The sequence below is a fragment of the Patiria miniata genome, unplaced genomic scaffold (genome assembly GCF_015706575.1).
Source record: "Patiria miniata isolate m_02_andy unplaced genomic scaffold, ASM1570657v1 HiC_scaffold_9, whole genome shotgun sequence".
Classification (NCBI taxonomy): Eukaryota; Metazoa; Echinodermata; class Asteroidea; order Valvatida; family Asterinidae; genus Patiria; species Patiria miniata.
This window is the reverse complement of record NW_024037076.1, coordinates 15,377,794-15,480,634: the sequence shown is the minus strand read 5'-3', so window position 1 is coordinate 15,480,634 and position 102,841 is coordinate 15,377,794. Positions and strand designations below refer to the sequence as shown.

The window sequence follows — 102,841 nt, the reverse complement described above, 5'->3', positions numbered from 1 at the left end:
GCTTACAATAAATACACATCATTGCTAAAGTACAGAGGATGCAATAACCAATCGAAATGCAGTATTGCTCAGTAGATGACTTAAGCCACGCCCACTAACAGTACTGGCCAATTGGATCCTGTTATTCTAGCATGAGTGACTTAGCACTAAGACATGTCACTATACATTTCATGTTGATGTATAAAACGTTTACTTGATGATTCATTACAATACGTATTGCATATAGTTTCATGAAAAAAGTGGCCTATATTTCAAAAGAACAGGCAAAATAGCTTATGAATGTCACAAAAGAAAGCATTGTGTAACCCTGTAAAAAGAAAAAGGTTCTGATTACAGGATTTCTTATTTGTTGATTTTGTGAATATTTTGCTCTAGAACGCTGTCGTTCATGGGCGAGTGACCTCAATAATGTTATGATCAACAACCAGCAGCTTAAACCAGATGCAAAGGGATTTGTATACATTTCTCATGACACAGAATTCATCTCCAATTGCAAAAGAGGAAATGAACTAACAAATAACAATATATACTCTGCTCAGTGTTGGAGGGGAGAGTTTCTGTATTTCACAGAATTTCTATCCTGTCACGCAGGTAAATTCAGTTTCACAACAAAAAGAGTTGTAATTTTATAAAAAAGTAAAATAAATAAATAAAATAAGTACAATTTTGAACAATGTATCATTCCCTTTTAGTGTGCAATTTTGGAAGCAGAGTAAAATTGTAAATATTAAAAAAACATGACAAATCAAACGATTACGTCATCGCGACGTCACTTCGGACTTGTACCTTTATCAACTTCCATGGTAGCATACTAGTACCATTATCAACCTACCCACCAAGTTTCATGATGATCGGACCTTCCTTACATGTTTTGAAAAATCGCATGTTTGATGACGTCATGATGACGTCACACATATTTCAAAATTTTGTGCAAATACATTGTACATAAACCAAATACAAAAAGAATTTTGAATTTTGCATGTTGCGTTCGTGAGATATAGCTAAAAGGTCAAAAAATTCAAATATTCATATAAAATGGCATAATGACGTCATCACGACGTCACCTCATTTTTAACCTATAACACATCCCGGTCTACCCACATATTAAGTTTCAACCCAATCAGACTTACGGTTCTTTAGATATAGGACTTCAAAATATGCACGTTTGTGATGGCGTCACGTGACCCCTGATGACGTAATTACGACGTTACTCTTCGGGAGACAACTTTACCATAAGGACAATGCATACGCTTAATTTGAATGATGTATGACGAAGTTCAATGCCAAAAGTGGCGTGTACTAAAATCGTGCACAAAGTCTATGGGATTCTGGGCACAAAAAGAAGAACCCCAGAAAAAAAAAATAGAGCTATGTCTGTTCGAACAGAACATAGGTCTTTTTCGCATTTAACAAATGTTCATGTTTGGTTTATTCTTTTGCAGCAATTTCGGCCCCAGTGCTTACTTTATTTCCAACCTAGCTTCCAATAGTAAGCCCTGGATAGGTGTTGTGTTCGTACGTCAATTAATACCCGATTAGTGAGAGACCTCTCATTAGGGATACTTTTCTGGTTACTTCGTATTGTATTCACGTTCCATGTCATGTCATAACACACTAGAGTACACCCATACTAGAGTGTACATCAAATAACAAAAATGACGTCATACACTTGTCGCGCTATAAATAGCTTACTGTATTCTGCATACACTACATCCTCTCCCCCTTAATATGGAAGCCGTACAACAACAAAAATATCACTTTCTACTGTCTGAAAATACCCTTGACTGAAAATACTGTCTATAAAGCAATGTCACACTTCACAAAATGCTAATCCTTGGTTGCAAGAAAATATAAGTTCAAAAAAAAGAAAATCTTTTTTTTTCCATAATCAAATCCAAGCCTTAGACAAGGTAGTAATGGCTTTAATTTGAATAAACGGAACTTCCATTAGGATTTCCTTCTCGTTTGTTTGTTTGTTTTTTTTTGCTGTTTTTTTTAACCCGTGACATTCCAATACCGTACAATTTCAACTGCAACCTTTTTTGTTTTGTTTCAAAACTGCAACTCTAAAAGCTGTTTAAACAACTTGAGTAACAAGACAAACATTAACACAACTGTAACAACTCAAAGTGCAGTACATGCACATTTTAACTCTCATGCCGGCCACTGCGAACAATAGTTAGGTTATTCCATAGTCTCAATTAGTCTGTCTAGGGATTTGCTGACCCTTGACGGGCGACGTACGGGTTTGGGTGTTTGGGTGAAGCACTGGAATCTGCGGTTACGGTCGGTGTCGCCGATTGTGCAGTTTGCTCACCATTTATGTTGTATGAGGGTGACGCGTGTGTAAGTTCTGTCTGGGGAATTTGCGAACCAACGACTGGAGCTGTCTCAGTGGTAGGGGTAAACACCGGAATGGATGCTAGGTCAGACATATCACTATCTTGGTGAGCTGAGGTGTGCATCCCATTCCTTGAGATCTGAGAATGACTGGTTGTAGACCGTTCTGCTATTCACATCTGATCCACGTGTCTTTTCCACACTCGACCATCCTGCAAAATCACCACATAAGACTTTGGGGCTGTGCGCTCCGCAACTGTGGCCAGCCACCAAGTCTCTTTTCGGCATAGAAATCGCGGAGTTGGGTCTGTTTGCGTTCATCGTCCGGGCGTAGCTTGTTGCATGTGTCGTAGTGCGATATGTCAACAGGAAACTGTCGATGCGTTGTTGCGAACTCCGACCACTCGATTTGCTCCAGCTGAGAGCGCGTTTGAAGGATTGAACCTTTCGTTCTGCTGCACCATTACTTGCGGCGCGGTACGGTGCAAGTCTTACGTGGTTCACGCCATTCACCTTGAGGAACCGTTGGAACTCCTCACTTGTGAATTGCGGTCCATTGTCACTGACAAGTTGGTAGGGGATGCCATACTTGCTGAATAAGTCTCGCAGCACCGTGATGGTTGCATTCGCGGTGGTGCTACTCATGTGGAAGATCTCTGGCCATTTTGCGTATGCGTCAATGACGATCAGGAAATCGTGACCGTCTTTCTGCGCGAAATCGATGTGAATTCTGTGCCACGAAGAGCTAGGCCACACCCATGGCATTAGGGGTGCCACAGCTGGAAGGTATCTAGTCTGTTGACAGTTAGCACAGAGACGGAGAGTCTGTTCGATATCGCGATCGATGTTAGGCCACCAAACGTAGCATCGTGCAATTTCTTTCATCCTGACAATTCCTGGATGAGCATCATGTAACTCACCAAGAATGACCTTCTCGTACTTGTAGGGTATCACAACTCTTAATCCCCTCAACAAACAGTCCTGTTCTGTGGATAGTTCGTGTCTGCGATTGAAGAACGGTTTGAGGCGTTCGTCCCTTACCTCTGCTGGCCATCCGCTTTTAGTGAACTCTAACACGCGCGAAAGCACACGATCAGTTCTTGTAGAATGTGAGATCTCCTTACTGATTACTTGTAGTCTATCCAGGCGTTTGTCCTCGATGTTGTAGATAGCGTCTTAATCGTCATCCTCCATTGTGTGTAATGGGAGACGTGAGAGCGCGTTCGCGAGCACATTCTGCGAAGATGGAATGAACTGCAAGTCGTAGTCAAATGCGGACACATTACAGCCCATCGCTGAAGACGTTGTGCTGCAAGGGTTGGAATCGACGCCTTGGGACCAAGGATTCGCTCCAATGGCTTGTGATCAGTCCGTATGGTAAATTTCCTTCCGTAGAGATATGTGCGGAAGCGTTTGAGACCAAACATGATTGCCAGGGCCTCCTTGTCCGGTTGCGCGTAGCCCTTCTCATGTTTATTGGGTGAGCGTGAAGCATATGCTATAGGATGTCTGGAGCTGTCAGCGTACACATGCAGCATGACTGCTACAAGTCCAAATGGTGATGCGTCCGTTGCGAGCCCGAGAGGGAGTGCTGGGTCGTAGTGAGCGAGAGGTTTGTCTGAACTGATGGCGTCCTTTACTGCCTCAAATGCCCTGGTACATTTATCCGTCCATGAGTGAAGCTCGGTGACATTCTGTGGAACTGGAGCGTTGCGTATCGCGTCAACCTTGTCGTCGGTTGACTGAATCTCTTTTGCAGAAAATCGACGTCCCATGTAGATTACGCTCTCCTGCATGAACCGACACTTTTCGGTCTTCAACCTGAGACCGTATTTTCGGAATCTCTGGAAAACGTTCTTTACATTGCGGAGATGTTCCTCATCCGTCTTGCCTGTAACAAGCACATCATCCATGATTGCGCATGTGCTGTCCAGACCTGCTAGTACTTGTTCGATGAATCTTTGCCAGATTGCAGGACTCGATGAGATACCGAATGGTAAGCGTGTATACCGATACAGTCCCTTGTGCGTGTTAATCGTGACGTATTCTTGGGATTTGTCGTCGAGCAACATTTGCTGATATGTGCATTTCAAGTCGATTTTGGAGAATTTCTCCCCACCGGCTAGCTTGCTGAATACTTCCTCCGAAGTAGGTATGGGGTACTGACCGGTGTGGATTGATTTGTTTACAGTGTTTTTGTATTCCCCACACAGGCGTACCCGTACCATCTGCTTTGGGTACACACACCAGGGGTGTCGCCCACTCGCTGAAATCAACTGGGTAAATGATTGATGTCCCTTGCGCCATTCTGGCAAGTTCCCTTTCGACTGCGGGGCGAAGAGCCAATGGCCCTGTGCGAGCCTTGTGGAAAACTGCAATAGCGTCTTCCTTGACGTGCAGTGTTGCCTTAACTCCACGTACTGTGCCTAACTCTGGCTGAAAAATGTCCTGATATTCATTTTTCAGCTCAGCGATTGGGTCAGATTTCACACCGTATTGACTCTGAGAAAACAGATTAGGCCATTCCAGCTTGAGAACTGTCAACCACTCCCTGCCCAACAAGGGTGGTGTGTACTTGTCTGCTTGGACGATGGTTAGCGGCAACGTTGCTTTCTGGTCGCCGTACTGAACCTCGACAACCAGTTGGCCCAAAATTCGCAATTGGGCACCCGCGTAAGCGTGTAGGACACGATTCACCGGTTGCATTGGAATGTACTCCAAATATTTGTGGTAGTCTGACTGACCCATGATTGATGCAGCGGCACCTGTGTCAAGTTCCATTTGTATGGGAATGTTCGCGATCTTGACAGGAACCTTGATAGTTGGAGTACGGCTGTACGTATTGGCTGTCGTGTCTCCTGACGTATCCGCTTTTGGCTTATCGGAAGTTGTAACCGGAAAAACCGAGTCGACGAATGTACTGTCATCGCTATATGTGTCATCAGTGGGATCGTGAAGTTCGCAAGCGTTTTCGTCGTCTCCCACATACCGAATGCGTCCTTTGGGCTCGGTTCGCTGTTGGGGCGTGTATTTTGTGGTTGGTGGTGCAGGGCCTGATTTACTATCAGACTTGCACTCTGACTGCAAATGTCCCACTTTCTTGCACTTGTAGCATGTGGCACTCTTGTATCGGCAATAATCGCGATTGTGATTGTTCAGTCCACAGCGGTCGCAATGTTTCCTTGGTGGCTTTTGCCCTTTTTTGATTACGTTTGTAGTGAGAAGTCACCCTGTTCACCGGCTTAGTCTCCATGGTGCCCATGTCTCTCACATTCTTTGCAACAGCCTCCTCTGCGAGAGCGAGATCCAGAGTTTGTTGGAAATTGTAGTTGCATGCGAGCAGTTTCTTTTGGATGTTCTCAGACTGCAGCCCACAGATGAACCTATCGCGCAAACTCTCCTGCAGTTGATCACCCGCAAAGTCACAATATACAGCCATTTTCTTCAAATGAGCAACGTATTCACAGATCGATTGCCCTGGCATTTGTCTAGCATTATGAAATCGAAATCTCTCTGCGACTGCCAGTCTCTTGGGTCTGTAGTGTCCCCGTAACAGTTTACACAAATCCTCGAATGCCTTTTCCTCGGGTTGTTGCGGAAAAGACAAGTCTTTAAGTGTTTTATATGCCGTGAAACCAATGCTGCTCAACAAAATAGCCTTGCGTTTGACAGCGTTTGCTTCTGTCTCTGCAATGTCCACAGCAACGAATTACTGATCAAGTCTCTCCAAATAAAAAAAATTATGTATCAATATCACCATCCACTGCGTTAAATTCCTCGAACACAGTTCTCTGAAAAGTCGCCATTATTGTTTATCGTAGAACGTATCGTTACTATGCGCGTATTGTGTGCAAACATTATCACCGTACGTGTCGAGAAAACTTTGCAAAAAGTGCGTATCCTGTGCGTATCCCGTGTGTTCATCTTCGTCGCCACTGTTGTGTTCGTACGTCAATTAATACCCGATTAATGAGAGACCTCTCATTAGGGATACTTTTCTGGTTGCTTCGTATTGTATTCACGCCCCATGTCATGTCATTACACACTAGAGTACACACGTACTAGAGTGTACATCCAATCACAAAAATGACGTCACACACTGGTTGCGCTATTAATAGATTACTGTAGTCTGCATACACTACAATAGGAAATTTTCTTCCTGTATCCTGATTCGATACCGCAATTGGCTAGAAATTGATTTATATCGTGTACTTGGTGTTGTTATTCACAACATGCAGTACGTGTTTTCGTGATCATTCATCCATGTCTTCTCGAAAATATTCATTTCCTTTCAAATTTGTTAATATTAATATGAAATGTGATACTGCATGTTGTCTCGTTTAAGATCGTAACAGTTTGATTAAAATAAAATCGCAAATGTAACACACAGGCAGGCACCAGACTGTTCCTCATTTGCATACGTGTTCAAAAATCTTGCACATGCAAATGATCAAATACCAGGGTTCGAGAGCAGGTAGTGGTGGGCACGTACAGCTCGACACCCTAGAGACGAGGTTGCCTTTTGCAGTCAGTTTTGAGAGTGCTTGATACAGTTACAGGTTGTTCAAAATGTTTAGAATAATTCCAAAAATAAGGCCCATGCCGTAACATGCCCTGCGATGACGTCATCTTGAAAACACATGTCAATGCACATTTTGTCATTGTGGTTTTGGTTTGTACCAAATTGAAGTCAATCCAGTGAAAGAAAGTGTACAATTTTGGAAGCCGAATACAATTTTAAAATGAGTTTCAACCCAATCGGACTTACCGTTCTGTAGATATAGGGCTTCAAAATGTGCAAGTTTGTGATGACGTCACAAGACCCATGATTACGTCATCATGACGTCACTCTTCGGGACACAAATTTGCCATAGGGACAATGCATATGCTTAATTTGAATAATATATGACAAGGTTCAATGCCAAAAGTGGCGTGTACAAAAATCATATGCATTGTCTATGGGATTTGAAATAAAGCTTTGTCACATGATGTCACATGCCCTGCGATGACGTTATCTAGAAAATCATCCTCAATGCACATTTTTTCATTGTGGTCTTGGTTTAAACCAAGTTTAAAGTCAATCAGATGAAAGGAAGTGTGCAATTTTGGATGCAGAATAAAATTATAAATATTTATAAAATCATAAAAATCAAATGATGACGTCATCGTGACTTCGCTTCGGACTTTGTATACTAGTACCATTATCTACCTACTCACTAAGTTTCATGACGATCGGACCTTCCCTTTTTTGCGTTTTACAAAATCGCATTTTTATGACGTCATGATGACGTCACACACTTTTAAAGATTGTGTGCACATACCTATTACCTAACAACCAAATACAAAAACAATTTTGAATTTTGCATGTTGCGTTCATGAGATATGGCTTAAAGGTCCAAAAATTCAAATATTCATATAAAATCGCATGATGACGGCATGATGACGTCATCATGACGTCAACTCATTTTTTATCTTTAACACTTCCCGGTCTACCCACATACCAAGTTTCAACCCAATCGGACACACAGTTCTGTAGATATAGGACTTCAAAATATGCAGGTTTGTGATGACGTCACGTGACCCCTGATGACGTAATCACGACGTCACTCGTTGCCACAATGTTGCCATAAGCACAATGCATATGCTTAATTTGAATGATGTATGACAAAGTTCGATGCCAAAAGTGGCATGTACTAAAATCGAGTACAAAGTCTATAGGATTTTGCATGGAACAAAAAGAAGAAAGTAGGGAGAGAAAACTAGAGCTGTCTGTCTGTTTGCAATAGAACACAGGGCTTTTTAGCATTTTGATTGTAATAAGTTTGATTTTTTTAACGTGTATTTAATTAGCATTTTTTAAAAGCTGTCACAATAATTAACAGAAAATTTGAGGTTCTTTGACAAATTTTAACCTGCCACTAGAGGGCGCTCTAATGTGTTATTACGTCACCAGTAATTGTTTCGTAAAGGACACCCTAGCGAGATATATATATAACTGAAAGCACTTTCATATCTTATTCCACTTTCAAATTATAACCGTTTCCGGTTTGCACCGAAAGAAGAGTCACGTTAGTTTGCATGTAACACGAAACATGACAATCCTACCTTTTTCTATCAATTCCCGTTAAAAGGAAAATCAAATCTCTCACAGTTGATTTTAAATCGATTTTCAATGACTAAATCTAGGAACTTCCGGCTTGGACCGGAAGGAAGGGTCGTGTAAGTTTGCTAATATATGAAAAATTACGAACTTGGATTATTATATTAATTCCTGAGAAAGCAAAATCATATCTGCCACACAGTCCCTTTTTTTTATTGATTTTTAAAGACTAAATGTAGAAATCTATAATAATGGTTGCTTGTAATCCGATACTTGATCACGTCATCCTGATGTCAATACCAGAAAGGTCGAGAGCTATGTTAACATGTGAACCAAAAACATGGATGATAGCCATCAAATATAGTTGTTTCTGCTTACAATTGAAATGAAAATGAAATAATTCTGGCTCTTGTATTTTATGTACACATTTTACTGAAATCCGTGTCAATCATCCAAAAATTATTACAGCGATAGTGTTGCTTATTGTCCTCCGTACTTTTGAATACGCGGCTGGAATACGCGGTTGGGTTGAATACTTGAATATCGGACCTAATAATTTATACGCGGCTAACTTCACTCTGCACGAGGAGATATTGGTACGGTATGGCAACCAGACGAAAGTTATTCCTGTGAAATAATAGACGATATATGGCCGGTCCTGCTGCACCTTGCATCAGACTAAGCGTATGCACGGTATGGAAACGGTGGTTTTTGTAAAGTTTAGTAATAAAGACATTTTTTATGTTCATTTTCATGGGAATATATGACTTTCTGCATGTGGTTGTTCTTTAGTAGTTGAAGTGAGTGACTATAGTTTGCGTGCTGATATTTTGGCGAATGATTGTGAAATGAATGATTGTTAAATAAACTAGGATTGTATCGCAATGAGGCCTATTTATATAGCCTAGGCCTGGTTCGTGCGTGCAGCATTGCGTGCTATACTGTCGTCGAAGCCTTGTTGAATAGTCTGGCTCCGCGGTTGTATTACCGTTGTGATGTCGTAACCAGGGGTGCGGGAACCAGACCGTATGGAATTTCAGACTTTATTTCGCTTGAAAAAATCCTCCAGGCTCCAGTCCAGAGCCCCAAGATGGCAATTGAAATAAACACAATTTTGGACTTTATTTCCCTTTTTAAAAAATCATCCAAAGTCACAAATAAGAAACAAAAAGTCGAATATAGCGTGGTTTCGAATGAGCATAAGCAACCTTCTGGTCTGAGATTAGAACTTTACAGTGTAACACTGAGCTACCGAACTGTTCGGTCAACTCGAGGAATTCTTATCTTTTCCACGTACGCGCATAGGTATAAAAGGGTTATAGGGCGCTGCTACGTGGCGCCAACAATGGCAACAAGGCTTCGACCATTGCGCAGTAGTCATGTGCTTAATGCCATAAATGCACTAACTTAGTTTGTGTATAAAACTTAACTGGCATCCTGGCGCATGCCATGCGGCTGTTTTATGATGCACTGTATTATCGACAAGTCCAGTACAGTCACTGTGTTTTGCAGCTATCTAAAAAGTAAGAAGCCAAATCATGGTAAAAAGATGTAATACTTGATTGGGAAATCATGAAAGAAGTCTAAAGATGATGAATTTTCAAATGAAATGCATTTTTCATAATTTATATAGTTAGTTGGTGTCAATTTAAAATGTTACAATATTATTTTCTCACAATCTGTAGCATTCACAGAGCTAAAAGTTGATCAGCTTAGTCGTCAAGTACCATTCTTGTTATTTTGAGTAATTTTCAAATTATAAAAACGCACAATTGAGATATGCTGAACACTATAATTTTAAGAGTGATGGAGTCAGAGAAATAGGAATATTTTCATTTACTTATTGATCAGTAAACGAAAAGCAAGACAATAATGATATTGTAAGTGTATTGTTGAATAAGGGCTTGGCGTGAGGGCACTATTTAAATAGATGTGCATTCACCCTAACAGTCCAGAATCCTCAAAAATCAATATGATTTTGCACACACCCTTAGGGTTAATGTTTTCAAGTCGCATGAAAGATATAATTGGGGAGAATGTGAGTAGGCCTAAGGGACGAATGGCGTATACAGTTGCTGGTTTGGTGTTAAGTTAAATCCTGTTGTAGTCATTGCAGCATGTGCTAAAATGTAGAAACATATTGACACATACATGTACCGCATGATACTGGTTTTCACGTCATGTGACAAGAAATTTCACAAACGTTATGAGACTGGTCTGAAAAATTCTAAGTGGTTTTTTTAAGTAAATACGTAAGTATTCTCACTGCAACATTTTTTTTTACACGTTATCACTTTCTGATGGCGGATAAGTCACATTATGTTAGAAGTTAATTGTCTGTATATACAATTCTGAATCAAGAAGCGACATGTAATGAAGCATTTTGTTAAATTCATTTGAGTAATTCATTCCAAAATCACACAGTGGTGTAAATGATATCGAATTTACATATTTTTGACACTATTGTAGTAGATTTCCCAGACATTAGACTGGATTTTGCATGCAAACATTAAATTTGACTTAGGCAGTGTTAGAGCAATGTACATGCATGTGCGCATGCAAACAAGCACTAAATCGACCGTGACTCAACAACACCATACCCATCTGTAACAAATCCATCGGCCAAGGTGCCTTTGGTTATAAATTATTTGTATTTTTTGTCAACTACCTCGATCTAGCTCCGTTTAGGATATGTGCACTTTATAAGAACTTGCTATTATTAAAGGAGCATTTTTTTTTTTTTTTTTTGGTTTCACAAAAAATGAAGATTTCCGAGAAGAAATGCATTCCTGCGGGTAAAGTTTGAGTTATGTGATCAAGAATATGCAAAATAGAGATGTATGCAAAGAAAAGGAAAGGAGGAAAACTGAATGTGGAAAAAAGGTTTCGTTCGATAAATGTAAATGCTCAGATAAAGTAGATACAGGAAAGGTATTGCATGAGACATGTTAAGTGGAACATTCAAAGGTTAAGAATGCTGATTATTCTCTGGAGAAACACAGGCTAGAGAATGCTGGTTATGCGATGAAGTAACTGGTCCGTTTGAGAGAGTTGTGCAATGTTATAGTTACCAAATCTTCTATCATGTAACCTGTATGGGATTTTCAAATATGCATTATGTTTTAGCAAGTAAATCAGTTTCATGGTTGTGTAGCAAATGTGGAAGATGTAATTACGCTCAGTCTATGTTGTATGATTTTGGCATTTCTGCAGATGAGAACAAATTTGAGATGCCATGGTGTGAAGAAAACATATACTATACAGGTGTCAGCAAGTCATTCATTGAAGGTGTTTCTTGCACAGATTACACTGAAGTATCAAAACAATGAATGGAAATGAAGGTGAAGCACAGACAGGAACTGGCAAAATGAAGCATGTACTAGAAGATATGACATCACTTGCAAATAGTTAAGCAAAGTGGAGGTTATTCTTTGCGGAGCAAAAGAAGTACTAATGTTGACAGTGGTTCTAATATTGGAAAGGAGAAAAATGAGGGAAATCAGGAGAAAACACAGAAGACAAGAGATAAATAATTTTTGGTAGAAAATGACAAGGGTAGAGATGGAAAAATGAAGCCAAAAAGAAAAGCTGAAGTTAATGTGGAAAGTTGTGCCAGAGGTACTAGTAGAAAAAAGCTCAGAGTCTTTCCACAAAAAAATGATTCACAGAGAATACACCAACTCAATGATGAAAGGAAATCATGTGGTCATTGTAAAAGCAGCTGTTCTTGCCCAGACAATCAACGGAGTGAGAACATAGATATCAGTTTCATTCAAGGTAGCTTTTCATCAAGGTGATCTTAGATTCGGGGACCTGGCTGGAAGACAATGTGTTTGCATGAGCCTGTGCGGAATCCAGTTTAGCAAAATTAAGTCATTGAACATGTGGTGTTCTAAAGACCTGGATATTGATAATCCGCTCTTGTTAAACTTTAGCGCATACTGATCAACATGGTGAGCCAGAATCTATGTAACATCATCTGGTTTGGGAGCATTTTAAGGAAGTTTGTCCTTCCTTATCTGTTTATTTGAGGCTTCAGCAGTTTTTCTGCACACCAAGACCGTCACCTATCTTTTGTGACTAGTAGATCACACCTTCTGCTGGTAACAATTGGATGTTCCTCCAGCACCAATGCAGCACTTCATATGCTAATGAACCAATGTTGTCTCCCACTGGATTCAACAATGCCACTGCATCTGCCACTGGACTCAACAATGGCTCCTGCCTCATCCCAGCGAGTCAGATATTCGCCAATACACCTGCACTCCTTCAATAAATGGACCCGGTCTTTGCCGTCCATGTCCTCTTCCTGCTGAAATCTGCAGTGATATTGGACCCAGAACATGTCCAATCCATCAACCATCGAAATCTTCTGGACTGATCACTGGCCCCCGTTGTTTTCGGCGCACTCGTTGTGGATGCAAGGCTGGGATACATAGGCGCCGATCGACTTACCTCAACTTTGACATACCCGTTGTAATTGGAAATCGCACATCATGTCACGACGGACCCCATCACCCTGATTACTTCAATCAATATTCACCAGCCCGGTATGTAAATGCACATAACTTGGTTTATCCACATCAGTCTGTGAGATCTATACCTCCTGAACTCAAACTAGACCTTCAATATCACTGCTATGCTGATGAAATACAGCTGTATCAATCCTTCAATCCATCTCAACCCAATGCTGTGTCTGCCCTGGACAATCTTGAGGCTTGCATTGATGAGATCAAGACATGGATGATGACAAACAGTCTCAAATTGAATGACAACAAGTCTAAATTTATCTTGTGTGGCTTAAAACAACAACTCACCAAGTTCAATATCACCAGCATCAGGATTGGAGATTCCCGCATCCATCCTTCCAACAAGTGTCGCAACCTAGGTGTCACTTTCGACCCCCACATGTCCCATATTGATCAGATATCAGGAGTGTCAAAATCAGTCAGATTTCATCTCCGTAATCTTTGCTTCATTCGGAAGTATCTAAATCGTACGGCCACTGAACAACTCGTCCATGCATTTATAACTTCGCGCTTAAATTTTTGTAATTCCCTCATGTATAACCTGCCACAACACCAAATCAACAAACTTCAACGCCTCCAAAATGCCACTGCTCGCCTCATCACCTTATCCAGACACACCACTCACATCACCCCCGTCTTAAGTCCCTTCATTGGTTCCCCATCGCTGATCGCATTGCCTTCAAGATCCTCCTTCTCGCTTTCAAGTACTACAAGGAACTTCACCGGACTACATAACGGACATTATCACGAAATATCAGCCGTCACGTAGTCTTCGTTCGGCCGGAGCGCTACAGCTTACTGTTCCCTGCACCAATCACTCTTGGGGAGACCAGTCTTTCTCAAACGCAGCTCCTGAACTCTGGAACAATCTACCCCTTGAAATTCGCCAGTCATCATCATTGTCTGTATTTAAATCTTCTGTGAAAACTCATATGTTTACCGCACGTTTTTGTAATTATTAGATGGAATTGATAAAGAACACGACGTTCAAATGTTATTCAAAACAAAAGGGAGTTTTTATTGTGGTTAACCTGTAAAAGATGTTTAGATCCATTGATAGCGCTACGTGTTGTGCGTACCCCATGTATGTTTCAGCCCCATAGACCGTGCGTGCATTTAATTCGTCTTCTCACCCATGCGCAATGGTTTCCTCCGCGTCGTCGGCTTGCAAACAGCGGTAGCAGACGACGCACTGAACGATTGTCTGGTTTTCATGTCTTAAAATGTATCCTTCTCAAACGTACTTAAAAGATGATTCAAACCAAAAATTATCAGTAGACCAAGTGAACAAAGATATCAATTGTCTCTACAGTGTGGTAACGGCGCTAAAAACCTTTTCAACTATATAAAAAAAAAAAAATAATTATGGAAAAAAACGTACAAAATGAAAAGGGAAAAACATCGTTCGCTTTTGAGTTTGGTTTACACATTTGGACAATTTGCCGGGTTTACCTTAAATCAGCCGTAGTATCATCGGAAAGGATGATAGATTATTTTCCTTTTTACAGGAGATTTGATGTAAGAAGGAAACCTGTAGCTTATAAAAATCGTCACTTTTTGAGTAAATCCATTTTGAAAGCATCGTGCACAAATAAACTGGTCCCAGTGCCCCCTATGATCGTACTTAACTGCATTTCAGGGCCGGGAACCAGTCAGTTGTTAATCATTTCAGTTAAATGTATACATTTCCAACGCGTTGAAAGATTACAAACGGAGCACTGCGGCGCGTTGTGCGTGGCTAGCCATGTTTACGGGCCAGATTCCAGGGTCTGTGTACAGGTACGTGCACAATAACGTTACATCCAACGAAAAAAACGTATAACGTGAGACCTTACTTTTCTCATTGAAACGGTTTCCGACTTAAATGATATTTATACATCGCACTTTCCGTGGCATCCTTTACCATTTTTCAGTGAAGACAAGTTTACAATTACTTGGCAAAACTGAAAAATTAGCCCCTAAACTGTCACCTGTTTTGAATTTGTGACCCAATACTTCAGTACTACCAGTACTACACGACACGGAAAAACCAAACAATGGATCAAATACTCTCTGGTTTTTTTTGCGCTAAGGTTTGCAAAAGTGACTTTAATTACCTTAAATTCCTGTCCGCGTGGAAAGAAAAATTTATCAAAGTACTTCGAGCGTGATGTTGACCGATACTTCAGTGGGTCAAACTGCGACTGCAGGCATCAATGTTTGCTGATTATCAGTAGTTTATATTTCGAGTGCGCATGCGCGCAAACTAAATGAGCGGCTGAAACATACGTGACCCAGAACCGTTTCAAAGCATTCGAACATACTGGTACGTCTGTCTGTTTTTACTCCTCACCATGGGATGCGTGTGCGTTCTCCGCGAAACTTTGGCTGCGCGAATACGCAGACAATGCTGATTGCATGTAAGGAATAATATCAAAACAATCTGCACACGTTTCTAACAATAAAAACGCCAATTACCTGAAATACTGTGCTCTGATTAGCTTCTACCTAAATGGGTAGAAGCTAATCAGAGAGAATATTTATTCCCATATAGGCTGTGTGTACGCTCGGCAGATTGACCAAATCTGGGTTGCTGCATCACATAAAAATACCGTGCACACATGTACGTTTTTAACATGTTGGTCAGGATTTGGCGCATGGGCAGGGTAACCGTAAGGTCATGGCGAAATTCTGCTAAATGCACTTCACAATGTCAGATTTATCAAAATCCTACCAAATTCTCCAGAATTGTTCAAAATACACTATAAACACTTAAAATCACATACAGTATTGCCATAATTAATTAAGGTTCAAAATAATTAAGGTTTAAATTACATTATAAACAATCTATAGTCACATAAAAACGTTATGAAATTATTGTGTAAATTTCTGGAAAACGCGGTTGCTTCACGACAAAGTCCTGTTCCCAGAGAACCTCAGCACCTAGACCAGCCAACCTGTCCCATTATACAAGGGTTTGTTTGAAAAGATTGAAGCTTTTTAAACTCATTTACCATTTTTCAAATTTGCTGTGGTTTTCTGTCAAATAGGCCTACGTATTTTTGCAGAATTCTGCCAGAAATCTGCCAACAAAATCCATTCTGTCAAATTTTCTGTCAAACTCGAATCCATGAAAACAAAGCTTTAAACAGGTCAAAGTAACAATACTTGCTGTAAAATATGAGCCCCAAAAACCGTCCGCTTCTAAAAATTACCGCAAAAGCGAAATATAACAGGGACATAAATAATTACGTATTTGCATGATATGTATGATTGCATCTTTTACAGCGCCCGCTAGTGCCATGTGGTGTCTTCCCCTCCACTAGCCGACACATATACGCCTCTCTCGGGGTTCAACCCCAAGATACTGCTTTCATTTTATATTCTGCCGTAATTGTCCAGTCTCACTGGATCACAGAGACAAGGGTACCACAATCACTACCATTAGCCATAACTAATACAACTACCTGTACGTGTCACCAGTGAAACATGAGATTTCCAAAAATGCCTCTTCCGTTAAGAGGTTCTTCTTTAACGTGTTTGCTAGTTTTGATGTGTATTGATTAGATTTTTGGTAGCTAACGTAATTAAATTATAGTTATTATATTTACTGAACTGTCCGGTGTCGTCACCCTTGCCTTATGCATGGTAGCTACCGCCGAATTCAGAGCGACGGTTATGACCATGGGTCCACCATAAGGTACGAGTGTAACCCAGGTTAAATCATTGCTATGACGTCACATCATTGTTAAAAGTGTGGATTCGGATCTACGAATCTCTTACACTGGTCACAAAGTGTGGATTCGGAACGAAGAATCCACACTTTGAACACGTCGGACAATTGTTCTCCATTATGAGCCTGAATAGGACCGTTCTGCGTAAAAATTTGTTTTCCGAAAATTTCCAATGCATCTTCACTGTCACATTCACCGCCGTCACTGCAAAAACTACTTTTAGTCAGAAAGAAATCGTCATCTGAACTATCCATTTTGTCGTAAGGAGCCTATACACACGAAATGGCTTGGTTGTACGGCTGTGGCGATACAAATGCTAAACTTGCCAGGGAAAAATATTGCAACCTGACGCCACTTCCGCGCTTGTGTACGAAGTCTGTGGAGAGTCATTTCAAGTATTTTCTTACAAAATTTGAAACATTTCTCAGTCCCAGATTCATCATTTTTGCAACGAATGACCTTCATTGAGATGATATATGAAGAAAAAAGTGGCGTCAGGTTGCATCATTCTTTCCAATACATGTACTTCTGTTGACGCAATGGTATAAGTCGAAGAATACACTCGTAAGTGTGGATTCTTAAATTACGAATCCACACTTTCTCGTGTATTCTCCTTAACTTATACATTACAAGATCCAGCCGCTGAATGTTCCTATTGTGATGACGGATGATGGAGCAGGGAGACACCACCCGGGTGCCTATCAGATGGAGGTAAGAGGCTTGACAAATATCTCATATTTCTATCCTGAGGATTTCAGGTAAAACCTTCTAAAAATTGCACTGATCAAATGTATTCAAGTTGAGGAGGTGGCGGGAAACTCCCCAATTGAGAGATTTGCTGAAGAACTGATAAAACATGTTGGTCTGGGTGGATCTGGAATAATAAAAACATTGGTTTCTAGATGGCCCTCACAAATTAAAAACTTTTTTTTAAAATGTTTCTCCAAAATAAAATGTTTGAACACTCAGAAAAAAAGGAAAAAGAAAAACATAAAACAAATTAAAAAAAAAAAGTCCCCTGTAAAATTTCTCTATAAAGCGGTGGTCTGGGTTGCTATTGGGACCAGGAACAGATCCACTCTTCTCATATACTGGTTCCTCGGCCCAGAATGATTAATCCTGATTGGAGCACAAACAGTCCCATATACTTCATTACATTTTAGTATTTTTTTTATTATATAAAATTGAACAAATTAGGAACTTGCTAAGAGTAAGGCCATATAAAAGAAAAACATGTTTAGCGTCCCCGCTCGCTTCCTTTTTGCGGGACGCTAAAAAAAAATTCTTTGGCCTAATATTGTGGTAGGACAGAGATAGATTGTCGTTTAGATAACGGGGGCAATACGGATAATCAGGTTAGTTTTGTCTGATTTTCGTTTTCAGCGACTGACGCACATGTGGCAGCTGCCACATGTCCCACACCATCAGTCCTAAATTCCCTCATCTACCACCGTGGCCAAAATATTGCCACAAGAGACTTTGAAATCATCTTTGATCATGGTGATGAGATTGAGATTCGATGTAATACAGCACTTAACAGTCAAGGGCAGGGCGGTATAGTTACCGCTACTTGTAGGAATGGAGCCTGGACGCCTGGTATCGTCATTTTTAACAAGTGTTCATTCATATGGCGGCATATTTCATTTTTTTGGAGAAAAAAAACTAGAGAAAAAAAAGAATATGCATGTCGCGGGTCAAAGTATACGGGATTTGATTGGATATCATGTTTTATGCGCATCTGAAATTCTCGGCCGAATTCGGCGGAAAATGTAAAGAAACACAATAATGAATTCGTCACAGTTGCTTCAAGGCTGTCGCCCGCCTTTACTTACTGTACGGCTATTTATGGATATGTCTGTAGGGCTTATGTACGTACGTGCAGACAAAGCACATGCAAGGGTTGTTGACGCTAACGGTAGTACAACTACCGGGTAGTAGTGAGTGCGGCGCGGTGTGCTGTAAGCTCATTTGGGGAACAAGACTCAAAGTACCGGGTAGACATACATGTTTATAGTATACATATACATGTACACATGTGCAGTACTGCAATGTTGTGATGAATCGCAGTTGTTTTGTGCATTTTGGCATCTTTTTCTGGCCCTGGAGCAGAAGCCATCTGGCATCTCTGATAAAACTCATCCCTGATAAATAAACTCAGGCAATTTATTTTTCTGGTCTGGCATCCAGATCCTGGAGTCCACATGAGTCCCCATCTCAGACTGTTAAGTAAGAGACACTTGTTATAGGGTCACATACATACACAGACACGTTTTGAGGATTAAGCGGTTCCAATCTTCCTGGAGCCGGTTCCAGTTCCCAAAAAATAGCCAGTTCCGAGTCGGATCCCGGAAAATTAAATGAAAAACATAAGCTCTGGAAATTTCATTTAGAATAACTGTGTCACCTTGTAAGGCCCTGCTCCGTTGATTTCAATTTGCAATACAATCATGTTATTGCACTACCTTTGTTTTCAAACAGTGTCTTTTTCCTGTGAAACTGCGAGCTTTATTACTTTATTCTCTGTTCCTTTCCCATGATTTTATTTACCGCGGCGACACCGCCATGCCTCCGAGAATAAACGATTCACTGCACAGCACAAGTACACACACGCTAGGCACTTACCCACTGGTACATTGCTTTCAATGAACACGTGGGACCGGTCGCGTTCTGGGATCAGCTCTAGCTGACGGACCCATACAAATTTACACCGGCCCTGATTCGAACGAGTCATAGGCGGTCTGGATTGACTGCTTTATTATCTAGCAGGTATAGCAGCTTATTTTTCACCATGTGCGCCGATCAGAAAGAAGTTTTAGAAATGACGGAAAGGAATAATTCATTTTCATGAATCGGTAGATTCGAGACTAGTATGGAGCTGGGGATTGTTAACATGTACCCCGGCCCACGTCTCGCGAAATCCGAATCTCAAAACAGTGCTGTACCCAGTAAGGGTCCGTACATAGAGCCAATTCTCGCGGCACTCATCAGAACCGGGGCCATCAGAGCCGATTCCAGCAGTCTCAGAACCGGTGTGACAAAAAAATGACTCATGTGAACAACGGATTCCTTTTTCGCGATCGTTATTTTTTTCGTATTATCTATGCAGGAGCATGCGCAATACCATGGGGTCCGTATTTTTATAAACCAAATGCACGGTACACCGATTGTCCAAACGGACTAGTATTGGGTTCAATGCAATGCACTGCATGTGTAACGTGGAAAAATAGCACACTGTCTTAAACACAAATTGAGCAAATTGTCCTGGTTCAAATGACTAGGCTTAAGAAGCTGGGACAGAATCGAAACAGGAGTTGATTCCCCCCCCCCAAAAAAAAAAACTTTATTCACATGAAACTCAACAAATGTTGCTAAGTATCAAACACACGAAAAAGGGAAATTTCAGTTGCTCAACAAACTATTTAAAACAAAAGGAGAATAATTAGTTATCCAAAACTCAAAACGTATCTTCAAATTTCACTTCAACTGGTTTCCAAAAGCAAAAATAGTTATTTGGTATGAAGAAGAGTGGACAAGAAAGAGAAAAGTATAGATAATAGATAATACCAACACAGCACCAATAAAGGGTCACTCTGGCGGTTCTAAATGACAACACCTCTAAAGTTCTGCAAAATTTAAGAAACAAGGAAAACACAATAAAAAATATGAAGTTGCTACTTTCTAACCATTGATGAATCCTTAAAACGTTAAAACACATGCATTTAACTTATAATACATACACACTGTGCTAGATCTAGCCGAATTCTGCTAGAAAATAGTCACAATAGAAAAATCGCATAAAATGTTACGTCACGTGACTCGTGATGACGTCATGATGACGTCAATGTTCGGCGCACAACTTCAGATGCTGGTCTAAGTGTGTGCTGAGTATAAAGTCATTCGGATTGATTTTAGTGCCCTAATAAAAAATGCCTTCCAGTGTGAAAACGTGTACTAATGCTATGGGGAATGGCTGAAAAAGAAGAAAGAAAAAAAAACTTTAACGAAAACAAAGGTTGTTTCGGCCGGTTGCCGAAACAGCCAACTAATACTCCTCCACACATGCATGCAAGCACGCCTCGTGGCCCGACCGCAAACATCGTAGGGTGGTTTGTCTCCGATCGCCGCCATGTATTCTTGCCGTTGTTTTGACTACTGTAGCAAGATCGAATGATGTCCCGGCGTTGAATTCCTATCTGATATGTAGCCGATTCTCGGCTCTGGGTCTGTGCACACAGAATGGGTAATTTAATCTGGAACCGATTCTTTTGGAGCTGGCACCGAGGATAGCGGGTACCTGGTTTTCGAGAAAAAAAAATGGGTCTCGCGGTTCCGGTTCTCGTATTGGAACCCGGTAGAATTGGGGAACCGAGGGAACCTCCCAATAGGATTTTCCTTTGTTCCTCCTCCCTTTTCCTTTGTTCGTACTAACTTTTTTTCGCAACAGCTCTCGTTGGTTTTGTACACGTTTTCTAATCGAGTAGAGGTCGTTCTCGATTCTGTTCCTGTCCTCGATTCACCGATGATGTTGCACGTGTGTGTCCTCGATTTACACCATAAACAAACGCACACAGAGAAATAGACTGTTCTGTAATTCATTAGCCCCTCCCACTTTGCATGTTTTTCAGACATTTGGATGGGCAGTCTCGGCTGTGATTGGTCAAAACATCATAAGGCAGGGCTTAATCAACCCTAGATCTAAACTTTGTTAGCAAACCAATTTCAAAACTCAAGAAAACTTCATTTTTTAAAACCTGTTTTATCTACAGATTCAGATCTGGACTTGACTATGTCGTATGTGTGTGACATAACAGAACCATATAGCTATATTAAATTACTAGAGCGCTAACTCGATGTACCTTGTAATGCCTGATGGGCGCATCCATGTTTGCTTACAAACCTATGGAAAACTCGAAATTTTGTACGGCTTTTGTACGGCTATATTTGCATATCTGCGTTTGTATTCCATGCCGGTGCGTCATCAAAGCCAATACGTCCAAAACCGAAACGCACGATCAGCAAAATAATGAGCGTTTCATTTTGCTCTACGCAAACAGCGCATCGTGTGTACGTCCCTCAACTACAGACGCTTTTCGCCGTGACGCTTTTTGAACCGTCATGACGCGCTTAACCCTCTATATACCAAGACCAATAAACAGTTGAGGAAAATTATAATAATGAATTTTTTTCAAAATGGGGGGTGAAATTTAAAAAAAAGAAAACTTGAAAATTGATTAACGACTTTTCTAATTAATGAGCGTAGCATATATATGCTACATTAGAGGACAATATCGTGATATTATTTACACACATGTAAAAACGTATGTAGAATATTGTTATTCTTTATTGTCACACATGTAAATACGTACGTACCATATGTGCTGCATTGGCTTATACGGTCTAATGTCCATGTACAATGACCATCTGTACACGTACGCACTACACCGTCATCATCCATAGGTGCATATATGCTACTGGTGTTTTCATAAAGATCCTACTACAAGACCTGAAAGAAAGGGCAGGACAGGAGACTGGTGACAAGTCTATGATTGGTTGATTTGCTCTCCTTTAATTACTGATTGCTCTCAAAACTACAATGACTAGTGCAGGGCCCGTCAAGAAATGCACCTGTTCGGTAGGGGCAATGTCAAAATGCTCATATCATGAAAACAACGCACACGATTCAATTGTGTTGTTTTCACAGGTTAAACTCACACTCATAGGTTGAGCGCACTTTGTACATGTCGCCAGGCCATCCCCGGCACTGATATTCACCCATACTGTGTGTGGTAGGCCGTGGTTCTACAAGAAAACCAAATTAATACAATAATTAATATTGGAACCTACATATGAGGTGACATGGAAAACACATGAAAATGGACTAAGTTACATGCAATAAATTTCACCAGTATCAACTAAATTATCTAACAAACTGAGAGATTAGATAAGCTATTATAATTAAGCCCCAAATTACACTAAATTAACCAGCAATAATGATTAAATACGATGACATAATCTTTAGTTAAAGATCAATAAAATGTACGTACATGTACCCATATAACAACTATGATGAAACCCACGTTATTTATTCATTACAAAACCCCCACAAAATATCCCTTAAATCATCTATAAATCTACTAACTTTTAGCTTCTACGCACGGCCGCTGATGGACGACATATACAGATGATTAGGAAAATTGGGTTTAACCGGGGATTTTATGTTTGATTGAAGGAACAATTGAGAGATTTATCGGAATGATTTCAGGACAAATGTGACTAAAGTGGAATCACTTTGGAATTTTCTAGATTCATAATCACAAGAGGGCGCTATACCAGTTAAACGCTCAGACACTGTCGTACAAGACCAACACCTTTTTCTTTGAAATAAGAGCTTTATGTTAATCTACTTGATATGGGAAAGACGATGAACAATGAAATATTGACCTGGGGTCATTCCATGTCAGACCAACGCACTTTTTTACCTCATGTCTTCCGATTTTGATAAAAATTGCTGTGCTTGTAGGTCCTAATGAGCAATGAATACACACCAATTTTTAGCCCGATCCGACCTACCATGTGGTCAGGGCAGATGCCACAAAAAATGGCATTTTTAGAGTAAAATACCACCCTTTTGGTATAAATATGTCAAAACTATGGCAATTTTCATCGAATATATGTGAATTTGGTATTTAAATAATGAGGATTGCATGCTGAAATCACTTCTTTTGTCAAAATTAAATTTTGTGAAAAGTAGGTCACGTGACCTTTAATATGCCATCGTGACCTTTGACCCAATTTTTGTAATAATGTATCATTCCGAAAATCAACGAAATAAAAATAACTTGCTAGAGCATGTCTTCCTCTATCAGAATCTACTAACAATCAGTTGGGGTCTTCAAAATTTACAACTTTATGACTATTTTTGTACAGTTGGTAGGTTACAAATGAGTCAATTTAATATAGACTTTACATAAGAAATACACCAACACGACTTACTATTCTGTTTCTTAAGTTACTAAAATTAATCTAGATTTGTATGTATAAAGTACAAAGCCAGGAAAAAGAAAATTCTACCTTCTGATTCCAAAGAAACTGTCTAATCATATGAAGCCCGGGAAGGGACAGGGTGGATTTTTTTTTTGGAATTTCCTAATTCGTTCGCACGAATTACTAAATCGTTCGCACGAATTGCTAATTCGTTCGCACGAATTGCTAATTCGTTCGCACGAATTAGTAATTCGTTCGCACGAATTGCTATTTCGTTCGCACGAATTCCTAATTCGTTCGCACGAATTACTAATTCGTGCGAACGAATTGGTAATTCGTGCGAACGAATTACTGGAGTTTGCTAATTCGTTCCCACGAATTAGTAATTCGTGCGAACGAATTGGTTTCGTGCGAACGAATTACTGGAGTTTGCTAATTCGTTCCCACGAATTAGTAATTCGTGCGAACGAATTACTGGGGTTATTCGTGCGAACGAATTGGTAATTCGTGCGAACGAATTACTGGAGTTTGCTAATTCGTTCCCACGAATTAGTAATTCGTGCGAACGAATTAGCAATTCGTGCGAACGAATTACTAATTCGTGCGAACGAATTAGCAAACTCCAAAAAAAAAAATTCCCTTCCCGGGCTTCATATAATCAGAATATCTGGACTCGGAAGTGTGCTAACCACTAACAGTAACCAGGCCTGCTGGGTGCAGATCAGTAAATCGGTCCGAAATTGCCTGCGCCGGCCAAATCACGATTTGCATGCCCTCAAAATCTTCGGTATTTGGGCATGCTTTGGGACATGAACTTGAGGGTTTGTAAAAAATATGGGTGGAAGCCGTGCACAGGACTGGGAGCTTGCAGTTCTGTGTAATTTTGATGTAATTTGGACCCTAAAAGCGCTCTATTTTGCAATGGAGTGTAGGCATCGTTTTTCAAAATGGCGATGGGCTTCAGGACTATTTTCAGGGGTGATCATCTTCAGATGGAAATTTCTCCTAAAAGTCATCAGTTGACCCCCCGAAAATTGAAAAGAAAATGAAAGATGATGAAATAAGCTTTAATTTGATGTGCGTCTGGAACACCTTGGAGAGTTGTGAGTATTTTTCCCGAATTTTTGAAGTGGGAGCATTTACCATTGGGGTCTATGGAAGTTTATTTACTGGTCTGCTACCTGCTGACTGCACTGATCTTTGTTATTTACTGGACAAAACATGACACTTGAGGGCGCTAGAATTCGTGCATCAGTCAACACACATGACACATGGCATGCATAGTGTATGCAATTTAGCATCGTGCACAACAGTTGGGGATTTTTTGTTCATTGATTGGCAGTCTTTTCTTTGGACAGTGTGAAAACAATGTCTCAATCTCAGCATGCTCAGTGTTCAGTAGGACTGTGCCTAAAAGAAGAATGTTGTGATGACGCTGAACATTTACAACCGAAAGATGAGGAATTACAGTGTCTGCGTCTCAGATCAGGTTGTGAAACAGTAACCACAGTGTGCTGTGATCCTCTCAACCTTCATACTGGTAAGGTGCATGCCCAAGGGCTGCGAGAAATAACATTGGAACAATCGCAAAAAACATCACTATGGTCTCATACCTGGAAAGAAACTCTGCCGCAGCTGTCGTTCATCAATTTTCAACGTGTCTGTACCACCACAACCTAAACTGTCTTCGATAAGATCAAGTACTGAACCTGTACTATCTTCAAGTACTGAATCATCTGATGAACCATCAACAAGTCAAGCTTACCCATCTCAGACCCAGTGGCGTCACCAGACTTTTCAGTCTGGGGGGGCACAGGGGGGCACCAGCATTTGATGGGGGCACTTAGGTGGATACGGATCGCCGTCCTTTGGAAAATTTTCGCATACGGAGGATGGGCTAGATGCAAAATGGTGCCACATTTGATGCTAAATTCGATCTGAAGATATCTCCAGAAATTGCTATTTAACCAACTCAGATGATGGGAGTTGAATATAACAAAATATATATATATTTTTTTACCAACCCAAATCTCAGATGGGGGGGCACTCGGGGGGGCACTAGGTTTTCCAGGGGGGGCACGTGCCCCCCTGGCCCCCCCTTGGCGACGCCACTGCTCAGACCCCCATTCAGGAAGTGGCTGCCACTGCATCACTCTCATCGGTAAATCGGGCTCTTCATACAATTGGGGTTACTCCAATTATGCGTAGAAAACTTGGTCATAAAAAGTACCAACAAAAGAAATTCAAGGCAATTGAAACCAGATTGACATCACAGCATGGAATTCAACAAGTTCCCAAACCTTCAACTTCTGAGGAAATTTTGGAACAATTGAAAGAAAAATTTGTCACTGCTACAAACAGCGAGAAGCTTCAGATTCTCACAATTGTACCGAAGAGTTGGAGTATTCGCAAAATTATGCAGGAATTCCAAACCAGTGACTGGATGGCCAGGAAGGCAAAACGACTGGTGAGACTGATTTTCTTTTTCTCTTTGTTTTTGCCTTTCTTTATCCAGATAAAGCCAAAAAATAGTTCTGCTTCTGGTTTCCCTACCTACCCTATTATGGCAGCCCCTACCCTATTTTTTCTATGGGAAAAATGAGGAAAAAACACCAAAAATCATCAATTTCTACCTTTTACCCTTGACTACACGCAGACGCCTCTATAAGATTGTACACAAAAGAAATTGGCAAAATAAAAAATTTCCCTACCTACCCTATTTTCGAAAGCCATGTAATCGGAAACAGAAATTTTTTTGGGCATAAAGTAACAGTACTGCCTTTACATTTGTAATGTATTTTGCTGATAAATTTGTTGTAAGCAACATTGTATCAGTTTATTTTAAATTTAACTCCATGGCGGTTTTGGCCAAACAATCACTTCATAACAATAGTTAATTGACAATAATGCATGCATAGTCGTGATTTTTTTTTTTTATACGGAACCATGTTACAAAAAGCCCTTATCACACAAAAAATGCTCCCCCAATAGTCGGATAGTTAGACTTATATCATTTTTTGTTCAATCATGTCTCCTTCAGGTTGCTGAAAAAGGAATTTTGTCCTCACCCAATCCTCGCTCTGGGAAAACTCTCAGCGAAGATGTCGTCAACCACGTGAAAAGTTTTTATGACAGTGATGATATCAGTAGACTGATGCCGGGGAAGAAGGACTGTGTGTCCATCCGAGAAGGTAACCAACGGATTATCTGCCAGAAGCGTCTGCTTTTGTGCAACTTAGATGAAGCATACAGGGCATTCAAGGACAAGTATCCAGAACTGAAGGTGGGTTTTTCGAAATTTGCCGAATTAAGGCCCAAGTATTGCGTTGTAGCTGGAAGTAGTGGTACACATTCCGTGTGTGTCTGTACCCATCATCAAAATGTAAAGCTGATGATCCATGCCGTTGACATTCCTCGTTTTCGTGGATCCTACAAAAACCTGCTTGCTGAAATCACCTGTAATCCTGGCACAACGGACTGTTTCCTGGGAAATTGTTCTATGTGTCCCAAGGTTGCTGACCTGAAGCAGCATATCATGGAGGAGATAGAAGATGAGGCTATCGATGAAATATGTTACAAGCAGTGGGTATCAACAGACAGATCAACATTAGAAACCATGACAGCAGAGGTTGATTCATTCTGCGATCGGTTTTCGGAGAAGCTTCTTCAGCTGAAACGGCATGAATTCATTACTGACCAGCAAGCAAAGTACCTGAATCACCTGAAGTCAGAGTTGCAGCATGGTGAAATAATTGTTCTTGGGGATTTCTCAGAAAATTATGCATTTGTTGTTCAAGATTCATCTCAGGGATTTCACTGGACAAATGACCAAGCAACACTGCATCCGTTTGTGATCTACTTCAAAAAAGACAACCAGCTTCTCCATCTCAACTCTGTTGTTATCTCTAACAGCCTCATCCATGACACCATCGCAGTTTACTGTTTCCAACGAAGGCTACACAACTACCTTGCGCAGACAATGCAGGTGCGCAAAGTATTCTACTTCACAGATGGATCTTCTGCACAATATAAGAACAGAAAGAACTTTGCAAACTTGACCTGTCACAAGGATGACTTTTCATCTGATGCTGAGTGGCATTTCTTTGCCACATCACATGGGAAAGGACCGTGTGATGGATTGGGTGGAACTGTAAAGCAATTGGTCGCAAAAGCCAGTCTTCAGAGACCAAATCTTGAATGCTCAGCAGCTGTATTCGTGGGCCAAGGTGAATATTCCAGGAATACAGTTTGATTTTGTGGACAAGAGTGAAGTGCAACAGTGCGGAGAATTCCTTGAGAGTCGATTCTCATCAGCAGTGACTGTTCAGGGTATGCAACAGCTCTATGCTTTCTACCCGCACCCAGTACAGCGGACTCACGTCCAGGTGAAATTCATCTCAAAGGAACAAAATGCCAAGTCTGTGAGAGTCATTAAAGTTCAAGAAGCACAGTAATGAATGAGTAAAGGTAACTTTGATTGTAATATTAAGTATTATCTTCAAGCAAACTTGAATCCTAGACCCTGATTAGTCCATGTATAGCATCAACTGTGTGATTTTATATAATATTGCACAGCTACCGGTATATTGCACCCCAGATATTAAAAATGTACGTGTACATATGTTGTGTTATTTTCTGTTGGACGGACCAATACACTACATGTATGCACGTACATCTTCACCGCATGTACGCATTTGATATCAAGTTTGCTTGAAGATAAATTGGATATAAATCCCACTTGCGCTGGTGGAACACGGAATTATGTAGTGCATCGAGTGGCATATGGGTCACGGCAGCATTGCATTATTTCATATTCCAAGCGCGCTCGTGGGATAACTAATTATCAGTGGCACCCAGGAGGGGGGGGGGAGGGGCTTGAACCCACCCCCAACATTGTCAATTTGTTTGTTTGATTTTAGGCTAGTTTTTGTTTGTCCAATCTTCTACAGAAATTTGAACGAAAAACGATGTATGACCCCCCCCCCCACCAAAAGCCAAATCCTGGGTGCGCCACTGCTGATAATTTACACTATGAGTCTGGTTAGACCTCATCAGCCCTCAGAATGAGAAATTCACAAACCAAGATATATTTTAGTAACTTTAGAAACAGAATAGTAAGTCGTGTTGGTAAGTCTATAAATTGACTCATTTGTAACCTACCAACTGTACAAAAATAGTCATAAAGTTGTAAATTTTGAAGACCCCAACTGATTTTTAGTAGATTCTGATAGAGGAAGACATGCTCTAGCAAGTTATTTTCATTTCGTTGATTTTCAGAATGATACATTTTTACAAAAATTGGGTCAAAGGTCACGATAGCATATTAAAGGTCACGTGACCTACTTTTCACAAAATTTAATTTTGACAAAAGAAGTGATTTCAGCATGCAATCCTCATTATTTAAATACCAAATTCACATATATTCGATGAAAATTGCCATAGTTTTGACATATTTATACCAAAAGGGTGGTATTTTACTCTAAAAATGCCATTTTTTGTGGCATCTGCCCTGACCACATGGTAGGTCGGATCGGGCTAAAAATTGGTGTGAATTCATTGCTCATTAGGACCTACAAGCACAGCAATTTTTATCAAAATCGGAAGACATGAGGTAAAAAGTGCGTTGGTCTGACATGGAATGACCCCCTGGCAATCACCTCCAACATGTCCAACTTTGTACAACGCCGTGAAAAAGCCTCAATTTCCCAAAACGAAATTTAACGGATGACCGCATTGAATCTTGACAAACAATGGCATCACCTAATTAACTACATGTATAACTGGTAGAGGGGGCTATAACACTTCTAGAAGTGTAGCTTAAGTGCTACAATGGGTGATAAGTGATGTAATTTTTTTGATATGCCGGGCATTTGCCCCCCCCCCCCCAGATTTTCCCAAGTGCCCCTTTTGCGGCCATTAATGTTCCCCCTCGCCTCGAGCACAAAAGTGCCCCTTCGAGATAAAAAAAATGCCCTTCAAGTATCTTTCTATTTCTTAGAAGTAACCATTTCCCAATATTGGTATAGATAGTTTTGATATAAACGAGGAATATGAAAACAAAGCCCCCAAAACCCATACAATACGCCCTGAAAAGGGGCACAGGGGCACATAATGCATAGTGGGCATATAATCATAAGTTTTGAAGAGCGCCCCCTATGTTGGAAGATGGTACCAGCCCCCCCCCCCACCCACCCCCCCCCCCCACCCCACACCCCACACCCCCCATTCCTTGATTTTACAAAGGTCAAGTATCCGGTGAAAAACACGTTTCGACCTTTTCAGCATGGATGTGCCAAAAAAAAAAATATGCTGACACCGATGACTTGTGACTGGCGAGTCACATGCGTACTCTTTACCAACAACTATTTTGAAGAAGTGACTTGTGTATATTGGTACATTGTTTTAATGTACTGTTTGTGCTTGACTAGACCGCAGTACTCTGGATCGAGTCTATTACGAGTCACTGATTTGGTGATGACTTGGACTAGACATGAGTTATTCCAAAAACTAGATTTTGGAACATATTCTCTTGTATTTTGGTATGGTGCTCTATTGCATGCAATCGGAATGGTTGTTTTTGATATGAACTGTATGCTGGAATAGTACAATAGTGGCTTGTGCATGACCACTCACACGAGCTTGAGGAAATAAAGTGTTTGGGATACATCTCTTGGGGTGAGCATTTATGATGTGATCAAGCACAGTAGAATTGAGCAAGTTTCATCTTCTTATAGGCACCTGCTGCACAATCATGAAGAGTCTGTCTAACACCTGATACCAACTGTCGTTCCAGAGGACTAGTCACGCTGAACACAATTTATTTAGAGTGACACAAGTCCACCCGAATAGATTTTGGTTTCAGATGGGGTGCATGCTTTATGTACTAATTTCCCACTTGTTATGCTGGAGTTGTTTCAAATGATGCAACAGTTGATGTTCTGAAGTATTTGGAATGTGAAACTCTGGCTGCCAGTCATAAAACTGTGTAACTCTTGCTTTCTCAGCATTGACAGGGGACTTAGTTATTACTTTCTTGACTATTTGTAATGATTTCACATTTCTTTTTTTTCCAGCTGATTGCATTGTGCTGAGTCCCCCTGAGCATGGCTATTACTCTAGACGTTATACAGCTAATGAAGTGGTTGAGCATGGAACAGTAATGGAGGTAAATGCTACACATGTAATAAAAGCTGAGGTTTGTGTGTACTCATACTTGGCGTGAAATTAAAAAAATGAATTCATAAGCAAATATGTGCACTGTGCAGGTTTGTAGTACTCGTACTTGGCACTCGTACTCGAGTACTACTCGAGTGCTTTTTTGGAGTACTCGCACCCGTACTCGTATTTCAATGTCAAAGTACTCGTACTCGAAATGACGGTACTCGTACTCGGGCAGCAAAGTACTCGTACGCGACATACTCGATCATCAAAGTACTCGTACTCGAAAAGCAGTACTGGAAAAAAATATGGTATAGTTTGACTCACCACGGCCTCATTTTATTATCGATACTTTCAGTTGGAAATGGTTGATTGGCTTGCAAGTCCCCTGATTTTTCTCTGTGCATGTCCGGACAAACACATTTAACAGCTAGCCGTGAGTGGGTCTGTACATCGGTCTGACTGGGCCTGGGCCAATTACACACAATGAACCATTTGCCGTATGGCCGTATTCGGAAATAGAAGTACTCGTACTCGTACTTGTACTCGGAAGTAAAGGTACTCGTACTCGGAGACCTGAACTTGTACTCAGAAGTACAAAGTACTCGTACTCGGAATACATGTACAAGTACTCGTACTCGTACTCGGAAGTAAAGGGTACTCGTACTCGGAGACCTGAGCTTGTACTCGGAAGTACAAAACACCCGTATTCGTACTCGGTAACCTAAGTACTCGGCAGTACTTGGTACTCGGAAAAAGAATTACTCGACTACAACACTGGCACTATGGCAAGTATTTGCAGTACATTCTTTATAAAAGTTGCTTTCAACTCTGTTAAATATTTTGAGAGTCAAATTCGCTCCTGCATTCTCATTCAAATAAAGTTTGAACCGTTATTCAGTTTGCTATAGAACTATGTGAATGTACATATTCCTGGTATGAATGCTTTTTACATGTACTTCTGCGTTATTCAGTATACACAGATAATACAGGGTGAGGCAAAATGAAAGTGACCAAAATAGAAAACAATATTTAAAAAATACGTGGCTCGCTCATATTCATTAAACAAAATTAAACTCAGTACATTTTATTGACTACAGTAGTAACTGTGAAAATGTCATGTTATTTGCAAATCCATTTCCAACTTACGTCTATTTTAATATGAAGATCACAACATTCAGCTGTCTACCACTGATCATTTACTGTTTTACGAATGAGTAAAACACACTGAAACATTGACGTTTTCCTACCTCAATAAATGGAGGAGAACTTGCAAAGGAAAACATGCCAAAATCGTCAAAAATATTTCAGAAAAACATAGATGACTTGTTTGTCGTATGCAAAACACACATTTTGACAGTAAAATTAATGTTGCAGTTGTGATTTAAATGATTAAAATCTCGTTTGTGTTTGAATCATGGGCGTAGCGAGGGGGGGGGCAAGGGGGGCACTTCCCCCCCCCCCCCCCCCCGGAAAAGCAAAAAAAAAAAAAGAGGCGCGAAGACAAAGTGGTGTAAATTTAATGAGTTGGGGGGGGGGGCAAAATGTCCCTGCCCCCCTCTAAAACTGATAAATCGAGAATGTGTTGAGAAATACAAGCATTTTTTGGCAAACAAAATTGTTGCCCCCTCTAGAAAAAATCCTTGCGACGCCCATGGACTTTGAATGCTTGTGTGTAATCTGTAATTCTCACTCACCTCAATAGCTTCAAATGGCAATCCAAGGACAGCTATAAATATGGGTTCTCATAACTTCTGATAACGTGGATCAATTTCATAATTCGTTTTTGGAAGTGAGTGGAAAAACATGCTCCTTCAAGGTATACTTCATTGATGTTTCAAATTTGATTGCTTTTTAAGAAAACAAAAATCATTAATTCGGGTTTCTGTCTTTTTGACTCGCCCTGTAGTAGACAAAGAAAAATATCGACACATGTCAAGGATGGACTGAAAACTTCACAAAAACTAAAAGAATTACCAGATTCACGATAAACACAAACAGTGATGCAGATATGTCAATATATATGGCTGTGCTAGACGTAACATATCGTAAAATATCCACCATGGAAATTAAAACTAATCAAGATTTTTTTACAGGTTTCATTTTATTTTCTTTCAAAAACTTTTATGAACTTATTCTTACATTACCATCGCAGATTGTATGCAGTAGTCGGTACAGCTTGAACAGTGATGAGGAATACACATGTACCAATGGACAGTGGTCGTTTGATGCAAAGTGTGTACCAAGTAAGTTTGAAACGGTTCGTCATACATATTTATGAATCATAAATGTAGTATCCTCACTAACAAGTTAGCACATTTCAGGCCAATATTCAGGCTATAGCCTGAATTCATGCTTTTTCATGTTTTGATAAACCAACTAAGCCATTCCATCCCTTCACAGGCTGGGAAAAAAAATAAATCCTCGCGTAGCACGCATAGAAGAAGAAGAAAAAAGAAAGTTGCATGCAGTGCTCCATAGCAATCCCCATTCTAGCTCGATACATGTGTGTATGAATTGAAAGCTCGAAGTAGACAAACATGTACACATCATGTGTAGTATTGCAATGTGGTGGTGTATCGCAGTTGCTTTGTGCATGTCGGCCATCTTTTACATGTCAATTTTTTCTGGCATCCCTGATAAAACTCAGGGAATATATTTTCATGGTGTGGCATCCAGATCCTGGAGTCCACATGAGTCCCCATCTCAGACTATTATAAGAGAAATAAGAGACACTTGCCATAGTGTCACACACACACACCCACACACAGAAATGGGCTGTTCTGGAATTTATTAGCCCCTCCCACTTTGCAAGTTTTTCAGACATTTGGATGGGCAGTCCGAACTGTGATTGGTCAAAACATCATGGGACAGGGCTTAACCCTAACTCCCTAGCATGATTTACTAGGAACCATATACCCGTCCTGGCAAATTCCAACACTATATGGGAAACTGAACACACATATTTCTGACTTTGATTTTGAAGGTGTGTCAACCCAATGTAAAAGACCGTCCTTACAGATTCCAACAAAACATGCCGTTGGGGTTTGATGGGTGGAGTTCTGTTAGGGTTAATCAACTCTAGAACTTTGTTAGCAAACCAATTACAAAACTTTAGGAAACTTCATTTTTTAAAACTGTTTTAGCTTCAGATTCAGATCTGGACTTGACTATGTCGTATGCTTGTGGCATATTAACAGAACTGACTTTCCAACTTCTTTATTTACACAGCTCCCTGTTCCAAGCTACCAGAACTACTGAATGGACTTATTGTATATAACCCAGAGTTGGTGAATCAGTCCCTGCCCACCGTCCCTCATGACACACGGTCTACATACACATGTCTGTATGGCTTTGAATTGCAGGAAAGGCACAATGCACCGCAGTGTTACTATGGCACTTGGCGTTATAAAACATCAGAGCCAGTCTGTTCACCAAGTAAGTCTTCCCGGGGTTATCTTCTACTTAATAATACTAAGGGAATAACAGTGTGAGGAGCCGGTCTTCACTGCGTGATAATGACCGGGTGTAGGGGTGACCGCTGTTAATGGACCGAGACGAAGTCGAGGTCCATTAACCATGTTAACAGCGGTAACCCCCACACTCGGTCATTATCACGCACTGAAGACCGGATCCTCACACTGTTATTCCCATTAATAAATACCTTTTTAAGGAAAAAAACAGTTAAAATGCTCCAATTATTTGTGACTTTCTTTCGGCGATATTTCCAGACTTTTGTGTGTTCATGTTCATGGGCCATATTTTAGCTTAACAGCTTTAACGACGTAAACTCAACAGAAACTGCTGCCGTAGCGAAACAAATTACAACAATGTTTTCATATCTTTACCTGATGGAGGAAGCTGAAATCTCGTTTACACATTCCTTGTGTCCGGAATTACAAAGATGCTTGGTTTAGGAAAGGTAAATATGCCGGTGGGTGAAGTGTTCAAAGAAAATAAATCGTAGATCTACGCTTTCGTCGTAAACATCCTCAGTATATACTGCACTGCTGTACGATGTCGTTTCAAAACTTCCTTACGCGCGCGCACGCAAGCATCCCTAGCAACTGTGTTGCGTACGCGCGCGTCAGTCTCACGCGATGGGGGTTGAGCGCATGTGCAGTGCTCAATTGTTAAAAGCTACCGCAGGACTGTTACTATATTTTGACCAATCATTGGCTTGCATGGGGCTGAACGGGGCTGGATCAATGCTGGTTCAGGGGCCATTTATTCGCTTGATCTTTGAAGGCGGTCCATTATCACCGTTAATGACCGGCCACGTGATCGAGTCTCGACCAATCAGAGATCATCAACTCTCCAAGGTATTTATTAATAACATTTACAACGTTTGCCCAAACAGGGCTGACTGTGTGGCACAAATGGTGACGGACAGTAGCAATAAAGGCAAATGATCTTCCTGATGAGTTGCTTCGAAGTTTTTTTCCAAAATCGCTCACTCACACATTTAGCTTTCCAGGTTGAAAAATACCTTTTTCCAAAGTCAACATTCTCCAATAACTTCATTGCTTTCCACATAGTAAAACTTGCAGCACTGTGCACCATTATTTTGACTGCACTTGGAGTAGGCACATTTGAAGGCCTAGGTAAAAATATGCTGCAGTGGAACGCACACGTCGCCCTAATTTGTTTATGGCACTGCTCATTGATTGGCGAAAACAGTGTGTTAACTATTGACTCCATTCACAAATAAGTAACCCCCGCAGCTGTGGACAGTAAGGTCTTAAGGCACCGGCATTACAGGACATTATTGGTACATCTTGTGTGAAAACAGGGACGGTGAAATTAGACACGAAAATAAGCTATCACAGTCATTTTCGTTTAGTCACAAGGAGACTGTTAAAAGTTTTAAACTAAGATAGGTATGTAGTAACATTGAATACATGTGGTCAGTATTTTCTCATACCAAACTATGATCTCAACAATGTCCATGTATACAGATACGTCTTTGCATCATCTGTGTAGACCAACACTTAGATATTTGCGACACCTACACGTACACGCCTATGGCTGTAGCAAATTCATCGTGCACAGTTGCCCCCCCCCCCAGCTGTGGAATAGAAATTGTTACGTCCTTTGATCTGAAACAGTTGACAAACGTCATATGCCATTTCCAAAAGGTTTATTACTTTCTTTTTTGTTGTTTATTAATTCCAGAAGGATTGGAAAATCATCATCCGTAACAATGTTAACCCAAGTTCAAATAAAAATTGAAGTATCTTCTTTCACCAAATTACTTCAGAGTTGTGCAGTCAGGAAGATTTGCGGTTTGGCAGCGTACGTTACACTAAGAACAATGAAGAATTCAGTGTCCGGGACCAAGATCCCCATCATGGTGTTTCCAGGACCTTTCAATGCAGCCGCGGTTACAGTCTGGTCTCGGCCCAGACAGAAGCATCAGTATGTGTAGATGGGGTGTGGAATACGCCACTTCCAGCATGTGGGCCAGGTAAAACAATTATATGCTTTTGTTTTTCGACCAATGTTGGATGCTTTGAATCGGTACATATTTTTACTTCAAAAAAATTCTCGACTTTTTAAACTGTTGGGCACCCAACGGTTAGGTCTTAAACATGTCAAGAAAGTCAGTGCAATTGGCCATGTCAAATTATAAGAGAAAAAAATACTTCCATATAAGAACTTTGGTTAATATGTGCCCAAAAAAACCAGGTAAATATCTGAAACACTTTATTTTATGTATGCTAGTCCGGATACTTTAAGACTTCCTGTGCTTGTTTGCTATGAATCTTTATGAATCCGACACACTGCTACTGTGAACAGACCATGGGCGCCTTCTTACATGTACTCTTAACTGTCAAGCCTAGACCTCTTCCGAATTACTTGGCTATGACTGGAAATTACACATCGGCCTTTGAAAGCATTTGCAGTCACTTCCCATCGACCCGTGTGTTATATCCAGCTGTAGCCAGGTAATTCAGACAAGGCCCTAGACTAGAGTACGTTGCTCAATCCTCCAACAATCCTCCAGGCTGATAATCAAGGATAGAGGGTATTTTATGAAAGAAATTTAATGTGAATAGTAAATATGCACAGTTAAAAAAAAAATATGCCTGTATTGTTGACCTTTACGGAGATATTTATGAAATGAAAAATTGCCATGAAATTATTATTATGCATACTACATATTATGCATACTACATATTATATGGACATTATCCACGGCGCATTTGAATGGTTGTTGAGCGGGTTTTCTTTGGTAGGATTGATGTCGGAAGAACTCTATAAACATTATTCAAATCATTGCTGACAAAAAAATATTGTCGAAAATATCCGCCAGGTGGGGCAAAGTGCCCGCCCTGCCCCCCCCCCATTGGAAACGCCACTGCTTTAGCCACCCCCCCCCCCCAACATTTTATCTAGCGCCCCCCAAAATAAATTCCGTAATAAAAAAATTGCATTAGCAATAAGAAGAATTGTGATGTACATGCGAACGGTCTCCCCCTAAAGAAATAGTCGTGACAAGGTTGCATTTGTAGTTAATATAGTGTGAATGATTTTAGGATTTTATTGGCGCTCCCCATTGAAAATATGGCATGAGACAACCCCCCCCCCCCACACACACACCCACACCCACACCCACACCCACACACACACACACCCAGACACACCCACACACCTATTGATTTTCGGAGGTCTAAGTGTCTGGAGAAAATAACCGGTCTACATTTCAGCACGCCTCCCTGAAAAAAATTCTGGATCCACCCTGCTAGCCCCCCAAAAAATATTGGTTCTAGAACCGCGCCTGCTAAAGATGGTATCAGCATGCGGTTTTCACAGTAGTCATGCTGAGATTGTGATCTTTTCAAATCTGTAAAAAAAAATTACCAGGGTCGACAAACAACTCATTTAGCTTGATCGCATCACATAACGTAGGAACTCATAAGTGCTTATTTTTGTGTCTTTTCCTAAAGATGCTTGCTCTAGACCAGCTGTTGCCGCTAGTTACGTGGAGGTGCAAAGCTTGGGGCATGGCGGTACGGCCCGTGTTACATGTGACCAGGGCCTGAAACCAAGTGTTGGAAATGGTGGTCTACGTTGCCATGCTGGACATTGGGTACCAGACGGCATTGTGTGCATTAGCAGTGGTAAATTGCTTCATTTCCTTGCACCATAGGGTGTTTTGTCTAGCGCTGTATTTTTAGTGTACACACATTTTTAATTAACTTCACACAAAAACCGATGTTGTAGTGAATTTTACTCAGTTGTTAAAACATAGTAGACCAATGTTTCGACAAGTTACTGCCATAACAGCACAGGCAAATTTCCTACTACAGTTTATCATGCTGGAACATGCTGTGTTGCAAGTCTTGTTGTCTGGGTGCGAAGTGGGCTGGATTATGGTCAAATCTTGAGTGAACCATACAAACTACCCACTGATGAACTCATATTTCCCTTTAATATTGGTTTTGCCCTATCTTTGCGAATTCTCAGTGCGAACATTTTGTCAGGGCGTCAGAAGTTTGCATTGATGTTTGTGTGTGTGCTGAGTATGCATATATGGCTTTAGGCTATTGCGACATCCAAGGGCTGCAATAACATCACAGCAAAAGTGCTCCGAGTTGTCACGAAATAGCGGTAGAAATAGCAAAACTAGTGCACGTAAAAAGAGAGTCTTGTTATTTTCCATTCATTTCATACAAGTAGGTTTAGGAATGGACATTTTCCTGTAGTAAGTTTTTGTGTAACATAAAGGAATGAAGTGGAGTCCATCACAAGTAATTCATGAGTCAAAAGAAACAATGAATGATCAATAAAAAAAAAGGAATGCCTTTGTCAAAGCTCATATGAATGGCGTGTGAGTGGAGTTCGACTGGAGGACTTGTGATGGACTTGCAGGGACTTATGAAGAACTCGACTACATCCCTGGTACTAACATCAGTGGTAACTACAGGGGGGTGCATGTGCGCCTCACCCCAGCAGAGGTCCATGCCCCCCGGGTGCCCCACTCCCCATTTACAATCTTGAATTGCACAAACACAATATATCAGTTGCCTCAGTGCCCCCTACAAGTAACCCTTGTTACGCCACTGACTAACATACATTTCATGATCTCGTGTGCTCTTTCTGTGTCACTGCAAAAGATGCGCCATCCAATGTAGCATATGGAAGACCAGCATCGCAAAGCCCAAGATCTGATGAATCTAACAGACAGCAAGCAAGCTTAGCAGTGGATGGAGATAGGACCACAGACAGTGAACATGGCAGCTGCACTTCTGCACGTAAGCTAAAGCTTATTATAACCCATGCAACAGAAAGCAACAATGGTAAAAAAAAGTTCTCTTAAACATCGTTATTTCATCTGTATTTTGTTTTGGTGTGATTTTTTTGGCTAATTTTTGCAGGAAAATCTGGAAGGCAAGTTTTCTGGGAGGTAGATTTGCAGGCTACATACAGTATAGAATACGTGGACATCTATTCCAAGCGCAGTAAGTATGGAAAAGTAACTTTCAGGACCTACATGCAAAGGCATTGTCCTTCTAGAAACTTTGAATTACTGTTAAAAATTCTTAAGTCGGCAGTCTTATGGACTTGTAGATATAAGCCAGATGTTTGATCCATGATGTCCAATATCACCAAACAGTGCATACCCGCCTACCAACATGTGCAGCAGGTGCACAATTGTTTGTAATGCTCAATCTACATAGCTGCTCAACTTATTTATTATACAACTTGTACAAAGACGATCTTTGTTTTTGAAATGGCTGTAAGTGGTTACATTGTATTACCACAAACTAGTCATACTACAAGCTCCATCTACCATCTTTTTGCGAGGGAGTAAACGACAAGTTTGCAATTTTTCTCAAGAACTAATCTGTCAATTGTACCCACCTTCATAAGTGAGATCATCTGATTTTTGATTTGTAAGCTGTAAAGTTATGCCATCTACAATAATGGACTTATGTCATTGTTCAAAGTTTTCATTTAAAATTTTTTAAATCCACTGCTTGGCTACCAGCTGAAGGAAGATCACTACTAATTGAATTGAATGACCTCAGAGCAATTTTTAACGCATGACTAATTCTAAGAATACTTCAAGGTTCTTGACTTCTGATTAGATGGTTATACAGAATTTAATTTGTTATTTATGTGCTGCTTCAACAGGTACATGTAAGGCACCTTACCTGTACCGACCTGTTGTTACCCATGGACAATGCCATTAGCATTATGCCATCCAGGGGAATAAACACTTTTTGAATGATATATTGCTAAAAATCCCAAGATATAAAACACCTGAATGATGAGTCATACCAGCTTGATCATATTTCATTTGTTATTTTACTTTTTCTTAACCATGCTCTAAATGTGGATATCATACTTGTGTTTTTATTCTCTAGAACCCAAACTGATAGGTGCAACAGTCCAAGTCGGATACCCTGATGCCACAAGAGAGTCGTACAGTCAATGTGGTCTCACAATAAGTTCCCAGATGGTAAGAGGTCGTCAGCCCAGTGTGCGAGTGGATTGCAACGGCGAGCTGATTGCTGGGCAAATCATCAGGATCGAGCTGCAGGAATCTGACAAATTAAGTCTGTGCGAAGTAGAGGTGTTTGCTACTGGTCCCATTGCAAGTAAGTCAAGATTTCTTGAGCTGTCTGCCACCCAAATTCTCGCTCTTGTTGTCCAATTCTGGTTGGTTAGTGTTGATATTCTCAGGAGTTCTTGCCATTGGGTCGGTTGTACCACAAACAAACAAAGCCCATTAATTGTCAGTCACAGCGTGCGGTGAGGTATCTCTGTTCAGTTTATGCATGGGATACAAAAGTTGGTCACAATAATGTCATCTGTAGTGATATGATACTTTGCTTCATATTCAAGATAATGTCTCTGGGGAACATGAGTGAGTCTTTAGTAGCAATTGAAATGCTGAAAATATGTAATGGAATTTTTCACGCAGGGTTTCAGGGTGCCTGACCTACTCCGTATAAGAGAATGTAGAGTTGGGGTGATCACTCGGACGTTTTAGTCAGTTTGAGCCAATGAACTTGGTCAATACAGTGGAGTGTCGCTATACCGAACACCGCTATATCGAACATTCGGCTACACTGAACATCGTCCTTGGCTCCCAATTTTTGTGTACAAAATGTACATTGTTGTTGAAAAATGTCAACAGAAGAGCGACAAGTGGCTGTTATTTACCCAAGAAATAGAATTGGAAAGCCACCCATTGCTGTAAGTAGTAAGCTAAAAGCTGTGTAATAACATAGTTCAATAGTTGGCACGTGTTCAAAGTCATCTTGCAGTAACTACCAGGGCGTGCAGGGTTAAGTTCTGAAAGGCTGTATTCATTGAAAAATGATTACCGGAGCACCGACAGGTTAAAATCGCTTTATCGAACGATCGCTATCAGTTACAATTTTTGTGATTTTTAAACTAAGGACCCTTGGAGCTTTTTTTTTTTAAATACATGCTGGCTTTACCAGTCATGTCATCTTTAAGTTCAGAACAACTAATAAAGTCAAAAGTGAATGAAGATGTTTTTGAACCAGAAGCTGCCCCTCATGTCAAACTCTCGGTGTTGCAAAGTGCCATCCCCAAATCTGACTTTGCCCTTCCAAAGATGGTCCACAGTTCGATAGATGAAACTCAGAAGTTGAGTGACCGTTTCTCAACCAATGTAAGTTTTCATTCTAACTTCATGGTCACTGCAATTCCAACTTAATTTGTACAGAATGTACGATCCCTTACATCGCCGGTATGAGACAAACACTGGAAGATGACGGTGGGGTGCTGCTTACCAATGCTCAAGTTCCTCCAGGAACAGGCATTGCCTATAACTGTGAGACAGGCTACCAGCGCAATGGAGCTGTGGATAACCTATGCAGAGGGGAGGGTACCTGGGCTAGACAGCTTCCCGCTTGCGAAGCAGGTAATGCAGTACATGTATCATAGAGCCACATTATCTGAATATAACATAGTTTCGGATTGGATTGTCAGTATAAGCTCTCTGAGGTAGTGGAGGTTGAAAAAGCCAAGGGACAATATTTGCCAATTTCAAATACTGAGGGGAGCTAATATTTATGTTTCATAAAACCCTGGCTCACTATACCTCATACATTTTCAGTTGCCATTATTTTGCAATTTCAGGTAAGGAAACACAACATTACCACTGCAAAATGTGTGTGCGGTTGTCCGTGCAGGAGAATGCTTCAGTGATGAACACCCCTTGTCTAAATTTTACAATTGCTCAACAATACGTACATGCAGTCGACTATTGCATCCATGAGCAACCTGTTCAATAGTGAACTGTGCATGCCTTTTTTTGCACCTGCTTGGATCCTGTGTTCTTATGATCTTTGACATAGGTCAAGATGTTAATATCTACACACACAAATATACACTGCATTTTGTGTGTACATCGACTTGTGAACTAGCTAGGTCAGTATTCAGTGAATTTCACAGGCTTTGAGGATGTGGCCTGTCCTCGTATTCATGAATAATATGAGGTTCGTTCAGTCTGAAAATGTCTTTGTTTGGTAACTTTCTTCATGTTTATCTCCCTGGCTTTTAAGCCAAGAAATTTTATTGAATGAAATAGTGATAGAAACTCTTGTATAGTGTATTCTTTCTTTGTGTCCGAGTGTTCCATTTTTGTTAGGTTAACTGTTTAGTGCTGTCATATGATAAGTCAGACTTCGATCTTGACCAAACTTGGTGACAATAATCTTTGGGTAGAGGGACATAAGTTGAATTGAGACATATGAGGTCAAAGGTCATCAGGGGGTCGAATAGGTCATTGTTGAGTTTGGTTAGGCCATTCAACATTGATATTTCGATTTTCACCACCGGCCATCCTGATTTTTGATGTATTATGTATTATGTTTTGAAAAAGTGTTTTTTTTTTGTCAAAAAAAAAGTTATTTTCCAAACAAGTTTCTCACCAAATCGACAGGCACGGTTGGACCGGTTTGCATGCAAACATTGTGCACGACATACTGAGGTGTTACGCATGCCATAGCGTGCGTGTTTATGCTGTAAATCGAGGACACTCAGGTGCAACATCTATATATATAAGAGAGAGTTTTACTCGGCCCCCGAGATGATGTTGTACATTTTCCCACGGACGTGGAGCGATTTTGGCGTCGCGGAAGACCGCGGTCTCGGATCCTTTCATGAGCAAACATTTCTCGGAGGCCGAGTAAAACTTGCTCTTATATGGATGGTTGAACCAACTTGAATAAAAGTTGAATCTACTTTTACCTCGCAGACGGTCTTGCAAATTGAAAGAAGTTCAAGTTTACGTTTGTTGAAGAGTCCAATACTGAAACTTAATTATGACCTTCCTCCATGATTCAGACCGTTTGTAATTTTATGGTAACACTAAACATTTTCGTTTCAAATGACACCTTCACGTTTTATTGCATTATGATTTATTGTCAAAACTGTACAATCAGCCTTCGCCTGTGTACTACAGTAACCTTTTCACTACGTTTTCCAAATGCGACTGCCTCACAAAATGCCAATTTAACAGACCAACGGGAACATTCACAGACAGTTGCCATGGTACATAATTATCATGTGCATAAATCGACAAGGGACAGGGGGAACCCACCCGCCTTGTCCCCCCCCCCCCATTTTAAGCGGGAGACATTGTTGGTCCCCCCCCCCACACTTTTTCTTCCCCAAATAAAAATTGTAGCCCACAATAACTATTGTAGCGAAATTATGGTCCGAAGTTAGGACGCCCTCTGTTAAGTTAGTTTATTCATGAATGCCGTGACGTATGCATACCGCGCGGCTATATAAGCAGTGCGCGGTGGCGGGAAGGTCACTCTGTGGCGGGAAACAGTTCGAGGCAGTAAAAGTCCTGTGAGTAGTCCTGTACCGTCCGTCATTGTTCCGTCCGTCGTAGTTACTGCAGAGTCCGCACAGAGTCACGTCTGTTGAAGTCCCGTTAGAGTCACGTCCAGTTTACTGTTAGCCTTGTGAGTAGTTCAGTGTAGTCCAGTGCACCCTTTTCTTGGAGTAAATAGACCAAGTCACCGCAGATATTTAAGCTCTCCCAATTGACCAGGAATTGTGTCTACTCAGTGTGTTACCCTGTTTAGTTGATTATAGGCGCCACTACAGTAATCCTACCAAGGTGATCTTTGTTTTAATAAATCATTATTCCAATTACACATCGAGTTTGAGTGCTGTTTTGTAGAAACATCAGACCCCAGTCCCATCCCATTCTCCTGTGTCCGCCCAAGTACAACCCCGGTGTGTGGAAGGAAGCAGCTGCGAGCGCCTGGCGGTAGACTGCCCCAAAACGGACCTGTTCCCCTGGCCTTCCCTACAACCGCTCGTCGGGTCGGCAGAGGGCAATCCCAGGCTACGTCGACACAGGCCGCCACAAATGGTGTCAGAAGTGGGATAGGCGCTGCAGTAAATTTCTTGACACACTACCTACCTAGGGAATCACCTACCTAGGAACATCACCTACCTAGGCAAGATGGTGAAGAATTTATTGATTGACTTTGAAGAAGAGATCGTAACCCCACAACTAGCCAGACAGGGGGAAGAAGACGGACTACCGTCCATAAGTACATCTGATCTTGAGATGGAAGAAAAAATTGAGCTGCTGGAGGCAGAACTGCGTCTTCTTAGGCTATGCCAGCAAAGCAGAAACTGAAAGGAGGACTCGGGCTTTGGAGGGTCAGCGCGCACGTCGTTGACAACTCATTTTTGTAATGGCTCGACTCGGAAATTACTTACGCCTATTCCCCCATCCCATGTGAGGCCGACTCCAAAACCACGCACCAAGCTTCACAGCACATTAGTCCGTCTACAACCAACAACGCCTGCAACCACAGAGCAGAGTAAAATAACCTACGATGAACAGGAGGACCCCAGTCTTCGAGTGTCGGAGCAACGAAGTTCGACTGCATCCAGTCAGCAGAGTAGCGAGGGGAATGATCCTGCACAGGCGAGTAAAGACGAGAGCAAGTCCCTACCAAGGGGTGAAACCAAGGTACAGGCGAAAAGTAGTCACCCAAGCGTGATGTCAAGACGACCAAATATAATCCCAGACAGGTACACTGGCAAAAGCCCATGGAGAGACTACAAACAACACTTCGAGGCGTGCAGGTCTGCAAATGGATGGACGGAGAAGCAGGCCGAAGTATTCTTGGCGGCTAGTCTCCAAGGAGCCGTAATGCCAAAGGTGCTGGATCAAATCCGACTTACGCTGACCTGATTGACAGACTAGAGAAGAGGTTTGGACCAGGAAGAGTGTCGGAAAATCATCTGATGGAACTACGTCATAGGCGTCAGGGCCCCAAGGAGACTCTCCAAGAGTTAGGACAGGCCATAAGGGAGCTGTCGGCCCTGGCGTATCCCGAGCTATCGGAAGAAGGGCGCGATCGCCTAGCAAGGGGACATTTTTCTGACGCTATCGAAAATCAGGGTATTCGAGAAGGCATTTTCCGCGCCAGGCCCACCACCTTGGACGAAGCTGTGAGGGCTGCCCTTGCCACCGAAAGTTTTCACAGAATAGAAGAACAGCGAGGGAGCAAATTTCCAAAATTTGCAAGAGTCTTGGGGGGCGACGTCGAGGCAGCTTTGGAGGGGCTGAGAAAGGAAACGCAGGAGAATTACCGGCGTGTAGAGAGTGATGGCCTCAAGATTCAGGAAGAAATTAAATCTTGGATGGAAAAAGGAAGCGGACTTAGGGGCGCCTACTCAGGTGAAGGAACGAAAGAGATCAATTTTGCTGATGTGGTTTGCTACAACTGCCAGCGAAAGGGACATTACGCTCGGAACTGTGAAAGACCGCCTGCAAAGAAGAGGCAGACCTCGGGAAACGAGCAGCAGCCGGCCCAGGGGCCCGAGGGACGGCTGAAGGAGTCCAAGGGCCAAGCAACAGTGTACCAAGAGAAAAACTAACAGAGTCTATCGGTGGAAAGCGTTCACTGATTTCTCCAATGATAGCCGGGGCTAGAAGTGGTTTGTTTGTGCCAGCGACAATACGGGGCAGACTGGTAAATTAACTGGTGGACACCGGCGCAACCGACACACTACTGTCATCTACGCTCTTTTACGAGATGGCGAAATGGCGAAAAGGTGAAGTATACAGACACCCGGGGAAGCAACTTCTGCGCAAGAGTGGTGGTGGAGCGGACAACAAGAATCCCGCCTGGGCATGAGGCGTTAGTTCCAGGGCGTCTAGCAGGAAAGACGCAGGCGACTGGTCTTGGCATCATGGAGCCTGCCGACAGGAGCGAAATGACGGCAAAGGGCATTGTCATGGTATGCCTGCTAGTGACATTGGATGAAGAAGTGGTGCCGATAAGGGTGTTTAACCCTGGTAAGAGAAAATGTGTGGTAAGGAGAGGAACGACAGCGGGAATGCTCACCTCGGTAGGAGCAGATGACATCGAGGAGACTCAAGACACTTCACCAGAACCTAGGGATGGCAGAACCTAGGGATGGCACCTTGCTGATTTGTACGACAGGAGCAAGAGAAGCGTTGACCAGAAGTACCACAACAAGATAGGAAAACTACTCCAGGATTTTCAAGATGTATTTTCCACTGGGGATACCGATATTGGCCGCACAAACCTAGTACGTAACAGGATCAACACCGGCAATTCCCCACCAATACGAGAACGTCCACGACGGTATCCTACACAGGAGCAACAGGAAATTCATCACCAGGTGCAGGCAATGCTGCAAAATGGCATAATCGAACGCAGCGATAGCCCTTGGGCATCGAACGTGGTGTTGGTCAGAAAGAAAGACGGGACAAAGAGGTTCTGCGTCGATTATCGTCGCCTGAACGCCATGACTATTAAAGACTCCTATCCGATTCCTCGTATTGACGACTCGCTGGATTCCCTTTGGTATTGGCAGGTGGAGTTGGAAGAGGAGGCCAAGCAGAAATCTGCCTTCGTGGTGAGAGGGGGACTGTATTCCTGGAGGGTGATGCCTTTCGGGCTTTGCAACGCCCCCTCCACCTTCGAACGGCTTATGGAGCGGGTGTTGGCAGGCCTCCACTGGGAAACTTTGCTGGTCTACCTTGATGACGTTATAGTCTTCGCAGGGACAGTTGAAGAGGAGCTTTTGCGCCTAGAGACAGTGTTCCAGCACCTGCGTGGGGCAGGGCTTAAACTTAAGCCCAAGAAGTGTGAGCTGTTCAAGGAAAGTGTCCTTTACCTAGGGCATGTAGTATCCGGAGATGGGATAACCACGGATCCTGACAAGGTTAGGTCTGTGCGTGAGTGGCCTACGCCTAAGACGGTGAGGGAGGTCCAAAGCTTCCTTGGTCTAGTATCTTACTATAGGCGATTTATTAAGGGTTTCGCCGATGTGGCGCGACCGCTTCATCGCCTGACGGAGAAGGCACGTGAATTTGAATGGACCGACAAGACCGAGGGCGCCTTTCAAGAGCTAAAGCAACGATTGCAGGAAGCACCTATTTTGACTTACCCAGACCCAACAGCAGACTACATTCTAGACACAGATCACATGGAAACGCTGACGGCCTTTCCAGGAAGCCTTGCACACAGTGTGGGAGAGCGGAGGCGCCTTTGGACGAACTTACGAGACAAGAACCCTGCGAGAAGCCAGGGGTAAGAGTCGTCACAATAGAGCCAACAATTACACACGAACAATGGAGAGATGCCCAGATGGAGGACGCATCGATTCGATGGGTGATACAAGAAATGGAGAAGTCAGTGAGTAGACCTGGTTGGAACGACCTTACGCCTTATTCAGGTGTGGTAAAGTCCTATTGGCTACTATGGGACCAACTCGAGATGAGGGATGACATCCTGTGTAGGCGATGGGAGTCAGACGATGGTCGCCGAGTAAGTTGGAAGCTTGTACTTCCGATCTCCTACCGGAAGGCGATGATTCAGGAGCTTCATGGAGGAAAGTCCAGTGGTCATCTCGGGCTTAAAAAGACAATGATGAAGGTGCGTCAACGATTCTACTGGGCAGGAATGGGTGCGGATGTGAGATCCGCGGTAAGGCAGTGCAACGTTTGCGCTAGCAAGTAGTCACCGGCGAGACGTAGAAGGGCACCACTCCAACATCTGGCAGTAAGAGCACCTATGGAATGAATCGCCTTGGACATAGTAGGGCCACTTCCACTGACGGAAAGGGGAAACAAGTATATCCTCGTGGTAGGTGACTCCTTTAGCAAGTGGGTCGAGGCCTATGCCGTTCCGGACGAGAGGGCGACAACGGTGGCAGAAAAACTAGTGAGTGAGTACGTCTGTCGCTTCGGTGTCCCTGTCAGTTTGCATTCTGATCAGGGAAGGAATTTCGAGTCCCAGGTGTTCTCTGAAATGTGCACGGTCCTAGGGATCGAGAAGACGCTCACAACGCCCTACAATCCAAAATCAGACGGGATGATTGAAAGATTTAATCGCACGCTGCTGACGATGATTTCAATGATGATTGAACCACATAAACATCAACGGGATTGGGATACCAAACTTCCATTCGCCACATTTGCCTACAGAGCTACCCCACAAGAGTCGACGGGTGAAAGCCCTAACATGCTTATGTTAGGCAGAGAGGTTTTCCTACCAATCGACTTGATGAGCGGAATGCCTGCTAAGGTGGACCACGGATCAGAAGTGGTGGCAAGTGACTACGCATTGGAGTTGAGAGACAACATGAGGGCCGCCCACGATAGAGCAAGGTTTTGCCTGAAACAAAGTGCTAGGCGCCAGAAGAAGAATTACGACCTAAGAGCCGCAGGAGACAGACTACCTGAAGGGCAGTTCGTATGGCTATACAATCCTGCCAAGACAAAGGGAAAGTCACCAAAGCTCCAACGTAAATGGGAAGGACCTTATCTCATTGTCCGGAAACTATCCGATGTGACCTACAGAATTCAAAGGTCGCCTCGCGCAAGGCTGAAGGTGATTCACTATGATCGCCTTAAGCCGTACATTGGTGAGCCAATGGAACCATGGAAAGTAGGAGAGCCTACGAAGGTTACGCCTGCGGATGACATGAGACCAGACACGCCAGTGACAGACCACAGTGACCTGGCCGGAGATGGGTTGGTGATCCAGCATGAGGAGAAAGATTGCCTTGGGTCTGAAGCTTCAAGGTCTGTAGAACAGCAAGTAGAGCACCAGACGAGACAGGTTGATGATGTGAGCGACCAACCGCAAGCAGACGAGCTACCTCAGACAGATATCCCGAGTACGATACCGGAGCCTAGCTGCGTTGAGACGCAACAACCGCAGCGAAGAAATCCAGCAAGGCAGCGGAAAGTTCCGCAGCGTTATTTGTAGAAATAACAAAGGATGGTGCCTACCGAGGATGCCAAGAGCCTACTATGTACTTTGCAGATTGTACTGGAGTAGGAATTTTCAGTAGCAGTAATGTAACTCAACCGTTTCTCTGTTGTGTCTTTCAGAGGCCGAGAAGACAAGTGAAGGATGGGGAAGCAGGAGGAGAGGAATTGTGACGCAGCAGAAAAGGGGACAGTGGAGTGCCCCAAATGCCACATGTGGATGCACAAGAGGAGCCTTGAACGGCATTTGATGGTCGAACATGGCCCCCGACTGTTCTTCTGGTGTCTTCGTTGTTCGCACAAGAACAACCGCAGGGACAACCTCCGAGCACATTACGGAGACTGCCACCCAGATAAGATCCAGGAAGTCGATAGGATCGAAGGTGAGAGTTATGAGATGCGTGAGCGCAGTAGGCGCAGCGGTGAAGGCGATGCTTGAAGAAGGGGTTTGGAGATGCCTAATTCGCCGGAAAGGAGCAGTAGGAGAAGCAGAGCACCTACCAAGCAGAAGGAGCCAAAGGAGCCTAAATCAAGCAAGGACAGGCAAGAGACCACCAAGAAGAGAAACCGGGGAGATGCCAAGGCAGAGCAGTCTCAAAAGGGAGTACAGGAAAAACAGAGAAGCCCCTGCGCAGATATGTCTACTGGGAGAGACGACCGAGAAACAAGCAAGAGCTGTCCTAGGAAGGAGACTAGGGATAGCCAGCATAACAAGCAGGAGAAGGATTCCAAGAGGAAGCGTGACCATGACAAGGATGAGCGACCAAAGGTCAAGAAACAGAAGGGTAAAGTGCCAGCACCATGCACGGTTTCTCGACCACCCGATGACGCCACACTAGACCTTTCGACGGCGGGAGGACGAGTGCCAAACCGGAAGGAGAAGGAAATGACTGTGACACCTGGACAGGAAAGGCGAGCAAAGGCGGCTGACTTGCCTAAGAATGTGAAAGATGCAGCCCCTGCCTTTGAAGACCACGCACCTTCGGATACTGGCCCTGACGTACCAGAGGCAGGAGGGGAGGTGGAGAAAGGTGATACCGAACAGCCATGGCAAGGATCTTCAGGGGAGCTGGTAGAAATAGCACTGTCGCCCACACCAATGCTGTGGGATCAGGAGGAAGAGCTCATCGAAGGCCTAACTTCAGCCCCAACTGGGGGTAAGCCGCTTGCGATGTTGGCAATGCTACACGAAACATCGGCTGAAAAAGATGTGCCTACCGAGGAGAACAACCATAAGAAGGAAGATTCGCCTCAGCCATTCTGGCCTCAACCCCTGTTGCCGGAGAGGCTCCTACCTGGACAAATGGTTCGTGTGAAGGAAACCCGAGAGACCTACCTGTATGCCAAAGAGAGACGCACTATCTGCGGGGAGGTCCAGAGGGAATTCGACATCGTATATCTCAAGTCCCTACGTGCTAAGAGGGCCAGCGAGTCTTCTGATCCGCAGAACAGCAGTCAGCTCCGTCGCCTCGTCCGTTGCGAGAACACCGGGGAGGTTGTCGTAGGAGCACCTATGGGAAGGCAGGATCTTGAGAGAGCGATGGTGGGCAACGTTATGCAAGTCCGGGAGACGTCCTCGAGGTGTGTGTTCCAGGAAGGCCGCAAGATCACCAAGGATAAAACTACCCGTGTCTTCGATGTGAAATTCCCAGCCGGTGTGCTCGACAAAGATTAAGTTTTCGTATAAGTTTTGTTGTTCTCGATCGCCTAAGTAGTGCCCTGATCGCATGTTGTTTAAAGTAAAGTTTTCTTCAAGTGTTCCGACTTTTACAAGTTTATAGTTTTGAATAATGTTACATTTCTAGGAGTAAAAGGAAATGTTGCTCTGTGTTAGGGTTTAGTTCATGAAGAGTCACCTTACGAGGGTATAAGTGTGTACTTGAGACATATTATGAGTGTATAAGTTAAGGTGATAGAATTCACTTTCGCGTTAAATTAACCTGTTGAGGAGTAAACCTACTGGGTGCAGATGGACTCAGACTTTGTTTTAGTATTTTGTTATTGCTAGTTTTCCGATTATAAAGAGTTGTGGCCTAAGGTTTATAGAAAGTGGTTCCTGCTAAGGCGAAAGTTTTCGAAAGTTATGGGAAAAAGTGGCGCCTAGACTTAGAATTGTATTAAAGAGAAATATTGACCTATATAGGAGTTAAATGCAGAACATAATTTCGCTTTTAGTTTTTCAGATGTTTAGGTCAAGGGACTGACCAATCTTGGGTCATGGCAATGTAGCGAAATTATGGTCCGAAGTTAGGACGCCCTCTGTTAAGTTAGTTTATTCATGAATGCCGTGACGTATGCATACCGCGCGGCTATATAAGCAGTGCGCGGTGGCGGGAAGGTCACTCTGTGGCGGGAAACAGTTCGAGGCAGTAAAAGTCCTGTGAGTAGTCCTGTACCGTCCGTCATTGTTCCGTCCGTCGTAGTTACTGCAGAGTCCGCACAGAGTCACGTCTGTTGAAGTCCCGTTAGAGTCACGTCCAGTTTACTGTTAGCCTTGTGAGTAGTTCAGTGTAGTCCAGTGCACCCTTTTCTTGGAGTAAATAGACCAAGTCACCGCAGATATTTAAGCTCTCCCAATTGACCAGGAATTGTGTCTACTCAGTGTGTTACCCTGTTTAGGTGATTATAGGCGCCACTACAGTAATCCTACCAAGGTGATCTTTGTTTTAATAAATCATTATTCCAATTACACATCGAGTTTGAGTGCTGTTTTGTAGAAACATCAGACCCCAGTCCCATCCCATTCTCCTGTGTCCGCCCAAGTACAACCCCGGTGTGTGGAAGGAAGCAGCTGCGAGCGCCTGGCGGTAGACTGCCCCAAAACGGACCTGTTCCCCTGGCCTTCCCTACAACCGCTCGTCGGGTCGGCAGAGGGCAATCCCAGGCTACGTCGACACAGGCCGCCACAAATGGTGTCAGAAGTGGGATAGGCGCTGCAGTAAATTTCTTGACACACTACCTACCTAGGGAATCACCTACCTAGGAACATCACCTACCTAGGCAAGATGGCGAAGAATTTATTGATTGACAGAAATTGCTTTTCTATAACTGCATGTACAAAACCAATGAGAGCTGTTGCGAAAAAGTTACAAACAAAGGAAAAGGGAAGAGGAACAAAGGAAAATCCTTAATTTACACCATAAACAAACGTGTCTGCGCTAGTGACATCAAACTGTTCTGTTGTGGCTCCTGACAAATAATGATGACGTCTTCAGCATAACAATTCATGCGAAGTGTTGACGTGTTTCATAACGACAGCTAACAGCCATTCAATCATCCGCCAATGAATACGAACGGAGTCTGAGCCACAGTACCCGACTACTCCTGGTCGTAAAGTTTTTAAAGTTCAAAGTTGGACATCTAGCTGGCAAGGGTGGCCAATTGTTGCATTTTTTGTTTAAACACTCAGTCAACTGTAAACCTAGTGTGCTATAAACAGTGAGGTCCATTACTAAATTCTAGAGACAAACCCTAGGTCAGTAAACAGCTGACTGGTACTCAATATTTAGTACTTTTCATGTTTGTTGTGTCGTCTGTTAGGATTAGCACCATATATCTGACGTTGTCCCCTCCATTCACTTTGAATGTGAAGAAGTGGCATTTATGAAATATACAATATAAATTCCCCTCCCGACCGGTTTTTACACTCTTGAGTGATGATAACCTAAAAATCAATGTTGAATGGCATTAGGTAAACTCAAAATGCTGTCATATGAAAAAGTCAGACTTCACTCTCAACCAAACTTGGTGACAATAATCTTTGGGTAGGGGCACTTAAGATGACTTAAACTCAAACATCATCTAGGGGTCAAATGAGGTCATTGTTGATTTTGTTGTACACTGAACAATGTGCTTACTAACTGACCGTATAAAACACTGCCAGCGTGCCAGGGGATCGCGAAAGTTTAACTTGCAGTATATTTTTATTTTTATTTTCAGACGATTGTGAGGTTCAGGATCCAGTCAATGGTGAGCTTGATCAACGGATCAGAAGTATCCGGCACAACAGTGAGCTTGATTACTCTTGTAATAATGGATATGACAAGGAGAACAAGGTGACTCGTTGTGAGTTGGGGGTGTTGACCCCAGGCCCACCAAAGTGTGTCCATCGTAAGTATATCTTTTATTTATTTACTTCAGTTTAAAAGGGACCAATACATATAAGTTAAAATCATATTTCAAATATTAAAAACAAATCTGCAAATGTAAGCATGTGATAACTTAAGGAATTAAATAAATGCAATTCATAAATACCCAAGACAGTTAACCCATTCCTATCGGCAGGGTTGGCTGATTTAAATCACATTGATTTCAATCCCAAGGGGGTGTTCCACAAAATAGTTGGAAATTTTAAATTTTTGACTTGTTTTGACTTTTGGACCAAAAGGTTGTGATTTTTTTTACCGAAAAGGTATTTATGAATGGGAATAAATGTGTGCTTGGCCAGTATTAAACACAATGTTATAGGCCGGTTGGAGTCTGGATGCTGATAATTACCATTGCCTTCGGCTTGGGTAATTATCAGCATTCAGACTCTAACCAGTCTGAAACAGAGTGTTTAAAACCAGCCAAGCCCTGTATAGATAAAACAACATGAAGTAATCAAAGAGGATTAATAAACAAATAATTTGGACAATTTGTGGGATAGCTGACCATTTGTATCTCTATACTTGCCTGACCGAGAAGTACCGAAAGTGCTCCTTAAAGAGAACTAAACATCGGTTGTGAATTTCAAAGCAGAGATAACAACATAGTATACGTGCACATGTACAATCTCGATGAGTCAAACCTCAAGGGAACAGGTTAAAAATGTGACTTTAGCAGAGTTTTGAGTTAAGCAGGGTTGTATATCATTGTTATACTACTGATGAGGGAATGGATTCTTTGTTTGACTTAACAATTTTTTTAAGTTATCAGAGTTTGACTTATCGAGATTTCACTGTACATATGAAGTTCTGTGCAAGGACAAGAAAGAATAGCAACAATATTTTACAGATTAGCATAAGCAAAAAAGATTTTGATTACAGAAAGAAACAAGAAAAGTGAAACCAAATTCCTCAGCACCCCAACTTATATTCTTTACACCGTTCAACATTTATTAAATGTAAAAAGTGCATGTATAAAGTTTAAGAAGATATGAGAACGCTACGGTACGCTGGGCATCATGAAATTAAAAAACAAGCTGTGTAACAATAATTCACTCTGATTTAACTTTGCAAAAAGACGATTTCAGCAACAGGAAGTTTTCAAGTCATTCAGTTGTGAACACAACAGTAACCTTGAAGATGAATGTACATGTACAAATAATGTACTTCACTTCTAAAATGAAAAGTGAGAACAAATATGGCAAGTACATGTAGCTGTAAATAGCAGTTTCATTGAACACTGAAAAAATTAACCCAGTGCACATTTGTGCAAATCAACTTGACAACTTCCATGTTTGAAGGAATTCAATAAACGCATACATGTATGTCAAATACTGCCGTTTCTTATATTTACCTAGTTATAATTAATATCATGATACATTAAACAGTTGTTGACTGCTGTGATGTGGGATATGCCATTTAAAACCTGAGGAGTGCATAGCATCCAATGCGAAGCCGAGGGTGCCTATGTGTCCCGAGGGGGTTAACAGCTAAAGTCAACAATTGTTTTGCTACATTGTGCCAAGAAGTCAAAAACGAGAAATGGCTGTAATGCTAACTATGCAAGTGATACACAAATGTACACGTGTATATTAAATCAGTCCCTTGATAACTGCTTTCCTGCTGGACATGAGATTGAGCTGTTGCGCATTGCATGAGTTCCCATAAGGGCGCCCTTGCAGGTTCTACACGCACCCGCAACACGCATAGTATATAGAGGTTAACTATTGTACATGCATTTTTCCAGACTGGACATGTGACCGTCCTCGACAAATGAAATTACAGTATCCAAGCACATGATATAACAAATTGTATTGTGTCCTTTGTGTGATATGTACTGTGTTTTATCTCAAAGAAGTAACTGTGTTACATCCATAGTCAACAAAACACAACAAGCTGTAACAAGCAACAAAGCTCACAGATATACATGTAGATACAATGTACTAGATGTGATCTAAACATTACCAAACAGCATCATTGACCCAATAACCTTTCCCTAATTGTAGTATTTTTGTTGTTTTGTGACTGTTTTCTCCAGGGCGCTGTAGTTTAAGGGCAAGTCATCTCACTAACGTTATGATCAACAACCAAGAGCTTGAACCAGATGCAGAGGGGAAAGTATACATTTCTCATGACACCCATGTCATCTTCAGTTGCAAAAGAGGATATGAACTAACAAATAACAATAGATACACTCCTCGGTGTTGGATGGGAGAGCTTTTGTATTACACTCATATTCCATCCTGCCACCCAGGTAATCACAACAAAAAGAATTGTTACTTTGTATAAGATAATATTTTAACAATCTTTATCGTCCCCTTCCGAGTACATTTTTGATTAATCAAATGAGTGATTTATATTTTGCCCTGACTGCTTAGTTGCCTTGATAATGACATGTACATGTACAAGGTGTATTTCATTACAGAAAAGTAGTCGCCTCTGTTTACCTACATTTGCATGTCAGTGTGGGCTAGTGCACAAGTGTAAAAGTTACCCAAACCACACCCTCCGAGTCCCATGCATGTCCCCACAAAACACCCTGAAACACAAAGGCTCTTTCTAGTTTTTTTCAGCTAGCCGAATGTTACAAAGACCACAATGTAAATGCCCTCTGTGCAACCTGAGCAGCACTCTAAGCATGACAATTCCACCGTAGCGAAGGGATCTAACTTCCCTAGTTGCAAGGCTGGAAATCCTTGGAGTACAAGCCATTCAGCAGGATTTGTTAGCACAGCTCAACAGCAAATCCACACACCTGTAGTAATCTTGAGAGCATGTACATGTACATGTATACACAGGTTACAATAGAGTTGGAGAGGTTTGGCACGTGCATGCGGGCCTGGCGTGCGATGCCTCGGGTGGCTCAATAAGGGGCATGCAAAATTAAAGATGCTGTAACTTGAGTTTTTACTTCAAGGTTTAACAAGGTTTAAAGGGTTTCACAGGGTAAAGTGGGGTTAAACCCTGACTTTAACCTTTTTTTCAACGTTGCATACTTCCGTAAATCGTTCAGCCCAGAGGGACCACCAAAACCACCCTCGGCCATAACTACTAGCTAGGCAGATTTGCAAGCAAGTTTCACCGGTGAGACGTGATATTTCCCACACCGTTCTAATCCTCACATGTGGTCATTTTTGCCAAACGATCCACGTGAGTACATGCAGGGTCCAAACGATTTGCAGCAGCATGGTGCCCCAGGATACGGCATTACTGCATTTGTCATTACAGGATTAGTGAACATGCCGGACACTCTGTTGCGGGAGTTCCTGGCACACTACGCACACACACTCCTGCTCAGGTTCCCAACATTGATATTGTTGTGGAGGTCAGCGTTCCGGGGAACGATCATGATCCTCACCTGTATGGAGGGGTCAATAGTAGTGGTGCTACTGATCCTCAAAGTTTGGTTCAGTAGCGGTTCGATTTTTTCTCTCCGAACTTTGGTTCAGTTCGGCTTCGGAAGTGCATACATAATGAAGATGTCCATACAATGTATTGGGCTACGATGAAAAGCATATACATAGGCTGTTCCCCTGTTCCAACAAACATGTGTGTACCGCGCACGTCTGACAGAAATAGGCGCCGCAATTTGCACATGCTATGCAACACAAGTTAAAGGATGAATAGTATTTTTGTTGTGTAAACAAAATTCCGTTATAATTTGACTTGATGACGTTGAGAAATAAACATTGCTACCGTGTTACCTATCGCAGCCCTATCTGGCCTGGCAACTATATGAGCGATCGTGTAGTGATTGGCCCGGTTCCTAACTTAAGGGAACAAAATCTTCTTTAAAATTATTAGACAGACCAAACTAATTGGTTCTCAATAAACAGGTATGGCATAGATAGAGGGCAGGGTTTTGAATTTTTGTGAGGGAAATTTGGGGGTTAAATGACGATGACAGTGCGGCGACACAACACGCATCCCAAAAATATAAAAGATGGCTATCCCCCCGCGATGTACCGTGAGCTCGCACGGCGCGCTGAATCGCAAGGTACAAACCGCGCAGGAAAATTGTGATTTCTACCTCAAGAAACTATTCAAAATTGCAAAACGGTGTCATTAGAATTGAGAAAAGTCTGCTTTTGATTATAAAGGTGATTTTTTTTAGCAATACAAAACATTTTGACTCTAATTTGATCAAAACAAAACAGGGGCCCTACGCTACACGATCGCTATAAAACTTTCCCACACGCTTCATGGCATTAATTGCTGAGTAGTTCTGTTCTAAGAACAAACAGGTCCTTTCACTGTGCCAAACTTATGAAATCATATTTTTTTTAACAACAAGCTGACAAGTAGCTACCATAAAAAAATAATAACTTTTTGATTCGCTACTTTATGACTGTGGAGAAGTGTGTGGATCCATATTGTAAAGGGGGTTTCACCTTCTTTTGGGCGATTACATCGTTTTTCGTATTCATTCGTTACGAATAAAAGAATATATTGCAAAAATCACAAACTTATTCTGAACATGGGAAAGGTGTCAGACTCCATAAAAATATTATTTTTTTTAATTCTGATACGTTGAAAAAACTGAAAATGCTGGTGAATTTTGCCGAGGAAAGCACACCCCTTACCGCAATTGGTTTGGTCCAAAACGTACTACGTCACGCTGGGACACGGTGCAGCATGCAGGGCCGGATACTGACCACACTGGATGAAAGCAAAAAGCACGCTTTTCACTGAGAAAATCGCAAGGCGCATACGATTTTTTCAAAGCGTATCGGTCCGATATCCTATTGTATGCCCGGCTAGAACACTGCAAATAATGAAGATGAACGTGGTGACTTGTCAACACGTTAAATTCAATCATCCATGCGTGTGTTTTTTTTTGCCCTTTCATTGCAAGCATTAGCATTCCTAACATTTGGGTTCGGTTCGGAAGGCCAAGCTCGGCTAATTTTAGTTTGGTTCGGCGGTTCGGCTGTAGCACTAGTCAATAGTATCATAGAGTGTGGAACTTACTCTGTGTCTTGCCACTTTGGAGCTTTTCAGGTTGTGTATTCCACATCGGATCTCTCTTCAGGCCACGCATTTGCCCAGGAAGATGAATATATTGGTTGATGGGGGTGGAAGTACACTGACAGAGTAGCCTTTTTATCAACCAACAGTCAAACATGTCTTCAACAACCTTGGAAGCCCACATGCCGACCTATTTGCCTCCGATCTTAACAATCAGCTTCCAAAGCTCTTTTCATGTCAAGCTTTTCCCATTGCCACTAATCTCCCTACCACAACAGGTTCGTACAAAGTCATCCAAGATCCTCCTGATCACCCCTTTCTGGCTGTGACAGCCATGGCTCCCTCGTCTCCTGGGTCTCCTTATCCATTCCTCAATCATGCTCCTGCCCAGACCCCTGTCACAACCCAGATCTCACATTCTGTTGTCATATTTGTGCCTGGATGATGTCAAAGTCTTCTTCCAAGCAGCTGGCCTTTCAGGTGAAGCTACAGCCGTGGCATCTTCACCTCTTTACTTATACTTGACAAAGTGATGCAGAAAGTGATTCAGAAAAAAAGTGTTCATTCCCATTTAAATCTCTACTATCTGAAGCTGTCAGCCACTGGTGTCCTCCATATAGGTTTTAATGATGGTTCAATTATCTCTACAAACTCACCCATGCCACACATAATAAGGGGTTTGTTTGTTAACAGTCCAACAAGGAAACTGATCTCAGCTTGGGATCAGGTGCTAATTTTCTTCTCATGAATCAGATCTCCTTATGAACCGGCAAGTTCTGCTCCCTGGATAAGTACATTGTAAAAATGGTATATCTCGGGGCTGCAAAAACAGCTCGCCATAGAAACAAGCTCCACTCTCTTTCAGTAGAACCAGGTCACATACGCTGGGATTTGGTCGGGGTCCATCTGATTCCATGGTCAAGTTCTTCACCAAGAATCAGTCACTTGAATTTTGTCAACAAGACATCTTTGTTCATAGTTTGGCCATGGATCCTACAGAGAAGGCTGAACGACTCTGCCAACCTCTTAGATGCGTGAGAACGGCCTGTACAGGTTGGAATACCATGATTACTTGTGTCAACAAAGACCCAGACAGCTTAACCGCTTCACTGCAGGAGATGCCTATCAAATTTACAGGGCTCTGCGCTTGATCTGGTGTCGAAGTTTGTTAAGCCAGCTAATTTGATTTTTAATATTCATGATTCTACATTTTTGGCCTTTATTAATGAATTCTAATAAGTGATAATGTTAACGTAGAGCGCCATATCTTTAGCTTTAAAATGAACTATGAAAGGTCGCATTTGTTTTTCGGTTCAGGACCACATCTTCTGAAAACTTTTTGATGAAAGCCTAATTAAAAACGAGATTGGGGTAAACGACGTTCTCTTTGTGAATCTTTATATAAAAAATAAATGAGGAATAAAAATATTAATAAAAACATGAATAACCATAGAAAAAAATCAAAAACTGAATTCCTAGCAATGCTTGTTTTTGTACAAAAAAAAATCTAAAAAAAAAAAAATCATCCAACTGGAAAAAAAAGCATTTTGTATCAAAGACAAATGAAATATTAAAAAAAAAACTCATTGAAAAAGGTGTACCATTTGACATTTTCCTCCTGGGGTAAATAGTCATCTACATATATGACGACTAAAACTCCACAATACCATCTGTTATATCATGGTTTTGTAGCAAAAAAAATGATGAAACAAATAATCCTACCTTGAAACTCACGTATGTTCACCTTCTTACAGCCTTTAAGAATTAGTGTGCTGTACCCAACTCACAATTGTGACTTTTCTATCGATCTTTCTATTGCAACGAGCTCGAGGACCGTCGCGATATCTGACGGGTTTTAACGAGATTTCATGTAGAGCGCCAGTTGGTGGCGATTAACATGCCAACGGGTGTTAAGGCCCGTTATCAAGCATCCAACCAAATTAGGTAAATCCCTTCAGTGCATTTTGTACTAGAACTCAAAACAATCATTCATTCTTCTCTGTAGGATTCGTGGTTTGACAGGCTCCTCATCAGTAGTGGAGGATAAATGGTAGTGCCCTAAATAATCTTTGAAATATCTTGCATTCGTACCAAGCCCATTAGAGTTTTTCGTTACAACTGTCCACCTTACCATCAGGCCTCAGTGACCACATTTACATGATGGATTTTGTAGGCCAGTTTAAATCCAACTTACTATCGAGGATCAACATCTTAACCGAGATTACTATTGAAAATCCTACCAATCAAGGATTTTCATAGGCCCATGAAACACTCGGTGTGTCAACAGCTATTGGCACATCAACTTGAGTGCCTCTCTCCGAAATCATGAAAGCGGCCTGCAGGAAGAATCCATCCACCTTCATCAGGCCACGCTACTTGAAGGACATTGTGCAGGCAGAGGCCCATATGGCCAGCAAGGTCCAACTGACAACTGCATGTTCAGCAGCCCCCTAAGCCCACAAAGCTCCTTTTTCATAGTAGATAGGCAGCTGCATATTCTTGACGTTTTCTTGTAGGCTTAATAGTCGAGACATTTCTTGAATGAAATCGCTGCACGTACCTTCACTCTAATTTTTGGGCTTTTCGGTGCTACTCTGCAACTAAAAATGAGTTGAGTCATTTTTTGTATAGTGGAATCCCCAAAATCCAAAGGGATCGATGTTCCAATCCATGACACGGAGAATGTTGTTTGGGCAACTTTTCCAGTGAATATTTTGTACACTAGTGTTTTTCCCATATTGACATTTTTACAGATTTCTCAAAAAGTACATGTATAGTTATCCATAGGTTAGATTGTTTAATTTAGCTGCTTCGAATTGATTGTATTGTTCCTAATCATCAAAAGTGCAAATTACACTGTTAAATTGTTACATATTTTTAATTTTTTTTCATAGCTATCTAATCTAAAATTGTGGTAATTCTCTGTATTGAACAGTCCGGTGCCGTGATCCTTACCTTATGTATGGTAGCTTCCGCCTTATCCAGGGCGATCGTTATGAGCATGGGTCCACCATAAGGTACGAGTGTAACCCAGGTTATACATTACAAGATCCAGCCGCTGAATATTCCCATTGTGATGACGGGAGATGGATCCTGGAACCCGTATGCCACCCAGATGATCAAGGTAAGGCAGTTCAAATGATGGGCTGTAATGCCCTGGCATAATGTTTCCATCAACAACAAACCAAATCAAAAGGAAAGCCTGCATTGCATTCATATTGTTAACAGTACATAGTTTGTTACCGTACCTCATGATTGAAAGCCGAATTCTCACTGGACCTTTCACCATCACACTCAGCGGCGGCGGAACGGTTTTCAAACTGGGGGGGGGGGGGGGGGGGCATCACGAAAGAGGGACACTTGCTCTGTAAAAGACACCTTCCGTCGGTAAAGCAGCTAATCCAGCAATTTCTTATATTTCCATGTAGGCCTTGTAAATGCTCAAAGGATTATGCTTTAAAGGATTTGCCCTTGAGAAATGTCTTGCTTAAGACTGAAAATATCCAGTCAGTTTGCTTAAATCACATACAATGACTTCCCAACAGAAAAGCAAAAAACAAAAATTCTTTATGGGATCATAGGCATCTATACATTACATATACATGTACTGTATAACATAAAGAAAATAATGACGATCTCAATGAACGTTCCATGTGACCCAGGTAAGTTGATGTTAATAGAGTGGTGTTATGTAATGGAAATAGGCATGGTTGCGAGGCATTTGTGTTTTTCAACACTACTTTTCTTGTTATATTCCTCGTTCATATCAGAACTCTGTATTATACCATTTTGGGAAATGGTTACAAACAAAGCCGATATTTTACATGTTTTAGGGTCAGTTTTGTTTTCATCATGAGGGGGCACATTTATGCTCAAGGGTTCCGCTGCCCCTGATCACGTGCCAGACGCTATTTTGCTGTTTGCCAAGCGCCCGGATAAGTACGCATACGTAGTAGACTGTCGCATGGGTTGCCTGTGCGACAGTCGACTATGGGTGCAGACCAGTAAATCGGTCCGAAATTGCCTGCGCCGGCCAAATCGCGATTCGCATGCCCCGACCAAATCGCGATTCGCATGCCCTCAAAATCTTCGGTATTTGAGCATGCTGTGGGCCATGAACTTGAAGGTTTGTAAAAACTATGGGTGGAAGCCGTGCACAGGACTGGGAGCTTGCAGTTCTGTGAAAATTGGATGTAATTAGGACCCTAAAAGCGCTCTATTTTGCAATGGAGTGTAGGCATTGTTTTTCAAAATGGCGATGGGCTTCAGGACTATTTTCAGGGGTGATCGTCTTCAGATTGAAATTTCTCCTAAAAGTCATAAGTTGACTCCCCGTAAATTGAACAGAAAGTGAAAGATGATGAAATAAGCTTTAATTTGATGTGTGTCTCGAACACCTTGGAGAGTTGTGAGTATTTTTCCCGAATTTTTGAAGTGGGAGCATTTACCATTGGGGTCTATGGAAGTTTATTTACTGGTCTGCTACCCTATGCGCTTTACGAGGCAATGGTGGATCTGTCGCACGGGTGTTGTACGCATGCGTGCACATCGCCCTAGCTAGCTACACATGAACAGATGGTTGCACATGTAAATGTCAATTACGTGTAGCCTTTTCCCGAGCTCAATGATGCCAAAGTGGAAAATATTTTGGGCAATAAAGATGCCTCCTGTACTAAAAAAAAGTTGTCTACAAACAACTGTACAACCCTAGTTATTGTATTGCAAACAAACTGAACTTTTTTGAGGTTGAGCAATAATATTCTTCTGGAGAGCTGGACAAGTTTCACCGGAGATTTTTTTTTTTGCCCGCGAGGTGCATACTGCAACATAAAGATTCGGCTGAATATGTATGAGGTATAGTCAAAACAATATAACATGGTTTATTTTGGATGGACATTAGATATTAGCTCCCCTTGGTATTTAGTTTGACAACTTCCGATGCTTCGGGGAGCGAATATCGACTGTACACCATCAAACCATGTCATATTTGTGTAATGTTTTACAAGTAATCCAGTGGAAATACCTATTGTCTAAATGTATGTTACCTAGAGATGGGCTACAAATTAGAAAGAATAGAAAAAAAACGGGAAAAGTCACAGTAGGAGAAAGCTTCCTGAACCTTGCTTCCCTTCTTTTATTATCTTTAACTATCTTAACAAAGTTTGATGAACAGATACTAATTCAAAAGGTGGCAGGAAACTTCCAAAATTGAGAGAGATTTTGGGGTAAATCCATGGAATCAGGATGGAATAACATGTTGATTTCATTTGTCTGATTTATGTTTTCAGTGACCGAACCACCTGTGGCAGCTGCCACATGTCCCACACCATCAGTCCCCAATGCCCTCATCTACCACCGTGGCCAAAACATTGCCACAGCAGACTTTGAAATCATCTTTGGTAATGGTGATGAGATTGCGGTTCGATGTATTGCAGACTTCACAGTCAGCGGCAGGGAGGTAGTGACCGCTACTTGTAGGAATAGAGCCTGGACACCTGCACTACCACGTTGCGGTAAGATAAATTGTCTTCATGTCTTTTTTTGGTCATTTAAAACCAAATAAAAAAAATAATTACATCATGACGGTGGGGTTAAGGAGCTAGTCATTTTCATTATTGTATAATTCTTAAAAAAATTAACTTTTACTATATTTATATATTAGGGCCTATAGTTACATGTTTTGCTTTATAGCTTCTTTAATACATATAATAAATACATCATTAAATTTGATTTATAAGATTATTTACCTTTGTTGCTTGGTCAATTTGTTTACTATCATCTCGATAGTAAGAAAATATCAGATGACAATTTTAATTGGTTAAAGACCTATTAAAGTTATGCTTTGTGAACTACCCAAACGGTTTAATTGAAGTATTAATTATTGTTGTATAGTTTTATTCATAATATTTTAGTTTTCACTATCCATCATTCAATAATATCTTACACTTAATGCAACACGATTAAATTTTAATCAACTTATCTTTCGAATCTTTAATCTTTCTACTTTGCTACTTGTTATAAATCTACCCCTTGTTAACTGCTAGAACTCCTACCCCGGGTGATGTTGATTGTAATAACTTTTTTTGTGAGTGGACGGTTGGGCGGCGGCAGTAAAAAGAATATTATAATTGGCATTATTACAGCCAAGCACACTAGTCTCTTTAAAATAGTCTTGTTTGTGGAATCTACATGGTTTGTTTGATTGGGGGAAAAATGCCTTGTGGAGGGAAATTCCAAAAAAATCCAACGTACGTCCAAACAGATGATGTACATGTACAACGTCGTTAAGGTGGTGGAACTTTTGTTTGGCCTGTAATTGTTTTCTTCTCATTAGAGGCCAAATTAAAAGTAATGTATCACATTGACCTTGCCAACAACAGCCCATTAAAGTGTATGAAATCTACGTCGGAACTACCCTGAAAAAGAACATTTATTTTCACCATGGATCAAGTTCAGTTATTCTCTTTTAAAATGAAATGAAGTTACTAACTTCAATAATCGATTAAACTGAATAAAAAACATAATCGATGCTGTGTGTAGGAACTGTATAATGGCCTGTGTTGCCTGTTGCACAACTGCGCAGAGACTGGTAAGCCCTCCATTCAGTGGCGTATCCAGTGGGGGGAAGAGGGGGCCACTCCCCCCCCCCTCCCCCCCCCCCCCCCGGGGCGGATTTTTGAGTGGTCGGGCACAACCCGACCACTGTCTGGATTTGTTCTCATAAATCTTCTCTCTTTCCTTTTTTTTTCGGACAATACTTCTCCGCGGGTTTTCTCCTAAACGGTATATGGTATGAACTTGTAACTTTTAATATATATCGATCCTCATCCGAAGTGGTGCATATTACTCTGACGTCATGATTACGTCATCAGGTGTCAAATTACAAGGGATTTTATCTGAAAAAGTGACCAAATACTTTCACCTATAACTCTTAAACTCAATAATCTATGATGTTTGTATTTTATTATCAGATAGACCATTAATTGCTAAACATTTTTGTCGTGTACGTAAACTCGCTTGACCTTTACTTCCGGGTCTACCGGGAGGTCAAACTAGGTGAATTCAAAATGAAGACGTTAGCCTGAAATCAAAACAAAGCACATTTTCTTCTGAACGGTTTATGGTATGATCACAAAACCTTGTGTGAACTTGTAACATGTTTCGAAGATGTTGTAAATTTTGTTACGTCATCATGACGTCATCAGATATAACATTACAAGCGATTTAAGGGCAAATTTTGACAAAATAGTTTGCGTTATATCTTTTGAACTAAATACAGTAACGTGTTCGTTTTTTTGGTGAGGTAGTAGACTATTCCGTGAGAAACATTTCTAATCCCCGGACACAAAACCGTTTGACCTTTACTTCCGGTGTAACCGGAAGTGCAACAAAAACCTGATACAATTTAAAAGCGGAAGCACTTTATTATAGACATATATATTATGAAAGTGTTTAGTGAGGAATGCCCGACAAAAAAACCTGTGTGATGACGTCATCATCTGAAAGGGCGCCCCCTAGTGGCACATAAAATGTTTTTTCTTTACTTTTAAGACCATAGGTTCAAATTTTACCAAAACGACCCTTGATATTCTTTAATTGACAACAGATAACTTGGCAAGGTTTCAAATTCATGACGTCATCAGACCGGAAGTTACTTCTATGAAAATTTGCCAATGATCATATTTGAAATTTAAAAAAAAATCTATCATTTGAACCATGTCGTATATCTTGACCCTAATCGATACCATTACAATGTTCACCTTTTGCTTCCACATACTGTGACGTCATCGAACCGGATGTGCGGTGTTATGAATACATAGTTTACATACACTTATATTTTCCAAATTTCCATATGTTATTTAACTTCACAATGAACATCCACTCCGAACTAAATCAGTATTACTTCCCGTTTTTGACTTATGACGTTATCAAGCCAGAAATAGCTTGTATTTATACATAGAATGTTTACTGAAATTAATCACACCGTTAAAGATGCGTTTTGTAAACGAAATAATTGATTGTCCTGGAAAGGATTTAATTTTGTGATCCTTTGTTCTTATATAAAACTGTAACTGGACAGTGTTTCATAAAATAGTTGTCTACCCGACCACTCTGCGTTTGTAACAACAAACGCGAACCTCTAGTTTTGACATTTTTTTGTCAGCAATTATTTGAAATGTTTATAGAGTTCTTCTGACATCAATCCCACCAAAGAAAACCCGCTCAACAACCATTACAATGCGGCGTGAAATTGTCCATATAATAATATTGTATACATAATAATGGTAAGTTTTGAAGAGCGCCCCCATTTGGAAGATGGGTACCCCCCCCCCCCTTTTTTTTTTGATTTTACGGAGGGCAAGTGTCCGGAAAAAGAAATATGTCTACATTTCGGCGCGGATGTGCGGTAGGCCCCCCTGACATCAAAAGCTGGATACGCTGCTGCCTCGATTACATATTTTGGTAAATATCAATGATTTAACAATGATCTTTAATGTCTTTGTTGTATGACAGAGGTTTTATACAAGCGCTCTTGTTCTCGTCCTGGGAAGATCACAAATGTCAGACAGTATGTTGACGATTCAATCCAGCTACGTGACGCCCCTCGCACCTCATTCTTCCACCACTCCACCATAATGTCACGGTGTCAGGATCCATTAACAATGACACTGGTAACTGGTCCGCTCCGCACCTGTAATGACGGCAGATGGACTGGCCCTGTGCCAGTATGCGGTATGTTTTACTTTAATTTGTATTTGATTGAACGAAACAAATTATACTAAGCAAGATTTGAATGTGAGAACTCTGTATCAATACTTCTGGTTCTCTGTCAACTGAGTTATTTCGCCAGATTTCCAATACCCAATTGTTTTCTATAAAATTTGTATTTATAAATAAAAACCGTATGTACCAAGTGGCCTTCAATCCTTTCCAACATTACGGTGATTTAGCATGTGGTAACACTCAGATGACAGGATAAGGGATATTATTACTCAGGCCAAGTTTTATTGAAAAACAATATTACATGCAACAATGAAATTCACTAGAGAGGAATTTGTACCTGCGTTTTACAGAACACTCTTAATTCAAGGCATATTTTGGTTTCCCAATGGCTCAGCGTCGCGGGGCACAACTTTGAAATCATGAAATCAAACATATGATCTTTGCAATTTTGTGCACCAAGATCTGGTTGTGTTGCTTGGAGTAATATCCTCTTTTCCTATTCATGGCAGTGCGAGCATCAACTAGCTTCAGCCTCCCAGCCTTACGTACCACGCTCCATCAGTTCATGGCTAATGGAACCTTGCTCATCTACCCTGGTGTTGGTCAGTTGAATGTGGATTGCATTGTCTCCAGCGGTTACCCAGTTTTAGAACACAGTCACTCACAACAATGGGTTTCAGGTGGTGGAGGACAAAAGAAGTATGGTGCACCTGCAGAAGGTCATTCAGGGACTTATACCTGTAAGAAGTTTGGGTGGCCAACTGCATTTCATGTACTTCTGATACAGATAAGAGGTAATTAAAGCTGTTACATGTTGATCCTAGTGAAAACATGCAATATTAGCATTTGAATATAATAAACAAAAGAGGGGGCTCTTAAAAATACAAATTTAGGCAACGTGTGTTTATACGTCTCTTAGCATTACACCAAAACGGTACATTTAAAGATTTGTACTTTATGATCTCCGTTTTTTATATCTATTGAATACATAAAGACTGTTCAAAAGATGAAGAAAACCTCAAAATGGATTGTTTATGTCACTACAAAAATAGGGGGAGGATGATCCAGTACGGGGGAAAATGTCACCCCTGGGATTTACGTCGTTAACATTCATTTTATAAAGTAAAAACAATTATAAAACAACTGAAATATGAACAAGGCTGAACATCATCTATCACTTACCATTAAGAGTGGGCTTAAAAAACATGTTTTGATAAACGTATGATTCATGGGAATGCAAGTTATTTGGCATTATTGGCTCATGATTCATTTTGAATGTTGCAGTAAGGGGTGTAATGTTTTGAATGCAGGTCTTTAATTGTCCCCTGTGTTTATTCTTTATTCTCCAACAACAACTTTCATGTAGCTGTTTCCTGTCCAGAGCCAAGGCCCCCATTAAATGGCCGTCGTATCGGTGATGACTTCCGACTAACAAAGTCAGTGTTATTTGAATGCAACGAGGGCTATGATCTCATCGAGGAACGGACGATCAAATGCAACCTTGGTGTATGGTTGGGAGAAATACCGCGCTGCAGAGGTGAGTGAATGAGGCTTCCAGTTCTAGAATCTGAGTGTATTATTTGCACTAAGAAACACTCTAACCTATATAGCTCTTGCCAGATTCATGTACATGCATCTTGAGTGTACGTGTACCTGATGAGTTTGTTTTGGAAAGTTGGAAAGACAGGATGCTTTGGGTTCACAGCTGTTGAAATGTCATAGGTTGTCATATATGTGACCCTGGGTGTTAAGAGTCGAAAAGTGGGAAGAGGACTCGGCGATTTGGTTTCTGTTTTGTGCTGGTTTATTCTGCATAAACGGAAAAAGGAAAGCAAATTATGACATGGTCTTTCCTCGTCTCCGGTCAGCATTGCAATCACAATTTATATTTACAAACACATAATTAAATGGAATAAACAAAACGAAAGAAGAGTGCAAACTATCTGCATCCATATTATTTCTAGGAAACACTTAACTATTAATTTAACGATACGATTAAAGAAAATGGAAAATGGAGGCTTTTGGTGGTTTACCGCCAAACCGTATCCTACGGCCGCCATCTTGGAAAATTAAGGTTTTTACTGAAAATAGCATCAACATCCAAGATAATGAAACAAAATACTTCAAACTACTCGTTCCACAAGATCAAGAAGATAATGCAATAATAATTTACAGTAAATCAAGACTGATTAAGGTTAAGAATAATTCAAAACTGAAAGTAAGCGGGAACATGTTCATTTGAATCTGTGCTTCGAAAGAGCAACACTTACAAGCAGAATTATTCAGGAAATCACATGAATACATCTACATACTTGTTCATGATAAATTAACTATGAAATGTAAAAGGTACAAGTACAAAATATTTACCTGCATAAACGGGAAAAGGAAAGCAAATTATGACATGGTCTTTCTTCGTCTCCGGTCAGCATTGCAATGACGCTGACCAGGGTCCCGTTCACTACGGCTATTGTGATTGGCCGTTGGTGATTTAAATAATAGTGAAACAGATTTAAATAAGAAAACAGTACTTTGGGAGAAACTACAAAATTATGGGGGGACCTTTTTTAGGCTGGTGACATTCTCCCCTCTTTTTAGAAAATGGTGTCCTCGCCATTTGAATCATCTACAAATATTATGTAATTCAAATAAACAAAATTATGTACAGTGGTAATCAAACCAGTTAGACAACTAAGTCCTTATGTATCATTCATCTCGAAATTGAGTACAAGTCATTCCGGCGCCTGGTTTGGCTTGCAAAATTTAAAGAACTCTATATTCATGTAATACAAATATAACAAACACATATCATAGATCACCATAAATTCTGATAAATTCTGTACATTAAAGAAAAACCTGCAAATTTTGCTTAGCTTGCTCAGCATTAGTTCAAATTTGCACATTGGAACTTCTACTTAAAGGTCATAAAAACAAGATAAGGAAAAACAAATTATTCACATCAGCTTTTCTGCACTTGCTACAGCGAAACGAATATATACAGTAAAATTTATGACACACATTAATCAAGGAGTAGTCAGTCAATGTGTCGGAGTAAGAACCTTATACCAACCTTCCGTCTGGCCTCTGCCATCTTAGGACACTTCCATCTCGCCCACAACTTCCTTCCAGATTTCAATTTTGACTTGTAGAGTTCTTCCAAGGAATTTTCAGTGCGAACTCTATGCTGTTTATTTTGGCCAAGGAAATCATACGACAATCTGTCAGGTGGTCTACGTATTCTTTGCGGTCGTTGTGGGAGGTTGAGATCAGGTGGGGTTTCGATGGACTGGCCAGGTGAGGATGGCAGCAACGATGATGACATTGGTGACGGTGATGTTGCTGGTGTTGGGGACGTTGGCGATATCATGAAGTTAGACGGAGAGTTCCCTGGTGTATCGTCTTGGTACACGTGTTCAGAGGATTCTTTGGCAGTCTCTTTTGTCTCAGCTGGGAAGGGGTTTGTTTGCATGGGACCAAATGCCAGAAAAATAGCATCATCATTTGAGTCATCGCTGGTGTGGTGGTTTCCTGGAGGTATACTTCTTATTTCTGCCTCTGGTTTATGTTCATGTTCCACTGGTTGGGTTCCTTTTGCTGTTTCCTGATTTTCTACTTCTTGGAACTCCTCTTTTCGGTCGAGTTTGTCTGTTGGGTTGTCTTCAATAGGGAAAAACATGCAGGGAGTGAGTAGATTCCGATGCAATGTTCTCTCCTTACCAGTAAGTTGATTGGCAACGATGTAGACTGGCAAGTTAAGGTGCTTAGAGACGACACCATACGGTTGGGGTTCCCAACGGTCAGCTAACTTCTGTGTTCCAATGATGTGTTTTCGCTGAACAAGAACACGATCACCTGGATGGCGGGGGGCATTAGAAGATCCACGATCATACAACCGCTTTTGTTTCGCTCGTGCCTTCTCAGCGATGGTCTGTGCTGCTTTGTATGAGGATCGGAGGTTTTCTCTTAGTTTCTCTACGAATTCGACATAGGATGGAGAATCTTTGTTGTTATCTGGAGCGAACCCAAACATGAGATCTATGGGTAAATTCGGATGGCGCCCGAACATCAGAAAGAAGGGGGCGTGGCCAGTCGTCTCATGCCGGGTGCAATTATAAGCATGAGTCATGGCACTGACATGCTGCTTCCAATCAAGTTTCTAGTCTATGTCAAGCGTCCCAAGCATATTTAGCAGTGTGTGGTTGAATCTTTCAGTGAGGCCGTTCCCTTGGGGATGGTAGGGTGTTGTTCTACTCTTCCTCATTCCACAGACTTTGCAAAGCTCCCGGATGAGTTGTCCTTCAAAATTTCTCCCTTGATCTGAATGAATTCTGACGGGGAAACCGTAGTGGATGATGACATTGTCCCATATGACCTTGGCGACTGTGTGTGCTTTCTGATCACGAGTGGGGTAGGCCTGTGAATACTTCGTGAAATGGTGAGTGACGACCAGGATGTTTTCTATTCCTCCTTTCGACCGCTCAAGCTTGAGGAAGTCAATCCCGACGAGCTCTAGGGGTTCACTGGATGTTATGTTGACTAATGGTACTCTGGTCTTAGACGGTGGGGTTTTTCTCAAACAGCACCTTTTACAGCGCTCACACCACCGCTTGACATCCTCCGCCATCCTTGGCCAGAAGAACCGCCGCCTGACCATATCAAGTGTTCGATCATTCCCAAGATGGCCAAGATCGTTGTGAAGACAGTTCAAAGCCGTCTCTCTGAACTCTTTGGGTAGAACAAGCTGGTGTGATGTTTGTCCGTCTGGTGTCAATTTGGTTCGGTACAAAATATCATCATTCAGATGCAGCCTATTCCATTGTCGCAAGTAAAGCAGACACTCATGGGACTCTTTAAGTCTATCAAGTGACGTTGGCTTCTTGTTCTGTTCGAGGAAAAGGACGATTCGTCCAATGTCTTGATCGTCTCGCTGGGATGTTATAATCTCCTGTTGTGTCAAATTAGGTAGTACCCTACACGGAACATCTTGGGTGTCGAGTTGCATTTGTTGACACTGAACCACACTAGGCTCCATGAAGGGTTTGGTGGCAGTAGGGTGACCAGAACAGAGTGCTTGGACAACCTCATGAAGGATGGTAATAGCCTCTTTATGAAACGCTAGTGATGTCCATGTGGTTTCAGTATGCGGCTTTCTTGACAGGGCGTCAGCTGCTCCATTATTCTTACCAGGCCGGTACTTAACTGTGAAGTCGAACTGTGAAAGAGCGGCGACCCACCTCTGTCCGGTTGCATCTAACTTTGCCGATGTAGTGACATAGAGTAACGGATTGTTATCCGTCAGGACGGAGAACTTACTGTTAAGCAAGTAGTCTCGCAATTTATCAGTAGCCGCCCATTTCAGTGCCAAAAATTCCAGTTTGTGTGCTGGATAACGGGATTCCGCTGGGGTCAATCCTCTACTAGCATATGCGATGACTCGTTCTTTACCGTTCTGAATCTGGCTTAACACCGCACCAAGACCAACGCCTGACGCGTCTGTCTGGAGGACGAATGGAATGGTGTAGTCTGCGTAGGTAAGGATTGGCGGAGAAGTGAGGTGATGTTTTAGTAGGTCGAACGCCTTCTGACACTGTTCATCCCAGATGTATGGAGGTGGTGGATTTGACTTTTTCTTCTTGCCTTTCTTCCTGAGCTTTGGATCTCCTGATGTTAACTTGTACAGCGGGGCAGCGATGCTTGAATATCCTTTTACAAAACGCCTATAATACCCAGAGAAGCCGAGGAACTTGAGAAGCTCTTTGCGGTTGGTCGGAGTTGGCCAGTCTTTCACTTGGGAGATCTTCTCAGAATCAGTTGAGATTCCTTTGGAAGAGACAACGTGGCCGAGATATCTGACTTCTTTTTGCAACAGGAAGCATTTAGACGGTTTCAATTTGAGACCATGTTGGCGGAGACAGGCGAAGACGTTCTCCAGACGCTGGATGTGCTCCTCGAAGGTTGCAGAGAACACAATGATGTCGTCAAGATAAAGTAACACTGTCGAGTAGTTCTGATCACCTAAGCAGATTTGCATCAACCGTTGGAAGGTTGCAGGTGCATTTTGGAGTCCGAAAGGTATACGGTTGCATTCAAAGAGCCCCATGGGTGTGGTAAATGCCGTCTTGATTTTGTCTTGCTCGTCAACCTCCACTTGCCAATACCCAGATGTCAGGTCTAGTGTTGAGAAGAGAGTGGCATTTCCAAGGGCATCCAGTGCATCCTCAATTCGAGGAAGAGGAAAAGCATCCCGGACTGTTTTGCTGTTCAGCTGTCTATAATCAATACAGATCCGCAATTAGCCATCCTTCTTGTGGACAATTACAATGGGAGATGCATAGGGACTGCAACTGCGTCTGATAGCTCCTGATTCCTCCATTGCCTGTGGATGTTCTCGCACCGCTTGGTACTGGGATGGCGGTATCCGACGATGTGGCAGACGAAAAGGTTGGTCATCAACCAGTGGGATGGTGTGCTTGATCGTAGTGGTCTGGCCATAATCCAAAGCGTTCTTAGAGAACACGTCAGAGTTCCTTTGAAGGAGATCACCGAGTTGCTTCCTTTGAGTGTCATCTTGAAGAAGAGCACTAGACAAATCTAGAGATGGAATCATAACAGGGACCTCTACCGTGGCACTTGTGACATGGGAAGTTGGGACATTACCAGGTTTTTAATTTTTGATGCAGACATTCGACAGCTTCTGGGCTAGAAGTCGATCTGACATCGTCTGGCTTTTGGCCAGATACCTGTGTGTGAGATTTGTCCAATTTCTCGTCAACTTGAAGTACTGAGGAAAGACGCGCAAGGTAAGTATTCTTCCGGATGGTGATGGGCCCGGCTGATAGATTACAGAGCCGTACAGGGACTCGACGGTTGGGACCGACATCTGCAACGATATTTCCGACCTTGAGACATGAATTACTCTGGGGGAAACCTTCAATAACTGCAGTGTAGGTACAACCTTATAAAGAATTAGGCGTCTGGCAGATCACATCAACCTCAACTCCGGGTGGTATTATGCGCGGAACACGACCCATGTACTTTACATTACCGATCTTTCCTTCTTCATCACCTGGTTCAGACACTAAAGTGTTGGTGAAAGCGGCGTGCAATGCTTTGCTCTGAGCTTCGATGGACTGCATAAAGTCACTACCTCTGGTCAAGTTCTGGTCTCTTCTGGAAGCGCGGATGACATTGGTTCCAATGGGTAGGGGTACACGCTTCCGGTAACTGTCGGCTGGGACAACGAAAGCCGGAACCTCTTCGTAGACAACGTCTAGGATCGTCAAAGTGATTGGAATGACACCAAAGTGAGGTACCTTCTGCCCACTCGCACCTTCGATGGAGACATCAACGAGAGTAAGCCGAATGTCGCTAAGAGTGGGGTGTTCTTTCCATAGATCTTCTGTAATAGATGTGATTTGAGAGCCGGAGTCGATGAGAGCTGTGTGGGTTATACCATTGATTTTGACTGAGTCTTCGTTATTCGGACCAATAAGCTTCTGGTATTCTAGTTGACTATGAAGTTTGGTACTTGAGATAGAGGCGGACTCTATAGGGCTTTGGTGTTTGGTGGCTCCAACGGCTTGCCCTGCGGCCGTGGGCCTTGCTGGTTTAACGGCAGACTCTGACATCCTCTGGCTATGTGACCCTCTTGGCCACAGCGGTGACAGACGAAGACTTGATTGATCAGTGGGGTAGTCTGCTCTTGGGCGCTGACGGGGTTGACTTTGCTTTGTCGACATCTGCTCGACTTTCTCTAAAGTTGTCGCACTGTCAGAAGTAGATCTTGCAGAACTTCGTTGTTCGCTTGCTGGGTTTTGTCAGCTGGTGGGTTTTGTGGTGACACTGACTTGGGGCACTTCTGTTGTGAAGGAGAGGGTTGAGGTCGGGCTAGTTGGGACTGGGCCTTCTGTTCAGATTTTAAGACAGATTGGCATCTGGACTCTCTCTCTATCTGTCGTAACTCCATCTGCATTTCTCGGAAGGACATGTCCCTGGGCTTCATGGGTGCAAGTCGCTGGATCAACTTTTCATCCCTGACGCCCCTCATGAACTGCTGAGTTAGCATCCTGTTGCGGGTTTAAAGAGGTCGTCCCCTGTTCATTCGTTCCTCTACGGTGCGCAGAGTAGCCTCTAGTTCTACTGCGTAGATGGTGGACGACTTATTCGGTAGCCTGAACCGTTCATAGAAATCGGCCAAGGGATCCCCTAGAAGAGAGACTTCACCAAACTGTAATCGTAGCTCAGGGAACGCGAAGCCCGGTGTCTGTTGCTCTGGAGGGAGGTTTAACACAAGCTTCCTCGCAGCACCACCAAGATACCGAACGATAGTTGAAAATTGCATGTAGGAGGGCATGCATGTGGTCTCAATCAAGTATTTTGTGCCTCGGATCCAGTCATCGATGCAGATTGCTGATCCTTCACGGCCTGTGAAAACTGGGACATTCTTCACCTGGTGATACTGGGGTGATGGGGTAGGCATCGGAAGAGAACCCAGTGCTGTGGTGTGTGAAACGGCTAGGGTCAGGAGTCTTAGAAGATGCGCGTGGAAGGAACGAAGACGATTGGCGAGGCTGTTGCTGCTGTGGTTTTAGCTCTGGAAGAGTTGACAGTCTGCGCTCTAGATCCCTCAGGTCAGCTTCAAACTTCTCAGGAAGCGATTGGAAATTTGGTAGATTGTCTGAAGGTAGCGTAGGTGGGGACTGGGTAGCGGTTCTCTGTCGAGGTCTTCGTCTCTGCGGAGTTAGTACTGGGGGATAGAGCGGCGGCGTTCTGCTTGGCGGATTGGTACGAATCGGGGTGAGTGTCGGGAACTGTGGTTGGTCATCTTGCGGGGATCGCCCCTTAGAGGTGGCCATGGTGCTCACTTGAAGGAGAGTGGTTGCAACTCCCAGGAATACGACCCAAAATGGAAGAGAGGGCCGAAAGCAAAATCGGGTTGAGTGTGGGCGAGATGGAAGAGGTGGAACAGTTCCTAAGATCATTGAAAATGAGAAAACAACAAACAACAAAGCAACAATGCAACAGGCATGCACAGATTTGGTTGCAAACAAATAAAATGTATCAAGAATCAAACATCAAAGCCTATGGAAACAAATGAGCAATATCAATCACCTCAACATGCAAACGCAATTATAAGGAACAATCAGCAATGGCATGCAAAATGATCTTCGCAAAATGATAAAAAGGCAGAAATTAAAACAATAAATCAAAATCAAAATAATCAAAAGCAATAGATTCAATGGAAGGAGATCATTACTTCGCACTCAAATCAACAAAGAAATATATCAAAAGCAGAGGAAATGCAAATTCAAGCAAAAAAAAATTTACCAAAATGAAATAATGTAACTCAACAATTCAATTCAAAGAAACAAATTTGGAAACACAACGGTTGGTCAACAATCAACAAATGCTCAAAATGAAACGAATAAATAATTGAATTACACCAAGAGAATATCAATGAGAGCTCCTGTACAAGGGCGGATCCAGGACACAATTTTTTGGGGGCCAAAAATTTTGGTCCCCCTAAGAAGTGGGTCAAAAAACTTACGGCGTGGGTTTCGGGGCCCGCTTAAGGGCCCCGAAAAAAAATTGGATTCCAGATGCTCTGTGGTGCGATCTGAGGCAATTTCTGACCACTTTAACCAATGTTTTTTTGAGGAAAAGATGGTAGTGTACTCATTGCCTGCCTTTATTGCGATGTCACATAAAAAAATTTAAAAAATTGGTTTCGTTTTTTTTTGGGGGGGGGGGGGGCATGGCCCCCTTTGCCCCCCCCCCCCCGGATCCGCCCTTGCTCCTGTACAGCAACTTATTCAGGCACATGCAATGCAAAAAAAATAATTGCTGACAAACAACGGACCAGGAACAACTTGACAAGCGCAAACGAAATAAAAATAAACAGTGATCTGGTCTATTCATTAAGTATCGAACCTCAAGATGTGCTTATTTACAACTCGACTTCAAAAATGTCAACATGTCTAACACAGACGCGGTTCTACGGGGGGGGGGGGGCTAGGGGGGCTGAAGCCCCCCAAAAATGTTGTCTAGCCCCCAAAATAAATTCCTTAAAAAAAAAAATTGCATTAGCAAAAAGAAGGATTGTGATGTACATGCGAACGGTCTCCCCCTAAAGAAGAAATAGCCGTGACAAGGGTGCATTAGTTAGTATACATGGTATAGTGTGAATGATCTTAGGATTTTATTGTCGCTCCCAATTGAAAATATGTCATGAGCCCCCCCCCCCCCCCCCCCCCCACCCCCACCTATTGATTTTCGGAGGCCTAAGTGTCTGAAAAAAATAACCGGTCAACATTTCAGCGCGCCTCCCTGAAAAAATTCTGGATCCAAGTGCACCGTGCTAGCCCCCCCAAAAAAAAATATTGGTTCTAGAACCGCGCCTGGTCTAACAAGGCATTCAAAGTTCATGTACACCTGTTGAGTAACGCCTGTTAACACACTGACTATCAAATTGCAATGTAGGAAATGTTTTGTGTGACCTGAACTAATGACAGGTGACTACACTCCAGATCCAACCATACAATTCAAATGCAATCGTTTAACCTGGAAACCACAAATCTGTGATATTGTTAAGTTATTTGTTTACTCAAACAATTCACTTACGGCGTCCTGTCAACGGAAGTGTGTACAGCCGGCCGGTTGTCTTGTCTTGATCGTCAGTACTTGACAGACGGAAAATAATGGCTTGTCACTATTGGCAATAGAAGGGCAGTTCTTTATCGCGACGAGTATCAAGTTCAGTTCTGCGAATCTCAAAAACGCTGGAAGTACAAAAGTTCACAGCAAATGGCCTGCGTAAATGTTAGCACCACTGTCATCCATTGATGGCTAGCTACATCACTGGAACAGCCGGCATCTGCAGAAGTCGGGAAAGATGTCCGCGCGGCCACACGCGTACGGGGACGATCGGTACAGCCTCGGGTGATCTTCGGTACGGCTACGGTGGTGGTCGTCGAAGTAGACTCAGGATGCGAGGACCACCACTACCGCTTGGTAGGAAGGCCGATATCAGGAACTGGCATTCACAGTTGTTCTTCGGGATTCAGTTCCACGTCAGCTTGGATATGCGTAGGGGAAACAGGGGATTGCCGTCTGTCTGCAGCTCCCCCTGGCAGGCATACGTCAAGGTAGGAATTGCTCGCAGAGAAGATAGTTGCCGATGGTGGTCCTCTACCCGGATCTTCCACCATTTGTGACCCTGGGTGTTAAGAGTCGAAAAGTGGGAAGAGGACTCGGCGATTTGGTTTCTGTTTTGTGCTGGTTTATTCTGCATAAACGGGAAAAGGAAAGCAAATTATGACATAGTCTTTCCTCGTCTCCGGTCAGCATTGCAATCACAATTAATATTTACAAACACATAATTAAATGGAATAAACAAAACGAAATAAGAGTGCAAACTATCTGCATCTATTTCTAGGAAACACTTAACTATTAAGTTAACGATACGATTAAAGAAAATGGAAAATGGAGGCTTTTGGTGGTTTCCCGCCAAACCGTATCCTACGGCCGCTATCTTGGAATATTAAGGTTTTTACTGAAAATAGCATCAACATCCAAGATAATGAAACAAAATACTTCAAACTACTCGTTCCACAAGATCAAGAAGATAATGCAATAATAATTTACAGTAAATCTAGACTGATTAAGGTTAAGAATAATTCAAAACTGAAAGTAAGCGGGAACATGTTCATTTGAATCTGTGCTTCGAAAGAGCAACAATTACAAGCAGAATTATTCAGGAAATCACATGAATACATCTACATACTTGTTCATGATAAATTAACTATGAAATGTAAAAGGTAAAAGTTCAAAATATTTACCTGCATAAACGGGAAAAGGAAAGCAAATTATGACATGGTCTTTCCTCGTCTCCGGTCAGCATTGCAATCACGCTAACCAGGGTCCCGTTCAATACGGCTATTGTGATTGGCCGTTGGTGATTTAAATAATAATGAAACTTTGGGTGAAACAACAAAATTATGGGGGGACCTTTTTTAGGCTGGTGACATTTACATCAAATGTTGATAGTATTGTGCCACTCACACATGAACGCCGAAGAAAGACATTTCACTTGTGTTCACTGGTTCTGTTCGTGTGTTTGTATGGCTGACAGTGTTGTAGCACTCGTACTCGTACTCGTACTCTTTTGAGTCGTACTCGAGTACTTTTTTCCGTACTCGTACTCGTACTCATGGAAATGTGCTCGAAATCGTACTCGCAGGAATTTTTTCCTGTACTCATACTGGTACTCGTACTCATGGCGAAGTATTCGTACTCGTACTCATGGAAAGTGCTTGTACTCATACTCTTAACCATACAGCATACTAAAACTTGAGGAAAAGTGGACTTGAATGAACGCATGTTCAGCACGCATTTGGTTGTCTGATCTGTGCACAGCTAGCTACATAGCTAAAGGCTCAATGCTGAATACAGTCTACCAGTACAGGGCTGCATTTTATGCTACAAACAATGCTGTCATAGCCTGTAAAAACACACTTCTGGACACACTGTACAATACAAAGTATGTAATTTATACATGCAGCTTCTTGAAGTGCAACAAACATGTTACAAAAAAGCTGTTTGTGCTCTAAAGATAACGCTATGTTTGTTTAGCGAGTTAGTAACAGAATTTGTAAGAATGACATTGTTTTGGATGTCAAACAGGCACCCCCCCCTCCCCCATTAATGTGCAGGATTTAAAAATTCAAAATTAAGAGTTACAAATAAAAACATTACAAAACACAAACCTTTCTGATTGTTGGAAGTTCAGAAATATCAGTGATTGACTCCTAGCAAGATAACATTTAATGGTTTGTTGTGAAAATTAAAGACTTATTGAAATCATACAGAGAGCAAGTTTAAGCACCAACCGTTATACACTTTGAATCTTATCGCACGCTTGTCCTGAAACATTTGTTATTGAATGCATGACTCCAGTCATACCTGTTTAATAAAGTAAATAAATTAATGTCAAACTGTTCCATGTCTCCCACTCTTATTTCAGTTCTACTCGTCGGCAATACAGGTGGCTACACTTCAGGGTTCCATTAAGTTGTTGTCCAATCGTGTAAAAAAATTGGGTTTAACAAAGGGTTCGCCTTTGTGTTACGCTCATGAACTATCTTGTTTTTATGTCCCGCGGCGAAGCCAAAGTGGCATACTATTTCCGCCTTGTCCTAGACGGTGGGTGTGTGTGTGTGTGTGTGGGTAGGCATTCTATTCAATGTGTGGACTTTCGAACAAAAGAGGTCCACATAAACCAGGTAGCAGCGACGTTGTGTGGACTGGCCCATGTCCACCCAATGTTTCCCCATTCTGGAAAACAGGTTTAGAGGTATTTCGGGGTTAGGTTTATCAGTGGCAGAATGAAGAGAAACACTAAAGGGAATCATAAAAAAAAAATTGGGTTGAAAGAATTTTAATAGTTTGAGAAAAATGAGTTTTTTCACTGGTTTTTCATTACTACACGAAAGCAATGAAAAGTCCACACAAGGTATGTAACGAAACCTTGGTGTGTGGGTGGGTGGGTGGGTGGGTGGGTGTGTCCGGATAAATCTTGTCAGCGCGATAACTTGAGAAATACTTAACCTATGAACTTTAAATTTGGTTTGTGTATTGTTCTTGGTAATCCTAAGAAGCATATTGCATTTGGGGCCGAAAGGTCAAGGGTCAAGGTCACAGTGGCCAAAACAAAATAAATTTTGTCAGCGCGATAACTTGAGAAATACTTTACATATGAACTTCAAATTTGGTTTGTGTATTGTTCTTGGTAATCCTAAGAAGCGTATTGCTTTTGAGTCCGAATTGTCAAGGGTCAAGGTCACAGTGGCTAAAACAATAAAAATCCTGTATTTATTCTGAGATCATAGGGAATAATTCATATAAAACCTACAGAAAACACTAATGCTGTCAATGAACGTTCCATGTGACCAAGGTAAAATGATGTTAAAAGAGTGGTGTTATGTCATGGGAACGGTGACGGTTGCAAGGCATTTGTGTTTGTAAACACACCTGACTTGTTTTCGTTTGACTGTGTGACTGGTAAGTATATAATAGATAGGGAATATTTGTACCCCATGGAAACGTACTCGTACTCGTACTCGTGGAAAAGTACTCGTACTCGTGCTCATGGAAGTGTGCTCGTAGTCGTACTCGTAGAAAAAGTACTCGAACTCGTCTCGTACTCATGAAAAGTACTCGACTACAGCACTGATTGCCGGAGACCAATTATCCGTAGAATGTGCACCAATGTAATAAAATTAAAGGATTTAGATTAAAAACTGCATGACGTCCACGTAACTATGTAACGTGGCATGGCACGCATGATGTAGCATTGTGTTGCGTTACATTGCATTGCAATTATATGTTGGCTTTATGTCAAAATATTATATAAAGAATAATTTTTTCATGGTTTCTTATTGTGTTCCGTAACCAGCTCGGGACTGTCCTGAGATCAACATGACACACCTAGACCCCAACCTACGTCTCACGATAAATGGAGGCAACTCACCAGGCTCAGTAGTGATATTTACTTGCCAATCCGGATTCCATCCGGTAGGAGAAACACGCCTCACTTGCGAGGGTGGCAGCTGGTCTCCTTCCTTCCCTACTTGTGCAGGTGAGACTCTGGTATATTTGGAAGTCGGCCAAACAATTTATTAGGTGTTGGGGTATGAGCCCAAAACCTACTGTTATTCTATGAATTTACTATTATTATTTTTCTGCAAGATACATTCTTCTCTAGAACTGTTTGTCAACATGAAAAGTGATATGAACTTCAATTGTCAATACATGAAAGCACAACCCACTGAATTTGTGTTTTTGGTAGTTACGTCATCATGACGTCATCATGGGTTACGTGACGTCACTTCAAAAATAATCATATTTAATCTTCGAAATTCAATTTAAAATCAACCGTGAGAGTCCGGAATTTTAATTTTGCGGGAATCAACATGATAATACATGATCTTATTTAATCTTTTGCACGTCCAATTACGTGACACTTCCTTCAGGTCGAAACCAGAAGTGCCTAATAATTTGAAAGTGGAAAAAGATATAAACTTGCTTTCAACGATGTTAGTGTCTGGCTAGATAGACCTTTAAAAAAGTGATCGGTGACGCCATGAAGTGTTCGAACGCCCTCTAGCGGAGGTTAAAAAATGTCAAAAACCCATTTTCACTTGATGTCTGTGGCGAAGTTTGCGGTAATCGCGTCAAAATTAATATACATGATGACCTTTAATGCAGACAAGACATGTGCGCGAAAACAATTGATTACGTCATCAGACCGGAAGTTACAATGAGAAGACCTTTAAACCTTCAAAAATTGCTAAAACATCAACCGTGAATGATATCAAGATTTGGCTTCATATAGCAAAGTTAGCATACCTCGTGCGCTTTCTGGTAATGATGCAACAATGACGTCATCAAGCATCATATTACAAGAAAATAAAGATTCCTATGTTTAATCTTTGAAAATCAATATCAAATCAACTGTCACAGATTAGAATTTATTTATTATGGCAATCGATACAATATTACAGGGTCTTCATATTTGGTACTAAGTGCAAAATCACCATGACCCTTCCTTCCGGTCGTAACCGGAAGTGCCTTGTAATCTTAAATTGGCAAAAGATGTGAACTTGCTTTCAACGATTGACTAGGTCAAACATGGATTTAAATATGCATTTTGAGTTGATGTGGTTGGAAAAGTTTGCGGTAATCAATGGCCCAACACCGTGTGTTTGTTCTTACAACCTCTAGTTCTGTTTAAAGTGATTAGTGGTTACTCATTAACTACCATGAACATGTATTTAATTCGGTTACCAGAGTAGAAAGTAACATAATGATATAAGGATTCCATTATAATAACAAATACAATTGTAGGCCTAGATTAATACTTATAATATGCAATTTATCATCCTTATAAATTCACCATAAGTATGTTCACAACGTTTTTAAAGGTATACATGTACAACTTTATTTTTTGAAGAATTGGAAATTACATTTTTCCCTACTGAAAAAGACTACCCTTATAGTCTTTTTAAAAGGTTTTTGAAAACTTTGCAATTAAATGTCTAAGCAGATGGCAGTACAAAGAGAATTTACTCCAATATTTGACACCCAAGCGTTCAATGCAAGAATCCTAACTCTTTTTTGACAGCCGATGTTCCTGATGACACAGGCCCGCTATTGGGGCCAGATGACTGCAACTGTGAGCTGTGGGAGAGATGTGTGGCCAACAGCAATGGTCCATCAACATGCCACTGCATCCACCCGCGGCAGTGTGATGACGTAGGCCAGGAGCAATACTGTGGGAGTGACGGTCGAACGTACCCCAGCATCTGCAGAATGAAGGCTGGAGGCTGTCTGCTGGACTTGGACATACAGGTCGTCAGCAATGGACCTTGCCCAGAAAGTAAGAATAAATATATCTTCACACCTTCAGTTGTTCCCCTTTTTTCGTTTAACGCCAAGTTATCAATTTTCCCATCTAAAGACATTGCCAATCATTTCCAAGTATTTATACTTGTATCGTGACAGAGTTCATATGTCAAAGGGGTTTTAATTAATTGTAGCTGGCTCATACTCTCTTACAAACCTACCTTTTGTTTCATTCAGTGGGCCTATGGATAAAAATGTGATGTTTTTAACATAACTCTGTGTACTGTAGTACGTGTTCCCACAAGGTATAATCTATAACACCGTGAAGCACATCCATCGTCCTGTGAAAGCAACACATACAATACTATAATTTCTGTAAATAATCTATCGAGTTTGCATAATAAATTTGACATCTACTGTGGACACGTGTACTTAATTTATTGGCGTTTGACTGAGCTAGGGCGCTGTTTCGCTTTGACGGCTGGACAGATGCCCCTGCCAAAGAGACTGGAAAACCAGTTCACGGACGCCATCTTATTTTAGAAGTTTCTGTTGAGTTGAGTCACATCTTTGGATGTATAAAAAGTATTGTTTTGTACCAGGAGTTAAGCAATAAAACCAGCATTTTTGTCGTTCTGATTGTGTGATATACTGTCGTTCTGATTGTGTCCCGACACCCCCCCCCTCCCAATCAACACCTACATCATTGATGGAACATTCACCTTGTGGCAGGTCCAAGTTTGCAATTGCCCTTTGAAGATTCCTTGTACAACTTGTACGACTATTCTTACGAGAGTTCAGAGTCATCTGTTGATCCTACAGTCTCACCAAGCATGGAAACTACAGATGGTTGGAACAGCGAGAATGTAACAATGGAGAGTGAAACAAATCGCGGTATGTATAGTCATTCATGTGGTGAAAATTGCAATTAAAGACAGTGACTTTGATCACGTATCAAAAGAGCTGTTATCTAAAGTCCTCATCTCCACGATTGTCTTTATTTAAAAGAAGACAAATTCACTCTTATACTGCTGAGGATACACTATCTTAAAATAACCACAATGATAAAAGTTTACTTTACAAGCAATGGTTGCGTTGGTTGATTTCACACCTTTAGGGATGCATGTGCGCTGCTACAATCTACAAATGGTTAGATAACATCAAAGAGGCGATTTTCGTGTACATGAACAGTCGAACATTGATAAAAAGAGCAATGTCAATACAACCTCCTGCTTATAAAAAGAAAAATTTTAGGTCAAAAGTATTTGTTTTTCCTTGTTTTTCATTACTGATAATACAAAGGTACCTGTTACATCCAGATATTTTGTAAAGTCCCAGGGACCTTGTTATAAAAGTGCTCCACTGTACTTCGTAATGTCCTGGGCCGCTTAAGTCCAAGACGCGTCTTGGGAAGGGTGACTCGTCTTAACTTGCGACTCACGATAGGATCGATTTCACCAAACTTAAGACTTTCTTTTAAACACGGCTGAACTCGTCTTAACTTAAGATCGGTTTGAGGGTCGTCTTATCTCATTAATGCGTGCGTTAATTATTATAAAGTCTGGAACTTATTGCCGTTAACGACGAGTGTTGGCCTAGAGTTATAGTTTCGAGGAAGAAAATCGCTGTAGAAACAGATTTGAAAGGATTGCTGATACGTAGGTAGTTTTACATTTATACGCCAACAACTTGTCGACTTTTTGAAATAGAGTGATGAAGTGGGGAGCAAGAACAGTGACGTAAATCTGTGCCGGCGAGTTGGGGGGATGGGGGATGACCCAAATACAAAAATTTCCCGTCCGTGGAAATTCGAAAAGGGGGGGGGGGGGCTGACACCACATTACACTAGGGGGAGCTCTTCGGGATAAAGATGTATATCAATGTAGCGGGACGGCAAAAGGAGGCCGGCCCTCTATTTAAAGAGGACGAGTGTTCCACTAAAAATATATGCCAGTAAAACTATGAACCTATGTCATGACGACGACAATGAGATGAGCTTACCGAACTTGTATTTACATTATTTCCACACAAGAGTCAAGATGATAATATTCTTTACACAAAGCAATAATCCATGATAAATGTAAGGCACAATAAAATAGAACGATAAAGGTCAAATGTCAACACACGGCTGGCTACATATGTTACAAATCACAGACGTGAATCATCCGGCCTCAAAGTGAACACAATATTCTCACAAAAGGATCACATTATACACTAAAGTACTCACAGGGACGAATCTATAATACTAACCTTCCAAAATGATATAATACTAACCTTCCAAAATGATATAAATTTGGAGCATGGCCGGAGCCATGCTCCCTACAAAATAGAGAGAATATATGCCCCAAATTTGTGGTGGTCTTCCCTGTTCAAGTCCCACAGAGGAAAACTTGTTACAAGTTGCCTTTGCGCGGGAAGCACAAAGGTCATGATATGCAAATCACTCGCGAAACTTTTGGACGAACAACTGAGGGCGCACTTGGTCTCCCTACAGGTTCCCTACTTTAAGACCACGCGACCCGAGTGGTCCCAAATAACAGAAATACAAGGGCGACCTGGAAATGATTATATAAAATTCCCATTAATTAAGTGATCTACAACAATAACACCTTTTACATGTCTCAATGCGGTACATTAAATTAAAACAGGTTCAATGTAATAATACTGCATAACATTTATAGACATGTAGCATCCCTTTAAAGATAAAGGAAAATACAACATACATGTACATATCCACTATACAATAAAACTGTGGTTTCATGCCAACAACTCTGAACATACACTCGTTATGATTTTAATATGCATAACAAGGTAATGAAATCTAAATCACATTGGATCTGTATTAAGATAGAAGTGACTTTTTGTTATAATGGAACAATTGGATATGAAGTGGCAGACAAACAGGAGGTTCATACACTACATATAGGTCTCAGATACAAGTGGCTGTCAATACAAAATGTATTTTTCTCAAACAATTCAGTGCATCTCCAGATAGACTACAGGGTAGAATAATACAAAGTCTCGTTCACACTGTGAGAACAAACAGTTGGACAACTCGACCAACTACAACATCCTTCACCCACATAAGGCTAGGAAAACAATTACATTTCTACCCCAAAACAAAGCTAAACTGGGAGGAGCAACACCCATCACTAATAGTACTTAGGGCAACAACAATAGGAGAGGAATTTACAAAGTACATACACACATAAACATTTCCTGAAAATGGTCCTATAAATGGTAGATTGCATGGTGAAAGTGCCAGACAAATTTCACTAAAAAGGGTATACAAAATATCCTATAATATTGTGAGTAAAAAATAGTTGGAATACACCAAACTACAAAACTGCTGACAAAATGTTCCACTTAGCAACTACACTAAAATTAGGAACCTACAATCCCGGCACTAAACGTTCTTAGGGAATAAATTTGGAAATGTAAACAAAGACACACAAATTCCTATCCCATATAAAATGAAAGAGAGAGAAAAACATGAAAATGCCACGTCTCTGTGAACCAACCTTGACAAGTCAGGAAAAACCTAAAATGCATCTGCCTGAATCATGAAAATATAGTGATCAATTAGTCATCATACAAAAGACACACCTACATAAACATGCTATAAAAACACAACATTATAAAAGGCATGTATAATAGTTGTACAACAATTCGTACAATAATCTCATTCAAACATGTGAATAACAACTAAATTTCAAAAAAATAGAAAAATACAAAATACAAGTTTATACAATGAAATAAGTACATATGGTGCGGATAAATCCTGTGTCCCTTTTTTCAAAGAGCAAAACACCAATAGTTGTGCAGTAAAATATGGAGGGGCAGCTTGAGCTATCAATACATAGCCAAATACATATACAATGATCATGCTAGGCATAGATAAACACAAGTACTTTTAAGTAATGGCATTTGGCCACAGACCCCGAATATGAGGCACTGTACTCCTGTCAACAGTCATTATGGTCACCACTACTGCCAACACACAGAAATAAGCTGCGATAACCAAAGACAAGGGAGGGTTCCCTACTTTTTCTTGGGCTTTGCCATCTGCCAAACTAAGTGAAGGATGTGTTACATTACTGTAGCTAACTACATGAAGGCTATCATCGAAAATACTCACAGTGGGAGAAACAGAAACTACTCCTTCCACCTGCACATTACAAAAATCAGCAGCTTCAAGTAAAACCGTCTCAATTAGAAGCAGCTTAGCCTCTTCAAAAATAGCATCTACCGCCTCAACTGTATGAGAACACATAACAAGGTCAGGACACTGTGATTCATGAACCCTGTCTTCACTAGGCTTCTCGAAACATTTCAAAATAGCAGCAAATCTATCATTCAGTGCAGCTTCAATGCTACTCACTGCATTTCTATCAATAGAACGCATCTTCATTTTGTTCACATAAAATATTTGTGAAGGCACTAACTATGGTCCTAGCTAAAGCACTATTTGACTTCGCAATAGAGTCTGGCACAGACATGGTTGGAATAATTACCTTGGAATGCACCCACAGAAATATGACTTGTTACAAAATCAGGCCTCAATCACTAACCTACAATCAAGTCTGCATACAAACAGACAATAAAATACAAGTCAAAAGTATGTCTAACTACACTGTAGACAAAAGTACAATTCCACTATAAAAATCTCCAACTGACACGGTCTAAAAAGTCACCCAATAATGCCAAGACAATCTAATAATACAAGAAGCAAATGACACAATGCACTGGTGTAAAATGTCGTGAAAATGCAATTAGCTGAAAACCAGAAGTTACAATGGTGTGTGTGTGCAACAAGCAATACTAGTATTTGACTCAGAAACACTAAATCCAAAGCACAGGCCAACAAATGGCTCTATAATTATCTGCTCCTAATATAGAATCTACTACAGATTCACACAAGGCACAACTGCCTAAAAACTGAACAGATCTAAGCTTGGATACAAAATGGGCAAATATCAAATACAATTCTAAAAATAGATTGTTACAATGAAAGTTACACAGCACACAATGTAGCTTGTCAATGAAGTCCTCTCAACGCAAGGTGAGGCAAAAATCAGATGATGACCATCACGTCTATGATCGCCACAATCAAACACACGGAAGCGATTCAGTGCGATTCGTGAACACGAATTCCGGTGCACTAGAAAATGTAAAGTCCGGGGAAAATATTTCCGGATGAAAACGCGTCGTCAATAAAAACTTCACGGCTATGTAGAAATGTCAACTGTCGGAGCACTCAATCCTGTCTACGACGCCATTTTGTGGCGGGACGGCAAAAGGAGGCCGGCCCTCTATTTAAAGAGGACGAGTGTTCCACTAAAAATATATGCCAGTAAAACTATGAACCTATGTCATGACGACGACAATGAGATGAGCTTACCGAACTTGTATTTACATTATTTCCACACAAGAGTCAAGATGATAATATTCTTTACACAAAGCAATAATCCATGATAAATGTAAGGCACAATAAAATAGAACGATAAAGGTCAAATGTCAACACACGGCTGGCTACATATGTTACAAATCACAGACGTGAATCATCCGGCCTCAAAATGAACACAATATTCTCACAAAAGGATCACATTATACACTAAAGTACTCACAGGGACGAATCTATAATACTAACCTTCCAAAATGATATAATACTAACCTTCCAAAATGATATAAATTTGGAGCATGGCCGGAGCCATGCTCCCTACAAAATAGAGAGAATATATGCCCCAAATTTGTGGTGGTCTTCCCTGTTCAAGTCCCACAGAGGAAAACTTGTTACAAGTTGCCTTTGCGCGGGAAGCACAAAGGTCATGATATGCAAATCACTCGCGAAACTTTTGGACGAACAACTGAGGGCGCACTTGGTCTCCCTACATCAATATGTATATACTGGCACTCAGTCAAAAAGGCACATTTTAAAAGCTTTTGTTCTTCGTTTCACCACTTTTCAGTGCTATTGAATACATTTTGGTCGTTGGGATGTCGAAAAATGACCTCAAAATCATTTTTTTCTCTCATCACAACTAAGTGGGGGATGATTCAATAGCCCATCCCCCCTGGTCAAAATGTTGGGGATATATACCCCATCCCCCCGCGATTTACGCTCCTAAGCAAGAATGACTCTATCGTATCTTGTGTAGACCTACCTTGCGTGTGAAATTTATTGACTAGAGTAATTTTTCTGCGCGCGGAAATGGTTTTGTTACTTTTCAACGACTGATTCGTCGAGCGGTAAAAACAAACGCGACACTGCCATCAAATTGGCAGTTTTAATGTGTCTTGCTATAAGATGGGTTTAGCGAAATCAGTCGTACGACGCGTCTTAGCTAAGATTGATCTTAGAGCGGGGACTCGTCCTAAGTCCCAAGATGAGTCATAAGATAAGACGAGTTTCGTGAAATCGGCCCCAGCTGCTACTGTTAAAATCCCGATCCGAGATTCACTGTTATAACATGTCATACAATTGCACATTGGAAGTAAACATCTAATTACAGAAAACAACATATCTGGATATCTCGATGGCTCCATTCAAGAAAACGTCGAATGTCTTATTTACATAGCGCAAAAATGACATGTAATGGAAAAATTATTAAAGAGGATATAGGCTATATGCGCCTCTAAGTGCCACTTCCTTAATAGTAAATCGCTTAGCATTTTTTCGACGTAGCATTTATATTCTGCTTTGTTGAATCAACAAGTTGAAGCTAACAATTTTCGATCATGTGGGAAAAATATGACACCATTTTTAATTAGACCCCAATCTCTTTTCGTTTAAGATGACTACGCGGCCTGCGGGTACAGTGAATATGCAGAACAGAGGATATTTGGAAGGATATCCGGCGGCACTGATGCTGCAGAAGGCCAGTGGCCCTGGCAGGTGGCGCTCTTCTGTCATCGGAACTGCACAAGATGTGAGGTAGTAATGCATTATATTCTTGGTTGTCTTAAAGCAATGCATGTAGGCCTAAAGTCAAAAGACCACCATTAGGCCAAAAAAATAATCGGTCTCTGGTCAGACCGAAGTTCCGGAATTGATGCGGCGACGCGGTTTTTTTTTTTCTTTTTTTTTTTGGTGTTATTTTTTTCAAGCTTGTATTGTACAGAGAAGGTGGGTACTATTTTGCATTTTTGTGTACTCATTATACATTGGTGTCCTCCATAATTTGCCTTGGTGCCCTTTATCATTTGCCTTGGTGCAATTTCCCCAATCCTTGGTGCTCCTTGGTACAAAACTTTGAAAAGGCGCGGCAATAGAGGGCACTGTTGTAGCTTCCGTGTTAATTTGGAGGAAAAAAAAGGTTGACGCGCATGATTAAAATCGACGCGCGCGCTGACCAGAGACCGAGTATTTTTTTGTTTTGGCCTTAGCCAAGGAATCTTAAACTCTGGAACATTTAATTGTCTCAAGCAGCCAATTGCAGTCGTCCAATTGTCTTTCTTCACTTGAAATAGCTGCGCAAAGCAGTTTTTACTTGTGGTTTTTACATTGTGGTTTGGATTGATAAGATGTTGCAAACTTCAAAATTCCTTGCTAATTTTCCAGCCCAGGTTTTTCTGTGGTGGTAGTCTCATTGCTCGTAACTGGGTTCTGTCAGCTGCACACTGCTTCGAACGATGCCCATGGTCTGCCATCAGAGTATATACAGGTACGGTAGGATGTTTGGACCTTGGTCAAAACTTAATGATTAATGCATACATTACAGTTATTTCTGGGGGCAATAGTGTTTAATATCTCAAATAGAATATGTCGCCGTATAGAGGTCTAAGCAGGTTTCCCAGTACTCGCGTATCGGGCATCGGTTTTATACGGGCCAACAAGCCGCTACTCTCGATGATCTGCATGCATAGTCACAAGAATAAGCCAGTGAGGACCTCAGTACCTCTGCACTACTATACCAGATATTATAGTTGCTCTCTTAATTCCACAGAGTGAAAATTCACTCCATTAAAGTGAAGATTCACTCCCACAGTCGGAAACTAGCTTCGTTTTAGAATGAAATTTCTTCAATCGTAAAGATCGATTTTCACTCTAAAACGTATAGTCCCTAACTTTCACTCTTTGCTATTTAGAGAGTATTCGTGAACAATCTCATGTATAATTAAGTGTTGGGTCTGGAGCTATAGTTTGCGAAACATTTAAAATTATGCATTCTATACATTAGAGCTTTCGTTCACTGATAAATTTAACGTAGGGCCCGTCTTGTGCAAAGATTAATGCAATAATATTACCAACCTTACATAATTAAGCTCGGGTCGATGGTCAATAAAACCATTATCTGGCTGAACCGACGAGTACATTTGTATCTAAAGCCCGACGCATACCTTTCCAATTTTTGGTTTATGAGATCATCGGACATCGTACAGAGGTGTGCGCTGAAAAAAACAACAATCGGACCGATCTGACCGTGTACCGGGCAACCGGATGAAATCAAACGTTTGATTTTTACGCTTCCAATTTCACCGGATCCGTTTTCACCAGACGCAATATTCATGTTAACCAATCAGATTCAAGAAGAAAGTCACATGGTTGTCATCATGTGACTGAGCATCATGTGAATGATCACCATATATGGGACTGATCATAGACATAATTCACTTCCCAGATTGTAAGTGGATACCACGGGCGCTTGCGTCTGAATTGAATAATTAATTCACACTGCGGTGGCCCGTCAATTTTGTCATGGTTGTAGGACTGTATGGTGTCATGATGTTGTTTCGCTTTATTTCAGGAATTCGTAATAAATCCAGGTCAGCTCTTCGACTGGTCGACCCAGCCCTTGTGTATACCCTTGATGGAGACGACGCCCTAATAAAGCATGAGGCGTTTAATTCGGACCTTGATAACGATATTGCCGTTTTACGATTGAGCCGTGATGTCATGCTGAGCTCAGGAATAAGACCAATCTGCATGCCAAAACTTGCTATGAAAGGTGAGGGCGTCCTAAATGTGTACTTTATAAGGGAAGCATTTACTTAAGCAGCCAGGTACATTCATAAAGTTGATCACAAAATACTACGCTTGCGTGAGCCATCACGATCTTTAAGTAATACACAATTGGAGGAGATTTCAAAGAAAGACTTTCTATGAGCGATTCCTCGACGTAGAGTGTATAGAGTGATAGTTTACTTCTCTTTTTTTAGGCTTACTAGAGTTCGTATCAACTCAACCATGGAAGTAGCTCCGAATTTTATGACTTGGACCTGAGCTGGAAATGCCCAAACAATAAGTAGGACCGTAAAAAAAGTAGCTTGCACCGTACTCATTGCAATTATGGCTCAGAAGATGCCATAACGCCAGGACCCTAAAACCAGTCGAGTGAGGGCTCATTGACCCTTTTTACAATTTTTAAACTTCACTTGTTCGCAGAGCCGCTTTGGATCAAGGTCCCATTTGGTCAACCAGCTTCCCTTTCATTATTCTCGATGTCTTTTTTCCTCCTCTATATCCCTCAACCCACTAATGTTATGGTGGCATTGTTGGCTAGTGCGTAAAGCGATTCTCTTCCCGGCTCAGACCATTATGTGAGAAGTGTTGTGCGTTGAATCTGTGCCGAGAAGGTTTTTTCTCCGGGCTCTCCGGTTTTTCCTCACTCCGCATAACTATAAAACACTTTCGATCTCTGGCTGTGGTTCCCACATGGGTCATAATGGCGGCTGTCAAAGGCGCTTTTACACGGCTTTGGCACGACCACGTTGTAGCCGCGTCCTACGCAATTTAGATTCTCAGTTGCAAGTAAGGATGATTAGCCCCCACATTATTATTACTATCAATGTACTGATAATAAGCATTTGATTATTTTCTACAATCAGAAAGAACACTTTATTCACCACACGGAGAACCACCATATGTGGCTGGATGGGGCACTACGCAACCCTATGATTACGGTAATCTGTGCTTTGACGGATACAGGCCTACCTCGTCTCTCCTCAAATTCCTTATTGTCCCCATGCGCACTGACAGAGAATGCAGGGACAGTTTCATCAACCACTATGAGTGTACGGGTGTGTCCTTTTACAAGCCTGCAATCGCGTTTTGTGCGGGAGTACCGGAGGGAGGCCTGGATGCGTGTAAGGGAGACTCGGGAGGGCCAGTCATGAGGCAGATGACCGTTGCAGACGGCAGCAAACGATGGGTCCAGATAGGCATTGTCAGCTGGGGTGAGGGGTGCGCCGTGGAAGGTCGATACGGTATTTACACAAGACTTTCGGCATATACCGACTGGATTGAAAGTCACATTGGTAAGATGAACATACATTTATTCGGGGCGTAGGCAAATGCCTAAATTTACCGTGTCCCTTCTTTAAAATATCAGTACACATCTTGCTGTATTGCATAATTCAAGACACCGGACCTAAAAGAGACTCCATTTGCCTGTATACCTACTCAGCCAGAGGTGAAAAAGCAAAAAGTACATGTATTGAATTACCATTTGAAGTGTAAACCTGATTTTAAATGATCTACAACTAGATCCGTGCGTGGTCCGGTTTTGCACTTTGAATGCATGAATTGATGAACTGATGACTTTTATGAATTCATTTCTTGGTTATATATGGAACAGCCATGGGTAGATAGAATTACTTTCTTTTATGAAAGGATCGAACACAAGCAATATTGTTCGTACACTCTACAACGTATTTATTTTTCAGAGTTTTCAACAACTGAACATGCGACAGATCAAGATTCAACGACGGTCTTATCAACGGAATCTAAAACTGAAGGTTCGAAACACAATTATAACAGCTGCATTTAAGCGGATTCTCCAGTCCATCTGGTCAGTTTTTTTACTACACACCACGTATGTTTCAGCCACTCATTTAGTTTGCGCGCATGCGCACTCAAAATATGAAATACTGATAATCAGCAAACATGGATGCCTGCAGTCGCAGTTTGACCCACTGAAGTATCGGTCAACATCAAGCTCGAAGTACTTTGATAATTTTTTCTTTCCACGTGGACAGGAATTTAAGGCAATCAAAGTCACTTTTGCAAACCTTAGCACAAAAAAACAGAGAGTATTTGATGTATTTTTTTTGTTTTTTCGTGTCGTGTAGTAAGAAAGTATTGGGTCACAAATTCAAAACAGGCGACAGTTTTGGGGATAATTTTTCAGTTTTGCCGAGTAATTGTAAACTTGTCTTCACTGAAAAATGGTAAAGGATGCCACGGAAAGTGCGATGTATAAATATCATTTAAGTCGGAAACCGTTTCGATGAGAAAAGTAAGGTCTCACGTTGTACGTTTTTTTCGTTGAATGTAACGTTATTGTGCACGTACGTACCTGTACACAGACCCTGGAATCTGGCCGTAAACATGGCTAGCCACGCGCCGCGCGCGGCGCTCCGTTTGTAATCTTTCGATGCGTTGGAAATGTATACATTTAACTGAAACGATTTACAACTGACTGGTTCCCGGCTCTGAAATGCAGTTAAGTACGATCATAGAGGGTACTGGGACAAGTTTATTTGTGCACAAGCTGTCAAAATGGGTTTAATCGAAAAATGACGATTTTTATAAGCTACAGGTTTCCTTCTCACATCAAATCACTTGTAAAATGATGGTACTACGGCTGATCTAAGGTAAACCAGGCAAATTGTCCAAAATGTGTAAACCAAACTCAAAAGCGAACGATATTTTTCCTTTTCATTTTGTACGTTTTTTGTCCATAATTATTGGGTTTTTTTTATGTATTTGAAAGGCTTTTATCGCCGTTACGACACTGTAGAGACAATTTATATCTTTGTTCACTTGGTCTACTGATAATTTTTGGTTTGAATCATCTTTTAAGTACGTTTGAGAAGGATACATTTTAAGACATGAAAACCTGACAATCGTTCATTGCGTCGTCTGCTACCACTGTTTGCAAGCCGACGACGCGGAGGAAACCATTGCGGATGCGTGAGAAGACAACTAAATGCACGCACGGTCTATGGGGCTGAAACATACGTGACACGTGGTCATTCTATAAGTTCATCATTGAATTATTACAATCTTATTATTTGTCAAGTGTGGACGTTCCACAATTTTCTTGTCGGACCTGATTGCAGTTTCTGGAGACCGTGGCTCCATCCCCCACCCCTGTCTCTTGTGCGTCTCCGCATAATAATGGAGAACCCCCAAATAAGCGAGGATTCGGACGTGGATGTGCCATAGATATTGTGGGGGGAAAGACGATCAAGATCTGATCCTATGGTTGTTTTTGTTTTTGTTTGTTAGTGTTTATGTTATTCGAATTGTTTGTTTACATCGTTGTTTTTTTGTTGTATTTGTGTCCGCTTTATGATTTCGTGTTGTTTGTGTCGTTTATGTTTTGGTCCGTCGGTTTTCTTATTCTTGGTATGATTATGCTGGTTGTGTTTTTATGGTGCTATGTTGTCGTAGAAGGGAGAAGTTAACACTAAGATTGTTTTTGCTGATGATAATCGCCCGTCTTCTTTTTCAGACTACTCGCTGTGCGGGCGCAATGGAAAACTTCGTCACCAGCCTTATTCAAGAATAGCTGGCGGGAGTTTTGCTGAACATGGTGATTGGCCCTGGCAGGTGGCTCTGTTCTGTGACTTGGGTATTGCAGGATGTTATGAATGTGTGGTATGATTAAACAGTTTCTTACATCATCAGCAGTTCGTGTACCAATTAAGTACCTATCCAATTTAACCGTTTTAAGCGTTACATGTACCACGTGTTCATCTTCTCACACTGAGTAGAGCAGTTACGTTTATTAGTCAGCATCACATTACACAGTTCTCTTTTAAGCTGGTATAATTTACGTAAAAAAAATTGCACACCCCTGACTGTAGAGATATTACAATTTTACAAAGTATAAATCTGTACTTTTATCCAGCCCCGGTTTTTCTGTGGTGGTAGTCTTATTGCTCGCAACTGGGTTCTGTCAGCTGCACACTGCTTCAGAGGCAACCGCTGCCCATGGTCTGACATCAGAGTATACACAGGTAGGAGTGAAACAATGAGATATATGCTTGTCCGTGTGAGTGGTTGGGTTGCACTTTAAAGTCTCTGGCCCACGTCAGAGTTGTAGTCAACCATAATTCCAATCACAAGCTTTAAATTGCAATCACTTGTCACTTGACTTAAAACTGCGAGTCTTGTATTTGACCTGTACGTATAGTGATGACTTGGTTAAGACTCTAGTATTGCTTGTGCATTGTTTATCAATTCACTTTCGAGAAACATTGTCATTGGAAGATGGGGCTTTGTGTAATAACGAGTGGGGTATAAGACTCACCTTTTGAATCTGTTGGTTTGATGCACGTATCAATCGCTTATCATCATTGACCGTTAACATAGGTTTTCCAGGTTTTTTAACACTTATATCACACAAATTCCCTCAAACGATGTTCCAGAACATCGTAGAGCTCATTTCTTAGTGTCACTTTGTAAAAGCCACAAATGGATTTCAAATAGGGTGCAGTATAATCCAAATTGAAGCGTTGTTACTTCATCCTCTTTTCGGTTAATTCGACTCATATGGCGATCGGCGTCCTATTGAAAAACAAATAATTTCAATTCATTATGGTGCTGTTGGCATTCAGTTTCGTTTCTGGTAGCCTAATCTGACATATTATACGGTTAGAAAATGTTTCCAATCTTTTAGACTTACTTTGAAGGGTTAAGCATATTAAAAAAAAAATTATAAGTTCTACACTCTGTCGACCTTGCAGGATTGAGGTATCTCCTGAGCAAGCTGTAGTGTGTTGAGCTTGCACTCTACAGTCCTAGCATGTGTATTCTACTCCGGGCATATGCGGCTTGTCGGGAAGCTGTAGCTGTCTTAGTCTTACATGTAGTTGGCATGGGGTTAACAATGAGTTTTTTTTTCAGTTCCATGATGATTTTTGAACGTCTTCTCCCTCCTCTTGGTAATGTACTTATTCTGTTCTCATGAAAGTAATATTTATGTTGCGAGCAATATGGCGCTTCATCCCGAGAGTGTCAGCAATAGCCAGCAATAGTTCTTATTCGAAGGCACCAATGATACGGTTTCTGTCCGCGTTTGATACCTTGTTATATCGGCCTCGCTGAACTCCAGCATTGTCAGCCCTCTTAATTCTCCCTGATGGAGTCTGAAAAATGAGTGACAAGAAAATGCAGAATACTGTTATGGCCGTGTGGCAGCGCGGTATGGCATGGCCGCCACACCCCATAGGGGATCGACACCACGAACAGATGGACAGTTGAAGACAAGTTTGCAGAACATAACCAACTATCTTTAATTAAAACAACTCAAACAATTTAACAACTTGTTCAAATACAGCTTCGTCGGCCCGAGAAACCCGACGGCACGTTGAGGGACACAGACCCCGCGTGCCCGGAGCCCAGCCCTTTCAAAACACACAGAGTAATAAGAGTTATATAACAAAGTATTTTAAGAACTCCATTATGCGAAGCTCGTAGCAAATTAACAAAAGGACAAACATGTGGGCCGGTTCAGATAGCTTCATTACAATACCACTAATAATTATGTATGGGCCTTCATATAGCTTCGAAATGCCCTGTATGAATATTAATGACTAAAGCGTTATAATAAACTTTACCTTTAAATCAACGCTCTTTAAATACAATTGCCACATGAGAAGACTTTACCGAAATTAAGACTAATTCGAATTTGAATTGTATACTGCACCTTAAATGAAATCCATTGGTGCCTAATTGAAAATGAAATTGAGGATTAAGCTCAAAGACAATTTGTGTGATAAAGTGTAATTAACTCCATCGGGCTTATTCCAATGCATTTCTTTGTTCTGGTTCACAAAAGTGAAAATCTTCTCACTATGAAATGAGAAGCAAATAATACCCCATATCATAATACGTTGAAATTACATCTATCGGCATCAATATGCAGAGTTTATGTGGAAATAACTTCTCGTTTTATTACAGAGGTTTGATATTGATTCAAAAGAAGCATTAGATATATTGTTATCAAATATCGTTAACAGTTGTCCATCTCTCTTAAGAAAAACACCAAAATGTCTAGTCGTTTAAAAAAGGTAAGCTTATTCATGATTGTTGTTAAGTTTAAACGTGTGCAAGCCCTGTGTCAACGGACAATTAGTATACCGAAAAATAACTCGGTTACTTTGACTTCGTTTTAGGCATAATCAACAAATCAACAGATCACTTCAACGGTTTAACCAATCACTAGTGTACAACTTGTACAACAATGGCGAAGACGCCATGATAAGACACGTCACAACAAACGTTCAGGCATGTACAGGTTCATCCTCTCACATTATCTAACTGTTTCATAAATATTTCCCTTTGTTACAGGAATACTAGACAAATCTACAAATTTACTTCGAGAATTTGACCCATCCCTAGTGTACAACCTGGATGGTGAAGACGCCCTGATAAAACATGAAGAATACAATGACCGAAGCCTTGATAATGATATAGCCCTGCTGCGTCTGAGCAGGAATGCCACACTCAGCCCAAACGTCAGACCTATCTGCATGCCACAGCCAACAATGCAAGGTGAGGTGACTCCATATTGTACTTGTAATTATGGCAGTGGTTAATTTGTATAGAGTGTCATATGTATGGAACGCCAAAGACGCATTTAATGTGATCACCGAATCGGTGATGCACTTTCGCAATCGGTCATGCATATTCGCGATCTGTGATGGACTTTTGCGACCGGTGATCAACTGTTACTGGTGATGCATATTCACGACCGGTGATGGACTTTCGCGATCGGTGATAAACTTTTACTGGTGATGCCTATTCACGAGCGGTGATGGACTTACGCGATCAGTGATGGACTTTTACTGGTGATGCATATTCACCATATTCATATTGAGGCATTTAACGTGATCACCGAATCGGCAATACACTTTCGCAATCGGTCATGCATATTCACGATCGGTGATGGACTTTTGCGACTGGCGCTCAGCGACCGGTCATCGCAACTTCGATCACCGATCGCGAAAGACCATCACCGATTGCATAGTCCATCGATTGCGAAAGTCCATCACCGATTAAATACAACTTTTGGCGAAACAGGAACGCCAAAGAGGCACTTAATGTGATCACCGAATCGGTGATGGATTTTCGCGACCGTGTGATCTGTGTGTTGCGTCTAATCATTTGCACGTATCACACTTGTTTATGTTCCTTGCTCTGGAGCAATTTTTATAAATTAACATCATTTGTAAATGTTATTAAACTAGTGAATACATTATTAAAATCAATCAATCAAGTCGGGTAGAACTCCCGAGATCCACGGATAAGTTCTTTCCAACAACCTTTGTCATTCATGAGTTCAGCGATGTCTCGCGTCTCCTGGAGACCAGTGTCCATCCTTAATGAATCGACATATGTCCTCCTGGGTCTCCCTCTTCTTGCCTCACCATGAAGGGGTTCTTACAGGACCACTAAGTGTAGTGTGAACTCTGGATGCCTTTGAGCATGACCTGAAAGCTTCAATCTCCTCTGGGTCACTTTTGAGCTGACCTTTGGAAGGTTTTCGTACAGCTCCGAGTTCCTCATTCTCGTTGCGTACTGGTTGACGCTCAGAGCCACCCTCAACATTCTAGTGTAGCACCCATTAACCAGTGCCAGGCGCATTCAATAGTCCATTACGATCACGAAAAGATATGGAGCTAATGTATCACCCTGGAGTACTCCATTCAGTATCTCAAAGAACTCTGTCATCCCATCGCGTGTAATGACATGGGCTCTGGTGTTTGTATACAGCAAGGATATCAGGTCCACTATCTTCTTGGGAATTCCATAAGCCCGTAGGATGTTCATTAGGCAATTTCAGTTTACAGAATCAAAGGCTTTTCTGAAGTCAATGTGGCCATTCTAATTATTAATGTGGCCATTATAATTGCAAATCTGCAGAGCCTTAATTCAAGTTGCTCTTCTTTTTTTAATGCCTTTTGTTAAAATCTGATAAATTATACGTAACCGATGGAGTTTTTTGAACCATGGTGTGTTTTTTTATAAGAGTTTAGATGTAGATTTATCATTTTTAAGATTAGAATTTTTTTTTTCAAAGAGCAATGATTAGATGTGTAATTTTTTGTAATGCAGTACGGTACTCATTCTATTTCTTAGACCACTGTGGGAAATGGAGCTAGCTCTATGGTTTGTGCTAGCCATGTCTTCTTTGGCAATCAATCATCTTGTCCCTTAGGCCCTCGCAACAACACGTGCTTCAGGTCTCCACTGACCAGCTACCATTTTTTTTTTGCAGTCGTGGAAAATGGGGCACGATCGAGGTCAACACATTAATGGTCCGTGCATTCACCAACTGACGTTCAGCAAAAAAATGGAATCCTTTACAATTTAGAACATATCTTTACATCATATATATGACTTATAGGCTACAGCAGGTCTACAATTAAGCCGCAGCTTCCGAAATTTTTCGAGCTTGTTTTCAGTGGCCTTGTTTAATTGTAAAGTGCACACAAATAGAACAAACATTCGGTATTTAACCCAATTTGTTCAATTTTTCATTCACTAATGAATAATAAATGTTTCACCGGTGTGAACAGCCTTTTTGAGTACTTTAAAATCGGAGTTATCAAAGGAAATATTGAATGTATAAGTTTAAAAAAAGCAACTAAAAATTTGCAGTAGGGCTAAAAACCGCAACAGTGAACCTGTGTACCGACAACCACAGATGAGTGTTTTATTCCGGATACCATTGATATGGCATATATACCGTTTGAATGTCAATTGTTATGGTAATGTTAATATGGGCAACACCAAAGGCCCAAATCCACAGCGGCATACACTAAACAACAAACATTTTACGGACATTACAAAAAATGGAGTTCGCTATCAAACATATAACCGTTACACAATTTAGGGGCAACACCAGGCCCGACCAGTAGCCCTTACGAAAATGTCCTGTGGTATTCCTGTGGTAATTCTGTGGTACATATGTTTACCACAGAAATTACCACAGGAAAAGTATATATGACCAGAGTACCACACAAATTTATGTGGTAATGCCGACGCTGTCCTGTGGTATTCTTGTAGTACATGTAGGTACCACACAAAGTACCACAGAACAGTAGGATTTAAGAAAAGTACCACATACATGTGTGTGGTATTTGCCACATCCTGTGGTACTTCTGTTGTACTACCACACAATCTACCACAGGTCAGTGGAATTGGATGAGAGTACCACATAAATGTGTGTGGTACCTTCGATATCCTGTGGTACAATGTTATCATAATAATAATGATGATGTCCGTTGCCTAGCAACAAGCTTCATTCCAAACAACAACCTGATTAACTTACTAACAATTAATCTACAACAGAAATCACTGAGTGTTAAGTGGATTTTTGGAGAGTTTACACCTTAGGGTATTCGAATTGGCTTTTCTTATGGTTACCTGGATGTTTTTTCCTGGCAAATTTGTTTCTTTCAGACTTTTAATATTTAAATATTACATTATCTTTATGAAAATATCCAAAAACGTAACATCACGTTCATGATTATTCGTTTTTTCAAAATGTGCCAAAAGTGTGACCACAATTGGGGTCAAATTGTATGTTGCACCTCGAATCAACATACAAATGGAGACCGCAAACGTCACAATTGAGTCGGAGGCTGGATGTTGGAACTTGGACGGGAGTTGAAACTGTTGATTGAGCAACTCCAGACGGAGTAGGTCCCAATGCAATAGCAGATTACCTCACTGAACAGGAAAAAGAGCGCGTTACCTTCCATCGACAACTTCCCTTCGACAAATAACTCTTTCAATCCGGTTCCACACGTGAGCTTTCCAACAACTCAAGCAATTCATGAGATGGAAGCCGCCAAGCCGCAATACAGGGTGGGTCTAAAGGAATTGACCGATTTCAAAAAAATATTTTACAAATATTTGACTCTTTTTTAATTTTAAAAAATAGAGATAAAGTACATCTTATTAACTTTTAACTGTGAAAAATTTCACGTAATTGCATACTCTATTACCACGTTATATCTATTTCAATAAAAAGATCACAAAACTCGGCTGTCCCCCAATGACCATTTACCGTTCTAGGAACTGATGAATACCCGATGAGTAGATTGAAGCATTGACATTTTCCTTTCCCACCTCCATGCATGAACGAGGACTTGTAAAGGAAAACATACAAAATTCGACTTCAATATTTTTGGGGGAAAAGTTTCCTTGTTCCTCATATCCGAAACACACACGACGGTAAAAAATAAGGTTTGCCTATATGAATGCTTGTTTTTAATCTGTAATTCTCAATAAGCTCAATAGCTTTCAATGGCCTTCCATGGACAGCTATGAAAATGGGTAAGTTAAGTAAGCCATGCATAACCTCGGATAGCATTGATCGATTTCAGTAACTCTTATTCTTTTTCTAATCATGCGTTCACGAACATGCTCTATAAAGAAAATGCTTGAAACAAATTTTAATGATGTTTCAAATTTGATTGCTTTTTAAGAAAATCTTTAATCTACGTCAATTTTGTTACCCTGTATTCGATTGTGAAATCTGTTTGGT

At 41.4% G+C, this 102,841-nt stretch overlaps 3 protein-coding genes across 3 annotated transcripts; all 3 read left to right on the top strand.

Annotated features, from left to right (window-relative positions):
* Positions 1-25,973: 25,973 nt before the first annotated feature.
* Positions 25,974-27,918, top strand: LOC119720907. Its single transcript, XM_038190774.1, has 2 exons — positions 25,974-26,133; positions 26,707-27,918. Exons 1-2 carry the CDS (start codon positions 26,083-26,085, stop codon positions 27,916-27,918), a joined length of 1,263 nt encoding a protein of 420 aa, XP_038046702.1. The 5' UTR covers positions 25,974-26,082.
* A 5,457-nt stretch (positions 27,919-33,375) lies between these two features.
* LOC119720906 (sushi, von Willebrand factor type A, EGF and pentraxin domain-containing protein 1-like) lies at positions 33,376-68,480 on the top strand. The gene is made up of 15 exons (XM_038190773.1): positions 33,376-33,382; positions 34,056-34,262; positions 36,085-36,291; positions 37,775-37,948; positions 38,945-39,082; positions 39,206-39,289; positions 40,199-40,432; positions 41,533-41,730; positions 53,038-53,208; positions 55,282-55,497; positions 61,147-61,335; positions 63,500-63,724; positions 66,726-66,944; positions 67,445-67,675; positions 68,302-68,480. Exons 1-15 carry the CDS (start codon positions 33,376-33,378, stop codon positions 68,478-68,480), a joined length of 2,679 nt encoding a protein of 892 aa, XP_038046701.1.
* LOC119720140 (transmembrane protease serine 7-like) lies at positions 68,334-98,899 on the top strand. The gene is made up of 11 exons (XM_038189697.1): positions 68,334-68,472; positions 81,385-81,567; positions 83,113-83,367; positions 90,128-90,267; positions 90,895-90,997; positions 92,081-92,281; positions 93,162-93,590; positions 93,999-94,070; positions 95,792-95,937; positions 96,191-96,299; positions 98,635-98,899. Exons 2-11 carry the CDS (start codon positions 81,408-81,410, stop codon positions 98,880-98,882), a joined length of 1,863 nt encoding a protein of 620 aa, XP_038045625.1. The 5' UTR covers positions 68,334-68,472; positions 81,385-81,407; the 3' UTR covers positions 98,883-98,899.
* The last annotated feature ends 3,942 nt before the right edge of the window (positions 98,900-102,841 follow it).

Bases quoted from the DNA above. Each gene is read 5' to 3' on its own strand.
- LOC119720906 (XM_038190773.1), top strand. The intron at 39,083-39,205 runs GTAAGCTAAAGC...TAATTTTTGCAG, and splicing joins TGGCAGCTGCACTTCTGCAC to GAAAATCTGGAAGGCAAGTT. The intron at 63,725-66,725 runs GTAAGATAAATT...GTTGTATGACAG, and splicing joins ACCTGCACTACCACGTTGCG to AGGTTTTATACAAGCGCTCT.
- LOC119720140 (XM_038189697.1), top strand. From the start codon at position 81,408: ATGACACACCTAGACCCCAACCTACGTCTCACGATAAATGGAGGCAAC. The intron at 83,368-90,127 runs GTAAGAATAAAT...TTTTCGTTTAAG, and splicing joins CAATGGACCTTGCCCAGAAA to ATGACTACGCGGCCTGCGGG. The intron at 90,268-90,894 runs GTAGTAATGCAT...CTAATTTTCCAG, and splicing joins GGAACTGCACAAGATGTGAG to CCCAGGTTTTTCTGTGGTGG.
- LOC119720907 (XM_038190774.1), top strand. From the start codon at position 26,083: ATGCAGGAATTCCAAACCAGTGACTGGATGGCCAGGAAGGCAAAACGA. The intron at 26,134-26,706 runs GTGAGACTGATT...TGTCTCCTTCAG, and splicing joins CCAGGAAGGCAAAACGACTG to GTTGCTGAAAAAGGAATTTT.